The 106,024-nt window shown below is 38.6% G+C and overlaps 3 protein-coding genes across 5 annotated transcripts; 1 reads left to right on the top strand and 2 right to left on the bottom strand.

Annotated features, from left to right (window-relative positions):
• Window positions 1-432: 432 nt before the first annotated feature.
• Window positions 433-19,494, bottom strand: PSMC2 (proteasome 26S subunit, ATPase 2). Its single transcript, XM_063099081.1, has 12 exons — window positions 19,349-19,494; window positions 12,529-12,566; window positions 11,725-11,806; window positions 10,892-10,991; window positions 5,705-5,836; window positions 5,015-5,087; window positions 4,534-4,629; window positions 3,689-3,853; window positions 2,746-2,833; window positions 972-1,174; window positions 778-874; window positions 433-696 (listed from the first exon to the last, which is right to left on the bottom strand). The coding sequence occupies exons 1-12, from the start codon at window positions 19,416-19,418 to the stop codon at window positions 539-541; spliced, it is 1,302 nt and encodes a 433-aa protein (XP_062955151.1). The 5' UTR covers window positions 19,419-19,494; the 3' UTR covers window positions 433-538.
• A 2,444-nt stretch (window positions 19,495-21,938) lies between these two features.
• On the top strand, window positions 21,939-50,405 carry DNAJC2 (DnaJ heat shock protein family (Hsp40) member C2). Of its 3 annotated transcripts, none has more exons than XM_063099827.1 (17): window positions 21,939-22,176; window positions 23,986-24,182; window positions 28,629-28,704; window positions 35,433-35,531; window positions 36,493-36,634; window positions 38,849-38,929; window positions 39,811-39,876; window positions 40,379-40,470; window positions 40,545-40,666; window positions 41,209-41,358; window positions 44,522-44,610; window positions 44,682-44,751; window positions 46,274-46,458; window positions 47,281-47,381; window positions 47,497-47,604; window positions 49,788-49,942; window positions 50,272-50,405. In XM_063099827.1, the coding sequence occupies exons 1-17, from the start codon at window positions 22,113-22,115 to the stop codon at window positions 50,344-50,346; spliced, it is 1,872 nt and encodes a 623-aa protein (XP_062955897.1). In that variant the 5' UTR covers window positions 21,939-22,112; the 3' UTR covers window positions 50,347-50,405. The 3 variants fall into 3 exon arrangements, with proteins under 3 accessions (XP_062955897.1, XP_062955898.1, XP_062955899.1); XM_063099828.1 differs by having other exon boundaries at window positions 24,081-24,182; XM_063099829.1 differs by lacking the exons at window positions 21,939-22,176; window positions 28,629-28,704 and having other exon boundaries at window positions 24,107-24,182.
• On the bottom strand, window positions 50,354-63,819 carry PMPCB (peptidase, mitochondrial processing subunit beta). Its single transcript, XM_063099830.1, has 13 exons — window positions 63,718-63,819; window positions 62,551-62,691; window positions 61,794-61,880; window positions 61,176-61,305; window positions 57,895-58,093; window positions 57,345-57,424; window positions 54,562-54,674; window positions 53,505-53,648; window positions 52,225-52,385; window positions 51,227-51,312; window positions 51,057-51,145; window positions 50,818-50,893; window positions 50,354-50,725 (listed from the first exon to the last, which is right to left on the bottom strand). Exons 1-13 carry the CDS (start codon window positions 63,808-63,810, stop codon window positions 50,661-50,663), a joined length of 1,464 nt encoding a protein of 487 aa, XP_062955900.1. The 5' UTR covers window positions 63,811-63,819; the 3' UTR covers window positions 50,354-50,660.
• Between the last annotated feature and the right edge of the window lie 42,205 nt (window positions 63,820-106,024).

Genomic DNA, 106,024 nt, shown 5'->3' on the forward strand with positions numbered 1-106,024 from the left:
AGCTTCATTATTCAATATCGTGGGGGGAAACTATCGTAATGCATGTGGTCATATGCTTAGATGAGCTATTTTGATGAAGGGTGCAAGAGCATAATAGGAGCATAGGTAATAGAGGTGACACGCTTGGACGTGAATTCCCACTCTGCCACAAGTAAATTATGTAGGAAAGTCTGTGCACCTACTAAATCAAGATCCATCTGATCCTCCCCACTAGGCGGACAGGAGTATACGATGAGCAAATATATGTACAGCACCCAGCCAGCATATGCCTAGAACATATGTGCTCTAAGCAAGCACTTTATATGATATGAAACCCTTAAATGGTAGTGGATCAAAAAAGTCAACATACATTGTAACAAAATCATTCTGCCTGATGATATTAAATATCACCTTTTAGTATACTACTGAGAAAGAGAGATCTGGAAAAAAGTAGACAATTTTGAAGCCATTTATTTTTTTGTGAAGTTGTTATTAACAAGTCTATATAAGGTTAGGATTCCAATTAAAAGAAGTGTTTTCATTTGAATACCTTCAGGGCTTAGTTGTATGTCATGTAGCGGGGAGTAGCACTGAATTTGGCGTAAGACTTAATGACCTTATTTACAGCTTCCAAGAAATCCTTCTCAGTAGCAATTTTTCGCCGTGCTCTGATTGCAAACATACCAGCTTCTGTGCAGACACTTCTAATCTCAGCACCTTTCAAACAAACAAAATTGGCTTAATTAAATCAGCCTGAACAGACAGACCAGCAAATATAAGCAAGACCTTTCCACTCACCAGTGCTATTTGGACACAATCGTGCTAACAATTCAAATCTGATATCTCTTTCAACACTCATCGAACGAGCATGAATCTTAAAGATGTGGGTCCGACCCTAAAAGTGAGGGAATTGAAAAATATTAAAATGGAAAAACATCACAGGAAAAAAACATTTCAAGAATCCCTGTTCTAAACCTAAATGGTTTTCTTACCTCTAGATCAGGTAAGCTAAATTCAATCTTCCTGTCTAATCTCCCTGGCCTCATCAGTGCTGGATCCAAAGTATCAGGTCTGTTAGTGGCCATTAGCACTTTAATATTGCCTCGAGGATCAAAACCATCCAGCTGATTGATCAGTTCCAACATTGTCCTCTGCACTTCATTGTCACCTCCGGCACCATCATCAAACCGAGCCCCTGAGAAGACAAAAGGAAAGATAAGTTCTTTGTGTCCACTCAAAGTAGCACTACAGTACTGTAAATCTCAGCTCAAATCATGCCCTCCAGCACAAGCACACATCTCACTTTGAAGCAAATCCTATAAGACAGACTGCTTTACACAAAATTAATTAAAAAGTGAATCTTTGCTTTCAAAAGGATTCGTCATAAATTTATTTAACATAGTCTCCTTTATTTTTAAAAATCTTCTTTAAGGAATTTTGTTTTTCAAATCACTCAAGAACCTCTGTTGTTTAACACAATATACACCCTAACAAAGCAACAAAGTAACATGCAAACTTCAGCACTATAATGGTGTTTGATTATGTAGGAAACTGTCACACGATCCTAAATTTTCCAAAACTGTCCTTTAAAATACGGCTAAATCCATAATACAGTAGAACCATAACAGCGTACCATTAAGCTGGTTTGGATATACTAGAGTACTCTAGGTTCATGTCAGTCTCTCTTTCATTTCAACCAGGATAGGAAAAAAAAAGATTTTTTTAACAGCCTCTAAATACACTTTTTCATTTTTAAATAGCATAGGTGTATACTGTTTTATTAATATATTGTATAAATTGTAAAACACACAAAAATGGAAACTTACAAAATGAGATTAAAAATACAAAGAGAAAGTCTTGTATTTTATTCCTGCATGGTGACAGATTGTCTTATACACAGTCCACTTTGGAAACCACAGCTTCACAGCATCCTGACATCATAAGGTTTATTCCAATAATACTATAAAAATGACTTCATAGTCACAACACTTCATCATTAAACTGCAGCCAAATTTTGACCCTTGAAAACAATAACTGCACAGTGTACGAATCCAACATTGCCCAACCCAAACAGTGTTATAGGGTCCACTATATTCCCAAGTCATTAAGGCCATTAAATAACAACTGACTGCCTGGACATATGATACTTCTCCAGCTACTAAAGAGTATTTGTATACTATAACAATAGCCAATACTTATAGTATAGTTTAGTGTTTTTTTGAAACCTATCTATCACATTTATTACTTACTTTCAACTTCTCAAAAACCCACAAAATAAAGAAGGCAGGAATTATCATTCCTTTTATAAGATGAGCAAACCAAGGCTCAGAGGTTAGTAAAAATAACTAGATCACATGGCTAACACTGTATTTCATCAAATCTACGAAGCCAACAATAACATTACTTTATGCACACTAAGAAAAACCACTACCAATTAAATTATGTTCCAGTGTTTTCTTATCACACTAAGGGAAGATGCATTTCAATTTAGGACTTGATAAAGTATGGAAATAAGTGTAGAATGAGTGAAATTAGATAGTACAAAGATAAAGGCTTTGAAAAATGGTGATGCTATATAACGTTTCTTTTTTCCTTTGTGGTTTAGCCCTACTGTTTATTCGATCTGTGATTTCAATGTGGCAGAGCTCATGAGTTAAAATTTTGTACAAGATAAATATATCTAGAGAATTCTAACACATATCTAAACACCTTGTAGAACTCTCATGAAACCAATCCTAAAGCAGTTCTCTAAAGTTTCATTCATACCTCCAATAGCATCAATTTCATCAAAGAAGATAAGGCAGGCTTTTTTTGTTCTGGCCATTTCAAAGAGCTCACGAACCATTCGAGCCCCCTAATGAGAAAAATGATTTGTTAATTCAGAGTTGGTTTTAAAATCTTTTAAAATATGATAAAAAGTTACTTATGCTTCAAACTTTTCAATATTTATTCCTCACAGTATTCTCAACCATTATTACCTAAAGCTATTTTCAAAAGATAAGTTTGCTACCAATTCTATCAAATTAATCTTATTAGCCTCAAAACAATATTAAGTAACTTACATGATTCTGTATCTATTAAATAACATAAGTTTAAGACCTAAAGAGGTCAAATTAACACTGTTAAATAAAGGCACCGTTCTAATCAGTAAACTTTGAGAAAATACAAGTATCTATCACTTGGAATTCCTGATCATTGAGTTTGATATGTAAGTTCTGATCAGAGAATGAAAGTATATCTCACCTCATGCAGCTCCTTTTCTAATTCTTATTGTAAGCATATTAATCATTAATACTATAATGGTTTAAGATACAATATATACAGCCCTAGACTAATTCCCTACCTATGCACATACATGTAGACAATCTATGTTCTTTCTTTTTCATTAGAACATAAAACACTGCCCCCCTGCAGTGAAAGTACACTTCTGAATTCATTCAATGGGCATTTCTGAGTTATTTACCTCACAAACCAGATCTGTAGAAAATGTCACGGTTCTGAGCAGGAAGCATAGTGATTAAAATTTTAAGAGGTTGCTTATTTCCAAATGACCACAAGGAAAGGCTGGTGGCTTTTGGGCTTCTAAACAATTTATCAAGAAATCTCAGGTTTCAGTTCCTTAATCTGGAACTGCCATTTTAATTTCATTCATACTTCACTAATCTTTCACAGAGCTATGTATTCTTTGATTTTGACAAATTTACTTTACCTCACCAACATATTTCTGTACAAGTTCAGATCCAATAACTCGAATGAAGCAAGCATCAGTCCTGTTAGCAACTGCCCGAGCACAGAGTGTCTTGCCTGTACCCGGTGGACCAAAGAGCAGCACACCCTTGGGAGGCTCAATGCCAAGGTTAACAAACCTCTCCGGCTATGATAGAGACACAATTTTTACACTTATCACTTCTATGATAAAAAAAAAAAAACAAAACATAAAAATAAGACTATTTCTACATCAAAATATTTAAACTGAAATTATTAGGTCCACAATCTATACACTTGATTTAAATAAAAAATTTTACTTATTCTAAGACATAATATCTAAAGTAGACTCATATCAATGCATATGGATGAGTGGCTTTTAAAGGTACTTCTAATCCAGTTTTAACAAAACATTTTCTCAATTTTGAAAAATTACAGTGTTTAAAGAATAAATGTATTATCTAGTATTCAATACCTTAGTTTTCCATTATCTTCCCAAGTTTAACTTGATTCAGTTTAACCCCACTTCCTCTTGATGTCATTAGAACACCTGGTTTCTTCTATAATAACCCGTACATATTTAGCATATTGCTAAAGGTTACACTTCAACCTCGTCACTCTAAATAGCAGATCTTTTTTCAAATACACTTGACCACTCAATCCATTTAGCTTGCAGTCTTCCGAAACTTACCAACTCTCCAAACCTCCACTCTCCACCCTCTCAAAAATTTTTATTAAGGAAAATATTAAATTTAAAAGCGATCTAATATAAAACAATTTTAGTGCTCAATACACAAAAGACTAACATCTTTATTCAAAGAAATTTAAACATAACACTCAGCTACTTACATGAAGTAGTGGGGTTTCAACTACTTCTCGCAATTTCTCAATCTGTTCCTTGCAGCCACCAACGTCACTGTATGTGACATCAGGCTTTTCCTCCACCTAAGAGAGGAATAAAAGTGCACAACATACTCATATAGTCACAGGCTTTTTAATACTAGTCCAAATCCATTAGAGTGAATCCAAATACCCTAAAAGAAAAATCAGACTTATAACAAGTAAGAATTTTCATAAAAATGGAATACATTACCCAGTGTCCTAGCACTCTTACTATATTACATGTTATAACACTAATAAATGAGAGATAAACTAGTAAAACAAAAACTGACAGACTTTCTCTTCTGAAAATTCTTTCAAAATTTTTGGCAACTCTTTGATACATACCCACATATTAAAAACATATTTGTTAAAAATTTCAAACTTTCTCATGACAGATGCAATTGTATTAAAAGTCATGCCATTCCTTTTCCCTCCCACAGTTTCTTACCTGCATCATGGTAACTGTTGGGTCAATCTTAGGAGGCAGTGGAATGTGAATTTGATACTTATTTCTGTCCACGCTAAGGAGATAAAACAGATACTCACTAACACATTCTTTAAGCTTTCAAAGTGCTTTTTATGTTTAGTCTTTTATCCTCAAAACCATACTTTACATAAGCAAGCGAGACACGGATGCCCTAAAGTTATACAAAAAGAAACAAAGAGAACATTAAACTCAGGACACTAAACCACCAACCTGAACTGGAAAACAACCTACACAATAGCAAATCTTTGACTCGAGGGAGGGGAGATTTAAAAAATTTACTGGGTGAATTATTATGTTTTATGTAGACATTAACTCACTTAATCCTCATAACTATCCTAAAGCAAGTACTTCCTCCACCTATACTATGTTACCTTAAATGGACTGGTAAATTCAACTCTGAAATTCTGCACTTACTTTGATTGGGACATTTAAAGCCATTCATAAAAAGAAATAGTGGAAGGGGGCAAAGGGTGGAGGCTGTTGGGAAGTTAGGAAGCAGAGGCAGAAGAAAGGATGTTCCACTATAGTATATTACCAGATTATTCCTTAGTATTCCATGGCACTCAGTTCATTCATTCACAGCAAAGCTAAGGATATTAATGTGACATGGTATCTTTAATGAAAGAAGAGTATTGTAAATAGAAATCTTACCCAACTCTCATCCCTTCTTCAATGTCAGTAGGTGCCACCTGATCACTGAGGTCCACCACAAACTTGGCAAACTGCTTCACATTGATAATATACTTTGGGTCCTCCGAATCAGCATTGATTATCTTTGTACACCTAACACAGCCAAAGGCTTGATTAGAAAAGAACCTAAACCTCTAATAATGAATTCAAGTAACCAGATTCTCTCCCGGGCATGCAGTATGCTAATAAGCAGGTGTAAACTAGAACTTCAGAAACTGGGCCACTGTTAAAGATCGCTTTCTATGCCCAGCTCCAAGGGTCCACTCAACTTTAGCCAAGCCATAAAATTTTCAAAAGATACATTGCCCTGGAAAATTAAACCCAAATATTTCTTCATCAAGAAGTTCTCTAATTCCTTGATTTTCATAATTACATTTCTTTATTATTAGTGATACTCCTTTATATTTTAAGTTGCTCTCCTTTTTATGTTCCCTGTAATAATAGTCATCTTGTCTTACATCAAATTCAGTAATAAATGAGTTTTCATTCTTTCCTGAGTTCATACTTCAAATCCATTTTTATTTTTATTTTTACTTTTATTTTTTTATTTTTTATTTTTTAAATTTTTTTTTTGTCTTTTTCGTGACCGGCACTCAGCCAGCCACGGCTCTCCCGAGTGCGCCATGGGCTCGGCCCGTTATTTTTAATTTAAATGTATTTATCTTCTGTGTGACCTATTGAAAGATAATTTATAATACCATGTACATCACAGTATAAAACAGTCAACTCCCTCTACTCTTTCATAGTAACTGTCTACTGAAGAAAAACAAAAACAAAAAACTCATGTTAAAAAGCTGCTAAATAAGCTACTGTAACAAATAATGAGAAATACAAAACTGGACTGTGCATATAGGTAGAGGTGAAAGTAGGGTTAAAAAATGCTTTGTCTTTACTGCATGATGTGTGACAGGACTCTGTTTTCTGTTACCAGCCAAGATCTACAAGAGAAGGAAAATTACATATACAAGTGCACTTCAAAATGTTCATGGAAAGATTATCTTTCAATTCTATTTTTCCATGAACTTTTTGAAGTACCCTCATATTATATATCAGGATGAAAAAAAAAAAAGTATTTTGAAGAATAACATGTCTACCTCAAATTAAACTATAAATTAAATGCAACCCTAATCAAATTTCAAAATACTGTGGCAATCTAATTCTAAAGTTTACATATAGAAAGGAGAACATACAAGAATAGTAATTGAAATTCAGAAAAATCACTACTGGGGAGAGAGAGGTAGAAATACCTTTTCTGATATTAAAACAATCTGTAAAACTACAGTAATTAAAAGTGTTGACCTAGCACAAAAACAAACATATTCACCTATAAAACAGTATACAGAATCTGAAAGCAAATGCAAATCTAGAATTTAGATTATAGTAAAGGTGGCATTTCAAGTCTGGTGAGAAATGGTACAGGGACAATAGCTATCCAGTTAGAAAATAATTAAGTTAGAATCCTATTTCACATCATATTAAAAACAAGCAAACAAACGAAATTCCTCCAAAGGACCAGGGGTTGAAGACAATAAATTAAATACACACATCTATTTTTGCTCCTCCTTCAACACAATATCACTAAAACCAGAAAGGAATTTTTAAAAGGGCATAAACCCATACAGAAGAGACCACAGTATTTAAATTTTGGTAGCTGGGAAGTGATGCACATGTGGTAAAGGATTTAGCAGAAACGAGAAACTGAACCCTAAAAGGCAATGGGAAAGGCAAAGTCACTCTTTGATTAGGACCAAAAATCACCAAAGGCTCAGGCTCAGCCACTGATACCATTAGGTATCCACAGAAGGCCAGAGAGGAGATAGGAGGAGGTGGGTAGATGTGGTTTCCTAAAATAAGAGTTAAAAAGCCAGATTTCTGGATCCTCTCTTCAACACTGCCTGGCCTGCACTTCCCTTACACTGACAAAAAGAACATAGAGGTTTCTTGTCTAGATAGGGGTTAGCAAATTACTTGTGGACCAAATCCATCTTGGTTTTTAAAGATGAGCATTTATAATCAATTTGTTTTCTCTCTTGTTATACAAGAGAAAAACAAGTACCCACATAATATCCTCAATTTTGCCTCTTGTCCTGAAAAGCCTAAAATATTTGCTATCTGACACTTTACAGAAGGTTTGCCAACCCTTGTTCTGGGAAGAGTAAAACAGAAGGTATCAAGGAATGCGGGGGGTGAGGGTAAATCTACTGAAAATGAGGAGGGGGGCAATGAGACAAGAAGGGTGAGTAAACATAAGTGAAGTTGTTGCTAAGATTCACCACTGTTCTCCCAAACGTTAGAGGGTGGGGCCAACAGGAGACTGAAATGACTTCTCTGGGAAATCTGACTATCCAATTAAAAAGACCTATAATACTGACACTGGAGGTTCCCCAACTAAACAGTCCAACAGATCACCTATAGTGAAGCTTAGGACAGGTATCTTTCACTCTTAAATTTAGAGCTTTCTATCAGCTTTTTGGTCTCCCACCAAAACCAAAGCCCAAAACTTAAAATTACCAGACATCTAGCATAAAAAATGAGGACTAAACAAGCAAAGAGAAAAAAAAGCACCTTGGAGGAAACAGAAACCTTCAAGTTATTAATTTCCTTAAAGAGATGAGAACGTATTACAATTTCAATACAACAACAGGACATTAAAAAAAAAATGTAAACATTGAAAGCATAAAAAAGCTCTTTAAAATGAAAAATCTGAGCAGAGAAATGGGAAGAAAAAAATCAATAGAAGGATTCAAAGATAAAGAAAAACTAATAGAGACAAAAGCAAAAAAACAAAAAGAAGAAAAATATACGAGAAAGATTAGTGTATCAGAGGAGCAATCCAAGAGGCCCAATATTCAAATAAGAGAAGTGAGCAATAGAGGACCAAGAAAATGGAAGGAAAGAAATGATTATCAAACAGTTCAAGTAAATCCGCCACAATGAACTGAGAGCCCAGCACAATGAATGAAAACACACCAGCACCAAGGCACATCATCATGAAATTTCAGAACAGTGAGAACAAAAGAATAACCCACAACCTTCAGAGAAGAAACAGGACTGAAAATCAGAACGGCTTCAGACTAACCCTGGGAGGCAGACGACAGTGGAATAATGCCCTCAAAATTGTGGAGGGAAAAGAACCTTACGACCAGCCAAGACATTTTCAGATATACACAGTCTCACAATATTACCTCCCAACTGACCCTTTTCCAGGAAGCTACCACATGATATAGTCCATCCAAATAATGGTGTAAGTTAACCAAGAAAGAGACATTCATGGTGTACAAGTAACAGGAGAGAAGCAAAGGGAACCTTTAGGTCAGAGAAGTCATAGGATGATTGTTATTCGACAGGCACAAAGGGCAACTGTTCCAAACTGAAGCAGGTCAGAAAATGCTGGGAAAGACTTCCTGAAGATGAAACTGAGAAGATACCCAGTGGATCTAACGCAGCTGAAGAGCAATTCAGACAATCAGAAAAACTGGGAAGTTGAGTTGGTAATATACATAGAAAATGGGGCAAAAGAAGAAACAAGAGAATTGTAACAGGAAAAAGCCAAAAAGTTGTACAAGAAAAGAAAAGCAATTACAGTTTACCACTTGGTTATTTGTGAATAGGGTTTACACAGCCATAATTATGTAAACACTGAATAATGACCTAACCAAAATTATAATATAATTACATTGGGAGGATGTGAGGAGAGGAAGGGTATGCCTTTGGGATGAAGGCAGAGGAAACAAAACAAAACAAAACCCTCAGCGTCCATGGCGGGAAGCTAATAGATAATTCCTTAAACTATAACGTCAAGAAGTAGCAAACTACAAAACACAAGATGTAGCAATATCCACTAGAAGCATGAAAGCAGAAACCAAAATAATCAGCTAAAAAAGGTGAAGATAGTGTCTCTGGATCCAGCTGTTATTACAGAACTATTTAACTCTTTAAAGTCATGAAAAATGAAAAAAATGAATGAGTAAAAGGAAGAAAAGATGGGAAAAGGGAGGTAGGGGAAAAAAATCTTTAGTTATATTAAAGAACTAAAAATAAAAACAAAAACTTAAAGGATTAGAATAAAACACAAGATGATGTTTATAGCCTTGGATTGGGCTAAATAACATTAATACCCGAAAGTTATAAAGAAAACACTGATATATTTTACCCCCTAAAAATGTAAAACATTAGTACAAGAAAAAATACCAAGATAAATGTCAAGTGTCAGACTGGGAAAAAGTATTTATCAGCATATTTAAGGAAAGATTAATATGTACAATATATGAAATACTTCTAAAAATTAACAAGAAACAACCCAGTAGAACAAAACATGAATGTTCAAAGAAATACAGATGCTTAATATGTATAAGTAGCTATCATACTAGTAATCACTGCACTGCAAATTAAAATCAAATATTTTTCCCCCAAATGGCAAAAGTGTAAAAATAATCACACATCTTGCATTGATCAGGCAAACAGGCATTTGCCTCAAAGCCTCACAGTACGAGTGTAAGCTGGTCAAACCACTTGTTTTCATAGCTTTTCAAAGTCATAAATAGCTTTAACCCCATAATTCCACTTCTAGTAAGCTATCCCACGGGGATGTATGCACATACAGAGAGAAATATTTATCAGGAATGTTCACTCTAGCACTGTGTATAATAATGGAAATTGCAAAGAGCCTAATGTCTATGCATCATGTAATTTTTTAAAAACGAGAAAAAAAGAGTTACACCTATATTACAATTAAAGACAATGAAAGATTTCCAAAACACATAGCTATGCCTTAATAAAAAAATCAGGGTATGTTTCTTTGTGTGCAAATATATACATGAAGATACGAAGAGGATTAGGAGGACCCAAGCATTCCAGTAGTTAAGTGTGAGGAAGGGGCAATGGGTGAGGTGAGGATGAGAAGGAAGGTTTGCTTATTTTGCTCTGTACCTTTCTGTGTCATCTGAATCTTCTACATGACTGCGTCTTCATGTATCTTTGAATAATTGTTTAAATCATAAAATTTTAACTCCAGATACTTTTGTAGGAAGTTTTATTTACTTGGAATTTGAAATAAATATTCTTTATGAACAATTACATTATCCCTGAGTTCTAAAAAGTGCTTGAAAATATAGATAGAAATAAATTTCTACAGAGAACTGCACATACCTAGCAACCTGTAAGGGCTGTTCACTCTGGAGTGTTTGCTTATCTGCAGCCAAATCCCAGAGTGCTGGTGGGGCCAGGCCAGTGTCGGACTCTTTAATACCTATATAGAAAGAGATGACAAAATTCACTGAAATGTAATGCATCACCCTAAATCAACCACAGCACTATGATATTTTGGACTGAATAATTCTTTGTTGTGGGGTCTGTCCTGTGCAGGACATTTAGCAACATGCCTGGCTTCTAGCCACTAGATGCCACTAGTACTGCCCTTCCTCGAGTCATGAGAATCAAGAATGTCTCCAGACCTGCTAAATGTCCTGGGGTAGGGGGGACAGGGATGGGGGCAAAATCACCCCAGCTTAAAATCACTACCCTAAGTAATTATCAAGCCAAAAATTTAATACCATATGAGTATTTAACATTTCTTGTGCAGGTCAAATATTGTAAAACTTCACTACTTAAGTTCCTAAAAAGAAGTTTCCAACTACCCAGCAATAGCCCACTTACATCAAGCAATACTATGTGAGATCATATTTTCATTTTATAAGAAAATTTTGACTTGTATATTCGTTTATTGAACTGAGCTTTGACCAATAGAAATGTTACTTGCTCAGAGGATGATATTGTCACTTAGTTGCATAAGCATTAAACCCAGTTGTAAAAAGCAGTGAAAGAGATTGTTAAATGTGATCTAATTTCTTAATGGACAGGAAGGATGCTAACTTTTTTTTTAATCTGTAATTCACGAAGGAGTATAACTTGTATGGATACTCTTTTGGTATAATTAACACATTCCACGTAAAGGAAGGAATGGAAATTAAAAAATACATTACCAGTGAGCTCATTAATTTTCTTGAGAAGTTGTTGAATGTCATCCTCAACCTGCTTTATCTGCCTAGAATAAGTGCTCTGACCCTAGGTGATGAAGATCAGTTTAATTAGAACATCAGGATATTAACGATTTATTAAATTACAGATAAAAGTTTTAATAGTTACAATCTTTTTTTTTTTTGTCTTTTTCGTGACCGGCACTCAGCCAGTGAGTGCACCGGCCATTCCCATATAGGATCCGAACCCATGGTGGGAGCGTTGCTGCGCTCCCAGCGCTGCACTCTCCCGAGTGCGCCAAGGGCTCGGCCCTTAATAGTTACAATCTTAATGGCTATTATTTGCCCCAAAACTTATGAAGGAACAGTAGAGAGACGGAATATATCATTTTCAGAAGTATTCCTGAATCACTGTTTTCCCCCCAAAACTAACAACCCACCATTATGCAGGACAATAAATGAAAATCATGCCTGAAACTACGGTACATTAAAACTTTCCATTTCAAGACCGAATTCAGCTACATGTAAACATCTGTGTAAATTACTTTAAATATCTTTCAGTATAGTACCATACTTTAATTACAAGTACTATAAAAACAATGTAGAAGCTTAGAGATTCTGAATCTCTGATCTATTCTATGATCTATGATCTGATCTATTCTAGACAGAAACTTCAGGTGGGTAACTTTTCAGTGATGATTACTACGAACTGCTAGACATTCTCTTCTAATTATTTTGGAGGGACTATATCAAGACAATTCTTATTTCAACATAAAGTATCTACATTTTGTAGGCATTGAAAGGACTTACGTAAGTTTTCAGCAAGGCAATATCCCCCTCATCCAGGGCTAAAAGAAGAGAGAAAATACATTAGACTCAAAAGAAACTAGAGCTGATCAATTTTTCTGTTCAATTCAAACTGTTTTAACTGAGTGCCAAAAATTGAGCAAAATTATGATGATATTTGATGATAATCATCAAACAGTTACCAAGCTCAAGTAACTTTTATCTAATTGGGGGAAAGGGAAACTTAAAAAGTACATAATGTACATAATTATCTGTTTTATATACTTTAGTACATATACAAAACACATCCATTAAGGATCATGGTTAAATAAATTATACTATATTCATAAATATATATATTCATAACACAGAAAAGCACTTAATAGACATAGAAAGCTATCCAAGAAATACTATTAAGTGAAACAGGTAGATTTAAAAAAAAAAAAAGAAAAAGCAGGTTCAGATCCCCATACTGGCCAGCTGCCAAAAACAAACAAATAAAAAAAAAAACATATAGAACATGCATATATATAAAAATTCTTTAAAACAAGGGGCTGGCCAGTTAACTGAGTTGCTTCGAGTTCAGCCTTGTAACACCCAGTTTGAGGTTTCAGATCCCTGTACCAGCCAGCCACCAAAAAACCATACCCTCACCAATATGGAGGGTAGCCTGAAATGGTGTTCATCTAAATGTTAACAGTGGTTATCTGGGATTTCAAGTGACTTACAATCAATCCTCTTTATTCATGGATTCTGCATTTGTGAATTCACCCAGTTGCTCAATTTATTTGTAATCCCCAAATCAATACTCATGCACTTTTGTAGCCATTCACCAACATGCACAGAGTGGTGAAAAAAGTGAATTCACAGCTGAGAACAAGTCACTCTGCCCTCTGTTTCAGCTCATACATAGATGACCAGAGGATGGAGATGACAGGGCCAATGCGAGGGCCATGCAATGTAGTCCAAGAAGCTCAGGCTTGGGGATCAGCAGGAAAGGGTCTGAATCCCAACTCTGGACTGTGTTAGTGGGGCAGCCTCAGCCAAGTCACTTAACTCTTCTGAACTTTGCTTTCTCTTTTGTAAAATAAAAAGAAAGACTCGACCAGGATGAGTTTTTAGGATTTAAGATTATTATCTATGAGATATGTGTATATATATTTCTCCTAGGAGCAATGGTTCAGGATTTGCTAATTCAGTGTTCACAACAACTTTTATAAAACATATCTACCATGGATAACAAGAATCAACTGTACATATTTTAGGGAATTTTAGTATATGCTAAGCAGAAGCTGCCTACATTACCAGCTCCTAATAAAAACCCTGGTCACCTAGTCTCTAACAAACTTCTCTGGTTTGCAACATTTTACACATGTTGTGGTCACAACTTGCTGCTGGGGAATTAAGCACATCCTGTACAACACCACTGGAAGAGGACCCTTGGAAGTTTGTGATGGTTTGCCCTGGATTTCACTTCATATGCCTTTTCTCTTTGCTGATTTTGCTTTGTATCCTCTCACTGTAATCAATCATAGTCATGAGTACAACTACAGTCTAAGTCCTGTGAACCCTACCATCAAATTACTGAACCTGAGGGTAGTCCTGGGGATGCCCCAAACATACCAGCATATCCTGATACAGAAATCTAGTAGGCAGAGAGAAATCTGGCTCTAGAGTTCAGGTGTCAGCTTGAGGTTAAAAAGATTGATTAGGGAATCACATATAGAGAAGAGGCAGTCCAAGATGAGAACGGATGAAATTAACAGAAACAAAATCTTAGAGAAACCATGTGAGAACACAATGACAGAAAAAGAGGAAGCGGTCAAAGGAAGAGGATAAACGGGAAGATCCAGTAAGAGAAACCAAGAGAGGCCCAAAGGCTCAACAATGTCCAAAACACAAAGATTAGGATTGAGAAAATACTAAAGATCTGGGAATTAAGAAACCATCGATCAGCTTTAACAGACTTACAGGGACAGAAACCAAACTGCAAGGGGTTTAAAAATGAAACAAGTAGAATAGAACTAGACACAGAGGGCATAATAGTAATAATAGCTACAATTTATTGAGATGTTCACTGTATAAGACTCTGTGATTAGAGATGGATATACATATTACTCAATCCTATATAAGCCAGTAAAGTGAATACAATTGTTTCCACATCAGATAAAAAACCTGAGTTTCACCAAATATAAGTAACTTGTCCATTATCATAGTCAGAAAGAAGCAAAGCCAAGATTCAAACCTAAGTCTTTCTGACTCCCAAGCCTGTCCTTTCAGCCACTTATAGGCAAAGAAAAAAAGAAAAGAAAATGGGTTGTAGTTTGAGAGAGCAGGAGAGTAGAATGATTTTCTCAACTGTGTCTTTTTAAGATAAAATGTACATTAGCATATTTACAGGAAGTGGAAAATTCCATAGGAAAAGTAGCATAAGAGGTGGTGAATGATGAAATAAAGTCCCAGAGGAGGAAGGGATAAGGTTAGGAATACAGATGGAAAGATTAGACTTGATAAAAATTGATATCACTTCAAGGCAGGATTAAAATTAAAAACAGAAAATGACAGAGAAATTAAGAGAAGTCTTGAGTGGACTCTCAATCTCCTCAGCAGAGAAAAAAGTCATCAGCCAACAAAGAAAGGAATTGAACTGAGGACTTGAGAAATGTGAAAAAGGCTTGAAATAACCACTATGGCAAACAAAACAGAATCAACAGGAGATTCACAAAATGTTATTTTGCAATGAAGACAGAGTTGAAATCTGAAAGTCTGAACTGGAAGTAACTTAGTAAGGTTTTGTGCCTTGTTATTGGCAGCCTATCAGCAGAAGAAAAACAAGAAACAAAGGAATTTCCAGAATCAAAGAGGGGAGGGCAGAAATTGCAATAGGCAAAGAGAGCTGGTACTAAGTACCCAGTGGAAAAAGAGAATAGTCTAAGAGGAAAGCAAAAGATACCAGATTAGAGGATTAGATGGATCAAGAAGATTCAGTGGAAACGAAGACTGAAGAGCAAAAAATTGTGATGAAAAGAGAAATGGGATGTTTGATATTTCAGAAGTGAAGCAGTGGAGTTCCAGTCAAGATGGTGAAATAGGCGGTCCCCAGCGTCATTCTCTCCCTTAAATCAATGAATTTACAATGATAAAAATGTAACATCAGCCAAGCTGGGGCCACTGGACCTCAGGTGAAGAGGAGGAGAGACCTATGGAACTCATGAAGGCAGGAGAAACCACAATGAGAGAAAGAAAAAACTGCTCTCAGCATTTCGGCCCGAGGCTGCTTTAATGCTGGAGCGCATGGAGCGAGCAGGAGCGAGCAGGAGCCACAGCTGTGTCTTTTAGATGGAGTTACTTGGAGGCAGAAGGGGAGAAGAGGTCTTTGGTGGCCTCCAGGACAGAAAGACCACTAATAGGGTTCCCGTGGACCCACCACACAGGAGCAAGGAGCCAGAACAGCTGAAAACGGGGAGCCATTCAGAGGCCAGTGAGAGGCAGAGGGCCAGTGCAGGGCCTGTCCTATGGGAAGTGTTTGGAGCATGCGTGGTGGGTGAGACAGGACCACCGGGAGAACACTGGGACACAGGCAAGGAGAGCCGATCCACCCCCCAATCTGTGCAGGACCACTCAGAGGAGACTGGTCAGGAATGCAGAATGGCAGCGAGTGCAGTTTAATGAAAAAAACTCAGGCCTGGATCAGAGTTTCTACACGACCCAGGTGCACCGAGTATCAGAGCCAGAAGTACCTATAAGGTCAACCATTAAACCCTGAGCTGCACAAAAAGTCTTCCCTAGGGAAACAGCAGCAAAGCAGCAATTTAGGTCAACCACACAGGTCAAGTACTGGTTCCCACAGGAAGTTTCCCTGTGTTAGAAGTAAGCAAAGGACAAAAAATTAGTTCTGGCCCAGGCACACCACCAATGCCTTGGGGCCCACCCAGGGACCTGGGGCATGGAGAAGGGGACCAGACCCCCCTCCCACAACCATGCACCCTGTGCCAGCACCTCAGGGCCCAGTCAGGGACCTGGGGTATGGAGCTGGGGATCGGACATTCTCCACAACCAGGCACACCACCAGCACCAAGGAGCATGCCAAAATCATCTTCTCCATGTGGGTGACCCACCACAGCCACCACAATAACCATGGCTGCTGTGAAGGCGGCTAGATGCTACAACCACCATGCAGATTGTCCACCAGCCACTGGAGTGCCTTAACACAAGGAGAGTTACCAGCAGAGATAAAGAAAGGAGCTCTCTCTCCACAGAGCCCATTTCAGAGTGATGGAAGAGGCATCTGCTCTATGATAGTATTGGGGGACCTGATCACACCTCTCAGCATTGGACAGATCTTTTGGGCAGCAAATCAATAGAGGACCATTATTCTTTCAGAGGGTGAGAAGAAATCTAGGGTGATTAGAGGGGGGTCGGGGGAGGGAGAAGGGGATGGGGAGGGATCGGACAAGGGGCATAAATAATTACAATTTGTAACAATGTATATGCTAGTAATATTGATTTGACCAACATATCTCAATGTTGAACCCCCAAAATTTGTGTAATCAATTTTGATTCAATAAAAAACTAAAAAAAAAAAAAAAAGTGAAGCAGTTTCTTTAACAATAAAGTCTAACAGTGATCATTAGGTAGCTGAGGTGCAGTGACAGTGTAAATCACCAAAATCGAGGTGATCAAAGATCACCAGCGTAACTGCTGAAGACACTCAAAATGATGTGAGAGAACAGGGAACCAAACGGGTTGAGAATCAAACAACCTGGGCGCTAGTTCTAAAAATGTCTTGTATTTACTAGGTAACCTTGGAAAAACCATTTAATCTCTCTTAGTATAAGCTTTGTCATCTGAAAAACAGACAATACTAGTTTTCTGGCCAGCTGCCCCCCCCCCCCAAAAAAAGTTGGGAGATAATACTAGTTGCACCCTCAGTGTTTCTTTAAAGATGAAATAAGATACGGATGAGGAAGCACATAAAATTCTATACATGTTAATCATAACTGTATCCAAGGAATAAATGTATTAATATTTTTACAGAATAATAACATGTCCAGAGAAACACACAGATCACAATCTGTGCACAGATCAAATGTTAAATCTCTAGCTGAGTTTTTCCACAGGTACTGAGTACCTCTGAGGTTTTCAGTGTCCTAAAGTACTTTTAAGGGAAATAATAGAGTGGGATGAAGGTAGAGAGGAAATGCTCTTTCTTTGAGGGGGAGAGGGTAAGTGGAGAAGAAAGGGTACTAGGAGAAGCTGAAGTTGTTAAAGGGAAGGAGAAACATAAAAAAAAAAAAAACTTTGAAAACATTTAAAAATAGCTTATAAGAAACAAAGGGAGAAAACAGCATAAAAAGAGGCCAGCCTATGGCTCACTCGGTAGAGTGCGGTGCTGATAACACCAAGGCCACGGGTTCGGATCCTATATAGGGATGGCCGGTTGGCTCACTGGCTGAGCGTGGTGCTGACAACACCAAGCCAAGGGTTGAGATCCCCTTACCGGTCATCTTTAAAAAAAAAAAAAAGAAAGAAAGAAAGAAAAGAAAACAGCGTAAAGATAAGACTACAAACGGGGCTACTGGGAAGAAATCATGACAACAAATGGTGTGCATATTCATGCACTGTGAGAGAAAGGTGTCACACAACTGGTATAGTCTGTAGGGAGAGTAATTTGGCATTACCTATCAAAGTTACAACACCATTTCTAGAATTTACCCTACACCTTGTGCTTTTCCAGGTGGTAAAAGTTACATGAACAAGGTTATTCATTACTTCATGACAGCAACAGAATGGAAAAATCTAAATGTCCATCAATAATAATTAAATACATCATTGTACACCCATGAAATGGGATACTGTGCCGGTGCAGAGAGAGACAAACACCACTGACTCTTCATATAATATGAAACTACCTTGAAGATATATTAAGATTGAAAAAAAGCAAGATGTTGAAGTACATACAGCATGCCACACTCATAAAAAATAAATAAAAAGAATACCTAAGCAGACTTGTTTGTATATGTACTAAAAATGTCTCCAAAGATACGCAAAATGGCAACATTAATTAGTTACCTCCGCGGAGAAGTTGGGGGCCGAGGCAAGGACGGGTCACTTTTCAAATGTATCTTTTCTGCCTCTTGAGGTTTTTTTTTTGTCTTTTTTCGTGACCGGTAAGGTAAGGGGGATCGCAACCCTTGGTGACACCCGCACCGCGCCCAGCCAGTGCACCGACCATCCCTATATAGGATCCGAACCGCGGTGGGAGCGCCGCTGCGCTCCCAGCGCCGCACTCTCCCGAGTGCGCCACGGGGTCGGCCCTCTGCCTCTTGAGTTTTAAAGCCTGTGAATGTATTATGTAGTGAAATGAATGTGTGAGTTTTTAAATACAATTTAGAAGGTACTTCAAAAAGTTCGTGGAAAAATAGAATTAAAAGATAATACAAAAATTTCCACGAACTTTTGAACTACCTTTATGGGTCTCAAGATTCTGGCTACACAGTAATACAACACCAAACTGTCACCCTTGGGGGTGGGGGACCGAAATGAGAAGATCAGGTGACCAAACACCGCAAGGCAAGAGAACTTTTCAAGGCCTGTAAGGACGAGCAGTGCGCGTGACTTCAAGAGCTGAGAATGAATAAGAATATCGATCAGCAAGAGATGAACAGAACCTGGAGCGGGATGCGGGAGACAGCCAAGGTTAACTCGGCCGCCCCTCCACCCCGGACTAAATCACCAGGATACGATAGGGCCACAGCACCGAGCCGGGAGCGGGAACCCAGCTCCTCTCCAGTGCCAAGGCTGGTCCCGCCCGGGCTCCGAGCCCCTGCCGCTGTCAACTGACCTCGGATGGGCTTGTCGTCCTTCTCATCCTCTTTGGTTTTCCGTTGATCCGCACCGAGGTAATCCGGCATTTTAGGAGATCCAAGTGCCGCGGCTCCTTAGTGATTACACAGCACCTTCCTCGCTTCCGGTGGTGCCTTCCTTTCCCTTCCCCACCGGAAGTAGAGCCTAACTCCGCGGGTCCCTTTACACCGCCGGGAGAGGCGGAAGAGCGCGCTGAAGAAAACGCCTCTGCGCCCGGGTCGCCGTTGTAGGAAGGGTACCTTGTCAGAAGGAAACGTCGATCTACCGTGGCCCATCACCATCTAGTTCCCTGAGCACCCCGGGCAATAAATCCCGAGACCAACCGTGGTTCTGGTGATTAGTAAAATCATGATCTAGTCATTCATTAACTGTGCAGCCTTGGGTAACTTTATTCTCTGAATTTTAGTTTTAGTTTTCCCTTTACCTCACAGGATTGTGGAGGCATTAAATAACCGTGTTTGTAAAATACTGGGCTTACTAGACACATAATAAGTAGTGGCTAGATCTACAGAGTGAAGGTAATATACATTTCTGATAGGAGTTAATATCCAGAATATACAAAGAACTACAAGAGAACAACCTGATTTTTTAAATGAATGAAGAACTTGAATAGACATTTCTGCAAAAAAGATATACAAGTGGCAGACAAACACATGAAAAGATGTTCACCATCACTGTTAGGAAAATGTAAGTCTAACCATAATTAGATGTCATCTCATGCCCGTTGGGATGGCTACTATCAAAAAACAAAAACAACAGGAAATAAGTGTTGGCGATGATGTGGAGAAAATGGAACCCTTGTGCACTGTTGGTGAGAATGTAAAACGGTGCGACTGTTGTAGAAAAGTGTGATGTTTCCTCAAAAAATTAAAAATGAAATCACCATATAGTCTAGTAATTCCTGTTCTGGATATATACCCAAAAGAATTGAAAACAGGGTCCCAAAAAGATATTGTATATCCATGTTCACAGCAGTATTATTCACAATAGCCAAAAGGTGGAAACAACCCAAGTGACCATCTAAAGATGAATGGATAAACAGAATGTGGCATGTACATACAACGGAATACTGTAATATTTAGCCTTAAAAAGGAATGAAATTTTGATATGGGCTGCAACATGGATGAACCTTGAGATTACACTAAGTGAGTAGGCCAGTCAGAAGAAGACAAATGCTGTATGATTTCACTTAGTCAGATTCACAGACATAAAAAGTAGAAGGAACGTGGTTGCCTATGGCTGGAGGATGGGAGGAATGGGGAGTTGTTCACTGAGTACACAGTTTCAGTTTTGCAAGACAAAAAGAGTTCTGGAGATTGGTTGCACAGCAATGTGAATGTACTGTACACTTAAAAATGGTGAAGATAAATTCCATGATATGTGAATTTTACCATTATCTTACAAAAACACCGTTATGACCTTAGAGAGGTGATGGTGGGAATGTATGGGAGGAAGTGTGAGAAAAAAATATTAATATTGAGAAAGTGGAGTCAGGTAACTTTGAGCCTTGGAGCCTATTTTAATGGTGGCTGCTTTACTAGAGAAGAGGGTCAGGAAGAGTTTTGGGGGGTGATGATTAGTTCAGTTTTTGAAAAGTCAATTTTGAAGTGACAACTTTGTCATGCAGCAGACTAATTAACATCTTTAGCAGTGAAAATATAATTCTTAGAGAATAACTTGCTAGTTTCTGGTGCTCCTTGCTGAAGAATGGCATCCCAACCTGTTCCAGATACTGCTGTTATGGGCGAGCTTTCACCCACTGGTTTCCTTTGGCTAGTTTTTGCTTTTGAACTCAGCCCCAGAAGGAAGCGTATAGTAAGAATACACTGTTTTTACTATACATTAAACAATTAAGTCCCAGAGTCCTGTATTTGGGAATATTCTTGGAAAAAAAAAAAAACTTCATCCTTGGGCTGATCGGTTAGCTCAGTTGGTTAGAACACGGTGTTCTAACACCATGCTTGCAGATTGGAATCTCATACCAGCCAGCCGCCTAAATTTTTTTTTTTTAATAAAGGAAGAAAGAAAAGAGAAGAAAACATTCCGTTAGAGCAGGATAAAAATATTGCAGCCTTGGAATAGAATCTAACACTACAGAGAGGTTTCTTCTCCAAACGAGTATTAAAAGAGATAATGCAGGTAAATTACTTAGTAATGGCACAACAAATGTTAGCCGCTATTATTATTAAGGTAAACACAATGCATAACAAGTATACATGGATAATTCTCTATGGATGTATATATTTATACTATTCATTGTCGATACTAGTTCATACACCTTTTTTCATTTTTTATTCATACAAGTATAGCTACTGGAAAAATCAGTGGTTAGGTTCGGACCAATATTTAAAGTAGTAGAAACTTAAAAAGAATAGAAAAGGAGCTGCTTTTAAAAGTCATGTTCTACGTATTCCACCTGGATGAGGAAAATAATCCTTTTCACAGGGGAACTGATGAGTCTAGGAATCGTTCTCTCGCACGCCTTGGTCTCCAGCCGGATCCAAGTCAGAGGGACTAAGCTGCTGCACACGTTGGCGGGGGTGGGTGGGGGAGGGATTGGCAACCGCACCAAGAAGGATCGATCCCGGAAGTGTTTATTGGTCGTCTCCATGCGCCGGTTCCTGGGCGTCGCAGAGCGAAGGCGCGAGGCTCGGACTGGAAGGCAGAGCAGGAGGGGACGCTAAGCGCCCTTTGCCCGGGACGGGAACCGCGGCGTCCGCGAGGCTAGCCCTGGTGCCATCATGCTGCTGCTGCCGAGCGCCCCGGACGGCCAGGGCACCGCCATCACCCACGCTCTGACCTCTGGTAAGTGCCCACCCAACCCTGGCTCCATCCCGCCTCAGCCGCCCCTGCCTTAGCCTCCCCTGCCTCAGTCTTCCGTCTTAGCGACACCGGGATCTCTGTACCCTTGACCCTGGCGACTAGCTCTGGAACGTGTGGGGACGTGACGAGTACCCTCGTGTTCCCTACTATAAAGTAATCCTACCCTAGATTGAAAGGAAGGAGGGGTGAGGGGCGTCTGCCTTATGCCCCTATGGTTGCTTTCTCCTGTCGCGGCTGCTGACTCATGGATCGGGCTGAGCACTTCAGGACCAAACCCTCCGGTAATCCCAGAAAGGTTCCCGTAAGCATCTCCTTGACTACGGACAAGAGACGTAGTCCTCAGCGAGCAGCCCACGTGCAGGGGTCGTACAAAGCCTTGCTACTAGCGCTCTATTAAACACCGTTCTCCCTCTCTACGTTTGTTCAGGCTTTGTTTTTTGAATGTCAGAATTCAGACGCTTCTTATTCTCAATGTTAAAAGACCTCCTGGAAAGGTCTACGTAGATAGACTTTTAAAGGCAGTCGTTACAAGTGAAACATCTTGCTGCTTAGGTTCTTAGATTTATAGCTCAGGACAGTTGTGGGTATTGTAAACTTAAGGACTCCAGTCTCAGCGATCTACATTGATTCCCATAGCCACTTACTCAGGTGCTTGTTGAATGTGAATTCGAACGTATACCATGTCACGTGTTGAATGTGTGTATTCTGTGTGTAATCTTACTACTAGAGGAAAAGATGTGAAAGGCTATGTTCTTAAAAGCCACACCCACACTATGCTGGTAGTACTTCTCGGACATAGTGTTTGAATCCTCTCCTGTGTAAAGGTGGAGGAAATCTTAATTTCCCAAACCACTTTAACTGTGGTCGTTAGGTACGAGGGAAAACTTTTAGCTGAGTTATTCATTACTGGGCAGAAAAAAAAACCTTTTTGCTTAAGTGGACTATGAAATTAAAATTAAGAAGTTCATTTTTTTCCCTGACACAGATTACTTTTTTCGAATTGCTAATATAAATGTGTGATTTATCCCCACTTCCCAGGAATAGGTAATGCCTTACTTTTCTACAACAGTTTGTGATTTTCAATGTGCTTTTATGGTTTCTCATTCAGTCTTCTTAGGAACTGACTTAGATAGGTATTATTCCCATTTTACTGTTGAAGACATCTCTGAATCACTTTAGGATACATAGCCACTAATTGTCAGACCTAGACTAAACCCCCAGCTTTTGGTTTCAGATCCAGAGCTTGTTCCACTACAGCACAGCTGCATTAGTAAGTCGCCATTAGTTGCTTGGAAAATTGTCTTTTGGAACAAATCACTGCTAGTGAATACTTAAAATTCTTAAGATCTATTTCAATTCAAGATTTTAATAAGATAAAGTTTGAGTTGGTTGTAGATTGTTTTTGATGAAGCTAGCTCTTGATGACAGTTTATCATTTCTTATTGTTTTGGTACAATTATTGGTCCAAAAGTAAAGCAGTTTACATTTCTTTCTGTTTCTCACCTTCCTCTTATATAACCAGAACAGTATTGATTATTGTTGTCATTGCTAAATGTTTTATTTTGTCAGGTAACTGGAAGAGGTTTACTGAATACTCTGTAAATACTAGGAAATGAAAATTTCTTGATAACCCTCATGTAAACTGGATAACTGCAATTATTTTCTTCACTGGTGGTTTTTAAATTATATTCTGATGGTATTATTGTTTTGAACTTATTTCTTGAGAAAATTTATTGCCTCGAAACAGATTTATTCCATGCAATACATTGAAGCCTCTCTTAACACTTTCAGTCACAGCCTCTACACTTTGTCAAGTTGAACCTGTGGGAAGATGGTTTGAAGCTTTTGTTAAGAGGAGAAACAGAAATGCTTCTGCCTCTTTTCAGGAACTGGAGGATAAGAAAGAGTTATCAGAAGAATCAGAAGATGAAGAATTGCAGTTGGAAGAGTTTCCCATGCTGAAAACACTTGATCCCAAAGACTGGAAGGTATTTAATATCTGAATCTTTTGTTCAGTCAGATACTTTGTTAGACATCAGCAATTTTCCCATGTGTTTTCCACTAATAAACCATGTTTAAGATGTTTCAACAAGATAACAGTAATTGAGCACCTGTTTATTGCTAAACTGAGTAGGCTAACACTAGCCATAGGGTACTATTTCTGCTGGAGAAATTGTTTCACAGAAAAGATTGTGTTTGAGGTGGTCTTAAAAGGATAAGTGGCTGTTCTTGAAGTAGAGAAGGGAGAAAAGGCATTCTGGGAAGAAGGAATAGAGAAATGCAAAGACAAAAAGGAATAAAATATACTATCACCTCTGCGGGCCTTAAAGAAGAGTAGAGTAGGGTACATGAGGGATGGTGGTGAGACATTAGTTCTGAAACTGGCTGTAGACCAAACTGTTGTGTCCTTTTTATGCCATGCTAAGGAAGGAACTAAAAGTTTATTTTGGGGGCAATGGGAAGTCATCAAAAGTTTCTAAGCTACTTTTAGAAAACGAATTCTCCTGACAATAGAGAAGATTGCTTGAAGGCGGGACAGGAATGGAGGGGAAGTGCATAGTTTAGTGTTATAGGGCAAGTGTACTAATCCAAGCCTGTGAATGAAGACCTGAACTAAATTTGTGCCTTGGTTTTGAGGAAGGAGGGACAGATTTGCTTTTTTTTTTTCCCAAGATAAAATTTATAGGCCTTGGTGACCTTGGCTGTGTGGCAGAAGAGAAGGAGAGGTATGCAGAAGGCCTGCCAGCATTCTGGCTTGAGTGACCTGCTACAGTGTGATGTCAGTAACCAACACTGGGATCCAGATAAGGAAGTATGTGGAGAGTACTGTTTGTGTTCAAGTTTGGCTATGTCAGAATTGAGGCTCTAGTACTATACTGATAAAATTGTTTAGCAGATGTTTGGAAATTGGTCTGGACTCTGAAAAGAGGTTAGAGCCAAAGACATTTTGAAGTCATTAGCAAATAGTAGTTGAGACCATGAGGAATTGAATGACATCAGCCAGGAAGAAAATATAGACAAACAGGTATTATAATGCTTAAGTAGGCACTAGTATAGTACTTAAATGTGAATGCTGTGGAATTAGAGTGCCTGAATTCAAATTTGGCTTGCCATTTAGTGTGCTGGGATCTTGGAAAAGTTACTGAACATTTCTGTACCTCATTTCCCTTGTTGGTACAATGAGATTGTTAACAGCTCAGAGGATTACATTGAGGATTAAAGAAATGATGCATACAAAGCCCTAACTTAGTGCTTGGCACATAATAAATGCTAAACAAATAGTGGATGATAAGAATTCCTATCTCACAGGTTTTTTCAAGGATTAAATGAGGTAAGGCATATGTAAAAAGCACTCAGAAAGTGTTAGCTGATTCTCCTACTATCATTGTCATCAATTTTTTAAAAAAACTACTGAACACTGAGGAGCATGGATATTTAAGTGATAGGAAGAGGAGGAGAAACAGTAAAGGATACTAAGAAGGATGAAATAAATAGAAAGAAAACAAGGAAAAAGACATTTGTTAGTTTAACAAAGGCTTATTAAACATCACGATACTCTTCCAGAAACTGAGGGAGGAGGAGGTCTGAAGAATGAAAAAACAGTCAACAGTGTCACTGCTTCAGAGAGAGGTCAATCACATAACATGAAAAATGACTGTAAAAAAAAGCCACCGGATTTGGCCAACAAGTTTAGGTGACCTCACTGAAAGCAGTTCCAGTAATATGATTGGGAAGGCAAGAGATGCTGTGGGTTGAGGAGTGATTAGAAGGTGATGAAATGTAGACCTAAATGTAAAATAGTCTCTTTCAAAGCTGGGTTAGAAGTTGACCAGTTAACTCAGTTGGTAAGAGTGCAGCCTTGTAACAGCAAGGTCAAGGTTTGGATCCCCATACTGGCCAGCACCCCTTCCCCCACCCCACCACACCAAAAAAGCTGGGTTGTAAAGAAAAAAACAGTAACTTTTAGGAGAAGGCAGGATTGGTAGAAAATATAATTGGAGAATGTAGAGATCTTCAATAGAGAGAAGGATGAAAGAATGGAGAAGGTCTTTGGTATAGAAAGGAGTAGATAACAGCAGAGTAAAGTAGCAGGTTTCATTCACTAGTTCAGTTAATTGTTTCATTCATCAGATATGGATCAAGCACCTACTATAATGTCAGACAGTGTTCTAGGTGCTAAAGATACTGTGCTGAACAAAACAATATCACTGTTCCCACATAGCAGACAGCGTAAGTAAATAATCAAGAACATGCGGCCAGTAAGTGCTGGGCAAAGAATTGGAATAGGGTGTGATAGAGTGTCCAGGTCACTATTTTAAATTGTGTAGATGAGGAAGACCTGCGGAGTTAACATTTAAGATAAAACCTGAATTGGGGGGGGAGAAGATATAACAACCACAATTACTTGAAGTTGATACGACAAGCAAACAGGACATTGTTGGGGGGGAGGGAGGAGAGGGAGGAGGGAGGGAGGTTTTGGTAAGGGGCAACAATAATCAACCACAATGTATATCGACAAAATAAAAGTTTAAAAAAAAAAAAAAAGATAAAACCTGAATAATTTGCAAAATCAGAGAGAATAGCATTCTATGCAGAGAGCTGATGCACCAGCGAAAGAAGTTTGGATGTGTCAGACACTGAAAGAAGGCAAGTGGCAGGAACAGAGTGAATGAGGGAGGGGTGAAGAGTAGTAGTCAATGGAAAGCCATTGGAGAGTTTTAAGCACTGACAATTTTTAAGTACTCTAGAGGGAACAACAACAAAAAAAGTGGAAATGGGGGAGAAAATTGTCTATTTTAAATAAGGTGGTGAGATCTAAGCTGAGATCTGGAGAAGAAGAAGATGGCAGCCACATGAAGAGTGGGGGAAGAATGTGCCAGGTAGGGAGAATAGCATGTGAGGCCCTTATATCAGAAACAGCTTGGCATCTTCGGTGAACTGAAACACCAGTCTTGTGTTTGGAAATGGGTGACCAAGGTAGAGGATGATAGGCCAGGAGGTTAGAGAGATGAAGGTGCTATGTGCATCTGGAGCTCAGAGGAGAGGTCTGCAGTAGGGTTAGTTGGGGAGTTGTCAGCATATACACGGAACCCTGTTATAGCCCAGGATTGAACGAGATCACCTAGGACCAAAGTAAAGAGTGAGAGAAGGAAACTCCAGGACTGAGCTTTGAAGGTTATCAAGAAGCCAGTAAAGGTGGCTGAAAAGAGCTACGGAAGGTGGGAGGAAAACAAAGAGTGGATTCATAGAAACTCAGAGGGAGATAATGTTTCAAGGAAGGAGTTAGCTGTGTTGCCACTGGAAGTTGAAGTCAAGTGAGAGTGGAAATTAATACTGAAGAAAACAGTTTCATAGCACTTAGTTTGGAGTGGGTTGAAAAAGGAATGCGAGACAGGGTAAGAACGTTGTATGGACAGCTCTTTCAGAAAGTTTAACACTTGACAGAGCTATCAGGCAGTAACTGGAAAGGGGTCTTGGAAGTGTTTTCAAAGATAAGAGATTACAGAACATCTTTAATATTGATGAGAATAATCCAGTTGAAATTAGGAGATAGCTGAAAGATACTAATCCTGAGAAGACTTTTAGTTAAGCAAGAGGCAAAGCTATTACCTAGAGGGTGGAGAAGTATGTGTGAGGTTTGAGGACAGAAGGTATGAAATAATCATCTTACAGAGTGGAAAGGTGACCCACTTCAATAGCTGACCTCATTCTCCATGACAAAATAACACCATTTGAGTTTTGTAAGGAACCTTCACTCCAGTTGCTACCTCGGCTTATAAATTCATTAGGAAGTTAACCAAAGCAGAAATGTAAGCAGACACTTCCTCTCCAGAGAAGCCTCATCCTTTGGTTTCTCAAAATTTCTATCCAACCTACCTTTGCTTGTTTGGTGGCTGGCCAGTAAGGGGATCTAACCCTTGATCTTGGTGTCATCAGCACCACAATCTCCCAGTTGAGCCAACCAGCCAGCCCCTAACCTACCTTCTTTATTTCATTTGGCCCCTAGTCTTACGCCGTCATTGTCCACTGGCCCAACCTACTGGGGCTACTGTAATGCTCCCTTCAGTTCTGAAATGTTCCTGGCTATACCTTGATTTAGGGATGGCCATAGGATATTAATGGGCATTAAGAGAAAAAAGGGTACTTCGGTCAAGTAAGTTGGGAAAATGTTTGGTTTTAACAGGTTTTTGTTTGCTTGTTTGTTTTTTAATTGCAGGATTTCTCAGAGCCTTTTTTAGGCTTATATGCAGGCTCTACAGTAGGTCACATTTCCCAAATTTACATGACCGCAGAACCCGTTTTATACAGAACCTCTCAGTGGACTCCTGTTATGGAAGTGTCACTTTGAGAAAAACTGTTTTAGGGTTTCAGAACATAAGGGATGAGATATATTGCTCCATTTCAAACTTGACTCCCCTTTGTGTGTTTATCAGAATCAAGATCATTATGCAGTTCTTGGACTTGGCCATGTAAGATACAAAGCTACACAGAGACAGATCAAAGCAGCTCGTAAGTATTTAGTTACTTCGAAATAATAAAATCTCTGGTATAGGAAATGTTATCCTTTTGAAAGGATATGCAGAATCATTGTCTATAGTCATAACTCTGCATTTAATAGCATGCATTATATTGTCATATCAATGTAAAACCATGTTCTCCTTTACCTTCAGAGGCAGAAAAAAAACAGTTTCATGTATGGATTTCCCCATTAGGGATAAGAAGTCAGGGAGTACGTGTATGTGTGTCTAGATAAAGAACATTCTCCCAATGGTAATCTTTTAAAAAATAATATTTCACCTCTCTTTAAAAGTATGGGCAGCAGTACTTAGTGGAAGCTGCCTTGTTACTTGGGGTTTTTGGTGTTATTTTGTGATCTTAGGTCATACCTTTGTTGATACCACCTTCTATCCTGCTCAAGAAAGAGTTATCTGATGCTCCATTGTTGTTTTCATTGACAAGGTTAAAAATGGGGCGTGGGGGGAAAGAATGTTGGGAATCTGGTCTTCATATGTCTTATAAAACACCATTCCTTGATGCTCCTAATTGTGGATGTAATTCCTTATAAAAACATTCGGTCCACCTGATTAGTAAAGTTTAATGAAAGAGGTGAAGGTGATCAGTTTTCCATGTTTTATCTTAGGAGAATGTTCTGCCCTCCACGCTAGAGAATGGATATTGAGGTCAGAAGAGGTAAGATTGTGGCCATATGGAAAAGGAGTAGGGAGTCAGCCAGTCAGGAAAAGAAAGTATTGTAATTGGAGGAAAATGGCTAAACAAGAACTGTATCATATTGAAAAATATTAGTTGAAACAAAGTTTTCCCTATTAATCCTTACATTTAGCAGTCACAGGAAAGGTTTTTTAACAAAGTAAAGGAATCTATCAGATTTAGACCTATTATTAGATTTCTTAAAAGGCTGGAATAATTTTAGATAAAGCATGTATTAGTGCATATGTATAGTTGTTGGCAATATACATAAAAGCCAGGAAAATTTATTAGCCATGGAAAAGTCTTTACAAAGTTTTACTATATGAAAAGATAGCATACAAATACCAAGTATGTCTTGATACCTATAAATTTGTTGTATTAGTCAAGGTTCTCCAGAGAGAGCCAGTAGGATATGTATGTGAATATGTGAGAGGGGATTTATTAGGAGAATTACTTTATGAGATTGTGAAGGCTGAGGAGTCCCACGATAGGCCATCTGCAAACTTGATGCTGATAGCATGGCTCAGTCCAAGTCCAGAAGCCTCCGAACCAGAAAAGCCAATAGTGTGATTCTCAGTCCAAGGCCAAATGCCTGAGAGCCGGGAGTGCTGCTGGTGTAAGTCCTGGAACCCAAAGGCTGAAGTCTTGAGTTTGGATATCCATGGACAGGAGAGATGGGTGTATCCCAGCTTCAGCGGGTAGAGACAAAGAGATTCTCCTTCTCCTCCATTTTTATTTTCTCCAGGCCCCAGAAGATTGGATGGTGCCCACCCATATTGAGGGTAGATCTTTCCCACCCCATATCCACTCAGGCTCACATGTCAGTCTCTTCTGGAAACACCCTCATAGATACACCCAAAAATAATGCTTTTCTAGGTTTCTGTGTATTCCTTAATTTAGTGTAATTGACACCTAAAGTTAACCCTCACATTTGTGAAAGAATTAGAAGTGATTTAGAACTATGAAAATAGTTGGTGTTTAAAGGAGAAGGAATTCTGTTTCTCTAAAGATTAAAAATGAGAGAAACATGCATTTGCTTCTGTTGAGTCTGTTCATTATTGGCATAATAGAAATTAATTTTTTGAATATTCTATAGCCAAAAATTTTGCAACACCAGTGCAGAGGTTGTTAACAGTAAGGGGAATTGCAATTCACTCTCTGCTACCCTTGTTGAATATGCTATCAGTATTTATTCAGAAGTAAATTGTCATTCTCTTACCTCTGTCACTATAAAATAAACAGTTACTACTTACAGCTTTCTGAAAGTCTAGTCCAAAAGTTAAAATGCATAGTTAGTATTTGCAAATCTATAATTAGCACCAACCTAATAAAAATGTAAGTCTGATAGCATTTGAGATCTTTAGAGTTCTTGCATCCTATTACAAACACACAAAAAATGAGTTATTTTTGTTTAACTTATTTTTAGTAGCTACAACGAAAATTAGGAAGTCAGTTAAGGGTGAATAAAGTAAATGTTCTTTTTTCCCTTCTCTGCATTATCTGAAAAGAATAAATTGCTAGAAAAGTTGAATCCTGAGTTAAGAGAAAGTACTTGACTACTAAGGGTGGTACTTAAATTACTTATGTAATTCTGTTTTTGTAGTAAAAGTCATCACTCTGGCAACTGACGCATGTAAGTTTGATATAGTTTGCATGAAAATAAAGTCTTTGGTAATTTGAATTTTCTAGATGTAATAATTTATTTGTGATATCTTAAACTGAAAACTTTCATATCAGGCTTCTTAAAAATTAAAAATCACATTTAGAGACTTTTTATAACAATAGCAAGATGAATGTACAAAAAAGCCTGTTTGCTATTGTACCTTCAAAACACCTCAGAAACTGTCTTTTGTCGGGGAGAAAAGGAGAGGAAAGTTGTTGAAATTTCAGTAAACTTATGATAGCTGTTCCTAAATTACCTTTGTTTCTTTTTAAAACTGATGATGTTCTTTGGCTGAGTTTACCTTATTTTTTAAAAATTGGGTAACATCTTATGTCCATTTCCACCCCCCCACCCCCGCACCCCCTCACCAGGGACAGAGTATAAAACAGTAAGGACCCTCTAATAGACATGGGAGGCTAAAGATGACTAGGCAGAAAAATCAGTGTAGAGAAAAACAGTGCAGTGTAAGAAGAGACTATCCAACAAAAAACTGAGACATCACCTCTTCACCTCTTTATGAAGCCACTGTTTATTGGGGGCAGGGTAGGCATTGCAGAAAGAGAACAGGGAGAAGTAAGTAGAGATTACCTGGAAACTACCAACCTAAGAGCAGAATTTAAAATTAGAAAGGTTGATGTATATTTAGAAAACACAAAGCAGAGGACAGCCTTGAGGAATGTTCCCAAGATTCATAGGGAAAGAATAAAAAATGCTAGATTTCCCTGAAGAAGAAAGCAGAATAAATGTAACAGAAACAATAATTGCAAATAAAGAAGAGAACTTACCTGATTTTTTTAAAGATTTATGTCTTGAGATTGAGAGTGTTTGTAGGCATGTGACTTAGATTTCATTAATCAGCACACATGGAGTTCAAAGAAGAACAATGTAAGCTGGGCTGTGCTGCACAAAATCCCTTTTGCTGGCAAGAGTGGAAGAGCACTGCAAAGAGAAACTTAGAGCTTTCACTGGCTGCCCTGACAGTGGTCATAGCTTGTGCTCCATATCTGCAGTGTGATTGTGCCCCACAGTAGCAGGTCATCATGCTTCCAAATTGTCCAGCATGATTTGGTTCTTGAGCCTCTAAGCCTGACAGTTTGGTTCTCATGGAGATTCTGTGAGCTAACTAGTAATCTTTAATAAATTCCTTTTCTGTTTAAACCAGCTAAAATGTGAAAATGTGTCTTCTCTAGTGTTAGTAGAGAAACTGATACACTTAAGTAGAAGAAAGATCTTAGAACTCAAAAAAACAAAAATGTATGTCAGTTTCTGAACCCTTTCATTATATGTAGAAATGATGAAGTGTAATATGCCCATAAAAAGATTTCTCCAAAAATGTTCATAGCAGCCTTATTCAAAATATCCAGAAACTAGGACTGGCCTGGTGGTTCAGTTGGTTAGAGAATGGTGTTGTAACACCAAGGTCAAGGGTTTGGATACTCACATCAGCCAGCCACCAAAAAAAAAAAAAAAAAAAAAATCCGGAGGGTGGAAACCACCCAGATGTTCAACAACAGAAAAACAGATGAACAAATTGCTGTATTTTGGTACAATGTAATACTACATGCAAAAAGAATCTGTGGTGAGAAATCAGAAAGTGGTTGCCCCAGGTGATGAGGATAGGAATTGACTGGAAAAGGGCATAAGGGAACTGTATGGGTGATGGAAATGGCCTATATTTTCTTTAGGGTGGTAGTTATACGTGTGTAAACAATTGTCAAAACTCATTGAACTAAATACTTAAAGTCTGACCATTTTATTCTATGTAAATTTTATATCAGTTGAATAACATAGATATGATTAAATGACCATAAAAGAAATCACTTTGGAAATTCAATATACCCTTTTGGACCTAGACAGAAATAAAAATTGTATTAAAGAGGGGAAAAAATAAAGTAGGCATTCAATTCACATGTTCAGAAGAATAGCAGTAAGGAAGGTGGAGGAAGAAAACAAAAAGGTGGAACAATTTCCCAAAATGGGTTTTATAAAAATAAAAACAGTGAAATACACAAAGAAAAGATGAAAACCATTATGGAAGATATTCTTAAGACCACTACTGTATGCAGTGAATTTGAAATTGTTGATAAAATTGAGGAAGGAATTTTTAATGTTACCAAAGTTTAAAGTTACCTAAACTGTTTTTAGGCCCAGTGTTATACTTCCCCTTGTTTAACGGAGATGTAAAAAAGAATTACGTGATAACTCAAAGCACTATGTATGCATTGAGAGGCTCGGAAGGACTGCACTTCAGTAATTTCCCCATTAGGAGGAGAAAACTGAATGTGACAGCCCCGATTCAAAGTTAGCCTCTCCCTTTTATTGTAAAGACAAGGAAGTTTCACAAGAAAATTCAGTTGATTTAATCATTACAAAGAACACAAGGATATGGGCAGAATTATGGTGAAGTACAGTTTTAACAAATGGAAACTAGTAACATCAGTGAGATAAACAAAGTGACATTCCATAATGCAATTTGTAAAAGAGTAAGTCCATCCAGCAACAAAAGCTTGTTCTTAGCAAACACTTTTTTCCTACAGCAATTTCCTTAGTGTTTTTACACAACATTCAAGCAACTTTCTTAACATATCAATCAGTAGGTACACCAAGGACATCTGTCCTTGAGGCAGCAATTTTGCTGTGTTATAATTCTTTATCTACAACAAAGACTTTAGCCTGGGAAAGTTTCCTGTCTTTTGCAAGTGTAACATTTCTATATGTAATTCTAAAAAGTTAGGTTATACCTGAAACTACAGGACTTTGGAAGCTAGGCCCTGTGAAATACATTTGTTTTATAAATGTTAGTATCCTCCACAGCCCAGTTTTTCAGGAGAATTATTTCAAATGTTAAAGGAATTAAAAATTCTCATGCTGACATAAACTGAACAATTCATTTTGTGAAGTTAATGTAATTCATGTATGAAAACCTAGCAAAGAGAGCTCAAAAAAACAAATCCCAGCTAAAGAAGTAGCAAGTTGAATTTAGCAGTACATTAAAAGAATAATAATGCTCACGAACAAGTAGAATTTCTCAGAGGAATCCAATTTAGGAAATATATTAATGTAGCAGAATCTGTAGTTTAGATAATATTATTAATAAATCTATGTGATTTCTGAAGGAGATTGTGAAAGTGCGTGGAATACAATTTAATACCCATTCCTTTTTGATAAATACTTTGAAAAGAAATGCAGTTAATATCCTACTTTGATAAGTATTTCAGGCCCACAGCCAGCAAACTTTTAATTATGTGGCATTAGCACTTTTACCACTAAAATCCAGGGAGGAAACTAACCTGCCTATTATTTTTTATTTTATTTTGGGAGTTTGAGTTAATGGAGTAAGTCATTAAATAAGATAACTACTGGAAATAAGGAAAGAAATCTATTATTTGTAGGTAATATAGTATCTACCTAGAAAACCAAAAAGAGTTGACTGAAGTGGCTAGATGAAAGAAAAATACGCAAAAATTATTAGTTTTTGGAAGTTAACATCAAATATATTAGAAATGAAATTAGTGAATGAAAATGGCAGAACAAGCTCCTTTCCAAAAGTTATATTACTTCGTATTCCTATGTGAACATCCTTTTCACCACAGCCTCATCAGCACTGGGTCTGATTATTTAATTCCTCCATAGACAAAGGATGAAAGATAGAAACAAAAAAGTGTTGAGCGCCAATGATTATCACAAAGTTTAAATAATTAGACCCAGTGCTGGTGAGGCTGTGGTAAAAAGGATGTTTACATAAAAGTATTATAACTTTTGGAAAGGAGCTTGTTCTGCCATTTTTATTCACTGATTTCATTTCTGTGAATATATTCTAAGAAGAAAGAATTCTTAATAAGGAAAAATACTTCTATTCAAAATTATTCAAATTGACATTATTTATAAAAGTGAAAAATTGGAAATGATCCAAGTATTCAAGAATAGAGAAATACTTACATAAATTATGGTAAATTTACTTGAAACTTTACAAAGCAGTCACTAAAAAAAATTTTGGAAGAGTGCAAAAAACATGGGAAATGCAAATGCTGTAAGAAGTTGAAAAAAGCAGAATATAAGTTTGTATATATGATAATGATTAAACCTAAGTTTTTTAAAGCATATTCTTAAGAAAAAAATGTCTATTTGGAAATACACCAAAATATTAACAGTAATGGTCTTTGGGTGCTGGCACTTTGGCTAATTCTTAAAATACTTCTTTCAGTTTCTCTATAATTTCCATGTTTAATAAGCATAAATTTTACTGTGGGAGAAAAGATTTTTAAATTAGCATTTTGATTTTAGAACTCGTCTGTATTTATCTCATCTTTATTTTTAGTTTTGATGCCTAAAATGACAAATTATCTAAGTCTAACTCATTTTGTAGATAAAGCGATGGTTTTAAAACATCACCCAGACAAACGGAAAGCAGCTGGTGAACCAATAAAAGAAGGCGATAATGACTATTTCACTTGCATAACTAAAGGTAAGCAAATACTTTAGAGTCAGGAATTTCTAGTAGTAATTATTATTTATTAGTTGCTAGGATTGGGTTTCTTATGTGTACTGTAGGTCATTTAACTATCCCATGAAATTTTAAAACATTTTCAGTTACATCTGTAGTAAGCCTCACTACCCAAAGTCAAGTTCCCCCCACCAGCAGCATCAGCAACATCTGGCTGCCTGTTAGAAATGCAGAATCTCAGGCCTTGCCCCTACCTACTGATTAGAATCTGCATTGTAACAGACCTCCAAGTGATTCTTACCGTAATCTCATCCTATAGTTAATTCATGTAAGTGTTGTATTTCATGAGAATACTAAGATCTTTCTCCATTTTATATGCTTTGTTGGTACTAAATTGTTTCTCAGACGTTTTTGTAATCAAGATGATTATATCGTAGTACAGACTCCACAGCTATTTATTGCTATATACATAGCCATATACTCATTAAGCAAATTAATATAGGTAACCACTATTTCTAAACATTTCCCTAAATGGGTGTACGTTTTTATGCTAATTTTTTTAAAAGTGTATACACACCTTTCAAACTTACTGTTCTTGGCCCATTCTTCACAGTGCTCAAGAAGCCTAAGATCTTTTGATCTTTTACAGCTGTAGGATCTAACAGTTTATTTTCTAGCTGTTTCTTTTAGCCCAGAGTCATGTACTTTCTTGAGGGGTGATTATTTAACTATTGGTTTGTCACTTGTATAAGACAATTAAGACAAATGACTTGACAAGAAATACTTAAAGAAGGAGTGGAGTGCAGTTATATCCAGTAGTGCCAGAGCTGTTGTTACCTAAATTAAATCCCCCCCATCACAAACACAAAAAATTTTTAAATATGAAAGTTAATAACTTTTTTTAAAGAGGGGGCAATGTTTTCTCATAGGGAAAAAAATAGGTAAAGTCATGGTAATGTAATTTTATAATTTTTTTTCTCAGCTTATGAAATGTTATCTGATCCAGTGAAAAGACGAGCATTTAACAGTGTAGATCCTACTTTTGATAACTCAGTTCCTTCTAAAAGTGAAGCAAAGGACAATTTCTTCGAAGTGTTTGCCCCAGTGTTTGAAAGGAATTCCAGGTGAGTTAAGGCATCCCCTTTGGATCATAATACTCTATTGGCTTGCTTCTTGTAGTCTTCCAGGCTTCTGCTTTTTTCCTAATAGTTTTATCTACAGAATATTTCCATTGTCTCTTCCTCCTCCTCCTTCTCCACGGTATTGAGTCCTTCTTGGGAATTTACTATTCTCATTTATTTTGCCTCTAAACAGAAGTTTTACCTTTCCATAGTGAAATTCCTTTACAACTTACAGGATTCTTTTTTTTAATTGACACATTGTATATACTTATGGGGTATAGTCTGATGTTTTGATACATATATATGTTGTATAATAATCAGGTCAGGGTAGTTAATGTATCAATCATCTCATGCATTTATCATTTCTTTGTGGTGAAAATATTCAAAAGCCTTTCTTCTAGCTGTTACATAATATACAAAACTGAACTATTAGCCGTAGTCACCCTACTGTGCAATGGAACATCAGAACTTATTCCTCCTATCTAATTGTAATTTTGTACCCATTGGCCAACCTTTCCCTGTCCTCCCACTTTTCCCACCCTCTAGTCTCTGGGAACCACCGTTCTGCACTCTGCCTCTATAATATCAACTTTTTTTTTCTAGATTCTGTATATGAGGGAGTTCATATAGTATTTGTCCCTCTCTGCCTGGCTTACTTGACATAATGTCCTCCAAGTCCATTCATGATGCTGCAAATGACAGGATTTCATTCTTTTTTTTATGGCTGAACAGTATTCCATTGTGTATATATATCACAATTTTTTTTTCCATTCAACCATTGTTGGACACTTGGGTTTATTCCATATCTTGGCTATTGTAAATTATGCTGCAATGACCATGGAAGTGCAGATATCTCTGACATAGTGACTTCATTTCAATTGGGCATATACATCCAGTAGTGGGTAGTTCTATTTGTAATTTTTGAGGAAATTCCATACTGTTTTCCATAATGGCTATACTGGTTTACAATCCCACCAACAGTATGCAAGTGTCTAATGGGATGTTTTTCTTGTAAATTTCCTTTGGGAGAAAGAACAATATCTGGCTTTGTGTTGCATGATACTGATACTTAGGTGACAGTAATTTACCATTCTTTTGCTTCCCCTTTATCAATGGGGACACTACTCTATTTGGCTCATTATCAGTTGAGAAAAGCTTTTATTCCTTTTTTTGAGCATCTGATTATCACAGGGCTTCTCTGACAGGATGGTTTATAATTAAGATTAAAATGTATATAATTTATTTCATTAAAGTCTGTTTTAAAATAGTGTATACTTTATGCTACATTTTTGGTTCAATATGCACTGGTAGGTTCCATTAAAGCACATCTTAGCTGCACATTGGAACCACCTGGAGAGCTTGAAAAACTTTTGATGCCCAAGTTCCATCTGAAGAGATTCTGATTTATTGGTTTAAATACCTGTAGGGATTTTTAATGCTCCCAGGTGATTCTATTATGCATCCAAGTTTGACTTATGGGGATCGAACACTGAACCTTGTTCTTATCAGCACCATGCTCTAACCAGCTGAGCTAACCTGCCAGTCCAGCAGCCAAGTTTGAAAACCACTTTGATAAGTGGTTTGGTGCAACCTAGTACTTCCTCCATTCCACCCTTTCTATTCACATGTGTTTCATAACAGTGCTGAAGGTATAAAAGGGTGTAGTATATTTTTTGTGTAATAGTTTCATAGGGTAGAAAATATGGGTCAGTATCAGCCTCAGGGTCCTTTTCAGAGGTCATGGGTGAAGTGCTGAGCCTAGAAGTCTGGCTGTAAGTGGGGAGGTGGTGGTGATGAGTGGGTGAAAATCTGTTCCCTCTGTGAATATTAACATTTTTGAAAAGTGTAGGTAAGCCTACAGGTTACTTCTGTGCTGCCTGTTTTGGGGCAAGAGTAAGTGAGCTTGAGAAAAGGGGCCAGCTGCTATTTTTCCTAGGCTACCTGGCAGCTGCTACATAATTGTATTTTATAAAACTAAAAATAACCTGATGGTTAGAAGACTGTTCTGTTGTTTCTCCCCCAACCCCAGTCCACCTTTGTCCTTACTTTTATCACACCTGCATTGTTTAACACACCACTGCTGACCTTTCAGCTCCATCTTTTGGTTGTAGGAGAGGAAGATCAGAGGGGATCAGTAAAAACTGTTCTTTTTAATAAATTGGGTTGCTGAAATTTTGTACAAAATTTTTTAGTTGAATTTTTTTTCTAATATTTCAGATGGTCAAATAAAAAAAATGTCCCTAAATTTGGTGATATGAATTCATCATTTGAAGACGTAGATACATTTTATTCTTTCTGGTAAGTGAATACACTATATTTCTATGATGCTGTCATTTTTTAAAAGGATAAGTATTCAATAAATACTTAATTGCTTATAAATTAATTGAGCAATGTGTGAATTGCCGAACCTTTACTGAACAAAAACTGTTCAGAAATGAATAAAAGTTTTCACATAATGCTGTATATCTCCTATGTTCAGGCTTTTACAGTTTTTTCAGTCTGTTTATGAGATTTCTAGAGATCAAGCACACTTTAGTGATAGAAAATGAAAATTGGGGAGTCATTTGAATGCCATAAAAAACACATTTTCATTTAGCTATCTTTCTATTAAAAGTACATAAGTAGGGAGAGTGCTATTTGTCTGTGACAATTCACTAATAAAGACAATATTTACTGGCCATTTTATATGTGCTGTGTTTTCTCAGTAAATGTCTAGTAAATACATAAACATAAAATCACTGTAGAACAAAAATGACAAGATTTAGTCCTATCAGTTGTAGTTACTTTTACCTTCAGAAGATACAAACCAGAGATAACATAAACACTGCTTAAGTTACCTTAAGACTTTACAGACTAAAGTGAAGGCAGGGAAAACTTTAATAAGTCCTAGGCAAGAGAGAAACCTAACAGAAAAGAGATAGGGAGGTGTGATTTTGACTTAGGGGTGATGTGTGTATTTTGGATTTTCATGTCAAACGCAGTGTCTTTAAAAAGAGAAGATAACGACAAAGACTTGAGCTTAGTGTTAGTTCAATACCAAAAGGGAGGGAAGGGAATTAAGACAAATTCATCCACTTGCATTGCTGTTTTTTAAAATTATATGCATCTAACTTAATTTTAGAAGGAAATTATTTTGAATTGCTTCTGTCTTGATTTTATTTTATTCCTGTCTATATTAGGTATAATTTTGATTCTTGGAGAGAATTTTCTTATTTAGATGAAGAAGAAAAAGAAAAAGCAGAATGGTATGTATGTAAATCATTAATAAAGGAAGAAACTTATTTGGTTCTTTGGTATTTGCGATGATGTAAAAATATGCCACATATATTTTCTTTCATATTTTCTTTTTTTTAATAATCTTTTAAAGTAAGTTTTGATATTTTGAAATCCTTCATCACAAGTTAAGCTGGATGGGGCCAAATCAGTAATTGGCTAGGGTACACTTAAGAAATTGCTAAAGAATGTAATTGTCAAAATAGCTCAATTCAGCAAATTCTTCTTCTTCTGGTTGCTTAACCTAGGTTTTATTTTAGTTTTCCCCGTGTGTAAGGAAATTTCTTTTGACATGAATGTCTAAAAGGATTAATTAATCAAAATTAATTCTAAATAGAATCACCCTTTAATGTTAGTAATGACAAAGCATTTTAACTTTCTAAGACATTATTTACATATAAATTTATAAAGTATTACATTTTCCTGTCATACTGTCTATAAACAGTAGTTTGTTCTCAATACTTTGTTCTGTAGTCGTGATGAGAGGAGATGGATTGAAAAACAGAACAGAGCAACAAGGGCACAAAGAAAAAAAGAAGAAATGAACAGAATAAGAACATTAGTTGGTAAGTATAATTGATTTTTTTAAAGTTCTTTAATTAAATATTAGAAATTCAAAAGATCAACTTTTTTTTGGTAGACAATGCATATAGCTGTGATCCAAGGATAAAAAAATTTAAGGAGGAAGAAAAAGCCAAGAAAGAAGCAGAAAAGAAAGCAAAAGCAGAAGCAAAACGGAAGGAGCAAGAAGCTAAAGAAAAAGTAAGATGACTTTTGATGAAATTGGACTTCAAGTGTTCATAAAATCTTTAATCTTCAGATTTATTTTTTTTAAAACTGTAATCTGGAAGCAAAGAATTGGGTGCTAGTAAGAGTGAGTCATGACAAGCTGGTATGATTGAGCTTCTTTACCAGCAAATTCTTACTGAGCAAAAACATAATGTTATATAAATTTCTGTAATACTATGCTTACTTCTAATATGTCTGTTTTACATTTTCTTTTCTAAAACCATTTGACTTGTTTTTGTTTTTTTGGCGGCTGGTGGTATGGGAATCTCAACCATTGACCTTGGTGTTATAACACTGCCCTGTAACCAACTGAGCTAAAAGGCCAGCCCTCAGATTTACATTTCCTAATAAATGTATGTAGAACTTTTACTAGCTGCCTTTCCCAGTTCAACCTTCAGTCTTCAATAAGTTGACATGTCATCTTTTAAAATTTTTTATTTATTAAAAGATTGAACTTTTTGAATAATATTATATAGTGTTTAGAAATTCTAATTTCCTTATTAAAATTTTAAAAGCAAAGACAAGCTGAATTAGAAGCTGCTCGGTTGGCTAAGGAGAAGGAAGAAGAAGAAGTTAGACAGCAAGCATTATTGGCAAAGAAGGAAAAGGATATCCAGAAAAAAGCCATTAAAAAGGAAAGACAAAAACTTCGAAACTCATGCAAGGTATGTCAGACTAATTGAACACTATGCACAAGTAAACCAAGTTGCTGATTAAGCTTAAAATGTTTCTTTTCTTATACTATGCAAATAAAATTAAACATATATACACTTTTTATATTGAATTTGTTTTTTAGTTAACTTTTTATGAATTTCACGTGTACATATTTCAGCATGCAACCCTGATAGTTTTTTTATTTAACGTAACCATCGTGCCATTATCAAACCCCAAAAAAGTTATTTAATATTCTGATATCTGATCCATATTTAGATATCCATTATTATCTCAACAATGTCTTTTTATAGTTGGTTTATTCAAATTAGGATCCAAATGAGGTCAATACAGAGGCTTCGGTTGTGTCTCCTAATTTTGTCTAAGACTCTCTAATTCTGCAGTCGGCCTCCTATCATCACCACTTCTCCCCTCCATCCTCCATCTCCCACTGTCATTGGTTTGTTGGAGAAACCAAATTGTTTTTCTGAGAATGTGACATTATTTGGTTTTAGCTGGTTGCTTCCTAATGGTGTAAAATTTAATTTTTATCTAGAAAAAATTATTTGAGGAGTTAAACTTCAAGTATCTTTCATTAACAATGGGATATCATTTGGATGAGTACTGGTAGTTTTCATTCAAATAAAATTTTCACTAATATTAACCAAAAGTACCCAAAAGCTTTGAAAAAAAAGTTTTGAATTTTGTCTAAGAGATCTTCTTACATTTAAACTGGTAAAGTCATAGAGCAGTATTGTTCCTTCTTAAACAGCATTGAATGAGTAAATTAATGAAATTCAAGCTATAGTAGAGATTGCCTCACAGAGACTATTATATACTGTACTGTTGTAGTTAAATTCAGCAAGTATTTAAGTGCTTAATATGTATAGAACAATTGTGTTACCTTTAATGCGACTGTCCAGAGGGCTGTAGGCACCAGCATATATAGTCTAATATATGCCATCCTAAATCTTAAGTTAACAATACAATTGAAATTAACTTGCATTATCAGTAGGCTTTTAAAAGAGGTTTAATAAAAATACAAGCACTGGTTGTCTCTTCAGGAATTTTGGTAAGCAAGAGGAAAATCTAAGTGGAAAAATGAAATATTTTCCTGTTTTCACCTGGATAGAAAATTGTTTTCAGAAGGATGCAGTATTTCAAAGTGGTAAAGAGAATGGGCTTAAGACAAGCTGCCTGGGTTTGAGGTCAGTCTCCATCTACCACTTACTAGCTGTGGGACCCTCAAGAGGTTACCTCAATACCTTTGTGCTTCTGTTTCCTCGCCTGTACTATGGCTGAAATAATACCTAGTCATAGAGTTGTGAAGATTAAATAATTCACATATAGTGCTTGGCATATGTCAGTGTATAATGAGAACTCTAAAAACCTTTAAAAGGCCAGTTAGGAAATAGAAAGCCTGAATAGTTCTTAGAGATTTCCCTAAATGAAGGTAAAAGTTCAGGCATTTGGTAACTATGTTTTATTGCTCCTTTCCAGCATGAGTTAATTTCATTCATCAAATACCTGATGAGCACTTAGTATATACTAAGCAGTTATAATTGATTGGGATATAATGATGACAAAATCCTTGCTTTCAAGGAATCCACCTATCAGTGACGGAAATGACAAGTAAACAGTCAATTCAAACACTTCAAGATAAATACTAGGATGAGAAGGTACCAAAAAGGTAGTCAGAGAAGGCTTTCTGGATCTAGTGTGACTTATCCAGGTGAAGCAGTATGTACATGGGATTAGAGATAAGAGAGATGAAAGGGTATTGATAGAATGCAGAGATCCAGAATAATGAAGTTTAATGAGCCACGGGCACCTGAAGAGGTAAGGAGGAACCAGGTCTTGAAGGACTTTATGCTTCTTGCTAAAGAGTTTAAATCTGATCCTGAGTTGGTTTTGGTCAGGTTGCTGAGAAGATTAGAGACAGAGAGACCAATTAGAAGTCTTTTGCCATAGAGTCTTTTGCCACAGTCCAGGTGAGAGAGTATCGTGGCCTGAACAAAGGTAGAGATAATGGGAATGGGAAAAGGTAAATAAAATGAAGACATATTCAGGAAGTAGAATAGGCTACTGCCTGTTGGGATTGTGTGTTGGAGGTAATAAAGGAGAGGTGAGGTTAGGATATGTCTTGGTTTTTTGCATGGACCACTGGGTGGATGATGGTAGCATTCAAAGAAATAGAAGACAAAAGGAGGAGGAAAAGGCTGGGGGAAAATGATGAGTTCAGTTTAGGGCATGTTGAGCCTTTTGGAACACTCAAATGAATATATTCAGCAGATGATTAAGTGTACAAGTCTAGCATTTAAGAGCGGGGTTATCAGATTTACCTGAATCTCACTGGCACTAGAAACCATGCAAGTGGATGGGATCACCCTGGGAGAGAGCACAGAGTGAGGAGGGTGGAGGACGGGACCCTGGCAAACACCACGACTTCAGGTGCTGATATAGGAAGAGAAGCCTGGGAAGGAGCGACCAGATAGGTAAGAAGAAAATCAGTAATGCTTCTGGAATCCCAGGGATGTGTCAGCAGTAAAAAGGAGCATTGCAATCTTAGTGAGCACCAGATTGCATGGATTAAGGAAGCAAGGAGAAGTGAGAAACAGGAGACATGAGAGTCAACAGAAGCTTAAAGCATGGCAAGTCCTTTCCAATTAACTTCTTGTACATCCGGGTATATCATGCTGTTCTACTCTGAGCATAATCTTTAGTTACTCAGAATTTTTGCTATTAACCTGTTCCTCAGCATATGATATTACCTTTTTTTAATTTCACATTTAGAATTTCCAGTAGATTTTACAGTTCAGCACACACTGGATAGAAAGGCAGCTGAACAAAGGGATTTTAAGTCATCATACAGAATTTCTTGATCCTTAAGTTGTTATCTGAGGAATCATTCTGCCTTCTATAACATCTAGAGGTATTCTCTACCATCTTTTTTCTTTTTTGCTCCCCTACTCATTTGGTATAATGCTTTTTATTGCTAGCTGAATAGGGAGAGCCCTGGGGAGGTCCCTTGGGAGAACAGCTGGTGACAGGCAGGCCATCGTGTACGTTCACGTCAAAAACCTCTCTGAGAAGCTCATGCTTTGTAATTGTGTTAGATGGGTGTATTATTGAGTGTCAGTAGATATAAGATGGAAATGTTTGTGTTTTTGCTTCTAGACCTGGAATCACTTTTCTGACAATGAGGTGGAACGGGTTAAAATGATGGAAGAAGTGGAAAAACTTTGTGATCGGCTTGAGCTAGCAAGGTATATCTATGGAACTGCTACTGAAATCTTCTCTTGAACTTGGGCTAAAGTTTCATACCTTTTTTCTTTAGTTTACAGTGCTTGAATGAAACACTCACATCGTCTACAAGAGAAGTAGGAAAGGCTGCTCTGGAAAAACAGGTAATAGAAGAACACGTCACTTCTTCCTACATTTAGCTTTTTTTTTTTTTGTGACTGATCGTTACGTACCTATATTTAGCATTTAATTCTCCTTTTACCTTACTGTTTCTCCACCTAATATATAAGTTACCGAGGGCAAAGACTGTGATTTCTCTGTGTCTCCCACTATGTTTTGCTCTTGTATATTTTAATTGAATTTAATGCATATTGTTTTTACTATACATAGTGTTTGATTTGTGGTATCTAGCATATTACGTAGTTTTTGCAAAATCATTGCGAATAATTGTCTTAATTATTCCTTTAATATTTTCATAGGGTGATAACATTTAGAATCAGAAGAGATCTTTGTTTTGTCTAGTCTACACCTTTTATTTTGCAGATGAGGAAACAGGCCCAGAAATTCAGTTCAACAAATGTTAGTACCTATTACACATAGCACTATGTCTAGGTGCTTTTAGAGACATGCTTAATGCTGTTGGTGCCACAGAGTTGTTCAGAAACAGTTAACGCTGAAAAGAAAAGGCTTGAAGACCAGATGGAGGGCCCACAGTAAATGCCATAGGTTATATAGGAAGTGCCAACTCCAGGTGTGAGTGGTCCAGGAAGGCTCAGCAAAGGGTTTGAAGCAGCCTTGAAGGAAAAGACAAGTGTCAAAATGAAGATTGGGAAAACAGCATGAACTGTATAATATAGGTAAGAGCAGAAAGTTATGGGGAGGAGTGAGAAATGAAGTTGGTTAGGGAAAGTAGAGCCAAACTAAGCAAGTTTCTGATACCATGATGCCTAGTTTCCATTACTGCAGATCTTTGAGTAGTAGCAGAGGGTTCAACATTGTACTGTTAATCTAGCATTTGTGGGCAGGAAGCAACAGATAGATGTGAAGTAACGAGTTATAAGGATCTCATTGTAAGGACCTGTACTGTAAAAGTAATGATGGGAATTAGAAGAAGTTTTCAAAGTTGCAATTATTGGACTTGATGACCGGTTCTAAAGGACTGAAGGGGAGAAATAAGTCAAAGATGACTCTAAGATAGCAGCTGACAGAAGCAACAAAGTCAAGTAAAGGTTTTCTTTTTTTACTTGTGCAAGTTTGAAGGTAGACTAGAAGGAACAGTGTAAAAAGTAGAACTTCATGATAAAGCAGAAGGACACTTTGCTATGCCTTTGCCTTTTTAGAGAATAAATGAGATTATCTGCTGTAAGGGTGAATATGAGCTTAAAGAGACATATGAAATGGCCATGTGGGTGAATAACCCAGTGACCATAGACTTGCTGAGTAGTATCCAGGGCAAATGGAAGTCGCATGACATGAGTATCGGGCAGGTCAAGCCATGGGTGGGTCTTGGTTCCTCCAAAAGACCTATGCAGCCTGGAAGCCAGGGTGAAAAGCTGATGCTGGTTTCGGGGCTGGCCTGGGAGGAGTATAGGATCAGGGAAGATGACACTGAGAGTTGAGGACCAAAAGCCCCAGCCAGAAAGAGACTATAGAGAATATGCTGACTCACCTATGATATTTGTTTAGATAGAAGAAATAAATGAGCAAATTAGGAAAGAGAAAGAGGAAGCTGAGGCTCGTATGCGACAAGCATCTAAGAATGCAGAGAAATCAACTGGCGGAGGTGGAAATGGCAATAAAAATTGGTCAGAAGATGATCTGCAATTACTAATTAAAGCTGTGAATCTCTTTCCTGCTGGAACGAATTCAAGGTACTGGTTTTAATGAATCTTCTCTTCAGTACATGCTGGAGCTTGGAGATAATGTAGGCAAACATCCAAATAGAAGCACTGGTTATGGCAGAAATTTCTGGAAATAAGCTTGAGTCTAGACAGATTGCTTTCTACTAAATTCTGTGCCACAGTGGGTAGTTTGAAAAACAAGGTGCCTTTTGAACCTGCCAGTCTTATCCATTACACTAATACGTATATACATATGTATGTATAGCAAAATGCTTCATCCCTTTCTCAGGAAATAGAAGATCATGAGACATAAACATTGGCTGTTACATTGGTTTATTTTGTTATGGCTTATGTTAGGGAGCCAGGTTTGTGTTATGTCGTTTCTCTTTCATAGTCTTGGCTCTTTATTGTTTCCTACCTTAAACTGGAACTTACTTCAGAAGTCTGAGTTTAGAACTCAAAAGAAGCCTTAGAGATCCAGCTTCCCTCAGTTGATAGATGAGGAAACTATGGCTCTGTTTTCAGAATGATTTATCTCCTTTTCTTAAGAAGTATATGTCAAATTGGCAGTATACAAAATGTGTGGTTTTATTTTTGTTGATTTGTACACAGAATCTATAAGGTTTTGTACAAACTTAAAACCAAAATTGTATGTAGTTGATTTGAACATATGAAAGGCAAAAACTACAGTCCAGCAATAGTAATTTGGAATAGTAGCATAATTAGACCACCAATTTGGAACTCATTCTAGATATTATAACTAACCCCTGCAGTAAAAATGTAATGGTTTTTGTTGGTTTTTGTTTCGTTTGTCCTTAATATAATTTTAAACTATTACATTGGTTACTCTAGATGGGAAGTTATTGCTAATTACATGAACATACATTCTTCTTCTGGACTAAAAAGAACTGCCAAAGATGTTATTGGCAAAGCAAAGAGTCTGCAAAAACTTGGTGAGTTACAGTTTTGAGAAATCAATTTGTTACCTTAAATACATATTTTTAAAATTTATGCAATTTAATAAAAGACTAAATGAGATGATGTGTATGAAAATTTTTCGTTTCTCAGATCCTCATCAAAAAGATGACATAAACAAAAAGGCTTTTGATAAGTTTAAAAAAGAACATGGAGTGGTGCCTCAAGCAGACAATGCAACACCTTCAGAACGATTTGAAGGTAATTAAATTTTTTTTTTCTAGGAGTAGAAAATGGAAGCCATGTATCCAGTTACTTGAAGATATACAAGACCTAGAGTCAGTGTTAAGAATGTCTGGAAAATAAAATGTTTAGCAGACTGGAAGATGTAAAGCAAGCATTTTCTGGACAGTCACAGATTTACTCCAACTAACCATTAATAATTGAGAATTACAGTTCTTCCATTTCAGCGGCCATTAGGGGAGGGGCTGTGCTTATCTTGTTTGCCAGATTTTCCAAATCAGTATTAGAGGATATTATTGGGACAAGTGAAGAGATAATCTATTTTATCAAGATTAATTTCCTGATTTTGGAAAACGTACTGTAGGGCTGGCTGGTTAGCTCAGTCGGTTAGTGTGACCTTATGACATCAAAATCAAGGGTTTGGAACCCTGTACCAGCCAGCTGCAAAAAAAAAAAAAGTACTGTAATTGTGTAAGAAAATGTCCTTGTTTTAAAGGAAAAACCTGCTCTTTTATCTCCTTCACAAAATATCATACAACATTCAGATATTAATACACTCTTCTCAGCTCTTTTTTATGGGATTTGTTCCCCTGTTGGAGGCAGACCCTGATGTTTGTACTCACAGCCTGTCTTCTGTCTGTGAGGACAGGAGTGAGTGACCCTTTGAGGGCAGGAGTGATTGACAGTAATGCTTACCGGATGTGACTCCTTTACCTCTTTTATGGGTTTAGTGGGAAAACTCCTCCCTCTTCAGTTGTGCCATTATGCAAGCTGGTACCATTTTTTGAGTAGTGATTTCTCATAGGAACTTTACAACATTATGTTTCATTTATTTGGGTATTGTGAAGTACTGGAGAACAGCAGAAAATAATTGCATGTCACACCATCTTTTTTCCAAAAGACAGGAGGTGATATTAAGGCTTTAGACCAGTAAAAAGAAATTCAATTAAGGGCTTCTTAGAATTTAAAAGCTACCTTCCAAAAAGCTTCTAATCTGCCTGTAAATACGGATACAAGTCTCTGCCTTGTTTCAAGTAGGTGGTATTTTTTTTTTTGGCAGCTGGCCAGTATAGGGATCCAAACCCTTGACTTTGGTGTTATAAGCACCATGCTTTCCCAGGTAAGCTAACCAGCCAGTCCCATTCTTTTCCTTATTTAATTGGGAAATTAACTTTGCTTTCTAGGCTTAACTTTGTACCAGATCTGATAGGATGTACCAGGGTACTTCAAAAAGTTCATGGAAAGATTGGTGTTACCTTTTAATACTCTTTTTCCATGAACTTTTTGAACTACCATTGGAATTTCAAGCAGTAGTCAGACTACTGGTAGTATAGGTGCTACTGCATTTTCCCTACATTATCTGAAATAACTAAATTGCCAGTAGTCCATTAACTTAAAATAATCAAATCAGCTTTTCACCATTCATCATTCTCATTTTACCTAGGTAAGCTGTGTAATACTTACATCCTTAAGAAATAGATTTGTTTCTGACACATATATTAGATATGTGGTGAAATATAAAAGGTTTAGTTGAAGAACCACATCAGCAGTTACACAGAGGTGCTTAGTATTGGCTTCACAAGATTTTAGTGGGTGTGGTGAAAAGAATGCCACACTGTAACATTGAATGTAACCTCAGCTTGCCTCTATAGCACTGAAACCTTGGGTACTCGGCTTAATTTTGCTAGGCTTGTTTCCTCCAATGTTAAACAAGAATGGTTTCTAGGGGTCCATCCACCTAAAAGTTTTATAACAGAAGAGCTCTTTCCCTTATCCTATAAGGAACTAGATTTATCAGAAATCTTAGATGATGTGATTGTTTTTTTCAACCCAGCAGTCCAACTATACTGTACATCTAAATCAGACTTGAATACAAAACAAAGGGCCTGGTGAGATTAATATTAAGTCGTGAGAGACCAGCAATCCTCATATAAGGCAGACACTGTCTGTTATCTGTTTAAAAAGCCTTTGAGATGTTTGATTTTCTGGGATGTGAGATATCTAAAGTTTTTTCTCTCTTTCATTAACACTTAGAGTTTTATATGTATGTCTCATCTCTGGAAGTTTCTTCCAAATTACACATTCCATATTGGAATGGGCATTTAGCAAGATATCTGTGCAAAAGACTCATCTGGGAATGCCTTCCAAGACAATTTTCTACCACTCAGGGGAAGAGTTTTCAAGTAATTTTTCTTAAACAGGTCCATACACAGATTTCACCCCTTGGACAACAGAAGAACAGAAGCTTTTGGAACAAGCTTTGAAAACATACCCAGTAAATACACCTGAAAGATGGGAAAAAATAGCAGAAGCAGTGCCTGGCAGAACAAAGAAGGACTGCATGAAACGATATAAGGTTGTAGATTTTTAGAGTTTATAAATTCCATTATTACTTAAATTGTAACTTGTGTTATAGTTGGCATTTTGATTATGTCTATTAATTGGGTAATAGTGTATGTTACTGTGCTTCACAGTAGTTATGGGGGCCAATAGTACTGCAAAGAAATGACCAACCTTAGAAACCTTCTAGTCTAGGCAATAGTGAAATCAACCTTTTTTAGTAATGTCTTAACTTACAGATTTATCCAATTTGAATTTTTCACATATTTAGAACAAACACTGAATATGTCTGTTTTTAAATTCTGACAGCTTCTAAATTTTAATCGTACTTTTTTCCCTTCGTAGGAACTCGTTGAGATGGTAAAAGCAAAGAAAGCTGCTCAAGAACAAGTACTAAATGCAAGTAGAGCCAAGAAATGACCTAATGACAATCTTTATTGTGTGTGCATTTTATAATAAAACTGAAAATACTGTACAAATTTTTATTCTTAAAATTATACTTATGATAATAATTTGAAAGTGTGCTGCTTCTAACATAATTTCTCAGAGCACAAAGATCAACCATTATACAAAGCAATCCTTCAGGGGTCTTATCCTTTGAAAGTATGACACAATATGTCACTCACATTTCCAAAAAATATGTTTATTTTTTATTTAGGAATTGATAGCTTAAAACTTGCAGCTCTCTTAGTTTTATAAATATATATGTTCAAAATATTGTGATTAGGAGCATACTAATCACGAAGCCAGCACATGTTACTGCGAATCCTGTTAAAATCTGGTAGTTGCTCAATGGGACCTAAAGAATTAAAAAGATAGTTAAAACTGAATTAAATTAAGAGAAAAGTACTTGGCCAACTTTCTGCATAGGAGAAAAGGAGTTAGGCTTACCAACAGCAGCAATTGCTGGACTCTTATCATAAATATATTTGTTACATACTTCTCGAACTATCTCAGCATTCACAGCCTGAAATAGAGAAGACACTATCATTCAGAGCTTTTTGTAGTAAAGACAAATTCTATAACTGGAACTTTTTAAAACTAAAGCAAGATTTAGGATACATATTTTAAGCTTTTGTAATAAAGATCTTTTTACACAAGACTCAATAGTATCTCTAAGGTCTACTTACATCAATTCTTGCTTCAAGCTCAGGGATGGGGATTCTTCTATTATAGCATAACATTTGCCTGCCAATATCTTCACAAATTGGAGTTGAACCTGTTTAAAGAGAAGGAAAAACTTAAATATTGGAATATAGATCAGCCAATAAGAAAAAAGAACTTATGTCTTTATTCTTACCATCAAGCTGCAATAACATGTTTGTTTTCAGAAGATTTTTGGCTCGTGCAACTTCACTTTCAGTGACACTTGTACAGAGTCGCATCCTAAAAAATTTGAGAAAAGTGGTATTATCCAATAGTTGGAAAATGTTATGTGTTTTATGAGTTAATGACCTAAAGAAAGATAGGCTATATTCTACATATTACACCACAACATGCAAGTGATTATGATTTGAACTTAGTAAAAAGTTGAAATTACTAATAATCGCAATGCTAAGCAAAAGCTAAAATAATACTGATTATTTTCCCTGGTACTAACTTCTCAAAAATGATGTAAATTTTTAATTGCTCATTAACAGACATTCAATACAATATAAAAATAGGCTGACCACATTTTGAGAAACGCTATAATCATCTTGAGATTTCTCAAATCCCCATCTGTGAGGGTCTGATATGATAGGGGATGGGTCAGTGGGTCAATCATTGGTTTCTCAAAAGAATCAGCTGAGTCTTAACTGAAATCTAATCATTAAATTAATAATTACAACCAAATTGACCAAATGTAGAGAGATGTAAGCCACTTAGAAACAGTGGAGGAAAGGAACCAAAGCTAAATAAAAGTTTTCCAAGAAGCTGTGAGCCTTTCTGCCTGTCTACTATATTAGTTTTTTATTACTACATTTTTCTTTTAGCAATGGTGGCTTCAGATTTACTTTCTTAACACTGCTTTTCCAAGCCACATTACTTTTAGAGGTATTTTCCAAACAACTTCTAGTTGACTTTCAAACTTTTAGGACCTTCTTTCTGAAGTAATCTGCTTCTGAAAGATGAACTTTCTCTAGTATAAATTAGCTTCCCGTGTGGTTTAGAAGAAACACCTGTGATCTTTTAAAACATAGCAACCACCGCTATTGTTTAGTCTAGTTCTCTTAGAAGCTAAAATTATCACCAAAAAATAATCAACAGAGGAAATATGAATTCTAAGTAAGATTTAAATTACTTAAGGTACTGTCTCACCATTCTTTTTGAACAACATGTAGCATGTCTGCAACCGTGGCTGGTTCACAAACCATATAGAGTCCCCATAATCCTGTATCTGTGTAGGAAGTATTGAAAGACTGGAAGCTATGGCAGAGGTTGCCATGACATGTGAGCTGGGCCAGCCTGCTGGATAAATTCTGTAAGGAAAAAAAAAATACTCCAAAAGAACTGTAGGTGTACGTGTCCAAAATACCAGAAAGGAAAATGAGGTATATGGCAAATAGTGAATGCCCTAAAAGGCCAAGTTTCACAGTTTTATCCAGCAGCATCTCAATAATACAGTTAAAATGCAACAAGACTAAGTAAGAATTATACTTATCTCACTAGCCCAATGCATTCTTGGAGAAGTTCATAATGTAAAACTAATGAATCCTGCATCTACTTCTAAAACAATACACTGCTGGGCCGGCCCGTGGCTCACTTGGGAGAGTGCGGTGCTGATAGCACCAAGGCCACGGGTTCGGATCCTATATAGGGATGGCCGGTTAGCTCACTGGCTGAGCACGGTGCTGACAACACCAAGCAAAGGGTTAAGATCCCCTTACCAGTCATCTTTTTAAAAATAAATAAAATAAAACAATACATCGCTGTCCTCAACCCAGTCTGTAGGGCTCTTTACCTATGTATGCTTAAAGAGTCAAAATTAAATTGCATGTGAAGCTTAAGATATTTACATGAAATGTATTTTGGAGAATCTTTTGAGTGCAGACAAATCTATACAATTTATATTTTGAAATGATTTCAGACTTACAGAAGAATTGCAAAAAGTAGCACAAAGAATTCCCTTCATCCAAATTCCCTTAAAAACTATTATCATTTTACCTGTTTGCTTTATCATTCTCTTTTTATGTGTTTTTTGAACTGTTTGAGAGTAAGTTGCAGATATGATGCTTCTTCGCCCCTAAATACTTTAGGGCACACTTCTAAAAAATTTTTCTTACATCACCTCGGTACTATTAAAATTAGGATATTAACACTGATATATATTAATTATATATTATCTAACTCTTCTGTCTTTATTCAAATTTTGCTAATTATTCTACTAATAAACTTTGTGGCAAAGGAAAAAAGAAATTGGTTTTTTCTGGCCCACCCATATACAATCCAGTATCACCTTGTACTTTTAAAGTCAAAATTCTTAGTACAAAACTCCATTTTGCCATTTAAAAAAAGTGGAGGGAGAATTCGTACAGAGAATTATTTAGAAAAACATGATAATCTATTTATTATGGGAAATTACTTCCAAAATCACTTACCATTCCTCCTCCAAAAGAGCGATCCCAGTTGCCAATCAGTGTGTTTGCAACCATGAGACAGATTGTATCTGGATGTGCCCAACCAACAGCTTCAACAGCTATTGCAAGGTGTGCCAAAGGCATCTTGTCATCCCTCACACGAATCTAGTTAAGATAAAGAAAAAAAAAAAAAAACTCTAGTTAAGATTACCATTATGTAACATGTTCCACAAGAAACAAATTCAACAGTCCCATTAATTGCAAAATTAAAATGCTCACCATGACTATATTTTGTTTTTTAGCTATGAGACCTTATTACATCTCTGGGTAGTTTAATCTAGAAGAATTTCATGAATTAAGGAAAAATTACTTTCACCAAAAGATCTCCAATTGAAATACTACAGACAGCCACTGGATGGTTCACCTGGTCAAAAAGGGTTGTATTATTTCATTGGTAGAAATCAATCTTTTGTTTGTCAATCTGAATTTTTCTAAATTTAAACTAATAATTAACATTACAAATTTATTCTATACTGCTAGGCCACGGTTCTATGCAGCTGACAACATGAGATCTCTTTCCAAACACTACTTTCAGCATCATCCTTAATGTGGCACACTAAGTGCCCCTAATGAGGCTTAAAGCTACAGCTGACAACTATCAGATTCCCTGAAAGCTGTGGCTGCAATAGCTACCCCCAGAAATGTAGTTTGGGCAGAACTTAGCCGAGTAAACCTGATGGCGAAATTTGGGGGTTCTTTTTAAATAAAAGATTACTTTTATACCTTACAATATATAAAAGGGCATAATGCCAAAGAAATAGAACAAAAAGACCAAATTATAATACTGCCCTTAAAACCTTACTTCCCTAGGAAAGGAAAACAGGTGGTTAAATAATACAGAATAATAGGAAGGAATGTAAGCAAATGAGTCCATCCTCTTCCCTTTCTCCGTTACAGGTTAATAAGCCTTTGACTCCTTCCATTTTACTATTAGAAATACGCATATTTTGTACACTCATTTATATATACAACACAAGAAACCCAAAAGACTACGTACCAGCTAGGAAGCTTGCCCTACCTCACTTCCTGTGAATCTGCAGGGAGGGAGAGCTGGTATTTCTCCTTTGTGTGTGCACAGAGAGTCACCAAAATGAAACTTTGCTAAATCAAGCAGTTCATCATGGGAAACACCTAAATTGAAGGAAAATAATTGTGTATGTATCTAGCAGCAGTACAATCTGTCAGAAAACTAACTACCAATACTTCAGTTTACAATAAAATCCAGGTGGTATAACATGATATATATTCCACATGAACCATGTGCACTCACCAAAAGCCATTTAAAAGTAAGCTCACAGAGCACACTTATTCCTTGGTGTTAATGATTAATAAGGCTTGAGATTATGCAGCTTTCTCATTCTATAGAGCAACTGACAGTTTTCATCAACATACCAATGTATTCACAGCTAAGACAATAAAACAGCTTGAAAATACCACCTTCCATACAAAATCATATTATATTAAGTTATAAAAAGCTCCAGTTTGCAAACTAGCAAAAAAAGTCAATTTTCAAAAAATTACCTTTTCGGTAGAAAAGACTACAAATATCTCATTTAAAGAAAGCTGGATACACAGATACGCTTCGTTCTCTGAGTGCTGCTATCAGAACTCAGGAACAAAATAGTTTCATCTAAAAAAAAAATTGGGGGGGGGGGGGATGCTGGCCAGTACCGGTATCATCTAAATTTCGGAAATCATCCATAGATATCCAAATGCTCACTACTTGCCATCCAAAACTTAGGAATTTCTTAGATTCTGTACCTCTTAACTATCCATACTTGGGACCCAAGCAGATTCAGCATTGAAGGATTCTTAAACACAAACATAAACTTAAAAAACAAATTAAGGCATGTGCAAATGCTTTAAAAAATACTGCCGTAAGAGTTCTTTAAATGAAACATTCCATTAGAATGTATAAGCACAACTTACACCCATATTTTCCAAACCAATCTGTGGTGTAAAACAATACAGTGTATGATAGTAGGTTGTTTTCATAATCACTATGTAGGAAAGCCACCTTGGATATCTATCCAGAGGATGAGGACACAGCTTATAAAGACCACTGGATTAAAAAGATGCCAGAAGGCCAGAGTAAAAAACTGAACATAAGCTCAATTCTCAGTACCTGACAACAATTGCCTCCACTGTTTTGTTACCTTCACCTACTAATCCTCTGGGTTGGATGTGTCAGATACTTGGCTCCTGCTGCAACACCATCTCTACTTAGGGAAGGGCTCACCAGTTAGCTCAGTTGGTTGGAACATGGTGTTGTAACAAGGGCAAAGGTTTGGATCCCCATACTGGCCAGCCACCAAAAATAAATAAATAAATTGCAGGGGAACCTGTAATTTTTTAAAAAATGAAGCTAGGATACAAAAAATTATTTGGCAAATAAAAGTTATACATCCTGAAGATTAACCTAGAAGAGCTAAATGGTAGCTGAGATAACTCAGACGAGGTCAGCAGAGACTTAAACTAGCTTATTTCATTGAATTTAAGATGTTGTCATTTGTAAGGCACATCTTTTATGTACCAATAAGATAAAATGCTAATTAATCTATGACAGACCATTAACTCTAAGATATTCCAACTTTAGCAATGTCAAATGGAACCCATGAACCAAAATAAAACTATATACCACCAAGAATGACAGAGAGGTCCCCAACGGCTTGGTTATTAAGACCCCATCTAATGAAGTCTTTTTCCCTTTCCAAGGCAGTTTCAAATGTTTAAGCTCCAGTCAGCACCAGTAAAACAATATTACTCAAGAGAATTTCAGACTTCATGCCTGCCATACAAAGGTAACATGATTTAGCTAGGAGCCACAATGAATACACATTTGAGATATTTAACCTTCATTTTCTATCCAGAGCAAAGAGAATTTTAATTTATCATAATTTCTAAAGAGATAAAAATTAAACTTACAAGAACACAAAAGAACCTCTATCTTTGCTTTGCTCTTATATTGAAAGACAGAGAAAGAGAAAACTGGAAACCAATTAAAATGTGCTGTTAGCCTAAATTCAGACTGCCAACAAATCTGGCAGAATCTGATGTGAATTTTTTTTCATTCACTGGCTTCAAACACGTCCCCAAAGAAGCTGCATCCTGATGCCACCTGCATGTTTGAATTCCCATTAAACATTTTCATAGCCCTCTATGTACATCCCCTTCTCAGTAATTAGTAGAGCTATTAAAAGAATGGTTGAACAGATGAAATAACGAATGCACAACATACCCTGTTTGACGTTTGACCAAGGATGAAATTGGTTCTCAAAAAATAATTAAAAATCTCAAGATATTCTCAAACTGTAAAACACTATCCTCAAAGTGCAATTCTCTCGGGCCGGACCCATGGCTCACTCGGGGAGTGCAGCACTCGTAGTGCCGAGGCCACGGCTTCAGATCCTATACAGGGATGGCCAGTGCACTCACTGGCTGAGCGTGGTGCAGAACACACCATGCCGAGGGTGGTGATCCCCTTACCAGTCAAAAAAAACCAAAACAAAAAAGTTTAATTGTCTCCCAGTTCACTCATTTGCCCTTTTCTTGCAAGTAAATTCCATTATGTATGTACATATGTACTGAACAGTTCAGAAGTTTTTCTGTAAATGAAACCTACTAAAAGAAGATAGAGGGAAAGTCTGGTTCCAGTGCTCCACATCCCCCTTACCCAACACACTTAAACAATTTGCTCTGTAAATAAAAATCCTTAGGACATCTCCCAATGAGATCAAACTGATAAAGCACACCACTCCAACTGGACTGTTTAAAACATTTAAAGAAAATAAACTGACAAACCTCCAGCAGCAGCGAGCACTATTCTTGGCCCCTTATAATGTGTGGTTATATAATCCACTAAGTCCTTACGATTTATAGATCTGTAAATTAAATAAATCAATTTTAAAATGAAATAATAAAGCACAGATCTTCGCATAATATACCTGAAATCAAACTGGATCTTAAGTTATTCTAAGAGTTAAAAGCAGTGAATCCTATGATACAGGCAACAAGTATCAAAGAACTTCAACCTTTTTATATCAAGGAAAAAGATTTGATACCACTACTTCTTTATTACAGAAGTAGCTATGAGCCCAGACACCTGGGAGTCAGGTGGTGCTAAACTATATCTAACTACAATTTCATATAGATTATTGGGGGAAAAAATGACTTTTTTTTTGACAGCTGGCCAGTACAGGAATCAAACCCTGGACACTGGTGTTGTCAGCACCACACTCTAACCTACCAAAAAATAACTTTTTAAAACAAACTTTTTGAAAGTCTGTAAATGTTAATTTCCACAACTCATACATTTTTCTCCAGAATAAAAAAATCTAAGAATTATACCTACTTGATATTTTCAGTTGGTCCCAAAATTGTCCGTCCAAGTGCAGTATTTTGATAAGCTGTGGCATGAAGATAATCAAAAACAACTTCTTGTAAATTGGTTTCAACTTCCTGCATCTCTCTAAGGATTACTCCACGTTCACGTTCAATCTCTGCTTGTCCCAATGTGCTGTTCTGTATTATATCAGCAAGAATTTCTACAGCTAATTTAAAATAAAAATAAGAAACACTAAGAATCTTAACTTTCACTATTAAAATCTATTATACCAACATCAGAAACCATGACACTGACCATCACTCAATACTGACTAAATGATTAATCTGAGAGAAGAAAATTTTTCCATACATTCAATATACTAAAAGGTCAATATTAAAATAAAAAATGTAAAATTTAAACCTCTGTGGTACAGAAGAGCTTGGAGAAAAATCCTAAATTTGTCATCATTTTGTAATGGCTCTCTCTACCTGCAGTCACTTCAAAAATGCCATGGAAATCTGCATATTTAATATAGATTGTTCTGTATGAACTTTACAAAGTCGAAAGTTACCAATATTAGACCAAAAACATCTAGCTATGTACAGAAGTTTCATATCACCCAAGTATTTAGTATCCAAGTTCCCACAGCAATGAGACTGCTATATAAAAAAGCAAAGAATCACCATAATCTAAAATAGGATCCCAATGAACAACTTACAGAATTGTGTCCTCTCAAGCCCTAATTTGCAAAAAGCCGTAAGTGGTATGAAAGATGTCATATCAGGCTATTCAGCAATTTTAGGAGGCTGGCCAGTTGGCTCAGCTGGTTAGAGCAGTGTTGATAATACGAAGGTCAAGGATTCAGATCCCCTTACTGGTCAGCCACCAAAAAAAAAAAAGAAATTTTATCAGAAAAGTTATATACCTTTCCAAAAAATAAAAAACTATTTTATTCCTTTTTTTTTTAAAGATGACCGGTAAGGGGATCTTAACCCTTGGCTTGGTGTTGTCAGCACCACGCTCAGCCAGTGAGCAAACCAGCCATCCCTATATAGGATCCGAACCTATGGCCTTGGTGTTATCAGCACCGCACTGTCCTGAGTGAGCCACGGGCTGGCCCTGAAACCTACTTTATTCCTGAAGTATTAGTACATAGTTGCAATCACAATCTAAGTTAAATATAAAATGAACCTGTTTCATTTTTTTTTACCATAAACTTTTGTTCCTTGTTTTAAGTTCACTTTAAGGGGATTTGTCTCAGAACCAATTATGTTCAAATACTGAGAACATGACAAAACAGACTGTTAGACTAAACTGGGACTCAGATCATGACCAACAGGAAAAAATTACCTGTAAAACCAGTAAAACCCATCTGTCCAGACAAGAGAACCAGAATTCGACAAGATGGGAGAAGAAGACAGATGGCAGGACAAGAATTCCTCTGTGAAGATCCTGTCTAGAGTGGTAGTTTCAAAGAGAGGGAGTTCCGTTTTCCTAGCATTTATGTTTTAATCTGGATCTTTATTTCTTTTTAATGTATATTTAAAATTATGTTAGTATAGGGCCGAGCCCGTGGCGCACTCGGTAGAGTGCTGCGCTGGGAGCGCGGCGACGCTCCCGCCGCGGGTTTGGATCCTATATAGGACTGACCGGTGCACTCACTGGCTGAGTGCCGGTCACGAAAAAAAAAAAAAAAAAACGACAAAAAAAAATAAATAAATAAATAAAATAAAATAAAATAAAATTATGTTAGTATAGTAACACATGTATTTAACTTATAAATATACATATTGAGGGTGTATGATCAAGTTTCTTACCACTGAGGATGGATGACTGCAAAAATTTGGAGACCACTAGTCTAAACATCTAATTATTACCTCATATACCAGGGCTTCACCCAGGTGGGCGGATAAAAACCTCAAGCAAATCCCCAAAGTTGAAGCTGCATCAGAGAGCACTTCTACTTGGGATTCCTCGAGGAGCCCCCTCTGCTTTTCCACTCCCACTGGCAGGGGCTCTGTCCTTCCCGGCCAGAAGCTAGGAGGAAGAAGTCTTTTAACTTTTCCTTTCCTTTTCTATTCCTCTTGTTTGCTTTCCCTACTGTTCTGTGTGTAAATAAAAGGGTTGTGCTAGAACAAACTCTTTAAAGAAGCCTGGCCTAGACCTTTCTTCTTCATCTCTAATTAGTCCTGGGGCAAAAACTGTTTCCAAAAAATCATTAAGAATGTTACTACTGGTTTTTGCAACTCACACCAACACACCCTCCATTGTTGTTGTCATTTTTGTTCTTTTTAATGTAAAAGTTAGGGTACTATATTTAATTTATTTTATTTATTTATAGACAGTGGGTTTTTTGTTTTGTTTTGTTGTTGCTTTGACAAACAATTGAATCTGAGTCAGAAGACATGCATTTGAGTCCACAGTAAGCCACTTACTAGCTATGCAATCCTGGTCAAGTCAGAATCTGTGCTTCAATTTCCACAACCGCAAAATGGAGACACCTACCTGATTACTATAGGATCGAATGGATAATATACACACAAAAGAACTTTTAACATTTAAACACTATTAATGAAAATCCATTAGAAATCTAAAATTTCAAAGTTAACTACATCTATACAAGGACTTTAAAGATAACTTCACCAATTAGCTCTAAAACTGCTAAATTTTGTTGTGAAGTCTTCCACTAGGAAAATGTTTCATGTAATAACTTTGCTTTAAAATACTTAAGATAATGGCCGGCCCATGGCTCACTCGAGAGAGTGCGGTGCTGATAACACCAAGGCCACGAGTTCGGATCCTATATAGGGATGGCCGTTTAGCTCACATGGTGCTGAAAACACCGAGCCAAGGGTTAGGATCCCCTTACCAGTATAAAATAAAATACTTAAAATACAATAAACTGCTATACTATGCCAAAATAATCTTATTTCTACAAAATAAAAATAATCTCTATTTTATTGCTTTATAACAACCATCAATAATTTTATAAGTGAACATTTGCTTATTTTGCTCAGGACCAATAGTTTTTGTATCAAACAAGGAATAACCATAATTAAAAATATTTCACTACACAGTTAAAGAAAGGAGGTTTAAATCAAGTGTTAGGGTCCTGTTTTCACAAGTCTTTGGCCTGTAAATATTTGATATAATTTTTCGTATTTGGAGAAAAACATAACAGCTACCCCACCCCTTCACCCAGAGTTTGGTTCATTTTTTCACATTTCTGGGGTTTACTCTTTTATAACAGGGTAGTTTCTGAACCCTTGTGAAAATCACATTATCTGCAGTATAAATAACAACAATACCTCTTGGCAAGTCTTTAGAGAATGCTTTGGCATAATACACAGTCTGCTCCCTCGAAGTATAGGCATTGAGATGAGCACCCATATTTTCAATCTCAAGTTCCAGATCTAATTGGGATCTCTTTTTGGTGCCCTTGAAACAAAAGAAAAATTATGATACCTTCCTTTATCCTTCATCTATTCTAAATACTTCAGATTTAGGAAGGACAATGTCGGGGACAGAATAAGAGGGACGTAAGCCAATGTCAGTCTATCCAGGGCCAAATGTGGTTTCTAAAGTACATTAAGGAGGCTGGCCAGTTAGCTCAGTTGGTTAGAGCACGGTGTAACACCACCAAGGACAAGAGTTCAGATCCCCATAAAGACCAGCCACCAAAAAGAAAAAGGAAATCAAGCTTCAGAAATGGTATATTCAGATGACCCCTGCATCCCGAGAGAAAAAAATCCTTGTTTCAACTTTACAAAGAATTATCAGTAATTCTTTCAGATACTCTCCTGGAAAAATAAAAATAAAACATGCTACACCATACAAGTAGTTTTCCTTGCTTTGAATGAATGAGATTTCATGCTTACTACCTCTTAAAGAGAATTCATTTTTGTAAAATAAGTCTTACAACTTGCCTTGAAAGCCATATGCTCCAGAAAGTGAGCTGTTCCATTATTCTTCTCATTTTCATACCGACTTCCTGCATCAATCCAGAGTCCAACCTTAATGCAATCAAAGAACAAAAAATAAATAAAACCATTTTCTTTATTTCTTTGAAGGAGGAAGGGCAGTCTCCTTCCTTTTTCTGACAAATGCTTTCCAGTCTTAACATTGAGGTTTTCTTGAGCTGCATGAATTGACAGTTCACTCCTATGAACTATGAGATCTTAAAAATTTGATAATCAGTCTACTACAAGATGCTACAAATATCAACCTGCCAGTTTCACTGAGGACCCAGATTCTTAGCCAAACTCATTACTACAGCCAATTAATTAATAACCAAGGTATAAAGAATATCAGAGATTGTCAGAAAACTTAGGTGTAAATCCTGGCTCTCTCATGTATTAGCTCTACGACCTTGGACAAAACCATTTAACTTCTCTGAGCCTGCTTCCTCAGCTACAAAACAGATGTGATAATGCCTACTACAAAGAATTGTTTTAAAGATCAGCAGTCTACAAGAATTGGATGTAGACAGTGAAACAGTACAGGCATATCCACTATGGAAGTACCACTGGAAGAAAGGTTCACAACCCACAGAAACCTGTCAAGGCAAAATAAATGCCACCATTTTTCAACCACCAGCCAACTAAAGAGCTGAAGATTGAAATCAACAATTTGCTCTCTCCCAAATCACAGGTCACTTAGAGAAGTTTGCTTGGAGTCACTTACTGTGCATGTTGACAGCCCAGAGTCTTCAGAAGCCACTCTGAGTCCATTTTCCAAACGTGTTACTCGTGTTTCAGGAACATTCAGAATAACTTGTGTAGAAGCCTGTGTACTTCTCAATCTGTTCCCTCCAAAGTATGAGGGCTGGTTGGGGTAGGGGGTGGAAGAGAGGAAGGAAAACACCTTACTATTCTGATATTAAATGTTGATTAGAAAACCAAATCTATCTCAAACAGACTCTATGAAATACCCTCTCCTCCTTAACTTTGATTTCACTGAGATGCACCTCTTTGCCTGGCCCAGAAACTTCCTTAAGCAATCACTCTCCTAAAGCCAGCAACATGTTTATAAACATACCCTTACCTTACAGAAGATGAGCAGTTACTAACATTACCCAGAGAAAAACAGACTTTATTTCGATACCTCTCCTAGAAATGTTTCAAATTCATTATGGAGAAAACAAGCAGGGGGCGGGGGGGAACTAAGAAAAGAAAAACATAAAAATACAAAATACAAATACAAAAATACCTACACACAAAACAGTAAGGAAACTTAGGTTTTCATTGTTCAAGAAGAGCAACAAGTTTTAAAAAGGGTAGAAAAAGAGTACAGGAAAAAGGACTGATGCTCAAAATAATCTCTTCAGCTGACCGGTTTGTTGACAATAGACTATTCGCCTTTCAGCAGTTTTTCTTTACCTTCATACATGCTGGTACGTCAAAGTGTCACTTTCCTTTGGAGAAAGCTAGAGGCGCTCTTATGAGAAAAAGGCAAATACAGACGCAATTTTACTTTAGCTATCCCAAGGTTCGCTGAGGATGACGCAAAAACAGAACTTCCAGCGGCGACCATTTCCCTTTCTAACCTCTCCAATTTGCAGCCGCTAGGTTTTCAGTGGTCAACATGCACTTTTTATAATGACTTCTCAGTAGCTGAGCTGAGGGGCCGGTAACCAGGGTCATCCCGCACATCACCGGCCAATCACGTAGCGGGTGACTTGGGCCGGGCCAGCCCAGCCCCGGCCAGAGTTAAGCGGCCCCAGACCGCCTGCGGCCGCGCGGCTCCCGGGCGAGGAGGCCCACCCCGACCCGCTGCTGGGATCCGTGCCGCCGACGCCCAGGTCCGCCGCGCCTCCCCGCGCGGCACCCAGCCCAGTGGACGGAAGCTCACCCGCCCGGCGGCGCCTCGGACCAGCAGCCTCTCGGTGAAACCCCAGAGACGCCGCCGCGCCGCAGGAAACAGCCCCGAAGCGGCCGCCGCCATCTCTGCTAGGGACAAGGTGGAGGATGTGCTTCCGGGGTCGTGACCCGAGACCGCAGAGCAGAAGGCGGGCCCCACCTAGTGGCCATGATGGAAATGACACTCCTCGAAGCAGTCGCGGAAGGAATTGGGGCCTGGGGCGTGATGCTGAGCGGTCTTCACCAGCTACTAACACGAGTGAGAGTCTGCATCATCAGTTACCTAGCGATCGCTTACGGCGTGCAAGGCGTGAGTGTCGCGGAGTTAAAGGTAACGTGACGCAACGTATTATCCTGTTGGTGGATGAAATTGATTGGAAAAAGTGGAACAAGATCCATGGCTGACTGTCTTTAAAAGAAGGGTCTAGTGGGAGAGACAGACTTGGTGAGCGGCAGGAAAGGATGCATCAGCGGTGACTCCTATTCACGCTTCAAACCTTTACAGTCTGGCCCATCCCAATCCAGGGAAATATTGTCCTTGGTAAGGTCACTAACTGCTGAAAGATGGACACTTTACAGACCTTATCCTACAGTCCTGTTGGCAGGATCTGACATTATTGGCCTCTCTGAAATTCTCTTTTCTCTTTATATCTTCAAGCTCCGCCTCCTCGTAGTTCCTTCTTCACGTTTTTGGGCTCGTCTTTATTCACACATCCCTTAACGGGATGAAAGTAGGAAGCACTTTTCTAACTATGGGTAGATGCTATTGTGTTCATTTTATAGATTAGAGACTGAAGTAAAATAACTTCCTTAAGGTTCCCCTGCTAATAACAGGCTGTCTAGCTCCAGAGTCTGTGCTCTGCAGCACATGTTGCCCTAAAGGTTGGTGTTCTCCAGGATTCTGGGTCTGGGTTGGGCCTCTTGTCCTACTGCACATTCTCCCTCTGAGTTTCCTCTTCCACCTGAGAACCTGTCTACCCAACCTAGGCCTTTAACTTGAGCTCCAGCCCCACTTAGCCATCTACTACTGGACAACTACACTTGAATATCTCATTGGCACCTCAATATCAACTTGTCCAAGAGGGAATTCACTGTCTTGCCCCTGAATCTCTTCCTATATTTCCAATGCTAAACAGCACATCATACCCCTATTCTCTGGACATCCAAACCAGAAAGCTAGATGTGATCCTTAGCTCCTCCCTTATTTTTTACCTCCACATCCAATTGATACACCCCTTTCCTGCCTTTTCGATTTGCTCCAGTCCCATTGTCACAGTTTTTCACATTGCTACCTATAGGATCTTTTTAGAATACAGTTCTTAGCATGACAGTCTACTGTGGGTTAATGTGCCCCCCAAAAGTTCATGTATTAAAAACTTGACCCGCATTGTAAGAGCATTAAGAGTGTGGGAAATCCAATTATGGTAATTGAAAGGTGAGACCTTTAAGAAGTGATTAGATTGGAAGGACTGTGTCCTGGTGAATGGATTGATCATTCATCGAGTAATGGGTATGGTTCTGATGGCTTTATAAGGAGAGTGAGTGAGAAAGTTAGTTCACTCATACTCAACCCATTCTTATCATGTCATACCCATGTGCCCCCTGTACCGTGGATTCCCCAGCCTCCAAAACTGTATGAAATCATTTTCATTTCTTTATAAATTACCCAGTTTTAGGTATTCTGTTATAAGAAACAGAAATGGACAAATATAGTCCCATTATGAAAAATCCTCTGGTAACTCCCCTCGGTCAGGGTAAAGTAAAGGCTCCTCAGCATGGCAGATAGGGCCCTTCATGATCTAACTCCCACTTATCTTACTGGACTCATCTCTCTACACGCTACCCCCTCGGAATGGTTCACAGGTTCATCCCACAAGGTCCATTATATAATAAAGGATGGCCAAGGTTATTCCCTCATGTTTCTTAAACAAATGTGTATTAACAATCAAGAAATTCAAACATGCGTACATATACACAAAAATATTTAGATATAATCACAAAGCACCTGGAAGAGATTTTTAGCATTTAAAAGATGAGAGATTTTTAGCATTCAAACATGCGTACATATACACAAAAATATTTAGGTATAATCACAAAGCACCTGGAAGAGATTTTTAGCATTTAAAAGATGAGTGGTAAGGGGATCTTAACCCTTGGCTTGGTGTTGTCAGCACCACGCTCAACCAGCGAGCGAAGTGGCCATCGCTATATAGGGATCCGAACCCATGGCCTTGGTGTTATCAGCACCGCACTCTCCCGAGTGAGCCACGGGCCGGCCCTTCAACTTAAAATCAATTTTTAAAATTTGTTAGTGATTATTTCTAGTCAATATCTTAGAACATAAAGCCTACAGAAATTTAGTGAGCCAGAGTGGAGGAAAGAAATCAAAATGCTTGACTGCTACCAACAGGGCTCTATACCCCACCAGTGTCCATTACTGTTATGCCCTCACATACTTGAGTAATACTTGGTACTTGTCCTCTGGATCCTGGTAATCATGCTCAGAAGACAGCATTGATAATAAAAATACTTATTGTATGTTTTTAATATTTCGATATACTTTTGTTTTCATTCCTGTAGAGCACAGAGTTAAAGATTGGACATGGTGGGGGGGTTGCGCAGAGGGACAAGAGAAAGAAGAATATGTGTCAACTGTTATAATTTATTGCAAATAAGAGCCCAAGAAGCTTCTGGGAGTCTGACCATTTGTAAGAACATCTGTAGTGACAACTTTTCACTGCAAAGGATTTTCCAAAGGCTATTGCCTCGTTTCACAGGTAGAATGGTGGATGGAGTTAACGAGGAAAAAAAGAATACAAGTATACACATTTTAATTCAGAAATTAATTTAGAAAACCAGGTAAGAAGCAGAGTAAGGACCTCTAAAAATTCTCTCCATCGGGGAAAAAAAAATGAAACAACTAGTAAACAAAAGTTAGAATCAACATTTTTAGAATGCTAGAAATTAAACAAAAGGCTGCAGCAATCTGAAGAGTGTTTATTCAATAAAAACAGCTAAACTCATAGAAGTAGAGAGTAGAATGATTATTACTAGATGCTGAGGAGGGGGTGTAGGTGGAGAAAAGGAGATGATCAAAGGCTACAAAGTTTCAAGAGGAGTAAGCTTTAGTAATCTATGGTATAGAATAGTGACCACAATAAATAATAATACATTGCATATTTCAAAATTGCTAAAAGAGGAGATTTTAAATGTTTTCACCACCAAAAACGTATGAGAGGTGATATATTTGTTAATTAGACCCTGATTTAATCATTCCACTTTGTAAACACATATCAAAACATCACATTGTCTCCTGTAAATGTATACAATTATTATTTGTCAATTTAAAAATTTTAAAAATCTTCATCTTGTTGAGAATAATGAGCTTTGTAGCATTTTAACCTGCCCTTTTCTAAACCCCTTCCTCCAACTCCCTGGGAGCCTTGAAAACTAGCATTCCACAACCATGATGAAAATCAGCAGCATGGTTTTTTAGATAATTTTAGTTCAGTTGGTTACAGCACAACCTTGTAACACCAAGGTCATGGGTGTAGATCCCTGTACTGGCCAGCCACACACACACACACACACACACACACACACACACACACACACACACACACACACACACACACACACACACACACACACACACACACACACACACACACACACACACACACACACACACACACACACACACACACACACACACACACACACACACACACACAATGATAAAGGATTTTATCTAGAAATATAAAGAACTCTTGCAACTCAATAATGAAAAGGCTAATAACAATGTTTAAATATGAACAAAGGATTCGAATAGACATTTCTCTAAAGAAGGTATACAAATGGTCAATAAGCTCATGGCAGGGTGATCAATATCATTATGAAGGACTGATACGGGCTACAACATGGATGAACCCTGAAAACATCAAGTAAAAGAAGTCAGTCACAAAAGACTACATATTGTGTGATTCTGTTTGTATGAAAGGAATAAGCAAATCTATAAAGAAAGTACATTAGTGGTTGTCTAGAGTTGGGGAAAATGGGAGGATTAGGGGTTGACAACTAAAGGGTATGGGGTTTCTTTTTTAAGATATGAAAATGTCTTGGAATTAGATAGTGGTGATGTTGCACAACTTTATGAATATACTGAAAGCCACTGAGCTGTACACTTTGAGTGAATTATATGGCATGTGGATAAGAATAAATATTTCTCCAAAAATGATATACAGATGGCCAACAAACACACAAAAAAGTGTCCAACATTATTAGCCATCCGGGAAATGCAAATCAAAACCATAATAAGATACTGGCTCATACCACTAAGATGGCTGTAATGAAGAAGACAGACGAGTAACAAGTATTGCCGAAGATGTGGAGAAATTGCAGCCGTCAGTGTTGCTGGTAAGAATATAATGGTTTGGCAGTTCCTCAAAACGTTAAAAATAGAGTTACTGTATGTCCCAGCAATTCCACTCCTAGGTATATATTAGAGAAATTAAAACATATGTCCATACGAGTGTTCATAACAGCATTATTCATAATAGCCTAAAAGTGTAAACAACCTAAATGTTCATTAACTGATGAACGGATAAACAAAATGTGGCATATCTATATTCAGGAATAAAAATGAATGAAGTGTTTGAAAACATTTTGCTATAAGAGAAGCCAGTCATGAAAGACCACATATTGTGTGGATCCATTTATACGAAAAGGTCAGAATAGGAAATTCATAGAGGCAGAAAGTAAATTAATGGTTGCTAGGAGCTGGGGGCACAGAGGAACAGAAAACGACTCTTAATGGGTATGAGATTTCTTTTGGGGGTGATGAAAATTTTCTGGAATTAGATAGTGGTTATAGTTACACAACCTTATGAATATAATAAAACCATTAAATATTACACTTTAAAAGGGTAACTTTTATGGCATGTAAATTATATCTCAATTTTAAAAATGTACCCCCAATTCCTATCCAAAAATTATCCCCATTTACATTAGGGTAACATTTCAGATATCTTTTGCTATGGTTTGAATGTTCCCTCCAAAACTCAGGTTGAAATTTAATTGCCATTGTGACAGTATTAAGAGGTGAGACCATTAAGAGGTGGTTAGGACATGAGGGCACCAACATCATAAATGGATTAATGGTCCTATTGCAGGAATGGGTCTGTTATCGCGAGTGTGGGTTGTTATAAAAGGGAGTCCAGCCCTCTTTTGCTCACTTATTCTCATGCTCTTTTGCATTTCCACCTTCCTCCATGGGATGACATAGCAGGCTCTCTCCAGATGCTGGTGCCATGCTCTTGGACTTCCCCTCCTCCAGAACCATAAGCCAAATAAATTTCTGTTCTTTATAAATTACCTAGTCTTTGGTATTCTGTTGTAGCAAAGTAAAATGGACTAAGACATCTTGCCATTGCATATATATGACTAGAGAAGTAGATGAATGGGTAGAAGAAGAGATAGCTAACAAGTAAACACTCCAAAAGAATGGAATTACTTAATAGGTGCTATTTTTACTAAAAAGTGTGTGGACATCTTTCTTTTGTCCCTCCAGATTCACTCTGCACTCTTTTCCAATCGACTCAGTGCTCTGGGAGATTGAACTGCATAAACTGCTTGATTCATCAGGTTTCTAGTTGGGTTTAACTAATGAAAGGCACCAGCAGACACAAGAATCCTGGTGAAGTGAGGTAGATGTATTTATCCCTTGAGTGTCCTCCCTGAGGGTCGATGCCGTGCTTTAGCAATGACCAAGCCTTCCCATAACTGTCCTCTCCACGTTCTGGTGGTCATTGCTTTCCCTTCTACCTTTGGGTGTAAGTTGATACAGGTCTCTGCTGTAGCTCGTTCTAGAACACTGTACTCCCCCGTGTTGGTTTCTCTAAACCCTGCCCCTGCATTTGTAAATAGTTCCTTTATTTGAACTGCCCTTAAATTCCTCAACTTGAGTATGCCCAGAACTAGACTGACATAAAGCTTTATATTTAATTTGTGTTAATCAATATTAGTATAAATTGGCATTACATTTAATATTTGTGAAGTTGTGTTAGGATTAAAACTGATTCAATAATAGTATTCATAGTCAGTATTTAATTTTATTTTAATTCCATAGAGGAATAAAGAAACTAAAGTGAAACTGAAGGAATTGTTAAACTTCAAGTATTCCTTCACTACAATAGATATTATTTCCTAAAAGCGACCATTTTGGAGGTCAAGAGCTAGTGTTTTAAATTGAAATATTTATTTTTCAAAAAGGCCTGTCCTAAATTAGAGATTTTTAAGTATATGTTTCAATTTAAACAGTAGCTCTTGATTCCCATCTTTGGAAGATAGAGACTTTTCAAATTTTACAGTTCCTCTGGTTTCATTTCTCCACCTCTTGATTTTTGTGAGATATATTATTATTTTTTGCCTTACTCAAATTTATCTCATTCACACTCTGTTCTGTAACCACCATTCCCGTAATTGTTTGGTACTGGCAATGATATTTAACTACATCAGTGTTTATCACCAATCCTTTTATGTGGCTTTTCTATTCCTGAGTTTGTTACTTCGATTAATCTCTTAATTGATTGAATTTCATTGCCAAACAGTTATTGCTATTTTTGTTGTTTCAAAAGTTTCATCGTGGATGCCTTATTTGTTTAATTCTTTTATGTTTGAGAATGTCTGCTTTTGTCTTTATACTTGAATGATATTTTGGGCCTAATATTGTTGGGTCACATTTTCATTTTCTCAGAATTTTGTGAACATTGCTTTATTATGTTCTTGAATATTTTGCTTTGGAGAAGTCTACGGCTAGCTAGATTTTTTTTTTTTTTTTAGTAAAGATGACCGGTAAGGGTGTCTTAACCCTTGGTGTTGTCAGCACCCCGCTCTCCCAAGTGAGCCATGGGCCAGCCCCCTAGCTAGACTTTTTTTACCACCTTAAATTTGGCTTGCTTTATCTGTCTGAATACCTGAAAAGTTATTTTATTCTTGAAGCTCAGTAATTTAACTAGGATATATCTTAGTGTTGAGTAATTTTTGTGTCGAGTGATTTTTACAAAATTTTCAGAAACACAATATATTTTTTCAATTGGTAGGTTCACTTCTCCCTTTGTTTTAGTGAAATTCTCTTTGAATACATCTTCTGGCATTTCATTCAGTGAGTTCTGTCTTCAGGATAGCAGTTATCCTTATGCTGAAGTATTTATCTCTCTTCTATATTTATTAGCATCTCTCTAATTTCTTACAACTTTATCATTTTTATCTACATTTTTTGTAATTTTTTTCAAGCCAGAAATACATCTACACTAATATGCCGAACTAATTTTTGACTAAGATGCAAATGCAATTCAATGGGTTAAGGACAGCCTTTTCAACAAATGCTGCTGAGCAGTTAGGTATTCAAATCTCCCCACCTCCCCCTAATGAACTTCAACCTAAACCTCACACCTTTATACAAAAATTAACTCAAGGGCTAGCCAGTTAGCTCAGTTGGATAGAGCACAATGTTATAACACCAAGATCAAGAGTTAGGATCCCCATACTGGCCAGCCATGAAAAAAAAAAAAAAAAACTAAAAAGAGATCATTAACTTAAATATAAATGTAAAATCATAAAACTTTTAGAAAAACACATAGAATAAAATCTTTGGAATATAGGAATATGCAAAGAGTTTTCAGACATGATACCAAAAGTATAATCCATAAAAGGAAAAACTGATAAACTGGACCTCGTCAAAATTAAAAACTTTTGCTCTGTGAGAGATGCTATTAAGTGGTTAAGAAGAGAAGACACAAACTTGGAGAAAATATTTGCAAACCACATATTCAACAAAGGACTTGTGTCTAAATATGTGAAAATTCCCAAAACAGTAAAACAAAAAATCCAATTACAAAATGGGCAAAAGACATTTTACTGAAGAAGAAATATGGACAGCAAAAAAGCACATGAAAATGTGTCCAATATCATTAGCTATTACAGAAATGTAAATAAAAATCATGAGCTATCACTACACTTGTGGCAGACTGGTTCAAATAAAACAAAAATAACACCCTATGCTGGCAAGGATGCATGGAAATGAAATTACTCATACATTGCTTTGGGAATGTAAAATTCCAGAGTGCCCCCTAATATACAAGCCAGCAATTGCACTGTTGGGCATTTATCCCAGAGAGATGAAAATGTATGTTCACCCAAAAATAACATGAATATTCATAGCAGCTTTATTCACAATAGCCCTAACAACCCAAATGTCCTTCAACAGGTGCATGGTTAAACAGACAGTGGTACATCCATAGCATGTAATACTACTCAGCACTAAAAAGGAATGAACTATTGATAAATGCAACAACTTGAATGGAACTCAAAGGAATTATGCCAATCTCAAAGGTTATATGCTGTAGGATTCTATTTATATAACATTCTTGAAATGACAAAATTATAGAGTTGGAGAACAGATTAGTGGTTTCCTGAGAGTTGGGGGGAGGGGAGGAGGACAGGGACAAGGGGAGGTGAGTGTAGCTATGAAAGGGGACATGAGAGGTGATGGAACTGTTCTCTCTCGACTGTGGTAATGGTTAAACATATCTACACGTGTGATAAAATTGCATAGCATTAAATACATACCAATTAATGCATGTAAGTCTGGTGAAATGTAAGTTTAGTGGATTGTGTCAATGCTAGTTTGTTGGTTGTGATGTTGTATTATAGTTACACAAGATATTATCCCTGGGGCAAAATGGATGAAAGGTATGTGATCTCTCTCTGTATTATTTCTTACAAATGCAGGTGAACCTACAATGATCTCAAAATAAAAAGTTTAATTAAAAGAAAAAATGAGGTTACATTTCCAAAACACTTTTATTATTGGAGGGAAGAGTAGGGGAAGAATACTTCTTTCTATCTATTGACCATTTTGTATCACAGCCGTGCATTCAAATACACATGCACACACACCAGTCACAGGGGTTCTTATACAAATTGAAATAGGAAGAGATTTTAGAATTGTTCATCTGGCCGTAACTAATAAGGTAATAAAGGAAACTGCAAATGAATTGGAGCAAAAAATCTTTGCATGTTTCATAAAGCTTTCCTGAACCAGCCTTTTCTACAATGGCCCCCTGGGGCTGAGGGAGTGATTAGTGTGCTATGAGATGTGTAACGTGACAGTTTGAGTAGCTCCTTGTGTCTGGCTATGGTGCTGGCAGCCTTTGTGCATAGTCTGGACTCATTGAAGTGCTTCAGCTTTATTTCTTTGTGTCTCTTGCCTCTTAATGGAGGTTATACTGAGTAAGAAGTAGGCCCTGAGTTGAATGTGTAATCACCATGGGAACCGAGGCTACGATCAATCCCTGGGAATGTGGCCCACGGCCTCCACATGTCTATTGTCAAAGTCCTCCTTGAACACTTTTCTATGTTCTGAATGTCTCAGAGTTTGTGTGAGTTTATGTGTCCCTGTGTATGTATATGCTTATAGCTTAACTGATTTGTCCTTGAGGACCAAAGCAGAAAAAAACATGGGGCACTTTACAAACAACCTCACATCTTTCAAACTTCTGGTTTGTGCCTATTAACTAGGAATCAACTATAATCGAGTAGAGAAGAAAAGTAACTTCTGAAAAAAATCCCACTTACCCTCCATGCAAGCCACCATAACTCTTCCATAGGAAACTAAGCCCAGCATCTATACTGCTAGTGAAATCTGATTTTCTGTCTTCCTCACCTTCATTTCCCCCGGTGTAGATGACTCCAAATTGTGAAGACCTTTCTGTGTCCAGTCGTCTTTCTGGGGTGCTTGAATCATGAATTGCCTCCTCATTTTGTTCTCCATTGTTCATGCAGTTAGTGCCCCCTGATTGACACTGGACTGATGAGTGCTGAGTTTCTGTCCTTGGCTTCCATTCATTCCACAAACCCTCCTTGATACTCTCTCTGTCCATAGTGGAGACAGATAGGCCCTTCTAGGCAAATGTTCCACTCTACATGTCTCCAGTGGTACCTTTAGCAAGGGACTTGGTAAACTGGAAAGGGGAGGAAGGGGACAGAATGCAGATTCTAATTTAATGTGGGAAAGCTTCAAGAAAGATCTCAACACTAGTTTTCAAGAATACCAAATCACCTGGGCCCAACACACTATTCTTGAGACATGGTTATAAAATACTCACAAAGTAGATTGAAACTGTCTTCAACATCTGCTCAGTTATCTGGTATCTTAAAAAAGAAAAGGATATTTAGAAACTATAAGGATGATGATTTTTCCAATTAACTAACTTAGATCATTGTTTTAGTGTTGATTTCCAGGGAGAAAAGCTAGTCAAGTCACTTTGATTATCTACCTGCCTGGGTCTCCTGTACGCATCCCTCCCTTCTTACCCCTAGCCAATTTCACCAAACTTGAGTAGAGAGCTCTAATCCAGAAGTAGAAATTTAATGGTAAAGATTTTTTTTTAGCTACTGGCAGGTATGGGGATCCAAACCTGTGACTTTGGTGTTGTAAGGCTGCACTCTAACCAACTGAGCTATCCAGCCAGCCCTAGGTATTTTTTAAAATCCTACTAAATCCTTAAACTGGCATGAACCTCTTGCATTAGTGAAAGGGACCTTAGCTAAACAACCATCTTTGGGGTAACTAAGACCAAGCAGAACATTTCAGTCAGCCCTTAACTTGGAAACTGATAATTATCAATTCCTTGAGGTTAGCAGAAGAATTGAGAGACTGCTGAGAGATGAAATCACTGCCTCTTATGGGGATTTACTTCAGAGGGGGTGCACCTACAATTAAGGACTGAAACTAAGTTTCTTGTTTTTCTTACCTCTCTAATTGGCTGCAAACGAGGAGATATAAGAGAGAGGCAAGACAACCTAGCTGGTTGTAAACTCCCCCTCTTACTTAAAGGAAAACTGCATCCATGTTAGTTAGAAATCCAAGTCAGGTATTTTTATGATGTTTGACTAAGGTTATTATCCTTGAGCTCTCCCTAGGAGATAAGGTCTCCAACCTCGAGGGAACATCAAGTACTTGAGCTGACCACAGACTCTGTGACGCTGAAGTTTCCAATCCATCGTGGGACCCTGACATTTGACTCAGACCATCTGCTGCTTCCAGTCCCCCCCACCTTTTTTTCTTTAGAACAAAGACCCTTACCTCATCTTCCTGCCTCTTCCCCTTTATAAACTCCAGAACATGCATCAGAAGGCAGGATGATTTTAGCCTGGTCATTCCCCAGATGCCAGTAATCTGAATAAACCTTTTAATCCTTGCACAAACATTGGACTTTCGAGTCATTTGTTTAATGCGAGAGGGCAAGCAGAGCCTCGTCAGGCGGTAACATTAGTAATCACTTTTTAGTTTCAGTTTGTGACAGGCAGAATTCTAAGATGACTGCCAATGACCCATGACCTGTATAATTCTCTCCCCATGGAATCTTATTCCCGTGATTAGATTAGACTAGATGGCAGAGGTGAAGGGATTTTTCAGATATAATTAAAGTTCCTGTGGGGCTGGCCCGGGGCTCACTTGGGAGAGTGTGGTGCTCATAACACCAAGGCCACGGGTTCAGATCCCATATAGGGATGGCCGGTTCGCTCACTGGTTGAGCGTGGTGCTGACAACACCAAGTCAAGGGTTAAGTTCCCCTTACTGGTCATCTTTAAAAAATAAATAAATAAAGTTCCTAATCAGTTGATTTTAAGTTAATCAAATAGGAGATTATCCTGAGTAGAATTTACTTAATCAGGTTAACTCTCAACTCTTTGGTAGAGGATCTAGAGATAAGAGATTCTCCTACTGGCCTTGAAGCGAACTGCCAGGAGTTCCAGGGCTACAAGGAAGTGAATTCATCCAACAACCTTGTGAACTTGGAAGAGACTCCAGCCCAGGCTGACACATTGATCGCAGCATTGGGAGACCCTGAGCAGAGGACCCATGCTCAGACTCCTGACCGATGGAAACTGTGAGATAATAAATGTATTGTTGTAAGCCACTAGATTTGTGTTTGTATTGCAGCAATAGAAAACTACTACACAATTTACAATACCACACTGTTACCAAGTGAGCTAACCAACCAGCCCCTAATACACAATTTAATCTCCAGAAGTTTGGCTGTCTGTTGCAGAGTGACCTTTTTGTTACCTTGCTTTATTGTCAATCTCTTTTAATATGCCCTATCATGGACAGTCAGGAAAATAATCCCTCAACACCAGGCTCTAAGCCTATGTTTTGCAGATAGTAGACAAGGGGGGCGGGGAGAATAGTATAAATATAAATTCTTACCTTGATCTCCCATTCCCTGTCCAAAATGTAAATTTCCCCATCACAGACATTTTATTGACCAAATTCTGTTAATTCTACCTTCAAAATATATTCTGAATTTATCTTTGTCTTTCAAGCCCCATTTCCCTTACAGCCGAGACAACTACAAACCAGCCTCCTATCTGGTTTCCCAGCATCTTCTCTTTCTCTTTTCTAACTCATTTCTGACCAGTCCAAAGTGATATTAAAATATTGGAGGAAAATTGTGTCACTTCCCTGCTTAAAAACCCTTCAATGGCTTCCCACCCTTAGAATAAAATCCAAAATGATCTAGTCCCTCTCCAAAATAGTCTTGATCCACTTTTCCAATACCTCACAATTTCCCCTCCCTGCTGATCTTCTTTTTGTTTTTCTTCACATTGGAGCCTTTGCACATGTTGTTCCCTGGGCCTGGAATACTCTTCTTTGCCTCTTACTCATCCTTCAAATCTTAGCTCAAAATCACTTCTTCAGAGAAGCCTCCACAGAAACTGTAGCAGATACTACTGATGGCCTGTCTACATGGTCTGTACCCAGCAAGTGCATCCACCCCTTAGCCTACAGGAGTGGCTGCTGCTAACCTCTCCCACTTGCACCTTTCTCCAGAGCATTGCCTTTGGCTGATGCGAACTGCCTTGCTGAAAGATGCCTGGAAGGTTATTCTGTCCCCAGAGGGCAGCCTAAGCCAATTATAACTAATGTGTGGTAAAATCATTCATTCCCCTTCTGAGTGGGACAAACCGGACTTACAATTCATGCACTGGGGTATCTATCTGGCTGAGTCTAGAGTTCTCCTGAAATCACATCTTTGCCCGGGTTCTCCCCCTGCCCTATCCCACTGACCTCACTCCCTTACAAGTTTTTCCTGAGCCTCCTCCCTAGATGAATCACTTGCACAAGAACCCCCACCTCAGGCTCTGCTTCTAGAGAACCTGCCCTAAGATGTACCCAATATAAACAACGTTCCCATTATTGTGTCACATACACCCTCTTTTCCTTCATTGCACTTTTCAAAAATAACAATTTTTTGTTTGTGGACTTATTTATTTTCTATTTTCCTGTTAGCAGTGAGGTTGATGATCTGTGAGCCCTGTGAGGGTGGAGACCATACCTATTTCATCTTCCTCTGTGTCCCCAACACTAGTACCGTGCCCAGTGCCTTGGGGGGGCTCATAAGTTGTTGAATGAATGAATGGATTAATGTGTGAATTTAGTGTCTTTCTTCTACATGAGTATATACTTACATTTTTCTTGGACCTTGACTTGCATGGAGCTCAGATAGTTCCCAAAGCCGAAGCTGAAGTTTAGTCTTCTAATAGTACTGACTGACTGCTTCTAGCTCCTGTCCACTGGCACGTACCTAGGAGTCTCTTCCCCCAGAAAGTGAGAAATACCCTTTGCACTAACAATAATGCTTTCTATGATTCTGATAAACGAATATGTCTGTTCTATAGAGATTTTATGAAAATGCGAGCCCTTTTAGTTCTTTGTTCATCGTATCCAGACTTATTTAGTCCCTTTTAGGTACAGGCACCGTTTTGTTGCTATGGAATAGCACTGAACAGCAGATGAGATTCCTATATTTGTGACACTCAGCATCTACAGGGAGGAAACAGTCAACTGACAAAGAAACAAACATCATGTAACAGGTAGTGATGAGTGTCACAAGAAAAAGGCAAGTGTAAGAGGGGCAGATGCTCTGTTAGATGGAGTGGGCAGGGGAAGTCTCTTTAGGCATGCTTTGAGTTCAAGGGCTGCACAATTATAACCCTATAGTAGCATAATAATAATATGGTAATAGTAAGTATTTCTTTATGGATTTCTAAGTGGAAGCACTTAGAAAACCAGGCTTCATTAACTTACATTCTTGCTTCCTAAAAAGAACCAGGAGGGGGAGGAAAAGGAGAAGAAAATAGTTACAACAAAGTGGTGGGATTTCTTTATTCACCTTACGGTGATGAGAAAACCAAGGTTCAAGGGCACTAGGCCACTTGCCCAAGGCACAAAATAAGTAAAAGTCTGAACTATGAACCTAATCAAGGGGATTCTGACTCTAAAACCCTTGTTTCTTTTACTCCATCTCTCTCTCTCCCATTACTAATCTTATTTAATTATCTTGGACTAAATATAAGTAAAAGTCTTAATATGTAAACTTATGTGCTTGAATAAATGTCATAACTAGATACAAACCTTAAAATTCTGTTAGCCTTACAAACCATCGTTAGTCAATCTGTGCTATTTCATTGAACAGCTATGTATTTGTTGAACATGGATCTCCTTGAATAAAGGAAATTAACTGGAGGTGATGTCATTTTGTTTTGTTTTGTTTTTGTGGGGGTTTTTTTGGTTTTGGTTGCTAACTGATAACCTAATAAATCAGGGTTCATGAACTCAACAGTCTTTTTGGTGTCTGGGCCAGAGCCATCAGTGGATATTTATTTACTTTTTCACAATAATAACAAATTTATCTCATGCTTTATTGTTCTTAAAACACATTCACATACATTATCTCAATTTCTTCTTGCAATATCTCTGTAGTAGTGACATAGATAAAATAGGTATAAATATATCTATTTTATGGATACAGAAATCAGGGCTCTGACTAAGTGGTTGCCCAAGTTCGTATAACTAGTAAGGGAGAAATCCAGACAAGAAACTAAAGTTGTAACTCTACAGCCAGTGAACCTTCACTATCCACTCTCTTCCAGTCAAAGGATGAGAATCTACATGGCCTGGAACATGGGAAGTTTGTTCTGGGATGAGAGGACCCCTTGTCTGAAAATTCCAGAGTGAATGCCTATGGATTAGATAAGATCTGTGGTCCTTACCCTGCGCCTCCAGAAGAGTAGTGCTTTGTTAACAAGTGCTGTGGACGATTGAATTGTGTCCCTCAAAGTTCATATATTAGAAGCTTAATTCCCACTGTAACTGTTGAGAGTGGGAAGTCCTATTATGGTAATTGCAAGGTGGGGCCTTGAAGAGGTGATTAGATTGTAGGAACATGCTGTAGTGAATAGATTAATGATGGTGGTCAGGGGCATGGTTCTGAGGACTTTAAAAGGAGAGCAGGTAACAGTCTCTCTCTTTCTGCTGTGCCATTTTCTGCCATGTGAGACCCCAGCATTGCTGTAAAGCCACCACCAAATAAGACCCTCACCAGATATAAGCAACAGAAATGGACTAATACAATAAGGTACCCCATCCCTGGAATCAATACAAGCATCTTTCCCAATGCTGATGTTAAGCTAATTGATAAAATATTTCTCCAGGAACTCTCTTCTGAAACATGTCAAAATGAATGAACCAATAGCAAGCAAATCTTAGTAGCTTAATATTTTTAAATATTAACTAATATTATTAGGAAACTGTCTTTTGTTTGTTGTCAGTTTCTGTCAAACAATTGGATTTCCTGCTGGCCTAGTTGTTCCAGGTTCATTTGATGGAATTAAATGTATCAGTGTTTCAAGGACTATAACAATAGCTTCTCTGACTCCAGCCTCACATCCCTTAAACCTATCCTTAACCCAGGGGTTTATGGTTACTCTTCATGATCTTCAGGATGAAATCCAAACTCTCCAGCAGTGTCTACCAAGCTCCCATGACCTTGCCTCGCCAGCCCCTGCCCCATCTCCACTTCATTTAGTGTTTTTTGGCTCCAGTACTGGACAGCTTTTCTTACTCCAATACATCTTGTGCAGCTTCGGACATTCTCATAATCCACTGCAGCTTCAGGCCACGATGCCTTTGCGTAAACCACCTCTGCTGCCTCAGAGCCATTCCTCTCCTGCCCAGCCCTTCTCTTTCTGAAGATTCAGTTCAGGCAGTACATTCACCACCAGGCTACAGATCCCTCCTGCAGGCTCCCATATACCCTGTACAGTTACCATTTTATGTTGATTTTTTAAATTTTAATTCTCATTAGTTTATTTTCTTAATTGGTAATACATTCATGTGGTTCAAAACTCAAAAGTCTCAAGAGAATAAATGATAATATGCCTCCCTTTTACCCCATCCCCTGGCCACCCATTTCCCTTCTGGAGGCAACTGATATTACCACTTTCTTATGAATCCTTGTAGAGATTGACCAGTATATACAATCAAACATACGCATATATAGAGTATATTCCTTCCCTCCCTCCCTCCCGTCCTCCCTTTCTTCATAACAGTGGGAGCATATCACATACGAGGGTACTGTAAAAGGTTTGTGGAAAGATTCATATCATCTTTTAATTCCACGTTTTCCATGAATTTTTAAAAGTACCCTTGTACAATATTCAGCTCCTCTCTTTTTAAACAATATATCTCAGAGATCATTTCACAGCATAACACGAAGATCTTCATTTTACATACACAAATGTATGGGATTCCACTGAATTGATGCCTTATTATTTATTTAACCAATTCCCAATTGATGAACAATTAGCTTATTGCTAATTTTTTGCTGTTACAAACAATGCTACAATAGATGGCTGCACACACACAGCAATGTGTACATGCCATATTATATTAAATTATCTCCTTACCAGTCTATCTCCAATCTCCTGGCTTAGATTATAGGTTCCTCTGAGAAAGGGAATGATACTTGACACATCTCTAATGTACCTGCTTCTAGCAGGGCCTAGTATGTGATAGGGGTGAAGTTAGAGTTGGTTAGACTAAAGGTGCTGTGCAAGGAATTAGCTGATCTCCATGTGCTTTGTCACCTGAACAGACCTGAGAACCACTAGACCTGTGGCCCTTTTAGGGTCTGTTCTGATTATTTTCTGTTTGGCCTCCTGCTCCCCAATCCATTTTCTGTCCCTCTCTAACCTGGTCTGGGCAGCTGGTGGGAACTGAGCCTTATCAGCAGCAGCATCCAGATTCCCTGACTCCAGCTTGCCTTGGGGATGGAGGTTGGAGAAGAGGGGGATTGAGGTACTTTTTCCTAGTTCTTCCCTGCTTCAATGGCTGTTTCTTCCTCTGGGTATGACTACAGCTCCCTCAAGGTAATCCCTGCTCCATGGCTCCAGCTGTCCATGGGTTTACAACACTGTTTCTTGCCCTTGCCCTTCAAGGCCAGGATAGTAACAGCCACACTTAGTCCAGGGTGCGTCCTCATCGTTTTTTGGATCCCTTAACCCTGCCCACATCCCTGTAAGTCATCCTGACTTTAAATGATCTCCAGTTAAACTCTTTGCATGAGATTCTGTTTTCTGCCAGGACCTTCATTGATACAGGATCCCTTCTGAACTGGAGATTCTACTATTGTAAGTCTTGGTACAGACAGAGTTTTCCAACCACATTTTGAAATATAACAAAAACTGGCTACCCTGGCAGCCAAACCATAATTGATCCCCCAAAGCTCTATAACGATAGTAATAAAGAAGTGCTGAAAAGACAGTCTAAACATCCCCCTTGTTCTACTGTGACTACTTTGCCATCATCAGCATTTGTGATTCAGTCTGGAATGTTTAATCAAAATGTGGCACAGAGTTTAAAGAACATTTCAATGGCTTCTGCCATTGCATTCTTTTAAATTATTGAAGCAGCAGATAGGAACTGAAAAGATAGAGCAAACAAATAAGACCAGAAAGGTTTTATGTAAGTTAGGCAGTATTCTGCTTTATGAATTTCTTATAATGTATATAAATAGTGTTTTAAATGTGTGCATTTCTTGGATAGCTGTTCATTAGTGGACTGTGAATTGCATGTTTTATTTCTACAGGTTATCCTCCAACCAATTAAGTTGAAAATAGGGTGGTTTTATCTCCCCCATGATTAATGGCTAAGCAATAGCCTGAAGAGTCTTCAGGGCATTGAAATTGATTCTTCGTACTTCTGAGTTGTAAGGAAATCTGGTTTCAAGTGAAATATAATGGCTGCAGAATGCAGCATTGCTCATTAGCAAAGCTCCTACTTTTGAAATTGGTGATTGGGATTTTCCTTTAGGGAAGATCAGGTTGCAATGTCTATACACACAGTTTGTGCTTCGTGACATTAGCTACCAAGAACATTAAGAGACACAAAAAGTAGGTCTGTCACTTTGTCTCAAATCATTCAGTTTCTAAGATAAGCAAGACCTTTCTCAGGCATAAAAAGAGAGTTTGAATGATTCATAAAATCCTTTCTCCACATTAAAAATAAAGGGATGAGGGGAATGACAAGCAAAATGATTCACTGATTTGCAGCAAGTAAATGGAACTTCCTTTGGGAAAATATATATGAGATATATATATATATGTACATATGTGTGTCTGCTCACATATATACTCATACACACACAGGGAATATGAATGCTTTCTCATTTACAAGTCTACCAGGAGACTTTTCTTTAAAAATCCATATTCACGTAGGATTACATTTAATAACATGTTTATTTATTTGTTTTTAAGCAATTTACTTGTGCTTATCTCACATCAAACCTTGTATATGTATATTTTCTTTTAAAAATATTTTATTTTGAAACTGAGGTGCTGGAGACAGAGCTGTAGTGATTACCAAGGAGCTACCTGACCTCTGAAGGCCATGACGGGACTGCAGATATAGGTTGTGGATGCAGCAATTACCAGGTCCCAAAACACAGGAATAGTGTATTCATAAAGATTGCAGTGCCAAATGACAACTCACCTGACACCTACCTTAATGACATTATGCCACATAAGATTCCTATAACAACAATGCTAACTTGGGGAAAAGTTAGGAGAAAAGAAGTAAGAGTGTAAATTGATTAAGAAGCCAAAAGAAGACTAAATAATCTAAAATTGTTTATGTCATACTTAGTTGACAAATGTCACTTATTGCTACTGAGTGAAATAAAGCAATACTTTCTTTTTTTTTTAGGGGTGGCTGGTATGGGGATCCAAAGTCTTGATCTTGGTGTTATCAGCACCACACTCTCACCAACTGAGCTAACAGGCAAGCCAAGCAATACTTCTGAGAGGAAGTTTATATATGGTACAATGAAGACACTGGACATCAGAAAAAAATTCATTCAGAATAGCATTGACATAGCAATAATAAAAGATAATACCTTCAATTTTAATCTGATAGGGACATTGCATTTATGTGTTACACTAGTGTACTACTTTCTAGTTGTTTAGAGAGATGGCATTATCTTGATAAATAAGCCAATGTTATAGTTTTAAACTTAACAACCATCATTTGGTCATCTTTTACATTTGTGTTTTGGTTCCAATAATACGTTAGTTTGTTGAGCTTTACCATATGTATGTGACCAATTTACTGCCAATTTGTAGGTTAATATGACTGTGTTTCTATGGAGAACTAGGCTCAATTTTAAATGATCATTATTGTATATAAAACTGATTTTATTACTGTATTATACAACTAATAATTTGTATTAGTTCACACTGCTAAACAAAAATTACCATAGACTGGGTGTGGCTTAATCAACAAACATTTATTTCTTATAGTTTTGGAGGCTAGAAAATCCAAGGTCAAGGTGTTGGCAAATCCAGTGTCTGTTGAAGGCCTGCTTCCTGGTTTGTAGACAGCTGTCTTCTTGTTGTGCTTACCCAAAGAGGAGAGCAAAGAGAGGAAGCTAGCTCTCTCCTGTCCCTTCTTAAAAGGGCACTAATCCCACCGTGAGGGCTTCACCCATATGACCTCATCTAAATCTAATTACCTCCCAAAGGCCCCATCTCCAAATACCATCACATTGGGAATTAGGACTTCAACATATGAATTTGGCAGGGAGGATACAAACATTCATCTCATAGCATAATTACTTTGTTTATACAGGAGTTTACAGTTTTTCATGAAACCTTTCTCTCTTAGTCCTTACAATAGCCTGGTGATAAAGCTAATATTATCTAACTGCTTTCTTACAGATGAGGAAATCGAGGCTCTGAGAAGTTAAGAAACTTTCCTAAGATCACATAGCTTGTAAAAAGTCAAGGTGAGATGCTGAAAACAACCCAGAACTCTGATCAAATTCTGTGTTTTATGGACTCTACAATTCTAAGGCTTTATCTCACCAGATAACTGCCTAAGGAATTTTATTTACCAGAACAACCTTGGCTTTGAATTTTATGATACTAAAGGCATGAGTCATTTAACATAATGAAGAAAAATCAGGGAGACTCTCCATATATCATTCCTACTCTGCTTTACTTTTAAAGGTAAGGGATCAATATAGGAATGGGTGTGGTCTTTACTAGCATAGCACAACTTAGTGGGGCGTGGCATACTAGTCCTCAGACAAACAAAGAATTTTATCATTTGAGTCACTAACACCATTCTCAATAACATCTAAGTGGTCTTTATTGTGTATACTTTACACTTACTATATTCCTTATTTGAATTATCTTAATAATCCTCGTAAGAATCCTTTGAGGAAGATACTATTTGGCTCCATTTTACAGCTGAATGCAAATCAATGTCCCAACAAGGTGAAAATAAGCAAGCATTGTCTTTATGGATGAATCCTCAAAGTGAGGATCTGAAAAACTCTGGGCTATGGAGAGTAAGAGAAATTTCAAGATAGCGAGCAGTAAGGACCCCAGAAGAAAGAACAGGGACATATTTTTCTCAGAATACTGGTTAGAAAAGGCAGAAATGCACTCTGATGGTGAAATGGTAACTGTCGGCAGTTTGTGGTTCAACTGTACCATCTGAATTCAACCAACCAGGAAACCTATTAGACTAAGGGCTATTTGTGAATTTGGCTTTAAAACCCTGTATCACCTTCATTCCCCGAGGCATCATCCCAGAGTTGAACCCTTGCTGGTTGGATCAGTTTTCTGTTCCTTGTTGCACAGTAAAATCAGCTTAGTCCTCACTCTGTCTCAGAGGCAGTGTTTTTCCTGAATGTTGTTGTTGTTATTATTAGTACCACATCAATCACACAGTAATTCAAATGGGCAACTTATTTTAAAAATAGCAGATAGTAAACTTTCTAGTAAAGATTTATTTAGTCATTCATTTACTCACTCATTTTTGGGGTCCCCACTCTGTGCCAAGCACCATGGTAGACCTTGGGTGTCTAACACAAAAGGTCTAGCCAAGAAAGGAGAAGCAGCACTGCAGGCAGAGGGTGCAGCAGAGGCTATTGGGAGGGAGGAGGAAGATGAAGAACCCATGGAAGCCAGTGCGTGCCGCTGGGAATGGGTCTAGTGGGACAGGTAAGGAGCTTGGTTTTCATCCTGAGAGGTGACAGCCTCAAATTTTTGTTTTACAAAGAATCTCTGGCTGCTGTACATAGAAAATAGATCGAAGGATTCCAGAGCTGGTGCTAGTAGACTAGCAAGATGACAACTGCAGTAGTCCATGGAAGACTAATCTAGTCCAGAAGATGCTAATTTAAATTGCGGGGTTTGGGCCAGCCCGTGGCTCATCTGGGAGAGTGTGGTGCTGATAACACCAAGGCCACATGTTCAGATCCCTCTATAGGGATGGTCGGTTGCTCACTTGGGAGAGCGTGGTGCTGACAACACCAAGTCAAGGGTTAAGATCCCCTTACCGGTCATCTTTAAAAAAATAATAATAATAAAATAAATAAATAAATTGCGGGGTTAGAAGGTTTGTCTCAGAGGTGTCTGCAACTGCAGTGTATTCAGCAGGCACTGCTGTTTGCTCCCTTTATGCCTCTCTTCATTCAGACTTTCTTCCTCAGTCACTGTTGCTCAGAGTCACTTTAACAGAGCCTGCTATAATAATAGGTTGAATGCATTAAGGAATAAAGGAATGGACAAAAGGTTAGTGATGGAAGAAAATGGTAAACTTTGGAGCAGCACCAAATGCAAATGACTAATAAATGCTCTTGATAACAATGCATTGTGTTTAATATCTCTTCTGCTCTTTGAACCATAGGATAATATGTTTTCTGATGTCTTCGAAATTATCTTCTTGAAATGTAACATGTTAAAAGTGACCTCTCTGAGTCATGGTATTATGCGTGGCCTCTGTTTTCTTCTTTGCATAGTGTGTTGGGTAAGAGCACACGCTCTAGATGGGCAGCCGGTTTGAATCCACTTTTGCTTACCTCACCAGCTTACCTGGCAGGGCTGTTGGGTGAATTAAATACGTTATTACATGGTAAAGCACTTACGAAGTAGCTGGCACATAAAAAGTGCTGACTAAAGGATGGTCATTACTTTTATTATTACTTTTTTCCCTCAAATATTGTTTTCTAATAAACACAGCATTATAACATGCAAACAAAGTTATTTTTACATGGTAATTATGATCAGCATAAAAGTGTTAGCAGTGCTTATGTCTAGATGCTGGGATGGATGGTGATTTTATGTGCTTCTTTATACCTCAATGGATTTTTCTAAGTTTCTAGCGTAAGTATTCATTATTTTATCATACAAAATGTTCTTTTTTTCCCCCTTTATTTATTTATTTATTTATTTTGTCAATATATATTGTGGCTGATTATTGCTCCCCATCACCAAAACCTCCCTCCCTCCTCCCTCCCTCCTTCCCCCCACCCATGTCCCTTCTGTTTGCTTGTTGTATTAACTTCAAGTAATTGTGGTTGTTATATCTTCTACCCCACCCCCGGGTTTTTTTTTTGTGTGTGTGTGTGTGTGTGTGTGTGTGTGTGTGTGTGTGAATTTATATATTAATTTTTAGCTCCCACGAATAAGTGAGAACATGTGGTATTTCTCTTTCTGTGCTTGACTTGTTTCACTTAATATAATTCTCTCAAGGTCCATCCATGTTGTTGCAAATGGCAGTGTTTCATTCGTTTTTATAGCTGAGTAGTATTCCATTGTGTAGATGTACCACATTTTCCGTATCCACTCATCTGATGATGGACATTTGGGCTGGTTCCAACTCTTGGCTATTGTAAAGAGTGCTGCGATGAACATTGGGGAACAGGTATACCTTCGACTTGATGATTTCCATTCCTCTGGGTATATTCCCAACAGTGGGATAGCTGGGTCGTATGGTAGATCTATCTGCAATTGTTTGAGGAACCTCCATACCATTTTCCATAGAGGCTGCACCGTTTTGCAGTCCCACCAACAATGTATGAGAGTTCCTTTTTCTCCGCAACCTCACCAACATTTATCGTTCAGAGTCTTTTGGATTTTAGCCATCCTAACTGGGGTTAGAGGGTATCTCAGTGTGGTTTTGATTTGCATTTCCCAGATGCTGAGTGATGTTGAGCATTTTTTCATATGTCTATTGGCCATTTGTATATCTTCCTTAGAGAAATGCCTACTTAGCTCTTTTGCCCATTTTTTAATTGGGTTGCCTGTTTTTTTCTTGTAAAGTTGTTTGAGTTCCTTATATATGCTGGATATTAATCCTTTGTCAGATGTATATTTTGCAAATATTTTCTCCCATTCTGTTGGTTGTCTTTTAACTCTGTTAATTGTTTCTTTTGCTGTGCAGAAGCTTTTTAGTTTGATAATTTGTTTATTTTTCCTTTGGTTGCCCATGCTTTTGGGGTCGTATTCATGAAGTTTGTGTCCAGTCCTATTTCCTGAAGTGTTTCTCCTATGTTTTCTTTAAGAAGTTTTATTGTTTCAGGGTGTATGTTTAAATCCTTAATCCATTTTGAGTTGATTTTAGTATATGGTGAGAGGTATGGATCTAGTTTCATTCTCCTGCATATGGATATCCAGTTATCCCAGCACCATTTGCTGAAGAGGCAGTCTCTTCCCCAGTGAATAGGCTTGGTGCCTTTGTCAAAGATCAGATGGCAGTAAGTGTGTGGGTTGATTTCTGGATTCTCTATTCTATTCCATTGATCAGTGTGTCTGTTTTTATGCCAGTACCATACTGTTTTGGTTATTATAGCTTTGTAGTATAGCTTAAAGTCAGGTAGTGTTATGCCGCCAGCTTTATTTTTTTTGCTCAGCATTGCTTTGGCTATGCGTGGTCTTTTATTATTCCATATAAATGTCTGGATAGTTCTTTCCAGTTCTGAGAAAAATGTCTTTGGAATTTTGATGGGGATTGCATTGAATTTGTATATCACTTTGGGTAGTATGGACATTTTCACTATGTTGATTCTTCCAATCCAAGAGCATGGGATATCTTTCCATCTTCTTGTATCCTCTCTAATTTCTCTCAGCAGTGGTTTGTAGTTCTCATTATAGAGATTTTTCACCTCCTTGGTTAACTCAATTCCTAAGTATTTTATTTTTTTGGTGGCTATTGTAAATGGGCAGGCTTTCTTGATTTCTCATTCCGGATGTTTACTATTGGAGAAAAGAAATGCTACTGATTTTTGTGTGTTGATTTTGTATCCTGCTACTGTGCTGAAATCATTTATCAATTCCAAGAGTTTTTTTATAGAGGATTTAGGCTGTTCGATATATAGGATCATGTCATCTGCAAACAGGGACAGTTTGACTTCATCTTTTCCAATCTGGATGCCCTTTATTTCCTTCTCTTCTCTGATTGCTCTGGCTAGTACTTCCAACACTATGTTGAATAGGAGTGGTGAGAGTGGGCATCCTTGTCTAGTTCCTGTTCTTAAAGGAAAAGCTTTCAGCTTTTCCCCATTTAGGATGATATTGGCAGTGGGTTTGTCTTATATGGCTTTAATTATGTTGAGATACTTTCCCTCTATACCTAACTTATAGAGGGTCTTTGTCATGAATGAGTGCTGAACTTTATCAAATGCTTTTTCAGCATCTATAGAGATGATCATATGGTCCTTGTGCTTGAGTTTATTAATATGGTGTATCACATTTATTGATTTGCGTATGTTGAACCAACCTTGCATCCCTGGGATGAATCCCACTTGATCGTGGTGAATAATTTTACATATGTGTTGCTGTATTCTGTTTGCTAGTATTTTAGTGAGGATTTTTGCATCTATATTCATCAAGGATATCGGCCTGTAGTTTTCTTTTTTGGTTATATCTTTACCTGGTTTTGGTATCAGGATGATGTTTCCTTCATAGAATGAGTTTGGGAGATTTGCGTCTGTTTCAATCTTTTGGAATAGTTTGTAAAGAATCGGTGTCAATTCCTCTTTGAATGTTTGGTAAAATTCTGCTGTGAATCCATCTGGTCCTGGGCTTTTCTTTGTTGGGAGCCTTCTGTTTATCATACAAAATGTTCCAATTGTCTTCTTCCTAACTTAGATTATTGCCACCAAGCATGTGGGAGAGTCAGAAAAACAATAACACATGGTGCTTTAAATTTCCCCATAGCCTCGTCATGAAGAAAGGATGATTGAACCCAATGACTCACCGGGTCTGGGTTGGGAAAATGTTCACAAAACAGTACCATCTCTACCTGCTTCTTATTACTTTTTAGCTCCCAAACATAGTCAACAATAAGCTGACAGCTGTGTTTTTTGAGAATTGGCAGTATTACAACACTAATCTACAGTCTAAACTGAAACTGTCTTCAGCAGACTGTTTAACGCTAAGAGCAGCTATACTCTCCAACTCTAATATGAACATTCCAGATTAATTTAAAGCTCCACAGAAGCAGTGACTCACCTGCAACCCCAGAGTACTTTAGTCCTGACATTTGCAGGCTTCATTTCTATTTACAAGGTAACAGATCAAATATTAACCAGGTTTTATACACCTCAATGTTACCCTCAATTAAAGGCTTCCGTTTAATAGTTTTACTGCCATGATACTTCTACCCGTATGGACAGGTAAGAGAAATAAACAGCATTCAGGAATTAGGCCTGGTAACTAGATTGGGACAGGTGTTCCTGGAACAAGTACTGGGAGAAAGATGCAGTCAGGGAGGCAGGACACACTATCCAAGACAGGCGAGGGAAGATCTAACTTGAAGTAACTGGGACATTCCAACAGGTGAGGGACACAGGCTAGAAGTCCAGAACAGGTGATACATGGAAATCCAGGCCATGGAACCAGGGAGGCTTGTTAGCTGGTGGTGGAACCACATTACTGGACTGACCTCATGAACAGGACTGTTGTCCTTGATCTTCCTTGTGGATCCCCTCTTTGTGGTGGCTGGGAGGTTTGACAATAGGGTGGCAAAGAGAGACTTGGGACTGCACAAAGCACCAAGACTCAAGCCCATGGGAACAGCTCAGAGACCTAGGTCTCAAAGCAGAGGCAGGTGGGCAAGAAAACCAGCAGCCAGGATGCGTGGACATCAAGGTCTGGATTGGACTAAACATTGGCCCAGAGCTGAACCACCTGGTTGGGAGTGGGGCTGGAGTGGGGGTGAGGTGGTATCAGACTTGTGGGGGGACAAGGATTTAAGTTGTTGGAGACTAGATAAAACCTGATATTAATAAAAATAGCAACTGCTTGCTGAGCACCTTGTATGTGTCAGACACTGCCCTAGGACTTTGCATACGTGATCATTATAACCTCACAACACCCCATGCAAGGGAGGTATTATTAGTTCTATTTTATAAATGAGAAAACCAGGGTTCAGAGAAGATAAGTAATAGCCCTAGGTCACTGAATTAAGAAGAGGTGAGCTGAGGTCCACCTGATTCTAAGCCCATGATCTTTCAACTACTCCATGAACACATTTACTCCTTACTATATGAACACAATTGATTCTAATTTTTTTGCTCTTAGGGGCAACACCATGCAAGCACCCAATAATGAATGTTAAAACGGTAACATTTTTATTCATGGAAAAGTAAGCTCTAGCCTCAAGCTGGTACTATCAATAATATATATTTTGGTAATTACACATTGTAGGTAACAGTGAAGTCTGTCACTACTTTAAGAAAGCATAAACTGGGTTCAGTTGGTTAGAATGTGGTGCTGATTCCGGGAAATGTAAATCAAAACCACACTGAGATACCCTCTAACCCCAGTTAGGATGGCTAAAATCCAAAAGACTCTGAACGATAAATGCTGGCGAGGTTGCGGAGAAAAAGGAACTCTCATACATTGTTGGTGGGACTGCAAAATGGTGCAGCCTCTATGGAAAATGGTATGGAGGTTCCTCAAACAATTGCAGATAGATCTACCATATGACCCAGCTATCCCACTGCTGGGAATATACTCAGAGGAATGGAAATCATCAAGTCGAAGGTATACCTGTTCCCCAATTTTCATTGCAGCACTCTTTAAAATAGCCAAGAGTTGGAACCAGCCCAAATGTCCATCATCAGATGAGTGGATACGGAAAATGTGGTACATCTACACAATGGACTACTACTCAGCTATGAAAACGAATGAAATACTGCCATTTGCAACAACATGGATGGACCTTGAGAGAATTATATTAAGTGAAACGAGTCAGGCACAGAAAGAGAAATACCACATGTTCTCACTTATTGGTGGGAGCTAAAAATTAATATATAAATTCACACACACACACACACACACACACACAAAATAAAAAAAACGGGGGGGGGAGAAGATATAACAACCACAATTACTTGAAGTTGATATGACAAGCAAACAGAAAGGACATTGTTGGGGGGGAAGGGAGGAGAGGGAGGAGGGAGGGAGGTTTTGGTAAGGGGCAACAATAATCAACCACAATGTATATTGACAAAATAAAATTAAAAAAAAAAAAAAAGAATGTGGTGCTGATAACACCAAGGTTCAGGGTTTGTTGCTTAGCCCCCTATGGATTTGTTACCCCAATTCCCCTGGGTGACGGAGCCACAAAGGATTACTCAAAGCCCATCTCTTCTGAGCAGTGAGAAGCCCCAAAGTGGTTAACTTCCCCAGAACCCTCAAGTGAGAGGCATCCCTTCCTTGGGAAGTTAACCCCAAATTGGGGTTCTCTTCCTGCTTTTATTCTCCAGACCAGGAAGTTACAGGAAGAGAACATAGGTGGGGTTATAGTTTAACAATATAGGCTGGTAACTTTCAGTGAAACAAGTCAGAAGACATTCTATTAGACAATTAAGTGATACACCAACAAAAGCTTGATCTTAGCAAACATTCCTTCTTACAGCAATTTTTCAGTATCTTTACATATCAGTAACTAGTCTGTCTTTGAGCCAGCAACCTTGCTGTGCCACAAATCTGTATCTTACACCAGAGACTTTATAGCTTGAGGAAAATGTCCTCTCCTCTGCAAGGTCAATATCTGAAACTGCAAGGCTTTGGAAAACCAGGCTCTGTGAAGTACATTTGCTTATGAATCCTCCACAAGGGTTCAATACCTGTACTGGCCAGCTGCCAAAAAAATAAATAAAAGCATACACATTCCTGGAGTGACAGGAACTAGTTGTAGCTTCAACATTCTTGTTGGCCATTTTGCTAACTCTGTGGAGACCTTACAAATCAAAGCCAGCTGGTAACCATTGGAACCTTATTATACAAAATTAGAGTAGTTAAAAAAAAAAAAAAAAGATTAAACGTCGTATGTTGAAGCAAATTATCAATAGGAACAGGAATCCTGGTGGGCGAGTTGGAGGTCATGGGCTTCTGAGAAGCACATTGAGACCCAGCCCCACCCTTCCCTAGCAAAACTAGCAGTATCATTGCCTACCCCTCTCGCCAAACTGCACAAAGCACAAGGACGGGAGGGGAACGTGTCTTTATCGCTTCCAATCCCAAATTCCAGTATCTCGGTTTCAAAATTGTATGACTGCCTCACCATGGCCATATTTCTGGGTGAAGAGGGAGACGAGGCAGGGGGAGGACGGGCTGGGACCGACCAGGCACGAATCTGCGGTCGGACAGCGTCAGGTCTCCTGCGCCCACGCGGCGAGGGAGCACTGCAGGAGGAGGAGGCGGACGAGGACGAGGGAAGCGTCCCGCTGAGGTTTGGGTTCCCTCTCACGGATTCCGAGGACGGCGGAAGGGAAGCGGGGATCGGCTCTGCATGGGTTGCTGTTTCTGTGGTGGGTTTCAGAGAAGTAGGGGTTGGGTGCTACCATGAGCGAGGGTGGTTTAGCAGCTAGGAATCCAGTAAGAGGTGGGAATAATAAGATGGGTCGGGACGTCACAGGACAGAAAGCAATAGTCACTCAGAGAGGGCATTTTACGGCTGTCATAAGACCTCGGGAGAAACACCACTTCCGGCTAGCTTTGCAGCTGGCTTTACCTGTCAGTCCTCTTCCTCGGAGCCTGACTAACGGCAGGGCTGCTTTTTCCTTCCTCAGTTCAAGCTGATTTTTCATCTTTCAGTCTGGAAACAGAAGGGGTGGGGTCATCTGAGGAGGAGAGTTGAAAGCTTCCCATTGTCATCCAGCTGACTCTCCTGCCTACTGTGTGATATCTGGACTTTGGTTTGGGATCTTCCTTTCATCACTGATGGCTGCGACCTTCAGCATTGCCCTCTGAAGCAATGTTTATGTCATAACCCAGATGAGAACACTGACAGCATGTTTACAAAGCCACAAGTGACAGAATGGTGGAGAGACAGAACTTTCTGTATCATTGGACAGGACAATTTATGAAACCGAAGAGCCTGGGGGGCCCAAATGCCTTGAGGAAAGCAGTTCCAGCCAGTGACTTCTGATGTTACCATATTCTGATCTTTGTTAAACCCAGATCATGTCCCCCCCTAACCCCCAAAACTCCTTCCATATTTAAAACTCTCAAGTGTCTTTCTGGTGCACTTAAAATAAAACTCAGGCTTCCTAATGTTCTGGCCCCTGCCTACCTCTCCAGTTTCATCTCCCGACACTCTCTGCCTTACTCCCCATAGTTTAACACACTGGCTTTCTTTCTGCTCTTTAGCACCAACCTTGTTCCTGCACCCAGGTCTTTGTTAGAATGTGCTAGAATGTTCTCTCAGAGATTTTGACCGGAATAACTCCTTTTCTCATCATTCAGGTCTCAGCTTAAATTTCATGTTTTCAAAGATAATCCTATTCTGTTTAATAGGGTTAAACAGTCTCTCTTTCTCATTACCTTGTTTTTTATTTAATGGCACTTTTCACTAGATGAAATTTTTTGTTTGTTTATTGTCTTTTTTTCCAGTTAGAATAAGTGCTTCTGGAAGGTGGGGTCTTAGTCTGTACCATTCGCACCTATAACAACATCTGACATACAATAGGTGCTCAATTAAAATCTATCAAATGAACGAATAAACGAACATATTTTTGTCATATGATCCCATTGTGTTGGCCACATCTGAGGGGATGAGGAATTGTGATTCTAGTCCAAATCGTCTGTTAGTCTAGTCAGAGCAGAGCAGTGACCTGTATCTGGTCTGCATGAAAAATCTGCCCAACAGAGTGCTACAGATTGTGTGTAACTATCAGATCCCATCAGATTACACTGAGGGCATTTTGTATACAAGATATAGAGGGAAGGAGGTAAAAATAAGTGGGAGCAAAGGGGGCAATAGAAGGAGAGTTAATAGAAAAGCAGGGAGGGAAACTAAGGCCCTCAAAAATGGTGGTGTTACTAGCATTTGGTTTAGCTTTGGTTTAACAAACATGTTTAGGCCAGTTTTAAATGACCAAAGATGTTTAGTTTAGAGCTATAGCTATTTCCTAAATGACAAACATTTGTCAGTTTTCTCTGAGGACTTTTCCCTATGCGAAGGTGCTTCAAAAAGTTGATGGAAAGATTCATATAGTCTTTTAACTCTATTTTTCCATGAACTTTTTGAAGTATCCTCCTACCTTTCAGTAAAAACTGAACGTTTTTTGCCACATGGAAGAATATTTGACATTCAGATTTCATGGGCACAAACATAAAAGCTCTTCCTCTATGTTCAAAGAATCAACTGTACAAATATGAGATTAGTGGAAGACAGGACTAAACAGCAACCTAAAAGCAATTTTTTCTGCAACTGCAAGTTCAGTTTATATAAATAAATCAAAAGCGTAACTAAAAAAGAGAAATTCCATCTTAGGTGGTTTTTCTAAAACTATAGTATTCTATCCTGGAGAAGAGATTCTCCCTTTCCATTCCACACATACAGCTGCACCTGGAACACAGTGCTCAGCTCTGGGTGTGCACTTTAAGAGAAATTTAAAGGAGGAGGCCCCAGGCTGAGTCTATTTGTTTCACCTCTGGAAACTCAGATAGATATAGGTGTGTCTGGCTGGCTGATGGACAACTGAGCCTCTTGGGAGAGAACACAAACAGAAAGAAGAGTTAGGGAGCTAAACTTGGCCAAGTTACAAAGCCTTAATTGTTGAGGGAAGGAATGGTCTGGGCATAAATTTTGCTTATCACTTGAATTTATCTCCTAATTCAAGCAACCTCTCCCTCCTGCCCTCCCCGATTCATACCTGATTCCTACAGAAAGAGGATGGAAGTAAAACAATAAAAATAGCAATTTCACCAAAACTCTTCACTTTGGGGCTTTTTTGTTTGTTTTTGGCTGCTGGCTGGTACGAGGGATCCAAAACCCTATGCTCTCCCAAGTGAGCCACCGGCCAGTCCCTGTACTTCTAGAAAATAATTAACTATATAGGAATAGGAGTGGTCTTCCGGGCTTTGCCATAGAATTCTGACCCTTCTTGGGCTCCAGTAATGGTACCCAAAAGTGGTAGAAGTGTCTGACATAGGCAGCAGAGTTGCAGGCAGAGGTGGCACCAGGAGACAGAGTTGCAGCAGGAGGACAGCTAACCAGACTAAGGCACAAGTGAGATTCCCCTAGGGACTCAGAAATCACCAGAATACTTCCCAAGGGAGCTGGAGTTGTGATGAACTGTGACATATCTTAAAATAGGAAAAAGCATCTGGAAACAAAGGAAAAAGGGTCTGGAAACACCGACAGATGAATAATTGAACGAAGTTTGAGCTTAGAAAAAAGAAAGCAAGGAAAAATATGAGAGATGTCTTTAATTGTTTTGGAACTGTCTTAGTCCATTTCTGTTGCTTATACCAAAAAAATTGGAACTGGGTATTTTATAAAGAAAATAAAATTTATTGCCTACAGTTTTGGAGGCTGGGAGTCCAAAGTCCATCTGGTGATGGTGACAGTGACCCAGGAGTCTCACATTGCAAGATGGTGGAAGCAGAGAGAGCAGAGAGAGAGAGACATACTCTCCTCTCTCTTCTTTTAAAGCTCTCAGAACCATGCGCTGACCACCATTTTTAATCCATTCACTACAGCACAGTCCTATAATCTAATCACCTCTTCAAGGCCCCACCTTTTAATTACCATAATAGGATTTTCCACCCTTTTAACAGTCAAAGTGGGGCTAAGTTTCTAATACATAAAACTTGGGGGACACAATTCAAGCTTCAGGGAGTTTTGGGAGGGCATTATTCAGTCCACTACAGAAACAATTGGGAAGTGGAAAGAAAAAGTCCTATTTGTTAAGTGCCTCCTTTTCATTTGTTTGTTCAACACTATGCCAAATGCTTCCACATTTCTTATGTAATTTGATTCCCACAACCGTTATTCCTTCCATTTTTACAAATGAGAAAACTGAGGCTTGGAGAGTTTAAAGAATGTGCCTGATGTGTATAGCCAGCAGGTGGTTGGGATGGGAGTTATGTCATAAATCCATTGGCATGCTGGTAAATGTTTAACTACCTCCCTGCTGTATAGGGGAAAAGAAGCCCTGGTTTGTAGAGGTTGCTGATTTCTGTAGTGTAAATACATCCATCAAGGCTGAATTCAAATTCCCAACATAATGACATTAAACACAGGGTTGGGAAGAGATGCACACAAGTAGCTCTTCCAAGCCATATGAGCCAACTCTAGTATACCTCCTTATTTACTCCCAAGTCCACAGTCCTTGCTGAAAGGACGAGTCGATAACAGTTGACGATCCACCAGAGAGGGCTTGTTTATTAGGCAGCACACACACATATATATAGGGCTTTAAGGGAAGGCTGATTGGCTTAAAATACAATCCCTACTTAGCATACCACATGGGGCTTGGGGTGGGTGTGGCCGAGAAGGATCAGGGGCATTTGGGTTCTTACATTCCTCCCTTTTTCTTGTTTTAGGAAAGGGGACGTTGAAGTCATCGAGCTACTTCCTGATGAACTGGGGCGTTGGGGGGCGGGGCAAAGGGAGGAAGGTACATAAATACCCCTTATGAAACCCCAAAGGAGGGTGGAGAAACAAGTAATTTCAAAAGGGGAAAAGTCCATAAACGTTCCTTGAAGCCACAAGTCGAATATGCACCGGTTCCATTGTTCGTAGTTGGAGACTGGAGGGAGCAGCCAGGCGTCTGTGGCAAGGGCGTGTAGGACTGAGCCTGACAAATATATTTGGAAGGGTCTTTTAGTTTTATGTGTACAGGGGAACACTGGGCCAGAGTGGGGCTGGCAGTGTCCCAAACTGTGGGGTTAACAGGGTGCGTTAGGATGGGTAAGGACTTCTTTGGAGGGGTGGAATTAGTAGGATCTTGGGCTTGAAGGAAACGGGGGAAGAGGAAGAGGACAGGGGCAAAGTAATGGAGACTAGAAAGGAATGGGAGAAAACGGATTGAGTGCCTTGAAGGCAGCAGGTTAAAAGAGGGGTTTTTGGGGGAAAGATTTGTTTACCTCCTACCCCGACTATAGGAGAGCTGCTGGAGGTGGTGGGGCCTTTATATTCCCTTAAGACTGAAAAGGTGGCTCCAGTGTCCAGGAGGAAAGATATTGGGTGGCCGTCCACAACCATGGATACCCTGGGCTCCTGCTTTGTTATAGAGATGGTTGGGAAGGGCCCAAGGCTCCTTCAGTCCTCCTCAGCGAGGCCCACCACAGGTGGTGTCCATGGTTCGGGGGACTGTGGGGCAGTTGGTCCCTCACCCCTTCGGGCAAGGGGGCAATCAGATCCCCAATGTCCCTTCTTTTTGCATTTTGGACAAGGAGTGGTGGGTGGCCTGGGGGTGGGGCAAGCCTTGGCCCAATGCCCTTCCTTTCCACATTTAAAGTAGGCTCCAGGTGGAGGCTTAGAGGTGGAGGCTGTGGGAGGGCGCCCAAGGGGTTGGATAAGCTGGGCCAACATCTGGAAGTTGGCGTGGTTGGCCTTTTGTTTTTGACGTTCTTTTTCCTCCTCCCGATTATGAAAAACCTTGAAGGCCACTGACAGGATTTCGGTCTGAGGGGTTGCAGGACCCTGCTCTAATTTTTTAAGTTTAGTTTTAATGTTGGAGTAGGATTGGGCCAGGAAATAGGTCATAAGGACATGCCGGCCGTCTTCTGAGTTGGGGGTCTAAGTTAGTGTATTGTTGAAAGGCCTGAGTTAATCTATTGAGGAACTCGGAGGGAGTTTCCTCCTTTTTTCAGACAATTTCTTGAATTTTTTGGAAATTGACAACCTTGCGAGCCGATTTTTTTAGGCCAATTATTAAGCAAGAGGCAAAACGGTCTCGAGCCTGGATTCCTTGGGCTGTGTTATAATCCCAATTAGGTTCCTGTTCTGGGACTGCTTGGGGGCCTGGCGGGTGATTCGGATTGGTACAATGGGTGTCAGTGGCATGGGTTTGGGCTGTATCCCAGACCCTGTGGCGTTCCTCAGGGAGGAGGGTATTAGATAGGAGCATAAAGATGTCGTGATGTGTGAGGCTGTAGGCCTGCAGGATCCACTGGAATTCTTTAATGTAGGTGGTAGGGTCGGTAGAGAAAGAGCCTAGTCTTTTTTCTAATTCTGTAAGGTCAGCTAGGGAAAAGGGAACATGGACCCTAACTACTCCTTCAGCCCCAGCTACCTCACATAGTGGAGCGATTGTTAAAGGGGCGGGGGGAGGTCCTCGGGAACGGGTGAAAGGGGGGCTTAGTGGGTCAGGAGTAGGTGAGGGTAAAGACGGGGGAGTGGATGGCGCAGGAGGTGCAGAAGGTGACGTGGATGACGGGGGAGGAGGAGCGGACGCCGGAGGCACTGGGGGAGGAGAAGGTTGGTAGGGTGGGGGTTCATCAGCAGGATCAAAGGTGGAAGAATCGAGGGGTGACTGTGAAGAGGGTTTACAGGCTAAAAGGACTTGAGAGGGAGCACAGGAGGAGCAGAGGGTGGGGTTCTGAGCCAAGAGGCGAAAAGCCTTCATGTAGGGGATCTCCTTCCATTTTTTTAGGTGCTGGCAGTAGTTAAAGATGTCTGGTGAGGTTTTTTTCAGAAGGCATTGAAGTGGAGAGTCCCCTAAGGAGGAGGAGGAAGTGCCCGTTCTGGTCTCTTAATGGGAATTTAGACAGAAATTGGACAGAGATTAGTGATAAGACAGATCCTTCGGCCGGTTGGGAAAGGCGGGATCCTAGAGGGCGTCCCCAGTAGGTCACGTCAGTCCCAGCAGGTTCAGGTACGAACCAGGAGAAGAGAAGGGAGGTGTGGGTCGTCACTCAGACCTTCACTTCTCTAGGGCAGAAGCCCGGTGCCTGAAGGAACCTAGCGCCAGGATTTTCTGGTCGGGTCCCGGACCCGGGAAGTGGAGAGAAGAGAGTGGTGGACAGGAGGGTGAAAGAGAGAAGGAGAGAACAGAATGGGGCTTTTAACCTCCAAAAATGAAAATAAAAGTTTACCGGGGCTTTGAGAATTTATGGTGGTCGTGAAGACCGTGGTGGGATGGGGTATGGGCGTTAGGGGCTACCGGACGATCACGGCTAGACTCCCTGTGGTAGCCTGAAAAAGGGCTGGTGCCCTTTAGGAAAGGGGGCTTACCTAATGTTGAGCCAGTGGTGAGTGGAAGGAGCCAGCGCCGAAAAGAATGGACGAGGGTGGACCATCAATGGTGAACGGTGGAAGGGAGGCTGGTCCTGGCGGGACGGAGTTCCCAAGGGGCGACTTGAAAAGTGCTGCCGCTGCGATTTGAAAAGTGTTATAGCTCAAGGGAGCCCCGAGGGGCGGCTCAGAAAGTGTTCCTGCTGCGATCCGAAAAGTGTCGCCGCTCGAGAGAAACTCCGTCCCGGGTTTCAGCACCAAATGAAAGGACAAGTCGACACCAGTTGACGATCCACCAGAGAGGGCTCGTTTATTAGGCAGCACACACACATACATATAGGGCTTTAAGGGAAGGCTGATTGGCTTAAAATACAATCCCTACTTAGCATACCACATGGGGCTTGGGGTGGGTGTGGCCGAGAAGGATCAGGGTGTGATCCCTTGGGGCATTTGGGTTCTTACACTTGCATCCCACCATGTTTCATCCAAGGATCAGACTTAGCCTCCATGGAGCAGAGGGTGCAATAGTTAATGCCTGGGATTATTAAAAAAATAGAATAGGCTGTCTTGAGGTGGATGGCTTGCAAATCTCGCTCAGAGACTGCCAGGTAAGAGACTGTAAGAGGAGGGTTGTCAAGGTTTCTAAGCCTTACTGTACATCATAATCACTTGGAAAACTTGTTAAAATATAGATATGGGGAGTATGGCATAGAGATTATAAGTGCAGATTCTGGAGCTAGACAGATTATGTTCAAATCTGGCTCTGCCCCTGACTGACTATATGACCTTGGGCAAGTTCCTTAACCTCTCTATGCCTCCGTTTCCTCATTGATAGATGGTGATGATAGTAATAATATTTATCTTACAGCATTTTTGAGTAGGTTAAATGAGTAAACATAAAGTGCTTAGAACAGTGTTTGGCAAACAGTAAACAATATGTAAGTATTAGCTGCTGTTATTGTTATTGTTGTTATTATTGAGACTTCTTCTGGAGTGAGGTCAATCAGTCTGTGTATTGAACAAAATTCTTCAGTGATTTTTATGTGACCAGCTGCGCTTATCCACAGACATCTGGGGAAATTACTGCAGTTTATGATTCTTGCTCTTTGGGGAACTGAGTAGCTTTTTGTAGAAACCAAGACCAATCTCAGAGTGAAACTCAGAACTGTCCTTGAGAATCTGGGACATTCTGTCCTAAGTTCACTGTGGTTACCTTGGAAAACCTCTCACAAGTCTTCATTCTGTCACAGAAGACCCAGATTGCAGGATATTATGAGTATATTATGTACGTCTTGAAAGATAAAATAAGAAATAAATAAAACCTATGCACAAAGTTTCATCTGAATTAAGGATGGCACAGAAAATGACTAGGGGTTGTGGGTTAATATGCATTTCTACAAAGCATTATAATTTCTGCTAATGTCCCCTCAATGAACATTTGCATGTACCTTATAATGCCTATATTTCATTTTTGGCGAAGATCGACATAGGGAGTCCTTAAGCTCTAGCTTTGTTCTCTCTGACTTCAAGAATTAAAACAGAGAGTAGTTTGTTTTACAAGAGGGTTAACCACCAGCCCTTAAGGTTGAGGAAACTCTGAGAACAGGTAGTACACAACTCTACCCACAGAGACAGTAATTATATATTACTTGATGGTGCTGCCTTTGTCTATTAGTCTGCTCGGGTTGCCATAACAAGATACCACAGACTGCATGGCTCGAACCACAGAAATCTATTTTCTAACAGTCTGAAGATCATGGTGCCAGCATGGTCAGTTTCTGGTGATGACTCTCTCCCCTGCTTGCAGAGGGCAGCCTTCTCACTGAGCCCTCACATGCTGGAGAGGGAGGGTAGGGGCAGGAGAGTGGGGGAGATCTCATGCTCTCTTCCTCTTTTCATAAGGCCACAGCCCAATGAGATTAAGGCCCCACACTCAGGACCTTATTTAACATTAATTACCTCTTAAAAACCCTGTCTCCAAATACAGTCATGACTTTCGGGGGGACACAATTCAGTCCACAGTACTTTGCTTTTTAATGAAAATTGTTGAAAATTTGACTTTGGAAATAAGGGTTACATTTTTTCATTTCCCCCACAGGTTGTTGTTAATTGCCAAATGGTATTTCCTAAGCAATATAAAGTCATATTAGAATTGCAGAAAACAGGAAAGAGGACGGTCTAATTATAGGATTTCTTTATCCACCAGGCAAGGGCCTGAATCTTGCCACCACATCTTACTAGCCTTCTGCCCTTGGGAAAGTTAATTAGCCACTCTAAATCTCAGCTTCCTCATCTATAAAATGGGTGCAATAACGCTTAGTGCCTGAATTTGTTATGAGGATTAAATGAGAATTGTAAAGCATTTAGCATAGTGTCAGGCACATGGAAAATGTTCAGTAAGTGGTAGCTTAAGAAAATAAACTGAATCTTAAATGCAAAATTCTAAACCAACACAGGTATGCAGTATAAAATAGCAAAGGAACACATAGAGCTAAGTACATCATAAGTAATGATGCATGATCAAAGACACATTCATTGTAAGTTAACATCAGTCGATCTTTTGTGAAAAGTGTGATTTCATAGGTTTTCTAGGTGTGTGGAATTTATAACCTCATTTCCACTGAAAGGAGATTTTCAGTGTAGGTTTGCCCTTTGTACTTTGTATCAAGAAAAGGGGAGATATATCTGGAGTACTCAAGGGGTGGGGAGAGGGTATTTTTTATGCCTAAGCGGGAAAACTGAATGTAGATAGTTTCATGAGTTGTAATGCAGAATGGTCTGTAAGGACAGAGTTGTTCAGTAGCTACTATAAAGTTCTAAAGTTGCCAGCCCCTGCCTGGAGCATGCAAGGAAGCAGAGCCGACAAATGGTGTGTGGCTGCCTGCCATCCACTCCAGTCAAGCACTTCTAATCAGCAGATTGCTCTGAGGTAGCTCACACTGTTAGAATCACTTAGAAACTGACTTTGAAGCAAGGTCAAGAGAGATGTTAAATTGCATGTACAATGAATATCCGAAGATAGCCTTGAATTAAATCGTTACACAAATCAACCTCATCTTTATCTCCAGGGCTCTGGGTGTTTTGCTGAACCATGAATCTCCAGTCCCCTTGTCCTTCACCTTCATCCCTCCCTACTTCCCACCCCTGCCCACCTCCAACTAGGCTCTTTAGAATTCAGAGAATAATCATTCCTCTATTTATTCGGTCCACAGACATAATATGAGTGTCTGTGCAAAGCACAGACGTGCTAGAGGTATAATACGGATCAGACAGAATTTGGAAATGAGCAGCCCACATTCTGGTTTGGGAAATGGAAAAGGAAACAAATAGTCACACTATAATTTGATAACTGCTTTAAAGTTCTATGAAAGTGCCAAGGCAGAGATGACCATTCTCTTTTCGGAATGTGGCAGAGATGCTCAAAGGTGACATTTCTTGATTTGAGTGTTGAGGGATAAGGCAGAGTGCACGGGGATAAAGGCTGAAAAGAAAATTTCAAGCAGAGGAAACAATGTGTATACAAGCTTGGATGTGCGTGCAGTTGACGTGTAAGCTTCATGGAAGACAGGGAGGTTGGAGCGAGATTATAATAGCAATGACATGTGAATGTGAAATTCAAAGGTAATGTTTTACCACAGGTTTGATCTCTAGAACTGGAAGAGATCTTAATGATCATGCAGATTAACCTCATCGTTGTATGCATAAAGAAACTCAGGCTAAGGGCAGTTAATGACAGGACCAGAAGTGATCTCCCAATTCTAGGTCTTCTGCTCCTTTCTCCTGGCCTCAAACCATGGCTCCTAGCACCCATCAGGAAAATTGGTCCTGTAAAGCCTGGATATTGGGTCTCTTAAAGCTCAACCTATAAGTCACAAGATGGAGTATAGATCTATAGTTCTGTGTCTACTCATTAATGTTATGCTAACTTGACAAATATTTTATATATACTGTTACCGGACTACAAGGACTACTTAAAGGAGAGTGTATTGGTTTTCTACTGCTGCTAAAACAAATTAACAAAAACTTGATGACTTAAAACTGCATGACAGTTCTGGAGGCCAAAAACTAGAAGCTCCAGGGAAGAATCATTTTGTTGTCTGTTCTGGCTTCTGGAGGCTGCCTATATTCCTCGGCTGTGGCTACATTACTCCAATCTGCACTACTGTCATGGTGCCTCCTCCCCACTTTGACCTTCTTACCTCCCTTTCATAAGGACCCTCGTGATTATATTTAGGGCCCATCTGGATAATCCAGGCTAATCGCTCCATCTCAAAATCTTTAATTTAATCACCCTGCAAAGTCTCTTTTGCAATGTAAGGTAACATTCACAGATTCCAGGGATTAGGAAGTAGATTATTTTATTTGGAGGTGGTGACAAGGATTATTCAGTTTACTACAAAGAACAATATTCTTAGTCTCCAAATTGGAATCATACAGAAGATACATACCAGTTTGTGGCTGGAGACTTGAAGATTCAAGGGTTGGGAAGGGCTGAGACAAGAAACTCTCATTAATTTCTCAGTCTGTGGAGAATCAGATATACCTGAGGGGTTTGGTCTGATCTTGGTGGGGAAGAAGACAATAGTCTATTCTCCCTCTGCTCATAATAAATGCCATCCTAGTTGAATTAACATTGTGCTGGAAATGTGTTTGGCAACTTTAAGAGGGTTGGGGATACCTCCTGAAATTTAGGCTGGCTGATCACTGATGGGCAGAGCCACATGACTGGCTGCACACTGGAAGAAAATTTTTTGCTGTATAGACTCAGGAGACTCATGGTTTCTGACTCTGGACTGGCTGTGTGCATAATTAGGACATGCTGAAGTCTGAGCAGAACTGCCCCTAGGCACAGGTAAGAGGCCCCTGCTCTGGGCCCTGCACTCAAGAACCCACTCTGGCCTCCTTTGGCTGAACCTCTCTCTCCCCAAGTGTGCCAAGGGGACATGCCCACTTGGAGCCCAAGCTCTTACCCTAACCACTCTCCAGGTACCTGGGAATTTGGGATCCTGCCCAAATGGTCCCATGTCTGCTACCAGGGCCTGCATCAACCTCTTCCCTAGGCCCATCCTGAGGCCAGGTGGCACAACTGCTGTGTGCACTCTGGGGCCCAGGGGTGGCCAAGGGGATGGATGGTGCTATGTTCTGAATGTTCATGTTCCCCCATTCATATGTTGAAATCTTAACCCAGCAGGTGATTGTATTAGGAGGTGGGGCCTTTGGGAGGTGATTAGAGGTAATGCCTTTATAAAATCAGCCAAGAAAAAGCTCCCTTACCCCTTCCACCATGTAAGGTGTCAGTGAGAAGGTGCCGTCTATAAACCTGAAAGCAGGTCCTCACCAGACACTGAATCTGCCAGTGCCTTAATCTTGGATTCCCAGCTTCCAGAACTGTGAGAAATAAGCCACCTAGTTAATGGTATTTTGTGATAGCAGTCCCAAGGGACTAAGACAGATGGAACTTGGACAATGGCAAGATCTACATGCATAAGCTCCAGTCCATCACAGGACTGAACAAAACCTTGACTCAATGTCATGAACCAGAGGTCAGCTCTCCCTTAGTGATCTCCAGGGCTTGGTGGAGAACTCTGAGGAGTCTGAGAACTCAGCCCATCCTTATGAAGGTGTATTTGTCAGGGGAGGAGGATCAAATATCTTTTCCTTAATGATTTTTCAGCCTGATTTATAGCTTTTAAATAACTAGATGTGTGGGATGTGTCCTCATCAGTACTCTTGCCTGGGGCCCTATGTATGTGAGAGGCAAGCCTGGCCAGAGCTACACTTACTGCTAGGAAGTGCAACACCTAAGTTAGAGGTAAACCACGTCACACAAAGCAGCACAAGCAAATCACCATAATGGGAAGGAATCAAGTTGAGTTTCTTTGGGCAGTAGGCTGAATCTAAAAAGAAGTTCAATTAATCCCACAAGTCATTAGGAAAGTGACATCTACCTCAGGGCCCCAGCTTTCATAAACTAAGGTATTTAGTTAGCTGGGGTGAGGGAGATAAACAAGATTTAATACCTTCACCATTAGCACTCAGTCTATGGTGTTTAGATTTTGGAAAATGTCTGATTCTTTTTTCTAAATTTCAATCTTGTTATAACTATGTAATTCAGCTGCCTGGGAACTAAAAATAATGTTAGCAAAAATCTATGAGAACAAAAACTAAAAAAAAAAAGAAGAAAAACAAAAAAATCTGTGAGAACAAAACAATGAGTGACTTTTCATAAGTGGTATTCTTCCAGGCAGATTTTACTCAAATCATATTCTTTGAACCACTTAGGTGTGGGAGAAGTCCTCTGTCACTGGAGAAAACCGGGGTGGGTTTTCTCAAAATTGTCCTAGTTAAATTATCAGCAGATTTTTCCTGATAACCTAACAAGGATTAAAACCGAAGTCTACTAATTCTTCTTCATCACAAAACACATACTGGCTATTTTAGCTTCCTCTTTTATTATATTTTTGTTGTTTGTTTTAAAAATACATCTAAAGTTTCATAAATGTGATCAGAAGTAGCACACTCACTTGTACTTTCTCAGTGCTGGGTACGTACATGTTCTTGGAGATATAGAATTTGCAAGGCAAAATAGACAATAAACATGGTAGATTTGGGCTGGCCAGTTGTT

This window comes from Cynocephalus volans, chromosome 6, assembly GCF_027409185.1.
Source record: "Cynocephalus volans isolate mCynVol1 chromosome 6, mCynVol1.pri, whole genome shotgun sequence".
Classification (NCBI taxonomy): domain Eukaryota; kingdom Metazoa; phylum Chordata; class Mammalia; order Dermoptera; family Cynocephalidae; genus Cynocephalus; species Cynocephalus volans.

Coding starts and splice junctions, on each gene's coding strand:
- PMPCB (XM_063099830.1), bottom strand. CDS start 63,810: ATGGCGGCGGCCGCTTCGGGGCTGTTTCCTGCGGCGCGGCGGCGTCTC. Junction 52,386..53,504: donor GCTCTTTTGGAGGAGGAATG/GTAAGTGATTTT, acceptor TTTTCCTTACAG/AATTTATCCAGCAGGCTGGC. Junction 51,313..52,224: donor CATGTTGTTCAAAAAGAATG/GTGAGACAGTAC, acceptor CAAATTTTTTAG/GATGCGACTCTGTACAAGTG.
- PSMC2 (XM_063099081.1), bottom strand. CDS start 19,418: ATGCCGGATTACCTCGGTGCGGATCAACGGAAAACCAAAGAGGATGAG. Junction 1,175..2,745: donor TGAAATTGATGCTATTGGAG/GTATGAATGAAA, acceptor TTGTCTTCTCAG/GGGCTCGGTTTGATGATGGT. Junction 875..971: donor TTAGCTTACCTGATCTAGAG/GTAAGAAAACCA, acceptor CCTCACTTTTAG/GGTCGGACCCACATCTTTAA.
- DNAJC2 (XM_063099827.1), top strand. CDS start 22,113: ATGCTGCTGCTGCCGAGCGCCCCGGACGGCCAGGGCACCGCCATCACC. Junction 44,752..46,273: donor AGGCTGCTCTGGAAAAACAG/GTAATAGAAGAA, acceptor ATATTTGTTTAG/ATAGAAGAAATAAATGAGCA. Junction 46,459..47,280: donor CCTGCTGGAACGAATTCAAG/GTACTGGTTTTA, acceptor TGGTTACTCTAG/ATGGGAAGTTATTGCTAATT.